The sequence below is a fragment of a genome, unplaced genomic scaffold, assembly GCF_019419815.1.
Source record: "Pyrus x bretschneideri cultivar Hongxiangsu unplaced genomic scaffold, Pyrus_bretschneideri_v1 Contig12, whole genome shotgun sequence".
NCBI lineage: Eukaryota > Viridiplantae > Streptophyta > Magnoliopsida > Rosales > Rosaceae > Pyrus > Pyrus x bretschneideri.
Window position 1 is genome coordinate 1 of NW_025999413.1, and position 124,440 is coordinate 124,440.

General features: G+C 37.4%; 10 protein-coding genes and 1 pseudogene across 31 annotated transcripts; 2 read left to right on the top strand and 9 right to left on the bottom strand.

Moving 5' to 3' along the window:
- LOC103936985 (chromosome transmission fidelity protein 18 homolog) lies at positions 1-16,432 on the bottom strand. Its single transcript, XM_009346877.3, is given in 25 exon segments — positions 1-222; positions 517-599; positions 1,184-1,286; positions 1,638-1,945; positions 3,058-3,117; positions 3,203-3,391; positions 4,502-4,655; positions 4,744-4,831; positions 4,916-4,994; positions 5,081-5,162; positions 5,247-5,347; positions 5,438-5,506; positions 6,117-6,184; positions 6,444-6,517; positions 7,444-7,488; positions 9,393-9,454; positions 9,540-9,650; positions 10,826-10,891; positions 10,965-11,090; positions 13,109-13,176; positions 13,179-13,194; positions 13,295-13,561; positions 13,699-13,833; positions 15,356-15,417; positions 15,648-16,432. Coding segments are annotated over 24 exon segments (2,907 nt in total). The 5' UTR covers positions 16,168-16,432; the 3' UTR covers positions 1-222; positions 517-545.
- A 1,849-nt stretch (positions 16,433-18,281) lies between these two features.
- LOC103936986 (transportin MOS14) lies at positions 18,282-33,122 on the bottom strand. 12 transcript variants are annotated; one of them, XM_048577682.1, is made up of 25 exons: positions 32,674-33,120; positions 31,939-32,037; positions 31,485-31,709; positions 31,245-31,364; positions 30,918-31,001; positions 30,770-30,829; positions 29,789-29,917; positions 29,559-29,620; positions 28,993-29,049; positions 28,398-28,521; positions 27,454-27,588; positions 27,020-27,100; positions 24,768-24,881; positions 24,567-24,646; positions 24,269-24,404; positions 23,804-23,953; positions 23,557-23,642; positions 22,110-22,297; positions 21,939-22,031; positions 21,101-21,288; positions 20,872-20,983; positions 20,040-20,067; positions 19,630-19,891; positions 19,296-19,412; positions 18,282-18,724 (listed from the first exon to the last, which is right to left on the bottom strand). In XM_048577682.1, the coding sequence occupies exons 1-25, from the start codon at positions 32,887-32,889 to the stop codon at positions 18,497-18,499; spliced, it is 3,174 nt and encodes a 1,057-aa protein (XP_048433639.1). In that variant the 5' UTR covers positions 32,890-33,120; the 3' UTR covers positions 18,282-18,496. The 12 variants fall into 12 exon arrangements, 5 of the variants coding, with proteins under 5 accessions (XP_048433639.1, XP_048433640.1, XP_018500452.2 ...); XM_048577683.1 differs by having other exon boundaries at positions 18,282-18,721; positions 32,674-33,118; XM_018644936.2 differs by lacking the exon at positions 20,040-20,067 and having other exon boundaries at positions 19,630-19,790; positions 32,674-33,115.
- Positions 33,123-34,162: 1,040 nt separating this feature from the next.
- LOC103936987 (acetyl-coenzyme A synthetase, chloroplastic/glyoxysomal) lies at positions 34,163-41,635 on the bottom strand. 3 transcript variants are annotated; one of them, XM_048577685.1, is made up of 19 exons: positions 40,694-41,632; positions 40,444-40,587; positions 40,208-40,363; positions 39,988-40,110; positions 39,737-39,905; positions 39,509-39,591; positions 39,209-39,310; positions 39,044-39,132; positions 38,838-38,928; positions 37,968-38,081; positions 37,410-37,486; positions 37,249-37,327; positions 36,971-37,039; positions 36,690-36,865; positions 36,455-36,511; positions 36,188-36,278; positions 34,849-34,947; positions 34,473-34,669; positions 34,163-34,261 (listed from the first exon to the last, which is right to left on the bottom strand). In XM_048577685.1, the coding sequence occupies exons 1-18, from the start codon at positions 41,282-41,284 to the stop codon at positions 34,484-34,486; spliced, it is 2,496 nt and encodes an 831-aa protein (XP_048433642.1). In that variant the 5' UTR covers positions 41,285-41,632; the 3' UTR covers positions 34,163-34,261; positions 34,473-34,483. The 3 variants fall into 3 exon arrangements, 2 of the variants coding, with proteins under 2 accessions (XP_048433642.1, XP_009345154.1); XR_007255834.1 differs by lacking the exon at positions 34,163-34,261 and adding an exon at positions 35,251-35,427 and having other exon boundaries at positions 34,621-34,669; positions 40,694-41,635; XM_009346879.3 differs by having other exon boundaries at positions 34,163-34,669; positions 40,694-41,631.
- Positions 41,636-47,387: 5,752 nt separating this feature from the next.
- Positions 47,388-49,083, top strand: LOC103936988 (WD repeat-containing protein LWD1). Its single transcript, XM_009346880.3, has 2 exons — positions 47,388-47,540; positions 47,641-49,083. Exon 2 carries the CDS (start codon positions 47,709-47,711, stop codon positions 48,771-48,773), a length of 1,065 nt encoding a protein of 354 aa, XP_009345155.1. The 5' UTR covers positions 47,388-47,540; positions 47,641-47,708; the 3' UTR covers positions 48,774-49,083.
- An 8,986-nt stretch (positions 49,084-58,069) lies between these two features.
- Positions 58,070-60,700, top strand: LOC103936989 (glyceraldehyde-3-phosphate dehydrogenase A, chloroplastic). The gene is given in 5 exon segments (NM_001302327.1): positions 58,070-58,124; positions 58,448-58,564; positions 59,361-59,665; positions 59,801-60,045; positions 60,198-60,700. Coding segments are annotated over 5 exon segments (1,212 nt in total). The 5' UTR covers positions 58,070-58,082.
- A 796-nt stretch (positions 60,701-61,496) lies between these two features.
- On the bottom strand, positions 61,497-65,551 carry LOC103936990 (OVARIAN TUMOR DOMAIN-containing deubiquitinating enzyme 12). The gene is made up of 10 exons (XM_009346882.3): positions 65,287-65,551; positions 64,377-64,568; positions 64,211-64,284; positions 63,554-63,608; positions 63,398-63,472; positions 62,910-62,983; positions 62,726-62,774; positions 62,184-62,268; positions 61,960-62,016; positions 61,497-61,828 (listed from the first exon to the last, which is right to left on the bottom strand). Exons 2-10 carry the CDS (start codon positions 64,539-64,541, stop codon positions 61,782-61,784), a joined length of 681 nt encoding a protein of 226 aa, XP_009345157.1. The 5' UTR covers positions 64,542-64,568; positions 65,287-65,551; the 3' UTR covers positions 61,497-61,781.
- A 489-nt stretch (positions 65,552-66,040) lies between these two features.
- LOC103936992 (probable magnesium transporter NIPA8) lies at positions 66,041-70,302 on the bottom strand. The gene is given in 15 exon segments (XM_009346884.2): positions 66,041-66,444; positions 66,528-66,624; positions 66,814-66,883; positions 66,951-67,041; positions 67,142-67,261; positions 67,380-67,479; positions 67,577-67,705; positions 67,786-67,888; positions 68,242-68,315; positions 68,431-68,516; positions 68,679-68,740; positions 68,852-68,914; positions 68,917-68,938; positions 69,458-69,626; positions 70,066-70,302. Coding segments are annotated over 14 exon segments (1,332 nt in total). The 5' UTR covers positions 69,551-69,626; positions 70,066-70,302; the 3' UTR covers positions 66,041-66,222.
- An 11,955-nt stretch (positions 70,303-82,257) lies between these two features.
- LOC108865426 (syntaxin-22) lies at positions 82,258-89,597 on the bottom strand. Of its 7 annotated transcripts, XM_018644938.2 has the most exons (8): positions 88,734-89,597; positions 88,543-88,636; positions 88,226-88,347; positions 87,977-88,075; positions 87,380-87,537; positions 87,196-87,296; positions 83,958-86,330; positions 83,071-83,546 (listed from the first exon to the last, which is right to left on the bottom strand). In XM_018644938.2, the coding sequence occupies exons 1-7, from the start codon at positions 88,907-88,909 to the stop codon at positions 86,220-86,222; spliced, it is 861 nt and encodes a 286-aa protein (XP_018500454.1). In that variant the 5' UTR covers positions 88,910-89,597; the 3' UTR covers positions 83,071-83,546; positions 83,958-86,219. The 7 variants fall into 7 exon arrangements, with proteins under 7 accessions (XP_048433644.1, XP_009345163.2, XP_048433643.1 ...); XM_018644939.2 differs by lacking the exons at positions 83,071-83,546; positions 83,958-86,330 and adding an exon at positions 86,367-86,708 and having other exon boundaries at positions 88,734-89,006; XM_048577687.1 differs by lacking the exons at positions 83,071-83,546; positions 87,196-87,296; positions 87,380-87,537; ... (2 more) ...; positions 88,543-88,636; positions 88,734-89,597 and adding an exon at positions 82,258-82,594 and having other exon boundaries at positions 83,958-85,413.
- Positions 89,598-89,770: 173 nt separating this feature from the next.
- LOC103937007 lies at positions 89,771-98,920 on the bottom strand (annotated as a pseudogene).
- Positions 98,921-99,971: 1,051 nt separating this feature from the next.
- LOC103936994 (potassium transporter 4) lies at positions 99,972-105,552 on the bottom strand. Its single transcript, XM_009346894.3, has 10 exons — positions 105,352-105,552; positions 104,998-105,196; positions 104,029-104,269; positions 103,681-103,926; positions 103,150-103,200; positions 102,743-103,003; positions 102,554-102,606; positions 101,620-101,734; positions 101,270-101,524; positions 99,972-101,183 (listed from the first exon to the last, which is right to left on the bottom strand). The coding sequence occupies exons 2-10, from the start codon at positions 105,055-105,057 to the stop codon at positions 100,105-100,107; spliced, it is 2,361 nt and encodes a 786-aa protein (XP_009345169.2). The 5' UTR covers positions 105,058-105,196; positions 105,352-105,552; the 3' UTR covers positions 99,972-100,104.
- A 5,196-nt stretch (positions 105,553-110,748) lies between these two features.
- LOC103936995 (nudix hydrolase 13, mitochondrial) lies at positions 110,749-113,956 on the bottom strand. Of its 3 annotated transcripts, none has more exons than XM_009346896.3 (6): positions 113,293-113,956; positions 112,946-113,065; positions 112,017-112,134; positions 111,810-111,893; positions 111,527-111,682; positions 110,749-111,416 (listed from the first exon to the last, which is right to left on the bottom strand). In XM_009346896.3, the coding sequence occupies exons 2-6, from the start codon at positions 113,020-113,022 to the stop codon at positions 111,027-111,029; spliced, it is 825 nt and encodes a 274-aa protein (XP_009345171.2). In that variant the 5' UTR covers positions 113,023-113,065; positions 113,293-113,956; the 3' UTR covers positions 110,749-111,026. The 3 variants fall into 3 exon arrangements, with proteins under 3 accessions (XP_009345171.2, XP_048433645.1, XP_009345170.2); XM_009346895.3 differs by having other exon boundaries at positions 110,752-111,416; positions 112,946-113,070; positions 113,293-113,955; XM_048577688.1 differs by lacking the exon at positions 113,293-113,956 and having other exon boundaries at positions 110,751-111,416; positions 112,017-112,217; positions 112,946-113,076.
- Between the last annotated feature and the right edge of the window lie 10,484 nt (positions 113,957-124,440).

Here is a 124,440-nt window from a genome sequence, read left to right on the forward strand (position 1 = left end):
CTCCATGACTGAGTAAACATCTACAAGCTTTCCAAGTTCCACATCATCAAGGGCCATCCTTAAGAGTGAATTACATTTGTAAAAGTTAGGACACGACCATCATTAAAATGGTAATATTCATTAGCGGGCACAATAGAATACAGTTAGTTGAGACGAGCCTCAATGTCTATGTAATGTAACTCTCAGAGAGACCTAAACGGCATGCAAGTCTTCCCTTCGAAACTGAAAATTAAAAAAGAACAATGAGAAAAAAGCAAAGTAATAGCACCTTCAGGAATCACCAATAGAATGACTCTTAAAACCATGTTGCATATAAAGGTATTTAGAAATTTATCATAGAATGACTCTCCTAAAACCATGTTGCATATAAAGGTCTTAAAACCATGTTGCATATAAAGGTATTTAGAAATTTATCATAGAATGACTCTCTTAAAACCATGTTGCATATAAAGGTATTTAGAAATTTATAAAGGATAAACTTTTACACATTAACAAGAAATTGCGGAAATATTGTACCAGCATATGGCATACAAAAGTCAAGATCATCACAGCAGCAATTCACGAATGCGAACTGGCCTTTTAACTGCGTTTGTAAAGCCCTGCATACAGGAAAGGAAAAATTGCATTGTCAATACGTTCTATATTTCTCACACAAATTTAAAGTCACTGGTAGAGTAAATGGGGTTTTGAATTCCCCCTGCGTATACATTTTCTACGCTGTGGCAAATAATATTCGACTACTTTAGCACCCAGCGAATTAAGGATGATACCGTCGTGTAGAAAAAATGGTAAACCAGTTATATATCTTTTATTAAATCTGGGAAATAAGACTGGAAGTACATTCAGACTTAGTTTAATGATTGATTAGGTGGGGTAGGACATGCATATATAACTGTGCCAATCCTGCTGGTAATAAGGGTATAAATGAAGGTATCAGCTAGATCAGTTGGTAAACTCCATTCATATCGTACAAAAGACTGGAGAAAGGAGGGATGACCATAACATACATGCGATTGCATGTGGTACCTACACCACCAGTTGGGATTTTCAGAGTCAGTTTGATGCATCACACATGTGAAAGACATCAACCACTCTATATGTAGATGTAAGAACTAAGAACTGAATAACATGTAATTTTTGCATCCAAAAAATGAAGAAAAAGAAACAATGGATGATTTCGCACCTCGTTATATTTAAAAACTAGTGGCCGTGAATCTCTCTCTGCCGTTGCTTCCTTCTGAACAGCATCATCAGTCTTCTGAGTACCTTTGTGCAGCTTTCTAAATCTGATTTTTAATTGTAAAAGAGAGATCAGAACAAAAAAGGGTCACTGACAGCATACATGACAACCATGCATTATAGCATTCTTAGAGACCATGATCCCTTTTCACCACTGAAGACCAAAATAAAATTTGTTCCATAAACAAGCCCTTGGTTCTGAATCTGTGTTGTGACATTTACCACGCAATTTATCACAACTGTGATAGGTAGTCGATTTGTGGAGAGCAGATTTGGGGACTCGATTTGGGGGCATAAAACCACCGTATCAATCAGATCTCACTCAATACCTAACTTTAGTGATTACTAAAGATAAGTGAGAGACAAAGTCAAGTACAAAATGAAAAAATAGTTATTACCTGTCAAAAAAACCAGAGGAACCATTAGAAGACCTCATACTTCCAGGAGAATTTAATTTTTCCCTGGCTGTGGTAATTTTAGAGCTCAAGTTCAATGAAACACTTGAAGTACAGGGATTTGGCTGCCTTCCATTTGATATGTTTTCTGAGTTTCCAGCATTTACAGCACATTCACCTTCACAATAAGCTCTAGCAAATTGTAATCTACTAGTTTCTGCAACGAAAAGACCATGGTTTTCCTTGTTGCATCCAACTGTTGAATGCACAGATCTTCCAGCGCTTGCTTGCAAGATCCTTTGCTTTTCAACCTGACACAAATTGATTATATGTTAAAAGAAGGGGTTGGCCCAGGGGGTTGATTGTCTGCAATGAGTGTAGTAACTTTCAAGAAAAAAAATTTGCACACAAAAGTACTTTTCTTTTAGACTTAACAATGCATTTTATGACGACAGATTCCCTTAAATTGTCTGCTTAGGTAATAGGAAAATATGAGATGCATAATCATAAACCTTAGAAGTGTTTAGATAGAGTACAAGAATCCTAATAACAAAAGGAAACTGATAAAACAAATAACTTAATATAGGAAACTAGATCACGCCCCTATAATACTTAAGACCAATATTCTAAATGTTCTAGAATCTCAATACCATACATTTTTGTCCTTCAACATATAAATACGAGTAGTTCGTGAAAAAAGGAAGTGCATATTTTCTTCAGTGGCTTACTGGTTTGGAATATAAAGATTCTAAACTACGTCATGCACTGAAGGCACACCTTTAGATGACACTCACTATACTTAGGCCTGGTTTGGTACTGAGGTGATTCTGAAAAAAGCTAGTATCAAAAAAAGCTGGGAGCTATTTTTGTGTTTGGTAAACATTCAGCTTCAGCTTTTTTTCACAGTTTTGGGTGAAAAAAAGCCAAAAACAAGAAGCTGCAAAACCCAGCTTTTTTTCACATCTGTTTTACATAAAAGTTTACCAAACACTATAATACTGCTTTTTTTTTTTCAAAAGCACTTTTACAAAAAAGTTTACCAAACACTCTGCTGAAATAAACAGCTACTTATTCTCACAGCACAGCAGAAACAACTTTTTTTCAAAGCACATCAATACCAAACTAGCCCTTACTTGCATCCTTAAAAGATGAATTCCATTTAGATTCAATAATCCATTAGCTCTAGTTGAACGGCATTTCTAAGAGAAGTCTGAGAAGAGAGAGAGAGAGAGAGAGAGAGAGAGAGTGAGGTTTTGGAAAAATATGCTAAGGTTTTATAGAACACCCCCTTCACCTAAACAATGAATTCACATGATAAGAGACACTAGCTGACTTAGTTTCACCCCTTTCTGGCGATTAAGGATTTATAGTTTTACATATAGTCTAATGAGCAGGAAAAACTAATACAAATTGCATCACTCACCTCGTGCGTCAACACCTGCTTCATGGTTGATGCAAGTAGATGATGACCAGATCTATAGCCCTGCTTGATCACAAGAAACAGAAATACAAGAAGAATCATAATATGAAGCAAACTGCATAAAACAACCAAAACCAACAACTCAAACCTTGAAGTTAATGAAGTCGTTAATGGGGGGATCGAAAGAGAGTGATGAGGCATCAGCTGCTTCATGTCTGGGATTGCTAGGCAGAAGATCGGCCTTCATGCTTCTATGTGCTATAGAATAGGAGACCATCGTGCTAACTAACTGAGCCAAATCATTCTTCTCCTTTTCTGATAGCAAGTGCAATGCCACCTGAGGAACATACCATACTATTTCATAAACAATCAAATGACTATAGCCACAGCTTGGTAAGCGCATGCAAAGAGAGAGCAAAAGATAGCAACAAATAGATCTATGACAAAAGAATAATGGGTAGCTTTCTCGTAAGAGATGTGTGTTGTTTCTCACAGCTGTGATTTTCGGGAACGAACAATTACACTTTAAGACAAAGACAACTAAATTAGCATTTCATAGAGAGAGAGAGAGAGAGAGATTAAAAAACGTAGTCTATGTGAGTTCACATAAATTTCCTTTCACAGTTCTTTTGCAGCGCAGATTAGCTTAACCCATAAAGGATGTATTCAATGTAGTCTATGTGAGTTCATATAAATTTCCTTTCACAGTTCTTTTGGAGCGCAGATTAATTTAACCCATAAAGGATGTAGACAGAATATCTGTCTGAAAGTAAGCAAAAATATACAAGAAACAAAACGAAATGGACCAAGTTGAGAAAATGTAAACAGCAGTGTTTTATCAGCTCCAGAAACAATCCCTTAAGAGCTAGAAAGGTTATCCAGAGGATTACACGTTATAGGCTAAAAATTCAGGAGAGAATATGACCAATAGATCAGGACAAAAACTGTGTAATTTTATAGTGCCAAGTTCACCAAACTAAGTAAAGCCTTTTTTTAGTCCGGTAAACTATTTTATTTAGGTTCAAAAATCAAACTATTACCTGTAGCTTTATTTTTCCATTACAAGGACTAAGAGTCTATGATATGTGATCGACATTTGCATTGAAATCTTGTAAAGACATGGTATTGGACCCATGCACATTAAATTCGATCGCATATCTTAATCATAAATTTAACATAAGAAAACAAATCAAAAACTTAAGTATATTCTATTGGAATAAAATGATATCACACATTCTTTTCTTATAAAATAAATGACGAACACAACCAAAATATCTCAAAAGCATTGGCTGTCTGATAATCACTTGAACTAGTAGCATATGTAACGTCTCTCACATATGAAACTGAAAATAAAGATCAACACACAAACATAACAAATGGAATATGGAACTGCCACCAAGAACCTCAAAGAAACAAGATAAGACGTGGCTAAGATGAACATTATTACCGGCCGTAGAGTTGGGGGTGACAGGATGTGTAACAGCAATGAAATTGAGTCTTCTACTAAGGACTTAATTGACAAATGTCTTGAAATAGATGGTGGAATTGTGTTGTACCAAGACCTCAAAGTTTCCACCTTTTCCATCAACACTGTGCGGTATCTGAATATGTATGGGATTCAAATCAGTAAAAAAAATTGAAAAATAACTTTCACGACTTACTTCAAGATCTAACAGGTTTGCAGGATACCTATGATATGATTTTGGCCACTCAATGTTTGGTCTCTGCACTTGGGCTACCAAACGATGTATAGTGATTGCAATAGCAGGCAGATAAACTCCATAATAGAAAAAAAAGGAAAGAGTCAAAGAAGAATGTAATTGAAACAAGTCGCAGCAAGTAGATATTCAAATATCCTTACCGTAAAGAGGCATGTGTTGTGTACGCATAATATATTTATGCATAAGGTCGGAGGCACCAAGACTGTTTAAGCATTTGACCTTCAGATAAGAGAAAATTGTACAACATCAACTGTCTTGTTTTAGCACATCACAGGTAATCAATATAGTCAAACCAGGCGGCTTACAGTCTTTTGTATCACTGGATCATGATAAGGGAGATGCAAAAAGTTTTCATGAAGACCATCCGCAATCAAATCATAGTCACCGCTGCAAATTTATTGAGTAGGTGAGGTAGACATTAGATATTTTAAACACTTGAACATATAATGTTTGCTGGAATTTACTACCTACCAGTTAGAAACGAGAGAATGCAAAAAGTCAAAATCATTTGACATAACTCCACAGCTACCATTGGTTGTTCTTTCCCTCTTCGTTCTTTTCTTTTGGAAGATCTAAAGAGAGTCGCATCTTCAAATATAAGGTTGTGAAAACTATGGATAAAGAATAAGACACACATCATCTAACTTACCGTTACACCTTACCTCTTTCCAGACATCAATCACACTTCTTGACATATCCTTTCGACCAACCACTTGAGAACCAATCTCCCACTGGAAAAGTATGAGTACAACGTAGTATTAACCACTCGCTTTTAAAGAAAATAATGTTCAGTTCTTCAAACAGAAACCAAACTGAGAACTCCACCATAAATAACTATCACCATTCACCAGGAACATAGGTAGTGGGAGGATGAGAAGAACCCCTAAAATATGGTGAGATGGTAGTTAGGGAAGCTCAAAGTAATCATAGGAGACATCCATGATTATTACAAACTTGTTTCATGAAGAGATCCATGTTTTTTACTCCATTTCTCCGAAAAGTTGTTAATGTGCTCAAACCTTAATAAATATTTTTAACTGGTCAATATCGGAAACTTCAAACGGAACTGTTTTACTTGTCTAAACAAAACCATCCCAGACAAAGCTAATCTGATGTTGTGAAGGCTTTCTTAATTAAGGAATAGTCTGCAAAAGAGAGATAATTAGCCTTGCAGATTTCAGAGGAGCCTCCTGGATGTTCGCATTCGATTATTATGATGACTGAATGGGTCACTCACGGCACTATCTGATTGTCGTGTATTTCCTCTGGGTTTTTGCTTCTTATATAACAAGAAAAAAAGGGGGAAAACTCTGCAAAAGAAGGATCATATCAAACTCTTACCGCATTGAGTGCTTCCTTCTTCTTGTTCAGAAACTGAAGAGTGTTCAAGCATGAACGTATATCACATTCTGTAACATAAAGGTTGAAGTGAATGGAAAAGATCAAAGATTGAATAAATGAAGGGAAGTTTGAAATTAGTACGAACTGGTATAAACCAAATTTCAGTCATAACATTAAGGAATGACAAAATTCCATTTTAAACTTAAAAACACAATCGAACTTGTACACAACACATCTAGACTTTCCGTTAAAGAATGGTTTGTACATTATGAATAACCAGATGAATTCAAATAAGGTAATTCTCAATAAAAGGGATGTATGACTCACCTGTGTGCTCTGCAAGTGCAGTAAGTGCAATGGAACTTGTTTTCATTCCCTCCTTATTACATATATATTTAAGCCTGTAATGCAACAACAAAATTTGAGGACCAATCTAACATAGGAAAGTAGCCACGTATAAAAGGCATTTCTTTTGAATGAGACAATGTACTGCAAGTAACAAATAATTTACCAATCCCAAATATGGGTATGAAGTATGAACATATGTGATGTGATATCTATGTATAGTATGTTAAATTGCTAATAAGTAATTTCTAATTTCTATTTAGGTTGTACAGTTCCAACAATTAGATCCCCTAGTTATTTCATTTAAAGAACTTAATTTTCCCTGAACAAATAAAGAATACCGAGAAGTGAGAACAAGATTCATTTCCACATAAAGTGATATGTCCCAAAGTAACAAAATATACCAGTATTGGAATTAACTCAAGCAGCACAAGTTACTCATTAATTGAGTGGGCTTATAAATCGCAATTTGCATGAAGTCGTTCACGCACCATGTTCACATTCTAACTTTTGATAGTTTACTATGCTGTCATTACATAAATGCATATGCTTCCCACATGATCCGTACATATAGATGTTTCAAAAAATGATTTATTCACATTCTTCGGATTTGAAGAACTTCCCTTTTCCAACAAATTTGATTGGCAGTTAAAATTTCGGTTGTTATAAATTTGGTACCCCGCTAAAGGATAAACTCTATCCTCAATATACACAACTTTGGTTGACTGGGGGATTCAAACAAACTTTGGCATTTGCGTGATATGGCAATAGTGGTTCTTCTCCCTGAACTATTATCGTAGAAGTTTCAACTATAAAAGAAATGATGTATAACCTTATGCAAAAAACATGAGCATATTCAGATTCCAAAACACATCAAATTATGTTAAACCTTATAGAACAATTGATCCAGCAAACAATCTTTCAACAACAATTGATCCAGCAAACAATCTTTAGACATCAATTTATATTTTTAAAACGTTACCTGCTCACCACTCGACTCACTGTTGGTTGTACAAAAACATGAACCCTGTAAAAGAATAAGTAGTGTTATCAAGCAAATAGTTCTCCAACAACTCCACATAAATGTTTTCTTTTTATAAAATGTTATGGTATGAACTAATGGGACATTATTTAAAACTCTATTTGTTACAATTATCAGTTTCTGATAAGCAACAAACTTTCATTGAAAAAAAGAAAAAGAAAATTTGTTCACATTATCATTGAAATGGATAGAAATAAAATGATATAAATTGATAAGAGACACGCTGCTTCATTTTGTGTACTAACCAATGCAAAACTAGGTTTAAAAGAATTCCCAAGATTACTACATTTGCAACTAGTAAAGACTTTGGAATGCATGTTTGTGGCACATTCTACTCCATAAACTTACATGAATCTATACTAAGATGTTGTTATTGTTTAGAGCTATCAGCTATGTACATTGCGCTCTTTAGGTCCAGTTAACTTTTTAAAAATTTATATATAGAACCTTTTTTAGGTCCTATTACTTGATTAGGACTATATATTCTTCCTTATTCTAGGTGTAATCCCTTGGGGAGAAAATATCTGATTTCCAGATCTGAGAGAATGATGGAAAATGATGCACCCGTCTAGCTTCCACCTTCAATTATTCGTTCTTGATTGAACCACGTGAGCCCTTCCAGTTTCTTGCAACCCAACTACCTCTACTATCTATATAACCTTGGAAAAGCATCTGCCAACTTCTCAAAGGATGTCACCCCACTCCCAACTACAAACTTCAAGCAGTTCTGAAAAGCTTCATATACTTGAGCCCTTCCAAGGGTTGACAGCTCCCCTTAGTAACTATATTAGCATCCCAACCGTTTTATGCTAGCCCATCGGCTCTTAGCAGTTGCCAGCAGAAGTTTGCATAAAGCAACATGCAGGATAGCTGACATGCACATGAACCTAAGCATGTCTTATGAAAGGAACCATATTTATGGTTAAGGTGTATATATGGTAGAGGTGGCTGGTTTGATAGTGAAGGTTTAGAGTTTAGGGTTTAGGGCCCTGTCATTTGCCAAAGCATGAAAGGAACCACATTTAGGGTTAAGGTGTATAGAAGCTAGAGGTGGCTGGTTTGATAGTGAAGGTTTAGAGTTTAGGGTTTAAGGCCACGTCATTTGCCAAAGCATGCATCACAGGCAAGCTTGAGAAACCTCCAGACATGCCATCTCAGGTAAAGTCCGCTTGGATTTTCTTAACACTAGAATGGCTCATCAAGCATAGGTGATATTTCCTCCATCGAAAGCCAAAAGACTCATAATGCTCACTAGGGAACCTATGGGCATATGGAACATTGAGTGAGTTTCATGTGGCTAACCTTGGAGCCTAGACGACGAGCATAGATTACAAGACGGTAGTCAAATGTCTCTACAAGACAACTCATGGACTAGCAGGCAAAATTAGTGTTGCACACTGTTAACTGAGGACATGTTTAACCGCTATGCAACGTTTGAATACTCAATATGAGGAACATACCTAGACCTCCATGGCTTTGTGACGCACGTAACACCAAAAAGTTCACAACACGAGCATTGGCTTGGTTTCGGCCATGACATAAGGGTGCCTAAACAAAAGGCATGCTTGCTTAAGCATAGAGGTGTACATATATTTTATCTCATCGAGGGCTCTGCACTCTACCCTATCATGTGTTCTGACTCGGTTGTCGAATGCATTTGATTCTTCCCATGATCTTAACATTTTATTTCAAGTCACAAGATAATTGATCTAAGTCACAAATAACAACAAAAATCAAATCTTAGAGGACTCAAATGACATCAGTATGCTCATAGATATTGTTAGCTTCATCAAAGTTGGAAGGAAAAGAATTATGCTTTAATTATAGATGTATAGACAAATGTTGAATTGGGTTTATATGATTTGTAACCAATACTAAGAAAGACTTACTTTGCAACTTGACGCAATGGTCTCAAGGCAGGTGCATATAGGTCATTACATATGCAAATAACCTACAGAAGAAGAATCAATTAATTATAATATCCACGAGGCAAAAAACCAAAAATTCTTAGTTCATTAAATATCAGTAAAACTCACAGGCCTCGACAACGATGCAGTTTTTCTCCCTCCTTTTGAAGAAACCCTTCCTGATTTTTGTTCATTGTTGATATTCTCCTTCTCCATATAAGATTTCCTATCAGCACATACCTGCATGAACATATAAAAAAAAAAAAATTTCAGCTATACAAAACAAACTAGTGAGCTGAAATTGGCTCTTTACATAACCGTTTTAGTTCAACTAGTTCTTTATTATTTGAACCCCTTATTTACTTAAGCTAACCACATAACTTTTTCTAGTTAAGAAAAATACGTTTTTATATAAAATATAAAACAAAACAGCCCTTATGGTTAAAAAATTTCAAATCCCTTAGAATGCCCTTAATTGATTGATTAACTTGGGGAACCCTATTCAACAACGTGCCCCCCTGAGGTTTGGTCTCACTACAAGACCTCACAAAAATCATTAGTTGACTGTTTATTGGCGAAATGTCAATTTACCCCCTCCTTTCCTTAAAAATGTTAGACCGTATATCGAAATAATATATTAAATCCTAAATTATGTTACAGTTAATAAGAAACACTAAAACTTTTTGTAGACAAACATTTGAAAATCAAAATTGATAAAAAAAAATGAGTAATAAAGAAAAGTGAAAATCAAAAACAAAATACAACCTAAAAATGGAAAACTCAAACCATCCCCTCCCTTAGCTGCCACAAACAACCACCGGACCAGCAACACAACTACTGCATCACCCCAAACGACAAAGTCTCCACCAACTGTTTAGTTCTCTCTCCCCTCCCTGACCCTAAACCCAACCCCATCTCCCCTTCAGCACCCACACCCAACTTCGTCCATCCCAAACCCAATCACACCCACCCACAAAGATGCTCAATTCCGATCCCATCCATCTCTAACCAATGTCGAACAACACCCACCATCGCCCCTTGGATCTCATCCCTCCCACCAACTTGACGATCTACTCTCACCACCCACTGACCCTAGCCACAACCAGCCCAACCAACCAACCCCATACAACACCTACCATCCCTAAGGCGGCAAATTCATAATGCATAAAACTAAAAGGATTTCACTTTTTTATTTTCAGATGTGAAGGTTTAATAACATGTTCTTTTCATGTTTTTATTTCGTAATGATCAATAAGTCATTGATATTTACTTCTTTAATTTCGCAGCTGTCAAGATGATAAAAATAGAAGCAGCATTCAATAAGGTGCCCATTAAGCCACCAAAACAGGTCAATGAAATCCACATGTATATCTCATATAACACAGAATTTAAAAATTCAAAACCTTATCATTTACCATTTTTAGAATAACTTCCACGACACCTTTCCCATCTCCAAGAGCCCCATCTATTTCGTCAATCACCTAGAGGAAATGCAGTTGGATTTTGTCATGAGCACACACAATAAAAAGATTAAGCTTGAAAATTAGAACCAACCAAACACTTTGGCGTCGAGTCCATTCTGAGGAACTTCTTCTCAATAACTTCGACGGACTCCGTCTGAACAACATCAAGAATTTTAGCTGCAACAGTTGACGATGATCGGTCATCACTAGCATTAACCTACAAAACATGTAATAAATCCACCATTCCATTATACACAAACCTAAAATTATTTTTCTTTCCAAACAAGTGACAGATGACAAATTAAACCGGGAAGAGCTCCCATAAAAAGTGAAAAGCAATGTTCCTTTATACATTTTTGGTGCTCAAATATAAAGCTCTAATATGCTTAGTGATGTAATATCCAAAATATAGATCAACTTATGAAATTTGTAAAATGCTAAACATGGTCCCTGAAATTCAACCCAAAATTAACTGTACTTTAATTGTTTCCCGTTTGTCATAATCAGGGCTGTCAGATAAGCTGCTAATTTGACAGTAATGTTATAAGTCACTAAACGTAATCTTGCATCCAAATTCCAAAGAATCCAATTAGGTTATTTAGCTTAGAGATGCAACTGATTTTGAAGGTCTATTATCTTAAGTTAGAATAAATTAACTGAACAAGTGTCAGTTAAATTAAATATACATGTAGACTGTAGGTAACACGAACGTCATACTACATCTGCTATGAAACCGATTTCAACATCCCTGTAAATAGAAAATAACAAATTGTAAAATCAACTTGTGATACCCAAAATTGTGAATATGGCAGATTGAAGTACTGCACTGGTCTTATTGAGAAAATAAAGGGACTTATTCGAACATTTGATATGGAAGCTAGGGTTCTCCTCATGCAAGTGATTCAAGTACATCAGATGATTGCTATTTCTAATCCATGATTGATTGATATTGGGGTATTAGAGGATCTACATAATGATAGAACGGCCTGTGAAAGATTGTTCCATAATGCTCAAACAACATTAGTGAGAAGGAAAAAGTGGGAGGTGCTCCTCTCTTGACATGTGGGACGATCAAGCAACCTCACTAATCAAGGCCTAAATCCTACGTATCTTCCACAGCCACCATTAGTTATAATTACTTTGCCATTGAGGACTGGTCAACTGCCTGACCACCTCCTTAACTCATCTCTTCCCCAAATCACATTGTGCAAGTTAATTTGGAAATTCCAATCCAAACTGAAATTTCTGATTCCGAAAATTTTTGACAGACTTGGATGGCAACTGGAATATATCTAAGGAAAACTAATGAAAAGGGCTTGAAAACTTTGAGTTTTAACGAAAAGGACAAAATAAAGGGTAAAGTGAATAGTGCCAGGATTGACTTTTTAGTGTAAAAATGTGGTTTTTCGTTAAAGTGAACAGTACCAGGAGCTTTTCGTTAAAGTTCCCATATATCTATCTGATCCGAAATTTCTCAAATTTAGTACTATGAAAAAAGGGTAGTGCTATCTATGAGAATGTGAAGGTAAAAGAGTCCCACATTGGTACTTCTCACACACCCTCTTACTTTTTGGTTGTTGGATCGAATGAATTGAAGAAGATCAATGGCCAAACAGTAATATGGGTGTGTGGGAAATAAAAATGAGTGTGTGAATAGCACTATCCTAAAAAAAACCATGCATATGCTTATTTTATCACGTTCATTGTTATATCTAAATATGCTTTATTTCATATTTGTATATTTAATCATACTATTATATATCAAAAATAAAGAGTATAATCATACTTACTATTTTATCTTGTCTAATATGATTTTATGTCATACATACCAAAACGGCTACAAATATCGCAAAATTTCACAATAAATATTGAATGGTGGATACACAAAAGTTTGAAAACTTTCATTTCACAGTCTTGCAAAATGTAGGAGATCCGAAATATGCTCCAAAAATTCCGAGATAAAACCAATTCTGAAAATTTCAATAATCCAAAATTCCAAAATTGGAGCTAATATTTGATTCCGAAACTTTTTTGGATTGGGAATGGAATTCTTCTTTCCGATCCAGCTGACCGAAAAATGGGGAAAACTTTAAGGACCAAAATGATATCCTGACAAGTAACTCCAGCTAACACAGCAAATGATACTGAATGATTCATGCAGAGACAAAATTTCTTAAGAGAATTCTTTTTGTTAATCACGATTATGTGTGCGCAGATATGAAGTGAACAACATACCTCCACCACTCGGTACCCACAATGCTTTGCAGCTATATGTGCAAGTGTAGTCTTCCCAAGCCCTGGAGGCCACAAAGTAAAAGGATCTGCAGTGACCATCAAATATGCAGGTCAGCCAATGCAAGGTAGTTCTATGTAAAAAACAGTAAGAATAAAAGCAAAATGCAGAAAGAGTTCATATTCTACCTTTTGTTCTGGGGGACTGGTAGACCTTGACTTATTCCACAACTCTGGAATGCTTTTTGAATTAGCACTTTCATCATTCATATCCTTAAAATGCATATTTTTTTCATTATTCCATCCTCTGTTATTTCTTGAAACCTTTGAATCAGAAAGTTTGTGGTGTTGAGTGATAGAAGAATGTCGTCTCAACGCAGACAAAACCTCATTGGATGTGCTCCTAATTTCAGATCCAAAAACACAAGGATCCCATTGTTTTAACCATAGGAGGACCTGCAATGCAAATAAAAAAAGAACAGACAGTTGACAGAAGACCTTCTAGGGAAGAAAAACTACAAAAACATGTGCACCTTTTGGAGCGTTAACTCCCCTAAAAAGTTATGAAAAAACATGAAAACAAACATAGTTACCTCACGATTTGTTTGTTCGTCACTCAGAAGCTCAATAAATGAATTTGGAGCATATTTATCCACCCAAAGTTGTTCATGCAGTAGTGGTGTTTCACTCTGAACTTCAAAGCGAGCTCGCAAGGTCTTCAAACAACTCTAATTATATTTAGCATATCAATACAGATTTCACTGATCAGGTAAACCATTTATGATTCGCCAAATATTTCAAGAGAGTATCTAGTGTCTCATTGTTAGGTTTTGGCTCATCAATTAGTGTTCTTTTCTGTTTAGGATTGTTTTAGGGAAAAAAAAAGGGTGCACCGATTCTTCTCCTAAAAGGGCTACGAAAGAATCTTAGTTTCCTTATTCAATTTAGATTAGAAATCCTAGAAGTCCATTTGGAATTGGAAAGGAAGTCTAATTTCCTATTCCACTTAGAATAGGAAGTATAATCTGTAAAGGACATGTAAACTGCACCCTATGCCTATAAATAGGGTGCGGCAAGGCTTAAATTCAAGTGAGAAAAACTGTGATAGCCAAGACAAGAGAGAAAGATTAGTTCTAGGGTTTGCAAAAGTTCTGTAATCTCTATTATTAATCAAAGGAGCGGTGATTTCTCTACCTAGAGAAATCACAACTGGACGTAGGCAAAAGTTCTGCCGAACCAGTATAATTCTTGTGTGTTTCTAAGTTTTTCTATATTTGCTAGTTTAGTCTATTGTCGTTGGTTACATTAAAGAACAAGGTCTAGTGGGCGTTTTTCAACACTCATGGCATAACACAGAAAAGTTAAAGAATCCTCACTTAGAAAGTTTTCAAACAATGACACAAATAAGTCCCTAAATTCATTAAAAATTGCTAATTTCATCCCTACTATTATATTCAAAGGTATTTTATCCAATTTTTTGTCAACTTAAGTCACTTGACACACTTTAGAGTGTAATACTGTTCTTTTCTCGCCTATAAGCCCTTAACATTTCATGTAGGTTGCGAATCTAACGACTAATTTTCCCCCCCTAAAGTTAACTCCATACACTATTTCTTTATGTAAAATTACCAATCTACCCTCCAATGTGTATCACATGCAAGTAACGTGACTTCAATTGACGGAAAATTGAATATTGTAGCTTCGAATATAATATTAAGGATGTAATTGGCAGATTTTTATAATTCAATGACGGATTTTTTTTGAAATAAAATAGTTTAGGGACCTAATACTCAGGTGATAATTCAAGGACTAAATTGGCAGTTCACCCTATATGATAATAAATGATAGGATTTATGTACTGTTTACGACATTGAAGCTAACTTAACATGGATTTCTTATAAAATGATGTGGATTAAAGTTGGATGACTCCAATGACTCTTATGGGCCCATTTGATAACCATTTTGTTAAAGATAATAGGGAACTGCATAGGAGAAATGAGAGATAGGGCGGAGGAAGGATATTGAGAAGAATGCAGAAGAAATGGGTATACGGAGTGATACACAAAATGAAAACTAAAAACCTAAACTGAAGACAATTATAAGTTGTTTGCACTTTTAAGTTTCCATTTCAGACGTTCTCCCTCCTCACCTCTATCTCTAGCACTAAAATTGAAAACTATAAAACAAAATGGTTATCAAACGGTCCTAAGTTCACAATGAACTAATTCATCTTCATAATGCATACCATACCTTCCTAAATGCCTCTTTCTCCACTCTTTGCAATAGATCATTAATAGGTTCTGATATAAGACCTGCAAAAATTATACTTCCCAGTCAAGCTAATGTGTATAGAAAGCAATGTATGTGAACTGCAACTTATATACACTATTAACTGCTATGCGACAGAATGATTCTCTACTTTTCCAAGGTTTTCTCAGAAACCAAACATGCAGCTAGAGAAAAAAGCATCCAAGTATTGAAGAAAATAATCATGTTTGGAGAAAAAAGCATCCAAGTATTCAAGAAAATAATTTGGTTCTACCTCCCGATGTTCCTTTTACATGCAATTTCTTGGGACGCTCCTTCTCCACCAAGCATATCTTCGCGTAAACTCTATCCCCGGCACTCGGCGCCGTCACCGGAATGAAACTACCATCTATCTCCGACGCATACCTTGACACAACTTTCTCCTCCACAACATCAGTAACTCGTTGATCGACCACCGGATCTATCTCGTGTGGCGGCGAGTAAAGCCAGTCCTCATCATTCTCGGACCGGTCCACATCATCGACCCTGCTCCGTTTCTCATCCGACAATCCGGAGTTTTCCGCAATCGACTCATCAGGACCGTCCGATGATCGCAAACGCTTATGGGCATTGTTTCGGACTTCGTATGATGGCGGGTGGTCTATGGAGGGCGGCGATTTAGAAGGGGTAGGTTGTTCTTTGCCGTATTCTTCTGGGTAAGGTTCCGCCGGTTCAAAGTCTAGGCAGTCATCGTGAAGGTGATAGTTAGCTTCAAGCAATTCAAGCTCTTCGGGAAACGGGATTTCCATGTCCATGCCCGATAACGACAGACGCTTGTGGCCGTTGATCTGCGTTCCGGAAGATAACGGGTGGTCTGCGGACGGTGGCGATCTAGAATGGATAGTCTGTTCTTTCTCGAATACTTCTGCTCATGGTTCTGGATCTTGGCAGTCTTCGGGGAAGCGACAGTTTGCTTCAAGCAATTCGAGACCCTGCGTATGGTTTCATGGCCATGGTTGGTCACCGCGCGTTTGGATGAGAAGTTTCACAAGTACATCCGTCCGGTATTGTTTTACAAACAAAAAATTTGAAGAAGAACTTCGCAAATGTGTAGTATCAATAGCTAAAAAAAGAAAAAATCAATAGCTAAAATGTCAAAAAATAATAATAAATTTGTGTGCGATAAGTAATATTTTTTGTAACATAATTATGATGGTGGTTGTAGTTGTAGTTGTAGAAATGGTAATTGCAACGGGAGTGGTGTTGTAGCAACGATAAATGGTGGTTGGGATGGGAACTAGGATTTTCACCTCTTCTCTTTTCATCTCCTTCCATTCCCTTCTCTCACAATTTCTATTTTGTGTTTCTTATTCTATAAAAAATTAATATAAGATGTTGACATGGCTTAACCGTGATCATTCAAATAGGAGGGGAAGGAAGGGGAGGAAAAAAAAAAGAGGAGAGAATCCTTCTCCTTGGGATGGTGGTATTAGACTAGTAGCGGTGTTAATAGTGGTGAAGTGACCTGATAGGACGTAGGTGGTAAAAATAGCTTTCTAGGGGGCAATGGTGATGGCATTGTAATGGTGGTGGTAGCAGTGACAACGATGATGGTGGCAAATTTTGGTTGTGTTTACAATGATTGTGAGGGATGGTTGAGAAGTGGCAAGAATGATGGTGATGGTGATGATGATGGTGATGGCAAATGTGGTGGTGGTAGTGATGGCGATGGAAAATGTGGTGTTGGTGGACGTGCTGGTGAGACAATGAGATAGTGGAGGTGGTGGCGCAACTGGTGCGGTGGCCTTGGTGGCAAGAGTGATAATGGGTGATAATGTTGTGCTAGTGGCGGACGTGCAAATGGTGGTGTTTTTGGTGAGGCAATGGCAACGACGGCAACAATGGTGTAGTGGTGACCAGGCTGATGGCGGTCGAGGATAGCATGGAGGCGGCAATGGTGGTGGGACGTGGTGGTTTCAATGATGGTGGTGACAATGGTGAGACGGTCGAGGTGGTAGCGGTCATATTAGCGTGGGTGATGACAGTGGAATGTTGAGGTGGCAAAAGTGGTGGCACACAAAATTTTATTTTTCTTAAAATTCTAGCTTTGATTTACAATATATATTTATTTTCTATTTTTTTTAAAACTATTTTTCAAAAACAAAAGAAACATAGATTTATAAGGAGTGTAAAAATATTTGTCGCTCCATAACAACCCTTAAATACATTTTTATTTATTTAAAATTAGTTAATGAATACTTCAACATTTTTAAGCTTAAAATAATTATTTAGAACAAAGATAGTTTAGTAATCACTTCAATTAATTTAGTTAAAAACTTGTATGATACAATCAATAGAATACATACTCTGATTCAAGAAAGTTTTAATAAACAACTTCAATAAAAATCCCCATTCCAGCTTATCAAGACTTCGTTTTTCTGATCAGTTCGATCATACAGTTTTGAGATAGAAAAAGTGAGGAGTAGAGAGGGCAGGCGAGTGCGATAATACATTTTGGGGGAAATGACAGTATAGATTGGTGCTCCAAGCCATGCAAGGCGAAGATCAGTTTTTCGATAATCAAACTGGATGAAACTAACTAATGCAAGCGAAGATCATTTTAGAGTGTACAGCTTACCCAAGCTGCTGTCGACCAGGAAAAAACAATTATACATACAGCTAACCCAATCTCTTAAATATCCAAGCCGCAACTTTAACCCAAAATCTGAAAAGAGATTCCTACATGTCACAATCATCAATCTGTGAGCCATACAACACGCTATGAGGCATTCGGCTTAACGCATGATCACCTTATTTTCTTACAAAGCTCGTACCCACGAGCTGCTCCTGAATCGAGTAACCTTCCCTGCAAAAAATTTGGCATACACATCCTGACTTGCATTCTTCCTGTCAAAATTGGGCAAGAGACTATACAGAAAATTAGATTGAAGAATATGTGTATTGGGAACATAGCTCAAATAACAGGCCCATATTTGGCAAGCCTGGACAAAAGCAAAAAAAAAAAAACAGCAATCGCTTTACAACTGCAAAATGCGGTACCAACTCCGATTCACAAGGCCCCAATAGCTCTTAAAGCCGCCAGCTAAATCAGATGCAAATGGCAAAAGTAAAATTCGGCAGTAATCAAGTCAAATTTGGAACATTGCGGTGGCTATCAGCAAACTCACGAACTAAACGCTTTAGAACCCTCCCCCCTTTTCCTTGCATGTGACCGTAACTATTGTGTCCTCCATCACAGCTCCTGCTCTCTATATAATCTGAAGCTGCACCAGCAAGGGCCTTAGACCAAACTGGCACTAAGGTTTCAACTTCCCCTTGCTTTAGGTATTCAGCAGGAAGAGCCTGCACCTGCTGTAACTGAAATATTTAAACAGCGGAATCTGAAGAAATATGCAAGCTCTAACATCTGGTGCCCTATGTTTCTCATTGGTAAAGATACATTCACAAGTTGATATAGAAAGATACAGAAACATTTGACAGACGCATAACATAATTTTGAGCGTATTCAACAGTGTAGAGCATAGTGTGATTTAGAGCTTAGATTTTAGGTTTTATTATGGGGTTGGTTAATCACTTAGATTTTAAAATCTAAGCTATCAAGGGAGATCCATATCCAAAATAATCAATTCTATAAAAAAATATTGGGATCCAAGATGAATAAAATTGAGCATGGTGTGATTTTCTCATGTGTCCGTCCTTTGAGAGAAATGACATCCTACAGAGACAATCTATGGTATGTACACACATATGGTCAGGTTTAAGGAACATTAGCCTTTAGAGTAGTTCTATACCGTTCATTTAGCTCTTGGATCTAGTTGCATCCAAACTAACATACACATACACACCTGTGTGTGTGTTTGAGAGAGAGAGAGAGAGAGCGAGAGAGAGAGAGAGAGAGAGAGAGAGAGATAGAGAGAGAGACCGCTGTGTGTAACCATCCACGTAAAGATTCCCAACAAAGAATAGCCTTCAAGGTTGATCTCTCGCTTAAACTGCATATTGCTGCCAACTGTTGCAAGATTGTTGCACATTTGTGAACCTGTGAGGAACCAGTAGCAAATAATTCCTTAGCTGCAAAGCTAATCAATATGTTTTAGCACAAAGTGCAGCTCATCCTAGGTGGTTTCTCAGTCAGTTTTACTGTTTGAACAGAGTAAAGATCATATAAATAATATATGCCTCCACTTTATTTTTATTTACATGTGTCTTTTACTTGCAAAGGAAAAAACTGAAATATGAGGATATTGTAAATTTACCCGTGACATTGCAGAAACACCAAGTAAAGCATAAATTAGGTTTGATACAAGTCCTTCGCCACTATGGGATATGACTTGAATGGCCATTGCACTGAATGATCCTTCAGAGATACAAGTCATAGAAGAATCTAACAAAGAGGCCAGGCCCACCTCCAAGAAACCTAGCAGGTCCATACAAGATAGATAATAAGCCTCAATCAGGTAGCACTTATACACAGGATAAATCCAGCTCAAGGAATAAAAGATCAAGCAACAGCACTTCCTGTGAAGGACCATAAAGAGAAACGACTTCAGTGAGAATACTGTCAGGTACCCACAACTATTGTTCTTGTTGTAGAGAGGAAGGCTCTTTTGGCTTTTAATACGTGGAAATGGAACTGACTTCAATGATATGAGAAATAAAAACTTACTTCAGATGCAACCAAAAACACGACGATGCTGGAGTAAAGTGACAAAAGAGTAAGCATTGGAAACATATAAAATTAAAAGAAAATTATATAAACATTTATTGAAAAATAAAAACAAAAAGAGCTTCGACGGTAAGCATGTAGAAGGCTAAGGTTTCCAATGCTAATAATGAAGTTGCCCTAGCAGTATGAATGTAGTAGAAAGACAAATGAAGCAACAACTCGTAAATTTTTCTTGTTGGCCTTGGCTCTGCTGTTAATGGAGTTAGAGTTGGTATGCGTCGTACTCATAGGTAGCATGAGACTCAACACCATATTAGGTAGAGGAGAAAAACTAAAAGAGGAAAAAACAACTGGTCGGAGTGTTGAAAGATGAAAAATGAAGAGACCACCTCTAGGGCCCTCAGAAACCCAATCCCCCAAATTGGAGAGGTTGGCAGATGGAATCTTATGTCATTCATTTAAGGGTATGGTAAGAACATGATTTATGCTCTCCTTCATCAAGAAATGAGAAATCTCTCCATCCCTGCCCTTATCCTCCCTACTTCTACAAGGCCTCTTCTACCTTCCTTGTTTCTTTCATAGTTCTTACCAAGCATAGTGATAAGAAAGACTGGGTTAGCTTAGTACAAAACCAAAAATGAGAAAAAGGTCATATATAACCAGTTTTTCACAAAATATGAACCTATTAGTGATTATTACTTGCAAATAAAACTTCTGTATCAACCTTAACCGCATATTGGTCCTAATAAAAAATCAATAGAAAAAACTACAGCAAAATCAAGAAATTATCTCTCTTTCTGGTAAGTAGAAAGAAAAGGCAATATCAGCTTACAAGATAAGTATGACATGGACGCAAGTGCTGCACCACGATGCATGGCTGTGCAGCATATAGCTGCCTTTTGAAAGGAAATTTCAAGAAGGGTACCAGATGCAGCCACTACTTCCTGAGATGTCACCAAACTAGAATCATCATTTAAGTTTATCAGATAATTAAGCCCTGATTTAATCATTTCAATTATAAAAACGGTGGAAGAAATTCTATAGTGATAAGTGTACAAAACCTTACGAGTTCCGCGCACATATGTGGATGCAAAATTTGTGTACGCCTCCACTAGATCAGGCTCTTGGTCACATATGTATGAAGAATTAAGAGCCATTACCGATGCCGCGTATGTAAATCTCTCCAAAGTGGTGACAAACAAGGGCCCATACTCCTCTTTATGGCCAAATTCTTCAATGACAACAGATGCTGAAATGGTATTGTTCCAATATGAAGAAAGAGGAAATAAGTAACTACAAGAAACCCAAAAGAACATACTGAAAAAGTTCAAATAAATCCTAAAAGTTGAACCTCCTGTTCCCACTAACTCCCAACCATAGATAACACAATAAAAATCCTAAAAGTTGGAACTATGTGGGCCTTTTACTGTCTTGATGAAACCAAATTAAGGCTAGGACAAACAAAATAATGTCTGAAAGGTAAAAGCCTTAACCAAAGTTTGTACCCCCTACGTTGTAAAATGGTTCCTTAAATAGTAATTATATTCACTTTCCTAGTGTTGTATAATGAAAATGTGATCCGCCACATGATGTTAACCTTTGGGAGTTAGCTGTAACATCTTAGAACTTTCAAGCAAGTAAATGGGACATTTAAGCCAGCATCATACATAAAAGTTTACAAAATAATTGCAGTAGATCGTCTCGCTATCATATTCTAGTAGAAAAATCATTTAATCATCCTGTCTCACTCCCTCCTCAATCACTATCTCAAAAATGTAAGCCACCTCACGTTAAATCGCCCTATGATCTGATTCTTGCAGAAAATGGTTCATCTAAAAACTAAGTAGGATAACAGTGAAACACAAGAAGTTTCCCACATAATGATATCAAGGATCCTACCAGTTCTTATGTAGCATTCATGACTTTGGAATGTGACATAATTTGTTGATAAGCAATCTAGTACTTTGGGCAGTAATCTTAAGAAATGTTGACCTGCGCAATAAAAAATTCAGTTATTGTGTCCACAAACAAATATATACACTTGCACAGATGTTCCAATGTGAGATATACCTGATGACTGAATTGCTTGTGTAAGAGCACGGCAAGCTGCTGCAGATAAATTACCATTCTCCATGTGCTCAGAGCTGAAAAGTTTTTCAAGAATAGGCCAAAAAACTTGCAACAGTGCCAGCATACAATCATCTGCAGAATGCCCACTCTGGACAGATGTTGCTAGATGACTGAATACAGTTCCCACCCTGAAATTAAAATTAGTTTCAAAAATTTATGTATAACAGCATAATACATAGTTCTGGGAAAATACAGATTCCTAGAGCACCATAAAATCCAAGAAGCAAAAAACCACCAGCTTTTGACATGAAACCTATAAAATCTATTCTTATTCCACAACTTTATGACTGTGGAAATGACTAATGAGCTCAAGCACACACCAATTAAATTCAATGACATTGACTAGGTACAGTTGCCAAACAGATATCACACAGAGCTAGAAGTGAAAATAATGTGTTACATAGATTTGGAAAAGATGTCCATGTAACCTCTAAAGAAAAATATATCAAGCAACCAGCATGAAAAAAAAATGACCAAGAGCATTTGGCCAATATTAGCACCAAAATTGAACAAAACATTCTCCAACCAAAGGGCATTTCGCAAATGGGCGTAGTCTAGGGGCTCAAATCAGCCCCCATAAGGGCTAAAAAGTGCCAGCCCGGGCACATAGGCATTTCTTTCTCAGGGAGCTCACCACTTGATGGCATGGTAAAGAGGTACTTGGGCATACTAAAAAGTAACCAAAATATAGAGGGTCTAATCTTTAGCCCCTCCTTGGTTGGAAATGGGAAAAATTAGCCCGCTACTATTCCTTGAAAAATTACATTTTTGAGGGCTAAAATTGTGCCTAGGGCTTTCATTACTCCTTCATGTTTGGAGATGGCTTTAGGTGATTTTCAAAATGGGTCATGAGGTTCTACTTTTCTCACATTCCACCATTAAGTTTTGAACTTGTATAAATTTACACCTTCTGTTTCTTTAAACATCTAATCCTCCATTAAATTGATGAGTTTTTTTTTTTTTTTTTGTCAATGTGGTTCAAACATTACTTACATGTATGTTAGCCCATACAAGGTCTCAAGCTCACCATGTCATCAATTTAATGGACCAAACAGTCGATCCGACCAAAGATATAAATTAATACAATTTATGGTGCCAAATGGGAAAATTGAAACTTCACGGCCCATTTTGAAAATCACCCCAAACATAAAGAGTGTGAGTAAGCCCCGCCAAAAAAAATAAATAAATAAAAAAGAATCAATCCCCAATACCTATCAAGCATATGCAAAACATTTTCCAAATTTCAAGTATCATGTGAATTCTACAATTCTACAAGCCCGTGACCCAAAATCTATTTAAATTTTTAATGACTACGAATAACCACAATATTCCCTTCATAACAGAAGCAACATTTCACAGGCTCTAAACAAGTAATCTTCGAGCAAACCTGTAAAGCCCTCTCGCACCAGAGTTCAAAATTTGTGTATACGTAGCAGGATTCAGTCTAAGACGGTGGCTATTATCTGCATCTACCTAAAAGAGCATTGAGACACTATTGCATGTCAGAATCCACAGATGTTTATTGATCAGTAGTAGTACCAAAAACATCCTGCAATGAACCATGGTACAAGGCCTCTGGCAACCATATGATTTCAATGTAACAAATTAACATAAGAAACAAAAGACAAACTTACAAGTTTCCCAATGGCTTCAAAGCTAGATGAAAGCAATCTAGCCAACAAGCTGCTCTTTAATTCTTTATTAGTAATAGAACCAAGGATCAGACTAACAGCACTGATAACTTCTTCCTCATCTTCCAAAGGTAAATATCTCTTCTCCAAACCCTTCAAAGACAAGAACACTATTTATAAGGCAAAGACTGTGAGAGAATGCATGTAAATAATAAAAACAACTATACATTAGTTAGCAAAATTTGCAAGAATAAGGGCTAAATTATTATTTTAAAAATAAGAAACAAGAAAGTCTCAGCGGTATCATTGGGTGAAAGAATCCTTCATTAGATATGCTCTCAATAGTAACAGAGATTGACATGCTAAAATGCATAAGCCACGAATTCACGTTAATCAAGAAGCAAGCACACAGATCAAATGTCAAGCACACATCCATGTTAGATGGATTATAGTCAGATAATACTTCACCTCTCCTATCCACATCAGAATCTCCAAATTCAAAGGTTCATACATCACTGCAGAAGCATCTTCACAAACTTTGCGCAAAGCAGAAGCACATGAACTCGAGGACAGGGGTTCTGATATTCCAGCTGCTAGGAATAATCTATAGTACCAATCAGCAGAGAAAAGAAAATTGTGAGTGCTAATATATTTTAACAAATTAGGCACATGTTATATTCTTTTACACAATGGTTTACCAAAAGACAGTAAAGAAGATGAAAAGCACTGACTGTAAGTGCATCCATTGGAAGAAGAAAGTGCTTACAGTAAGGGTCTAGCATTTGTTTGAAAAGCAGATATCCACTTGGAATAGGAACCAACAACATCTGCAAGAGATCTATACACCTAAATAAAGAAAAAATCCATCAGGTATACAAATCAATATACGCTAGCAATCTTCTGTGAACTAAACTGCTGAAACCAAATTTTCCCTGCAAATGAGGGGAAGGGGGAATCTTTGACATACAATGCACATGATGCCCTTCAGCTCATCTAAAGGCCTAGTGGCCAACACTGTGACCAACTGCATGATGACCGAAAAATCAAAGTTTTGGACCTCCTGTAGGACTACCTCGGCAACCTGGAATATGGAACCTTGATATTTAAAAATACATTTACAAAGCAGAATAACCTCAAATACAATAACTTTCTGAATGGCTGCTGAAAGTCCTAAGAGCAGTCGGAAAGAGCACAATCAGGAGAACCAATTATATACAAGCACACACAAGATCTTTCTTTTAAATATATGCCTGCAATTTTAACAACTTGTGGACTCCTTTCTTTCAGTTACAACAGAGTGAATCCTTAGCCCCATATCACACCAAAATAAATTCAAGTTAGACAAAAATGACAAAATCAACAAACAACAGCCAAGGATTAATGGGATTCAGCCTAAACTGGGTTAAATTCACGTGTGATGACAACAATCATCTGTCAAAAGAAGAAGAGAATTACAAAAGAGGAGCCTCTTGAAATTATTCTTTGTAGTCTCCCAGACTCTCAATCATATCGAAGGGTTCTCAATAGAGAATCCTCAATACATCCAAATCTCACAATCTCATTGGGCTTCCTCCAACCCGTAGCATCTTTTTTGCACATTAGTGTCAGATGTGTAAGTAATATTCTGAGCGCGTGGGTCACCAAAAATGTATATTGTCCATTAGCATTGACTCTGTGGTTAAGGTTACTTAGGGGAGGCTAAATTGAGCTGGGTGATTTTAGCTACATATGTATCACCAAAAATTTATATTGTCCATTAGCATTGACTCTGTAGTTAAGGTTACTTAGGGGAGGCTAATTTGAGCTGGGTGATTCTAGCTACATATGTAGCACTACTCTGCGCAAAGAAACTATTTTGGAGGAAGGAATAATAGACATGGCTACAATTAAGGTTGTTTGGATAGATAACAATAGACAGATATTGAGGAGTGATGAAGTGATGAAGTGAATTGTTTGTGGAAATGGATTCATTTTTCGGCATCAGTGTCTCCAGAATTTTGGAAGACCTCATTTTCTGTTTTCCTTCACATTGGAATGCTGTTGTTGCTTCATACCTATTTTCATTGTCTTGCATCTCGTTTTCTTTAAATAACTATTCAAAGTTCCTCTCAGTCAATCTAACAATTCAAAAACAAGCATCATCCTCTTTTGAGCAAAAATCATCTTCCTCAGCTACTGACTCCAAATACCCACAGCTTTCCACCTCTTTCCATGGAGCATCTCCACTCTATCCACCATCCTTGGGTGAACAAGAGTAACAGAATTGGGAAACAGAGCTTCAAATTCATTAACCTTCTCCTCAAATTGATCAGTCATCCAAAAGAGAGGAGCTCCAACAACCTGTTTGACATCTCATTCAAGAGAGAGTGAGTCATCCATCCAATTCCTATGGATTGGGATACAGGGCTTGACTTGAAAACAAACAACTGGTGCCGACCCATCAATTTCAGAGAGTGCTATCTCTTCTTCAATTTAGTCTCTCGGATTGGCTCAACTCCATTTTCTTTTTTGTCTGAGTTTAATTCTTCCTCTTCTACGTCAGTCACAACTCAAAACACCTCCCAGATCCAAATCTCAACAGAAGCTCTTGAAATCAGCTCCCCCATAATCCTTTTTGCTTTCTTGGACCATGTAAAGTGAATAGAAATCTTTCCAATCTTCGCTTAATGACACTCTCCCTCATATTGAACCATGCAAATTCTGCATTGTGGAGGTCCCGATAATGTATTTCCTCAATTTTCAACCTCTCCAACCACCAAACTCCCAGCACCAGCAGTTCATGTTCATCACTACTATTAACTCTGAAAGCTATCCTCCCCAATCCGCTCACTTACACGTGTCTCTTCACTCCTCTCATCCTCTTCAGCTAGCTACCTCTCCTGACTCATCGCTGCCTACTTTCCGACCTCCCCCCTGCAACTTCTGGTCTCAATCCTTAAAACTTGTAAGGGGGATATACAATTTGGGGTTCTTAAGTGTTTTTAGTATTTCCAATTCCCAATTCAACTAATCCAGTAGCTGGGAAAGGAGGTCCCAAAGTTCTAAAACTTGTGAGTTCTTGTTGAAGTGAAAGATTCTGCACGTGCAGACGCACATATATATACATAACAGAAGAAAATTAACATAGTCCTCCTCTTAGATATTCAAAAACATTAAGGACAACAACATAAGGTAATTAGATAACAAATAATTGAGTGTAGGAGCATATGTTGTACTTGCCACATTAAGAGCAAATAACTTGGTTTCCACCTCCTTCCAGGGTATTGGTGTATTTGCAGATGCCCAACCACCAAAGAAAAGCTACAATGGGAAAAATAAAATAAAAAATGAGAAATACTAACTCAACAGTAAAGAACTATCCAAATAAATGAAGAAAAAACATGCAAATATTTCTTATGAGATTGAACATGCTGGCAAGCTCTAGCAACATGTTGAACACGTACTCATACCGCAGACAATACCAACAATTAACTAGAATAAAGGTAGCATCTAACACCTATCAGAATAAACATTGACTGGTGAAACAGTGCTCTGAAATATTATTTTCAACCCAATGTGCAAGTTACTGAAGAACTATTAAATGCAATGATTTACGCAGCAACACAAGTCAAGTCCATAATAAAACAAGCTTATTCAAAATACAAATCAACCACCTTCTGAATAAATGTAGCAGATCTTAAAAGATGACATATATCCACTAAAAGCTCAACAAGGTTCATCCTAAAGTGGAGAAGACCATCAGGCAGCTCAGGTGTTCCTTGTTCATCATCAAACATAGAACCATCTACCTGTCAAGTCAACGACAAAGATTCACTTTTTATATATCTATCGTTATAAAAGTATTCTAATTACCAGAAACAATGAAAATGAAAGTATAGACCAGAGAGATCAAAATACAGAGTAGCCAACTCCTATTTCATCATGTCATCAATAACAGCATCTGCAGCATATAAATATATCATATGTACATATGTGTGAGCAATGAAGATCATTGTCTAGTTTGTATAATCTCTTTCTTCATGGTAACCTTACTAGCTCTGTTCCAACTAGGCTTTAACAGTTAAAACCTAAAAAGCATACACCTTCCCTCTAGGCTCTAACTAATACCTCACTAAAAATAAAATAACTAAATCTACCTTTAGGGGTTTAGACATGATAATAGCCAATGAGAAGTAGCAAGCCCATAGCAACCTATCCCCTACTTATTACGTCTGATAATGGTCATTCTAAAACTCTTAATCATCTTTAGGGACGACCAGTTAGTAACTGCAAGCACAGTATAGAAGATCAATAGCCTCCATCAGCTTGGAATGACCAATAAAACATAAGCGCCAAATGTTGGCATTGCCTATTCCCTCCTCTCGAACAAAACATGGACATGCTTGATGTGGATTTGAACAAAAGGCTTTAGCATCAGTAGTGCGTTCTTAAGTGCTTGAAGCTAGTACTGGATCAGACACAGAGGGTGGTAATATTGTGCAGTCTAAAAATTTAACCTTCACACAACATACTGATAAAAAGCAACATGATTTACTCAGCTTAGAAAGGCATCATGCCACAATCCGTATATAAAAAGGCAGACAAGCAAAATAGAGACCTGAGCACGCAACAACAGCGCATCAAGTAATGCTGAAAATACAGGGAAAAACATTTCTTCCACTTGCTTCCTCTGTTTTGCACCATCCTCATCAAGGCCAAGAATATAGCTTGCAAAACCAGACCTAAGAATATGAAAATGTCGCAATGATTATCATTGAAATTTAATAGAGAATGCCAAAAGCCTGAAAATCAGCAGATGCTAACATTTCTCACCATAACAGGAAGATCATAGCAAGTAAAATTTAGCAACTCATTTTCCACTGTCCGTGCATTATACCACCTAGTCTCGTCTCACAAGTTAAAAACGATCTATCTCTTATCTCTAATAAAAGATAAACATTAACGTTTTTTGTTGGTGGATACAATACTTACCTAGAACAGGTTGTGAATGGAGTCTAACCTAAATAAGGAGAAATTCATAGAATCACAAAGGACCAGTAAACATGGTCCTCCAGAATTCTTCAATCATCTTTAGGTTTTCTTTGATCCCAGAATTGGAAACAGATCGTTCATAATTGCAACCATTCCTTCAGACTAAGTTAAATACAGACAAACAACAATTCACCTTCAAATTGATAAATAAATTTAAGTACCAAAATTGCAAGGTTGAGTCTGCTATCTCCCAGTCTTCACTTGGAAACGTCACGCAGCTGCCAGCATTTTTAAAGGGTAAGATACAAAATTTGACACATGAAAAAGAATCAGACACCAGGCAATATCAAAGAAGACTTACGGGCAACCGAACTGTAATGAATTTTCTTTAGCATGCATGAGATAATTCCCCATATCTATGGTGATCATTTGAATCAAAAATAAGAATTTGGCCTTTCCTGGCCTGATCCTAACGCACTGCTATTCAGTGTTGACTCATTAACAAAAGATGGTATTCAATTTTAGTGCGGAAGGTGTCATGTTTGAACATTTAACCACTCTAAGTTTCTACTAACTTAGTTACTAACAACCAATAACACCCGGGCTCAATCACATTGTTGCAAGCACGTCTGGACCTTTTTATCATCCTTAGCGCTATAAAAGATGGGTGACCTTACAACAAGAAAGAAAATAGAACAAAAACAATATCTTTCAACTAATTCTTGTGTTTTACTGATATATTGCCTTGCCTAATGAAACATGAAAAAAAGTTAATTAAGTAAATAACCTCAAAAGTGCATCAGCCAGTGCAACTGCCTCAGCACTTGCTTCCACAATAAGAGATGGTGCCTGGAATACAAAACAAATTTAAAAGTTAATGAGAAAGATAACTTGGAGTATGATTTTCTTATTTTTGAAAAGAAACAATTTTATTGAGAACAGAACAGAGAGTGAACAGGATGTCCACCCACAGCAGTTACAGGAGGGAAATTAACAAAGAGCTATATCAATACTTACAGCCTGGCCAATCTCTGACAATAAGCAAGCAAGACCACCTACTACTTTCTCATCACCATTACTAAGAGCTGGTAGAAGTAATACTTCTTTAAGAAAATGCACCCTGCATAACAAAACATGGGGCAGCCCCTACAGAAGAAAGAATCTGTTAATAGGATTATTTATTCAACAGCTTGCAGTATAAATGCAGAGAGTGCAAATTGTTGGGTTTTGCGCTCAAAATTAGGATGATGCAGAAATTAGGTTTGTGTTACCTATTTTGTTTGGTGTCCTATTTGGGTTTGGATTTGACTTCTTGGTTGGATTCCTTGATTGGTGGAGAGATTTTGCTAATTACCTATTTGATTAGGATTTGTATTTGTATTTACTTCCAATTAGGATTAAGATTCTCATTGTAACCTAAGTCCTATGCACTATAAATAGGACCTTAGGGTTAGTTTATTTGTGTGCCTCACCATTAGAGTAGAGAGTTTTCTCTAATTGGGTTTTGGGTGGAGGTCACCGTTTGGAGACATGAGCGTGTGGCAAATTCATGAGTCATTCGTTTGGAAATTTGGTGAGAGTCAATTTGTGAGAGAACAATTTGGGAGGGACTACTCCGTTTGTTATGGGTTCTCCACTCGTCTGGTTTAGGGTTTGTTATTTGTGGGATCTAGGTTGTGAGAGTTTAAATACTCTTTTGTAATCTCTGTTTGTTTAGTGAAATCCATCACCATGCTTTGCAGTGGACGTAGGCTTTACGCTGAACCACGTTCAATCTCTTGTGTACTTATTTTGAGATTGTTTGCTTTTCGCTTTCACCTACGCCGTTGATATTTGGTACTTTATTAGAATTCGCTTCCGTTTGCGCATAAAAGTACAACACAGGGCATATGAACAGAAACACATGCAAATAGGATCAAACAATTGATGGCATCACATCGTCCAGATATTAAGCAAACATAATATTTGCAAGAATGATTAATTAAAGTAATAGCATACCTCATGTCGACTCACGAGCTCAACAAGAACTTCAATTGCCAAATCAAATGAAGATGACATCTATGCCAACAATGCAGAAAAAGATCAATTATGCAACTTAAACATATTTTAAATATTAAATTTGGGTAAATAGAGTTATACAAATTACCTGCAAAGAATTAAAAACAAAGTTGAGAAGCGGATGTGCTGGTAGTAACCCATGGGGAATCTCCGAAAAACATCCAGCTCGAACCTGAACATAATAACAATTCTACTGTAAAAAGAAAACCAGAAATACCTACCTTTTAATAAATAAAAGTGCAAACTTCTGCAAAGAAATTTACGTCACGGTATAAGGTGAGAGTACCACAACTGTATTCAGAGCTTGAACCAGAAACACAATTTGGACATCAACATTTGGTTATTTGATGGCAGCAAAACATGCATATACTTTTTTATTGCATTGGACATTAGAACAATTGAATGATTATCATACCCAACTTAATAAGCAACGCAAAATCTTTCTGTTCCGTTCATGTAGTTGTACACCACTATCAAACCCTTTCTCAGATTGCTGCAGTAGGAACTCAAGAACCATAGGTGTATGTGAAAGAAGCTGCATGGGAGAGAAGTGATACAACAGAAAGATAAATACGAAGAGAGCGAATAAAAGAGGAGAAGATGCGTGTGAATGGAGAAATATAGGAGCATTGAAATGGAAAGAAATTTCATAAACCTCTTGGCCATACTGGCTTCTGTCAGCTGAACTTATTTTAGAGTCAGCATTTTGGTTGTCTAAAACTTCCTCAGGTAAAACAGTAAGCATCTCCAGAACAGCAACATTTCCATCAACCTGAGTCTGTAGATTCTGAAGACTATAAAATAGTTGCTCAACAGGTTTTCCATGCTCAACAGCTCGCAGTATAAGTGCAGACAGTGCAAGGCAAATTTGTGTCAAAAGCTGATACAAACAAACAAGGACCTTCATTAAATGTAGTAATAAGATAAAGGGGCAATATAAGATAATATCTTTTGTTCCAGCCATGAAAAACATAGCCTGCCCAAGCAACAATTTAAGGTGATAAAGCAGTAAAAGACATAACTTTATCAAAATGGTCAAACGTTATAGCCTTCATATAGCAACCAACTAAAAATTCAGAAGGTTTTCTAGAGATGGGTAGTAAAAGAACCTGATGAGGGCCAGAACTAAATCTTTTAGCAGCAACAAGAAGGGCATTTAGCAAAGCATCTTTGGCTCTAGATTGCAGGTAACAGCCCTCGTTTTGGATCTGGAATGTAAAATGACAATAAGCAATATATTATATCTTTAGAAAACTAGGCATGCAAGAAACCAAACAAATATATGATTTACACACAAACATCTAGGTTTCACGCAGCTATCAAAAGCCCTGGTAAAGAAAGAGTGGCTTCAGCGGGTAGACAGAGCCTACACATACTGACATCTAACTAGCAAACAGTGTTCTTCTCATAGAAACTTCACTAGGAACACTTTGTATATCCATACAATACAACTGATATGCCAACGTTAGCAAGCAGTACAATGTTACATTCTAATTGATCATCATTGAAACGATTTTCCAAGTAAGGAGGCAGTCATCATTTTCCATTACAAGTTTCACACGTTGTGCCTCAGATCACATAACAATGTATTTCCATTAATTCCAGAAATATGCTATTTCCTGATTGCCTCTACAGAAAAATATACAAGATGAAAATAAACAAATTTAACGTTTAACAGTTGATTTGACCATGAACTAAACACACAAAAAGTTGATTAGTCGGTCCAGTATTTACAACAGCCCAATGCACCAATCACCAGTCAATCAGTAAGCAAATGAAATGATAAACTGTTGTCAAGCAAAACAAGTAAATAAGAATCATGATTGTATTTGTATGATAGCTACCTTCCGTTTGAGAATCTGGGCAGCGAAGAACTCGACCTCGTAATCGGAGACGACGGAGTGGTGAAAATCGGTGGTGAGGATTGAGGTGGCGACCTCCCAAGCGGCGTCGGTCTGCTGAAATTGAACCAGCCATTGATTTGCCGCCACGCGGTTGCACGACTCTGTATCGTGATTTAGTACGTGAACCGCCTGCGCCACCTTCATTTGCAATTCCATTTTCCCTCCTCTTTTAATCCTAACCTAATTACTCACTAATCCTCCAATAATAATAATAATAACAACTCTAAGATACGAACGTATGGCACTGAATCATCGAAATCGCATCACCAGCGAACGACGCCTGTAACTCATTCGGTCATTTACCCCGCTTCAGATTTCTTCCAACCATTCCGCTTCCATCTGACGGCTGCTAACAACCCATTTGCCCTCACTTTGCGCTGTGGCTTCTCTGCTTCCGTGACAGGCAACAGAATTGGGCCCCGGCCCCGGCCCATACACCAAATCCAAAATACCAAATCAGTTTTTTCTTTTCTTTTTTTCGGGGCAATAAATACCAAATCAGTGTACTCAACCCTCCACGAATGAGTATGATATGATATGATATATATATATATATATTATTCAAAATTTAGTAGAGTGATATAGAGTGAAAGGGGTGAGTTAAATTATAATAATATTATGAGTAATTCTTTACTTTGCTATCCACAAATATCGTGATTATCAAATTTTCATAAATCAATTTTTTTCCGTCTCAGTTTCATACATAAACTTCAATTTTTGTGACACTTTTATACTTTCATTAACATTTCCATCAAATACACTGTTGATTAATGACCTAGCATACTTTTGGCCCACTAAATTTGCCACATGATCGAATTGGGTTGAATTCTCCAATAACAAATCGACACGTGGTACTTAATAGAATTCTTTGTTGACTACGTATTTAACCGAAATAAAATGGATTAATGCCCCACTCCACCCCCCATCCCCCCCTTTTTGCGACAAACTCCACCCTCTCTTCTCCCCCTTTTCTCTTCCCTCGGGCCTTCTTCATCTCGACAAAAGCATCGTTCATGGAAAGTGACCCATTCGGGAATGAAATATAAGTTCTCACAGCAGTTTGACCTTTGGATGTTAGGAGTTTAAACAAATAGACCATTTAGGTAAAGCTAATGAAACAAACAATGTGAGGAGAGACTCTCTCATGCAATGGTGTCACCGTCAAATAAATTATTGCAACACATTTGAAAAGTGCAGTATGTATCTAACAGACGATTAAGATATAGTAAATTAGTGGTATGCGAAAATCTCTTATAAGGTGAGTAATGATTTTTCTTTGTTTTTGTCCACTTGGCCATTATTTAGAATTCACGCTAAAAATTATACTACACTTTACACACAATAGAATCCGAATTTGCTCACCACCTTAACTAGGTGGTGACTGTCGCCACCATCTTAGAAAATTGCCAAGCGTCACATGTGTAATCAATTATTCAAATAGTTCCTGTCAGTCATTGCCATTCAATATAACATTCTCCATCCAGCGGCACCTTTATCCCTCCTTTCCTCCATATACTGTCATATGTATCTGGGACAAAAGATGAAAGCTCAAAACCAAACCGAATAGGTTACAAAATAGATCCATAATGTGTTCAGTTGTGTAAGTAGTTGCGGTGAATCTGAATCATTTGGATAAAAAGGAAGCAAAATGACACATGCAACAAAAGTCTTGAAGTATTTTAAGGTTTAATCTTGTGCAATTGATAACTTTTGGGAAATGCAGCGGCCAATAATATAACCTCCGCACTTGCTAGACGTCTGCGAGAGCAATTAGTTGATCGACCACATTTGGTTCCGCAAGGGTGCTGGTGTCTCCAAGCTCATCTAACTGTCTCGAAGCAATCTTCCTCAGAATCCTCCTCATGATCTTCCCACTCCTTGTTTTTGGAAGGCCAGGGGCCCAGTGGATTTTGTCCGGTGCTGCAAATGGTCCTATCTGAAAAATGTTTACATTCCAAATTTAATAATTGTAACCGGAAACCATCAGATCTGAAATATGACTCCTGGATTGTGAACAGCACAGGACTAGAGTGCCGTTGCACTTGCACTGCAATTACAAGATGCAATAGAAAAACAAAGCATATATACCTGAACAGAACAGGACTAGATATATACCTGCTTTCTCACAGCCAGTATAAGGCTTTTCCGGAGTTCCTCACTGTAAGGTACACCTTCCACAAGAGTAACAAAGGCGTATATACCTTGTCCTTTAACCTATAGAAAGAAAGTAATTTTGTTCAGACATACTAGCCAGAAGCATCTGCCCCTCCCTCCCGCTCTCCCGCTCTCTCTTAAATATGTCATGCACAATTGATAAAACAATGCAAAGGTATATGGAGACAAATTATCAGATTTTCAATGCAGATTATAGAAAGACAGGAGTTTATTCTTCTCTAACGGGCTCAGTTTATTCTTCTCAAATGGGATATGATATTTTATTGGCTTATTTTTTGTTATACCCCATGGAACTCAAACTCAATCTCCCTTCCCCCATCAAAAAATATCTCCACTTGTCACCTTGAAACTCGACTTTTTTTTGCTCCACTTTAGCAGTATTCAGTCTATTCTGTCAAATAGGTGTTAACTTTGTTGATGTGGCATGGTGGGACCCAATAAATTGCTTATGTGGCAGCCACACCAAGGTGTAAAGTCCCGCCCTGCAACGCACTTGAGAAACCATAGCAGCGAAGGAATCTGTCATAGAGGAAGAGAAAATAAACGGAGGGGAGAGAGAAGAGGAGGAGGGAGGGCCATAGCAGCAAAGATACACGCTGATCTCCAAGCTCAGGGCAGCTGCAAATTACCCAAGCCTTTAACCATTCCAAATCCTCGTTTAATTTCTAATTATTTAATTAATTTCCTCATTTATCGTAGCTCAAATCCAAAGTAATCATGATAAATTCAATCAATTCAATTGTGCAGTTCAACTCCTAATTGATTGTGTTGTATTTGTATGGGATTGAAGCCCAACCCAATTTGAGTTCAATAACATAATGTTCTGGTTGTGCCGTTCTTCATCATACGTTGCTGCTCTCCTTCAGTCATGCTTTTATGGAAAATTTTCTTGCTAATCTTGTACAACCACTCTCCTACCCAACCTCCAGACAACCCAACCCAATTCCCAGCTGGAATTTCATCGCCAAACTATAAAACGGTGACTTAAAGTGAGAGAACCAGAAAGAGGGAAGGATCAGTCGAGGTGAGAGACGGTGGTGATAAGGACGTGGAAAATGAAACTACATGGTAACTTTTAATCAGCTGTTTTGACAGCTTTGTGGTCCAACAGTGCCAACTAGGACAAAATTACTGTATTGCCCTTACACGTCAGCAAACTTTAACACTTATTTGACAGAATAGATGGAATACCACCAAAGTAGAGCAAAAGTCGAGTTTCAGGGTGTAAAGTGGCAATACTAATCTATAAACTCAGTAAATGTGTGTCACATTCACATACCTCATGCTCAACGCCAACCACAGCAGCTTCAGCACACTGGGGATGTGAGACCAGAGCAGATTCCACTTCTGCTGTACCGATACGATGTCCACTGCACATATTATGATTTTATCATTGAACAAAGGGACTAAACAACAATCACAGAGTTGTCCACATTACATCCTAAGAAATCCACACGTTAATTATCCTATCACTACATTTAGCTTACTCATACAAAAATTAAGATTGAAAAATTATATGCACATAGTTTATGGAATCCCAAAATACCTAACGTTGATAACATCATCAACCCTTCCAGTAAGCCAGTGATATCCATCCTTGTCCCTGAGACATTGATGTGTAACGCTTAGTTTTATAATACATTAGAATAAGTGCTGATGAATAAATTATAAACTCTAAACTAAAAAAAGGAATCAAATCTTGTCCTGGAAGCAAAAACCTCCGTGCATAACACTTGTTAGCATTCACGCTGATGTAACTGCAATTTGATGTTATTATTTACCTGCTGCATCCATCACCACTAAAATAATACCCAGGGAAAGGTTTAAAGTAAGTGGTTTCGTATCTTTCATGATCACTGTACAGAGTTCGGAAGGCTCCAGGCCATGAGCTTTTTACACACAGATAACCACTGCATTCCCCTTCAATCTCAACACCCTTTTCATCAACTATGACAGCCTGCAGTTACAAGCAAAATAATTACCAAGATATAGATCTTACAGATTCAAAAGTACAAAAAGAGGACACTTAATGAGATCCATAAACTAGATTAGAATAAAATACCTGAACCCCAAAGAAAGGGAAAGTAGCAGAACCAGGCTTCTGTGGCCAGGCACCCGGTAATGGCGTTATCTGTCAGGTAAAGAAGGTCAAGCATTTCAAGTTAAAACATCTCACTGATGGAAAGGTGAATGCACATGCATATTGGCACATAAGTGTGGTGAGGGGAGTGTTTAACGAAAGTAAAATCTTGAGGAATTTTCCTGTGCCAATAACATTTCTGCTTAACACCAGTCAATGGCGCACGGGTTAAAAACTATATAAGAACAGTACTACAATACCATGAAGCCACCAGTTTCAGTTTGCCACCAAGTGTCAGAAATAGGACATTTTGAATCTCCAACCACATTGAAAAACCACCTGTACCAAACAGCATTGGGTTAATAACTCTTTTTGGGTGTGAAGTGAAGCTTTTGAATCAGACAACAAAAGAGATGACAACCTCCATGCACTTGGATTAATAGGCTCGCCTACACTTCCAAGGACCCGTAAGGATTTTCGCGAGTATCGTGTAACATACTGCATAATACATAAATAAATAAAATTCAATGAACACACACATCCATAAATATTTAAGGCATTATGTAAGGGGTACTTGAATCTTAGCCTCATCCAGACAACAATACCACCATGGATGCAGAAACAGAACACTATGTAGAATGGAAAGTCTTGCAATGCAGATAGTAAATGATGGAGATTATAAAGAGGACTGATTTCTTGATCAGTAACTTAATAAGATACATCAAAAGGCGGGACACCCATGAAAACCAGATATGTGTAACAGGAGCATCTTTGACAGAACAAAAGAACAAAATTTAAACAGGGACAAATGACAAGAGGATGAGGAAAAAAGAAAATAGAGAAATGAATTTTTTTGGACTACATACATAGCTGGGAACAGCCATCACCAACTTATAAAATCATAATCATCCGGATCAATAACAAATACATTAAAATAATCACATCCATATATGATGAACGAATGGCTAAAATATCTTACCTCATCACTATCACGCATGAGGGACCGCACCAATGTGGGGGCAGTATAAAATATGGTCACTTTGTATTTATCAACAACATCCCAACAGCGTCCAGGGTCAGGATAATTTGGAGCCTGCAACATATACATGGATTGTAACTGCTATATGAAATGTCAACATAGGACATCCAATTAGCAAAAATTAGAGCAAGCATATGCACCAAAAATTACACCATAATCAATCTAACTGCAGCGCTCTTTACACATGAGATCGTCTGGCATTATGCACATATTCAGATACAGCTAGTCATTGTCCTAAATGTAATTATGTATTTAGCACTAGAAGAGTTCGTTTCATTTATAGTATAATGTACAAAAAAATTAAAATTTTATATAGATCATAGACAGTGATACGAAATTCTTCTCACCAGAAGTAAACATGTACAAATTTTAATTAAATGTCATATTCATAACTAGTCAACTAATGTCAGTTATTTTGCTTTCTTGAGAAAATAAAGACACCTTTTATTAAGTTATTCTCAGTCCAATGGTTAGTCTACAGCCGAGGGCTTACCCTTGTTACCATAAGAACCTATCCACCCTTTAAACAATACCATATGTCCAACTAGAGTCCTTCCGCTTAAGGGGATAGTACTACACTGACAAAAAAAAAAAAAAAAGTTAAAAGAAAAAAATAATCTTTAGACTAGCGGTCCAGCTTCTTCTTGGTATACTCTTTTTCTTCTTTCCCAAAAACTTCCAAGTGCCAGAGTAGGGATGTCGGCTGATCCATACATACGCAGATGAATGTTTTTTTCTTTGGACATTCATACTAGGTTCCTCTCATACATGTAAACGATAATATGTATACATAATCTATCTATTAGTTACCCCTTCATATAAAACAGCAGTCGCTCCATTTAGCAGGGGTCCATAAGTGACATAGCTGTGCCCAGTGATCCAACCACAGTCAGCTGTACACCTAAATAAAGATACAGCCATGTTCAGTCACGAAAAAACATCAGAACAAAGCAAGCTTCTTTCACATAAAAAAATCAAAATAACATTAATGATAAGCTTAGGGTTTTGAAGGATACCAGTAGATGTCAGATGACTTGTAATCAAATGCATATTTAAAAGTTGTTGCAGTGTACACCATATATCCTCCAGTTGTGTGGAGAACTCCCTATAAGAGCTTATTATTAGAAGAATCCAACAGGAAAAGAAGAAAACAATTAATTGAAGCATGGAACATAAATTACCTTCGGTTTACCAGTGCTCCCACTGGTATAGAGCAGAAAAAGTGGATCTTCTGCATCAACCCACTCCACTGCACAAGTAGTTGGATATTTAGGTATGACATCCTGGAGAAATCATGAGTCATCAGTCACAACCGTCCATAAGACAAACATTCAGGCCAATTATAAGCATATGATGAAACAATAACATAGGAAGAGCATACTGCATGTTACAAATGAAAGAATCCTCTATACATGTTACAAATAAAAGAATCCTTTCTTTCATGGAAGTCTATATAAAGAGGTGCTAGTACAAGTGCTAACCTGCCAGCATACATCCCTTCCTTCCAGCCATTTAGTACTTTCCCTCTTCATAGCCGATTGATTTTCGTAAGTTAAGCATACATCTGGTCAAACAGGGCATCAGATGTCATGATACAAAGAACTTTTACATAAAAAGTGTGCATTGCCTCACCACGCCCACACGGACATATAGGTTACTAAAAAGAAGCAGTTTATATAAATCACATATCAATTTGCTAATTTCCATACCTACAGTAATCCCACTTTCGGATGATTTTATAAGGGCAGCATCAACTATATCTTTGAGGTGGATAACCTTAGAACCTCTTTTAACAGCATTGCAAGTGATTACGACTTTCGGTTTGCAATCTACAATCCTTTGAGCAAGAGATTCTGCAGAAAATCCGGCAAAGACAACCTGAAAGAGTGGAAAAGTCAATTAATTATGAAAAAAGAAAGCATTGGGATGCTGGAAAGCAAAGAGAAAGATGGTGCAACACCGAGTGAACGGCACCAATTCGAGCACAGGCAAGCATTGTGATTGGAAGTTCCATTAACATGGGCAGGTAAACCACAACAGCATCACCCTTTTTAACTCCAACATCTTTCAAATAGTTTGCAAGCTGCGAATGAATGGTACAGGTAAGAAAAGGTGAAATATTTATTGATTAGTTTTATGAAGCAACTCGGAGTCCCAGGCAGATTGATAGACGGACCGACCTGGCAAACGTTGTGGAGAAGCTGGGTGTAAGTTAAAGTGGCATCAACACCAAGATCATTGCCTTCCCAGTAGAAGGCAATTTTGTCGCCAAGTCCAGCTTCAACATTTGTGTCAAGGCAGTTGTAGCAGATGTTGGTGAGACCGCCCTTGAACCACTGCTCGGCCCAAATTAGAATTTTCTGAACTCAAAAAAATGCAAGGCAAGCAAATAAAATCAAAGAATCAAAAGAAAGACCTCAATTCGGATATCGCCTTTCCTGATATCGAGATTCTCCGAGTAGACTGGTTTGCCCCATTTCTGTTTCCAAAAGAAGGTGGAAGCGATGTCGGACCAAAATCCCGCGGGGTCCTCGATGGACCGTTTATACATCTCCAGATACTGAGGAGGAGGAGGAGGAGGGGGGTAACAAGAAATTAGAGTATGTTGTTGGAACATGGAAGCGGAAGTGCAAAGCGCAGAGAGCTGAGAGAAGAAACTACCGTACCTGTTGGGGAGAGGAGACGTGAGCCTGACAGGAGAAGTGGTCGCTGGGAAAGACGAGATCGTTCTCTTCAGAGGCGAGTGATTCTCCGAGAATGATAGCGTTCAGGTGGGAAATGTTTCCGGCGCCGGAAGGCATTGTGGCCATCGACTCCACATGGCGCAGGTGATCGCTTGTTGTAATCAAATTTGGATTATTACGAGGCTTCTTGTTGTTATTAGCAGCATGATCAGGCGATGATGATTCCATGTCCCAACCGCAGGATTTAAATTTGGGCGACGCCCACAAACAGCACCTCCTTGTTCTTCCTCCTGGTATAAGAAGGCGACACAACGAATTGGAATTGGAATCTGGAATTGACTTTCTTCTTTCGTGGAGAGCGGAAACGGAATGTTTGGCTAACGGAGGGGTGTGATGAAGAATCTGATGATATGCAGAACCCTGACCCGGAGAAAGGATAACACAATGAAGATTGCTATAACCCAATCCAAATCCTACCCCTCCTCTTCCTCCTCCCCAGCTACAGGTACTCACAGTGTTATTAATATTAATATTATTATTGTAATATAACTGATGATGCTGTAGGGGGACCATCCTGTCTTTCTACTAATAATCTAGCCTAGACCTAGTTTCCTTCCTCTCTTGGTATTGCCCCTGGATTCATTCGTTTACTAGGTATGAATCCATTGTATTCTGACTTTTCTCCCTTTATATAAATAATTAAAATAATATTAATTCATGGATCATAAACAAACGTGTCAAAGCTGGCAGGCATGGAATTGGTATTGGAATTACCAACTGCCAAATGGAATTGGAATTGGAATTGGAATTGGCATTGGAGTTGGAACTGGAACTGGAATTGGCATTGGGCGGCGGGCGCAGTGATGCAGAGAACAGAATACCCTTTTCTCTCTCCACTCTCCGCTTAATATTTTGTCAGGATTGTCTCCCCCCCTCCATACCCTTCCCATCCCTTCCCATCCCTTCTTATTTCTGTGGTTACGATTAAACTACGTTAATTTTTCATATTTTCATTGTTTTTATCTTATTATTTCTATAAAAAAATTAATATAAAATGTTAACGTGGCTTAACCTTGACCACAAAATATTAACCTTGACCACAAAATATAGGAGGAGATGGAAAAAGTATGGGATAGGAAGAGCAGACAATTCAGGTCCCTTTGCAAGAGCTTTTCCGTTCCATTGTCAATCACTACGTGCGCAAGTTTTCTAACACATGAGTTGTTTTAGTGGATTCTGACTCTATCTTGATTATCTATACTTAATTAGTACATTTGTTTTTAAAAAACGCTATACGTGTAACATCTAAGTAATATTTTGATATTAAATTATAATTATATTTTTGTATATTTAGCGAAGTTCTTCTTTTTACATATCAATGTACAAAGAGTTATGGGTTAGAGAATTTTAGGGCCTCACTTTGAAGGTTCATCTAGGGTCCTCAAATTCTCAAAGCCGGCCATATCGTCGAACATGTTTCATATAAGTTGTTCGCATCCTTACATCACCAACTCAGAAGAAGAATGAGATTTTCTTTAACAATTACAAGAGTCTGAACCGTTAAGAATGAATCTCATATTAGTGGAAAGGAAGACCTTGAATGGGCTTATAAGTACATTAGGCATTTTCCATATTGCCAATTGGTTTTACGGTAGAATTTCAACTTTCTTCATGCTATCATAGCAGGTTGTTTCACGTATTAGGTTTAAAAATTTCTTACACGTGAGGGGACGTGTTGAGAATGAATCTCATATTGATGGGAGGAGGGACATTACATTCATTTTTACTTCACACACTCTTGATTAATTTATGTAATTTGATCTTCTTTGATTCAGTTGATCTGAGGATACAAATTAAGAGGGTGTGCAGGAAGTAAAATTGGGTGTATAGATAACATGCCCCTATAAATACGTTGAGTTACTCTCCATATTACCAATTTAATTTTACGGTGGAGTCTCAATTTCTCACAAACCACCATAGAATTATTGTAAATGGACTGATGCTTTTTTTTTTTTTTTTTTCTGGCAATATGTTTGACATTTTCTATCATTATGATATTATCAATGCATTTATGATTCTTTAATAGTACTTAGCATTGAGTGAAACAAAACTTGAATAGTTGAGATTGAAAATAAAAAATTAATTGCAAAGATTATATATACGATTAAAACAACCATATAACACTGAGTGTCATATTGCATTGAAGCCACACCCCAATGTATTATTCAACACATAAAATAATAAACAAAAAATATCATACGCTAAACATTTTAGTAAGCTTTGGCTAGCTTAGACCAGAATAAAAGAAGAGAACTTTGGATCTGGTGCCTAGTTGACCAAAATCTTATATTAAAGCCTCATTAATTTGAATTTGATTGAAGGATAAAATGTTAAATTTCAGTATTAATTAATAAATTTTAACAACGAAAATTAATAATTTCTCCTTAAAAGTATGTAATGATTAATAGTAGATAGGATTTTTTTTTTCCTCAAATTTTTTTTTTTAGTACATCGATATTTTTACACTAAGAAAAATAGGAGTTCGGCTAAGCCACACAATGGGTAGCCTAATTTGGTATCAAATTCGCCATCCACAAGATTCGAACTTAAAATCTTTCACTTTCAAATGAAGAGGAATACCACCAGACTATAGTACAGAGTGGCTTTTTTTTTCTTTAAATTTGAATTGTAGGAAATATGATATGCAATTTTTATTTTTTCAAAATGTAATGTTTTTACAGTTAAATTGGATGGGCTGCCCAACGGGGTTGGTGAAGCCCAGCAACCGCCCCTCACTTTTTGGGCTGATGGCCGTTGGTTTTTAAGGTTTTGGGTAATTGTGCAACCCTTGTCCTGCCTTTCGCAAAACAGTGCAGTTCTCTAAAGGAAAAAAATTTCCAGTTAACTCTATTAATGCGGCGTTCTCCATTTACCCAATGTTCTAGAAGACGCTAAACGCTAGTCGGACGACGAGTTAGGGCCTAGCGACGAGCACCTAGGCAACTAGGCAGATTTGTATTTTTAAAGTAAATTTATTATATAATATATGAATAAGTACGTGTTTACAACCAAAAAAAAAAACATACTTGTATAGAAAATTTAAGAAAGATAAAATGAAAAATAAAAGAATACATAAATAAATATTTATGATAAAATATGTGTATTGTGTAAAATTTAAGAAATTTTCTAAGATCATAAGTTTTAAATTATTATTGGACCTCACAAGACTTTTAATAAAAGAAACCCTAACCACAAACCAATAGCCGTCATCCACCCACCTCATTTTTTCTCTCAAACGGCTAAATTTTCTAGATAATTGGGGCAAAGTAATTGTTAATTAATAAGTTTTTTTAATATTTTTGCTTTTATCTGGCATGGGAGATCGAGATTCACTCACATACTCCTTAATCCTTGTCTATCTAATAGCTTTAATATAATATATCCCCTCTATAGATCGCGAAGTTTCTCTCATCTTTCACTCTTTGCAATTTACTATCATCCTCATTCTCTCTCTTTCTGTCTCTGCATAACCCACATTCACTCCCATCCTCATCTTCTAGGGTCTTTGCAAAACCCACCTTTAGAACCACCTTTTGCATAACCCATCTTCACCTAGTAAAGCATGAAAGATAAGTTTGAGGCTGTCGAAAATTGCAGATGTGAGTTGCAAATGGTGAATCGGATGCAGATGTTGACGAGTCGAAAGTTGTAGAACCAGCCTAGACTACCGCCTAAGGCCGCACAGACTGCCTAAAGCAGTGAGTGCCTAGGCGGCCGCCTAATCTTCTCCCTTTTTTGTAAACATCCTGGCCAGAATCGCAGCGAGGCTCTGGCGCCGAGCGCCTAGGCAGCCGCCTAGGCCAATTTTTAGAACACTGATTTTACCATAGAAAAAGCAAAGGTGAATGATTTTTCTGATAAGTAATTGTCACGCCCTAACCTGTGAATATCAACTATTCATGAGTTAGGATGCGAGTCATATCTTAGCTATAGAAATAAATTCTAAAACCAAGATATGGTAGAAAATAAAATTAAATACCATACATCATATAGCACAATCTTATATAAAATTTATCGAAGACTCAGTGGAATAACAATAGTGCACAAATTAATTCATAACAAAAAATTACCAACTAAAATACTAGTTAGAATGTAACAATTCTTTCAATGCATAAAATATATACAAATGAGATGCATGAATGTACTCACTCCCTTCTAATCCCGCTAACACATGCCTAAGGCATCCAAGCCAGCACGTCTCATACTATGCTTATACCAATTGGCTTCAAATACCTTAGAATATGAGTTAATTCTCGTTCATCCCTTAACCCCAATTTTCATAATTAAATTCTCAATTTCCACTTTATTTATATAAGCACTTTCCCCCCGACACCTAATTGTAGATTCAAGCTTTTCCCCAGACGTCTGACATATACAAGATTTTATTATTATATATTCAAAGCATTCTCCAGCCCTTAAATATCTTCATAGGTCAAACATTTAACACAAGTGAGCACTATCCATGTTCTGTCGAAAGTATGGATTAACATGTTGGACATCATGAAGTAAACGCTTGAAGACATGACGCCTCATCTGGAAGCGATGTTTGAAATCCTCTTATGTGTACTCAGAGTTGGAGTTAGTTGTTCATCAGAGTCTCATATGCTATCTCTCTATTTCGTGGTTTGTAAAAGCGACCAGCAACAGAGCCACCCCATTGAGGTTGTTCTTTAGTTTCTTTACACGTCATAACCCCAATCATTTCTGCCATATATGTTGTGTTGCGCCATGCTTCATCTTCTTCATCGAACTCTTCATCTTCTTGTCTCATCTGCATTTATCTTCCAATTCGGAATTGGATGATGACCCCTAGTTGAAATGCGAAGATGATCCAAAGTTGGATTTCATTGCAAACTTGAATTGAAAGAGATATTGCAGAGGGAAAAGATGAAGGTGTGTGAATTCTACCATAATATCCAATTATTGATTAACATTGAAAGCTGAAGATAAGAAGCACCATTGTCGATAAGAATCCTATCTAAAATTTGCACAACGAATTACATCTCGACATGTGGCACTCGAAATCCTATTCGAAAAATTATTAAGATTACATAAAGATAAGAAATATGGAGAGCTACTCATTTAGCGACACTTGTCACTCGAAATTCTATCCGAAAAATTATTGAGATTACATAAAGATGAGAAATCTAAATAGTTACTCACGTTAGTGACACGTGTCACTCGAAATCGTATACGAAAAATTATTGAGATTACATCTCGACAAAAAATCTAGAAAGTTACTCATGTTAGTGACACGTGTCACTCGAAATCGTATACGAAAAATTATTGAGATTACATCTCGACAAAAAATCTGAAGAGTTACTCACGTTAGCGACACATGTTACTTAAAATCCTATAAAAAAATGATTGAGATTATATAAAGATAAAAAATCTGGAGGCTTATTCATTTGGCGACAAATGACACTCAAAATATATCCAAAAACTTTTATTTTAATATAGTAGTTTAATTTAAGTAACCGTATTAATTCAATTAAAATAATAAATTATGTTTGGCCTATAATCCTTTGGCCCTCTCGGTTGGAGATGTTTTTTTGTCAAAGGGCTATGTTTGGCATATGACCATTTGACCCCCTCGGTTGGAGATAGTATAAAACATGGTATGGCACTATTCATTAACATATTAATTTCTTGCAGGGCTATAAGGCTAAAGAGGGCCCTTTGGCCCTCCTTCGGTTGGAGATGGCCTAAGTGGACTCTCCCATAACACAATGACTTAGAAGAGCTGGAGGAGATATTGGTGTGGAGAGAGTATTTAATCCACTGTCCTCAGGAGATCATGCTGGAAGTGCTCAAATGAAAGGTACAAAATATGGTTAGGCCTGACAATTTCTCGTATGACGCATTAACGCAACACAAAACAACATAAAATTAACAAATTTCATGTTATTCTGTTAATGAGTTGCGTCGTTACTGGTCACCTGTTAAGAACTAGTTAATGAGTTATGCCGTTATCAAGTCACCCGTTAAAATAAACAAGTTTGATACGAAAACAACCCAGTTGTTAGGTCTAAACGTTAGACATGACAATTTTTGCATGACCTGTTAACCTGACATGAAACGACAAAAAAAAAAATATTCCAGGTAAACCCGTTAACAAGTTGGGTCGTTATCATGTCACCTGTTAAATTCAAATAATAAATTTGACGTGACACGATTTGTTAGAATAGTGGATATGACACGAAAAAACGACACAAGAAGGCAAATTTAATTAGACTTTTTAGCCAAAATGGTCTCTGAGATTGGCATAACTTTTCACTTTGGTCTCTGAGATTTGAAATCGATAGAAGTTATCTCTGAATTTGTCTGTCATCAATTATTTTGGTATTTATGTGAAAAAATCTTTATAAATAAGAATAAAATGACAAAAATACCTTCAATTCTAGTTAAATTGTTTTAGTTCATTATTTATTAAATTGAAGATATTTTTGTCACGTTATTCCTTATTTAATAGAATTACAAAATAACCAAAATGATTGATGTTAAATAAAATTAGAACCACTATTATTAATTTTAAATATCAAGACCAAATGAAAAGTTAAAAATCTCATGAGCATTGTGGCTAAAGAAGCCTAATGACTACTGGGGGATGAGAAGAAAGAGCAGGACTGCAGGAGCCGGGCCTAAATTCGCGATGCCTCTCAGAGCACAATCAGACGAGTTCACCCACAAATGAAACTTTGGTTCTCTCTGAATCTGGGAAGCTTAAGGTTAAGATGCAACTTGCAACCTGCAGGAGGTGTTCAGTTCGGTTAGCGTTCCTTCTGTTCACTTACTTATTTGTAGTTGCTTCATTTCATTGGATTGGATTGAATTGGGTTGCATAATTTAATTTTGGTGTTTGGAGGCAGTGGGGGCGGCAGATTGGTAATCGTAGTAAGTTGGAAAATAGTGTTATTAGGGGGAGAGAGAAAGAAGGATGGGAGCGAGTAGAAATAGCGACCCGAATCAGGACGGGTCAGATGAGCAGCAGAAACGATCGGAGATCTACACCTACGATGCGCCGTGGGACATCTACGCCATGAACTGGAGCGTCCGTCGGGACAAGAAGTACCGGCTAGCCATCGCCAGCCACCTCGAGCAGTACCCAAACCGAGTGGAGATCGTGCAGCTGGACGACTCAAACGGGGAGATCCGGTCGGACCCCAACCTGTCCTTCGAGCACCCGTACACGCCAACCAAGACCATCTTCATCCCGGACAAGGAGTGCCAGAAGCCAGACCTGCTGGCCACCTCCAGCGATTTCCTCCGCGTGTGGCGCATCTCGGGGGATGAGGACGACTCGGACTCCTCGTCGTCTGTGGAGCTCAAGTCCCTCCTCAACGGCAACAAGAACTCCGAGTACTGCGGGCCCATCACCTCCTTCGACTGGAACGAGGCGGAACCCAAGCGCATCGGCACCTCCTCCATCGACACCACGTGCACCATCTGGGACATCGAGCGCGAGGCCGTGGACACCCAGCTCATCGCCCACGACAAGGAGGTGTACGACATCGCTTGGGGCGGCGTCGGTGTATTCGCCTCCGTCTCGGCCGACGGCTCCGTGAGAGTGTTTGACCTGCGCGACAAGGAGCACTCCACCATCATTTACGAGAGCTCGGAGCCGGACACCCCCTTGGTCCGCCTGGGATGGAACAAGCAGGACCCCAGGTACATGGCAACCATCATCATGGACAGCGCCAAGGTGGTCGTCCTCGACATCCGCTTCCCGACCCTCCCCGTGGTCGAGTTGCAGAGGCACCAGTCCAGCGTCAACGCCATTGCCTGGGCCCCACACAGCTCTTGCCACATCTGCACCGCCGGTGATGACTCCCAGGCCCTCATCTGGGACCTCTCCTCCATGGGCCAGCCAGTGGAGGGCGGCCTTGATCCCATTCTGGCCTACACGGCTGGGGCTGAAATCGAGCAGCTGCAGTGGTCCTCTTCCCAGCCTGATTGGGTTGCAATTGCCTTCTCTACCAAGCTTCAGATACTCAGGGTATGAATAAGTATGGCCACTGACCAGGCATTTCACGAACTCCTCCAGACTCCAGTTTGTGGCCAAATGCCATCGCTCAGCTGCTCTTTAGTCAGTCCTCCTTCCTAGTTCGCAGTTTCTAGTCGTAATTAAGATAATACTACCTCACTCTGTTACTTTATTGACAATTGATGTCAACATTAGCTGAAGCCATATATGATTTGGTTATCAAGTATTGCATTTCATGCTCCTTGCCTTTTATATTTCTTACGAAAATGCATCTTTGTCGATGATAGTCCTAGATTTCTGCTAATGAAGTTAAGATAATTAAATTGTATCTGATTTCTTTCCGTTTATTAGCTAGACTGAATCTTTATTAACTATACTATCATTTGATTTGCCCATGTTGATATTGCTATTCGTATTGTTTCTGTTTCTCCTTGCGATTTTCATACGAGAGGAGATTGTCACCTACCTGACCATCCCAGTCTGCTCCTTAGCTTAAAATTCTGTCGCATGTACCTCTGCCGCAACTTATTTAAGCTTTAGCTGCTTTGACCAAACAGTATGATTTAGTGAGTTATGCAAGCATGACATGACACTTTGTTAGTGAGTTTGTTTCCTCTTTACTAGTGGGTCTCATGTGTGGAAGGAATGCCTCAATTTTTTCACATTGTAGTATAGAATTGCATTCCTACCTTCCTTTATAGCGAACACTGAGTAGTTGATAAAAGGAATACGACTCTGTAGAAGATCTAGCATTGAAATTTTTCAATAGAATATGTTGAGAATCTACAAAGTTTAGACTAACATTGCCTGTGGTCAAGGATTCACGATTTCTGAGAGTTGGATTAGTCTTAGGCTTAAGCTTAGTTGAATTAAATAATTTGCATCAAGGATTCACAATTCTTCGAAGGTTTTTCTGAGTCAATTGCACTTATATCCTAGACCTACCTTCCATCTAATTGTGGTTAAAAAGGGTTTTCAAGAAAGAAAAAAAAAAAAAATATATATATATATATATATATGTATATTGTTGGTTAATTTGTTAGCATCTGCCCTGGATCATTCTAAATACCTTTGAGTCTGAGTACTCTGCTTCTTTGCATCGAGAACTTGCAGGCTTGTTAATGTTTTACTATCTAGTCAAGCTAACAAACATTAGATTGGCATTGCCATCAAGGTATTTGAGTCTCATCTTGTATTTGCTAATGTACACGCATTTTATGCTAGAAAGCTGGAAAAGCTCCAACAGTAACAGTTTGTGATTGCTGATGCATTCTCAGACTACTTGTTTCATTGATACACGAAACAATTACGAGTTTCCTTCAATTATACACTATACAGTATATTGTGAAGAAAAATAAATAAATTTGAACTCTATCTGAGAAGGAATCTAGTGAAAAATGTATTTAGGGATGAAGCTAGGTAGCTTATTGCTGCCTTCCCACTTTTAAAGCGTTTGCGGTTCTATTAGAGGAGGTCTTGGCGAGTTGTGTATTTTTAGGAATTACAAGGGCAGTGATTTCAACACTCTTTTTTACTTTCTGCACACCCTTGTTAATCCTGACTGTTGATTTTACTGTAATTGTTTATCTAATGGCTACAAAATAAAGAGAAGACAATAGCAACAAAGGCAATGGATCGAAATAGAGAGGATCTGGCGTGAGTTGAGAGAGAAGAGATCAGGAGAAGGAAATCTGCCAAACAATTTGTGAGGCAACTTTAAGCCACCACCAGATCGCGAGTCATGACAATAGCAGCAAAGGCAAGAGTTGAACAGACCTTGCGGTGAAATTGAACGGATTTACATCGGAATCGAACGAAGATTGCAACGGAGACCGTGTTCTATTTTCGGGTTTCTCAAATTTGTTTGGGTTTATAAAAGAGAGGAAGTGAGAGGATTGAAGGAGAGAGAGACAGAGAAAAGAGAGAGAAATAGAGTGATGACAAAAGGATAAATTTTTTATTGTGACAGGAATACAGGGGTACACCATATGTTTTTATACAAGTGTTGAAATTTTTTATTTTTTTAGTTATTAACTTTTTAACACATATATCTCATCAATTGTACAGTGACAAGTGGTGAACCATCCCGTGTATTAGTCATATTGAAAAATCTCTACGGAAATAAGAAATGAGAAAGAAAGATGGAGGACAGGAGAAATTATTAGATGGTATAGTACCACCATGTGTATTGATAGCTGGTAGTACCCACTAATAAATAAATGACATGTGACATAATAATTATTAAATGAAAAACAATAGCTAGATTTTCATCTTTTGCTACCCCTCGTATTACACCTCATTTTCCGCCTCCCTTTTCGCTTGAATCAAATCCACAAATTGCAATCTTTCTTTTCCACCAAAACATAAAATTCCCTCTGCCTCCCTTTTTGTTTGAATCTCATGTTTTTTTTGCTTGAATTTTGCTTGAAATCAAATCCATAAACTACAAAAATTAGAAATCTCAGCCTACAAGTACTATAATTTTTTGCTTGAATTTTGTTATCCTATTTGGATTCTAGCTTGCGTGAATTTTGGGGTCTGATTTAAGCAAGCTTGAATCTGACTACAATTTCTTGCTTTAATTTTGTTTTACCCTTTTGGATTCTAGCTTATGTAAATTCTAGGGTTATGGGTCATCTTAGATTATTTTTTTTCTTATTTGGAGCATTTTCTTTTTACAATTGCTACATGTCGGGTCATTGCTTTGTTTATTCAATTAATTGGGGCACAAACTACGTCTCTGTTCTTGTTTTCTTCTTAAACCTGAAATTTGTGTATTATAAATGTTAGGGCAATACCAATTTTCTATTTAACAAAGAGAGCTAGAGAGAAAGTAAAAGGTAGAGGTACTTGAAAGAATTACAAACGCTACACGAAAGACTTGAATGCTTTGTTTTATGGTTTGTGTCCTTTCTATTTTTTATCGATTCGTAAGACTTTGGCAATTTATGAGTTTAGTTAAATAAATTGGATCTTAGAGTGTCTTTGTTTTTACTAATTCATTGTATTTGATTAAATGGGATTTTGGTATGTATTAGGAGCTAAAAGAATGTCTATCAAGGTCTGATGAAACTCTAAGAAGTGCCCTATGTCCTTTGGGTATAATGTCCATGGATTGAAAGAGAACTTCTATGAGATTTTTTTTTCATTTGATTAAGCTTTTCTCTCTAATGTTTTTTAGGGGGTGTCAGATTGCAAGAATGAAAGACAACTTGAATTGGATTTTGGGTTTGCTTCATATTACTACTTTTAGCTATAGCTATCGTTCATTTTAGGTTAGATGTATAGAATTGGATTTGTTGTATCAAATGCTGCAATTTTGTACTGACATATAGTGTTAATAGCCTTTTGCTATTGTAAGTACAAGTGAGCATGTGGTTGTAAATTGTAATGAGACAAAATGGTACCTTATACAACTCATCGTATGGCTAACATGATTTCTAATGCCTTGGCCCTTTGCTCCTTATATGCTTTATTCACTATGATATATAGCATGACAGTGCATTACTCAAATGACAAGCGCACTCAATCTTTAAACGAGAAAGATATGGAAGAATAATTAAGAGCAAAGTTATTGTTTCCAGTGATTGTAATCTCAATGATTCATACTCTCCAAAATAACAAAGTTGTCATTCAAATATTCACCAGAGTGTAAATCCGGTTCAAAATCAAAATAAGTAAAGGCTTCTAATAAATAAAAAAAATATTTAAAGGTTTCCAACCCAAAACATATCATCTTCCACTTGCACCCAAAAATTATAAATCAAGTTCAGTAGTGAGAAACAAGAAAAATCTTAGGGTAACTTAAAAAGCATTTAAAAGTGATGTACTCTTATTATATTGTAGAAAGTACTCCTTTGGATTATGTTGTCGCCCATAAACATATGAATGTGAATCCTACATTACATATAGCTTCACATTAACTAAATGCTAAAAAAAACAAATATGCCTTGTGTGATAAACAAATCAAACATGGCTAAGTTGAGGATTTAGTCCAAAGGGTTCGTGTGCGATAAAATTTGAGGATGAATTTTGTCACATGTATATAACAAATGTATAAAACAAATAAGAATTATCACGTGTATTCATAAATTCCTCCTTCTCAAAGTAAATCGAGCAATACCTGACTCGCCATAAATTGACTATCTTGTATCATACTTGTAAATGAAAAACTAGGCTGGATTACTTGGTTATATGGAGGCAATGCATGATTGTTTGTTGTTAACAAGCTCACAATTGGGAAGACCTGCGTAAGATTTATAAGATGTATGCAATTAGTCGAATTTAGAAAAGATAAGAGCATTCAAGGTCTTAAATCATACATCACTGTAAACTAACAAATTAAATTACTTGGTTTGATGGAGGCAATGCATGACTATTTTTTGTTAACAAGCTCATAGCTGGGTAAACCCGCGTAACATTTGTACTAGTGGGTACACTGAGTTGTTGAAGAAAATTTGAATCATATGGTGCTTAACTATGTGAAGGGCCTATATAGCTTGACTTCTTGGTTTTCCCTACAAAACAAATTTAAATTTTTTAAGTAAAAAAAATATATATTTGAATTACATCTAATAGTTAATAAAAATATAAAATTTCACTTACCAGATGAGACAGCATCTTTTGATGCCTTCTTTTTTCGTTTCTCCATAGCATTTTTTAATCTGGCATTACTTACTCCTTTCAACCTTGCCGACAGAGGATTCAATATTGGTGCTTCATCAACAAAGCAACCATTTGCGTTACAATCATCATCATTGTTATCATTCAAAAGTATGTCATTGCTCTCTTTATTAACTTCACCCTTTGACTTGATCGTATCCTTTTCAATCACTTCCTTCATCTCTCCCAATTTTTCATGGCAACTCTAGTAGCACTTTCTGACTTTGCTCCCTTACTCAATATATTATAAGTCATTCGCATCAAAGTATTTCGACGCAATGTAACAAATGGTTTACCTTTTACCTATAATAATTGACTTGCTCATTTGCATCCAATCCTTTCTTTGCATCTTTTGTCCGGCGCTTCAATATATGTTGTGAAGGTATTTCAGTCCAAGATTTGTCGTTTAGTACCCTTAGAGCATGACGACACAACAAACCCATGGACTCGAACATTTTGTAGCTACAAGAAACCGTGCCATTTGACTCGTTAAGTTAGACAATTTAAACTCTTATGTGACCCTCCTCATTAAGTTCAAAAGAGTAAACTGTAACAACTCTCATGTTCATGCATTGTCACTGCTAAGCTATTTAAAAACTCTATTTTCAAATATTTTAAACATTTTCCTAGTGTAGACAGTAGCAGCATGCTTCAAAATTCCACTAATTTGGGCAAATCTAGAAGGGAGACCTTGATTGCAACGATAAGACTCTTCTGATTCACTTATACATATTTTTGCTGCTTGTTTATCATAATGATGCGCAAATTCAATAAGTCTCATTGTCTTGGTAGAAATTTCGTGGAAAACGTTAGTCGTGCTCTCACTTCTTTGTGAATATTGTATTTGACATGTGAAAGTATCATGGCTAAATGCCGGACACCGTTTGGCACGAAGCGTATACAACATATTCATCCATGAGCACCCTGTAAGGTTGACTTTTGCAACTAGCTCATCCCAAGTTGACTGGAATTCCAATTATGTCTCATAATATTTAAGACATTTATTAAACAAATGTCTAAAATCAGGGTTTGCAAGAGACTTGACATATTTTTTGCACAATTCTGAGATATGTGCCACGAGCATAAACGATGACATACCCCAGAAAAAACTTTTTCAATGCCATTTTCCATAGCTTGACACTAATCAGTAAAAATTGTCTTTAACTTTTGACCTCCCATTGATTCTAAAAAAGTATCAAATAACCAAGTAGTTTATGTTTTCTTATCCAGTAAAAATGCACAACTGAACAATACGTTTTTCCAATGGTGATTAACGCTGACAAAAGAAGCACAAATCATGTTATACCTATTGGTACGATCTGTAGTATCAAATGCTACAACATCCCCAAAACACTCATAGTCAAGTTGCGACCTTCCATCTCTCCAAAAAAAGTTTGTCTTCGATTTTCTTGATTTACTTGCACAATGTAAAAGAACATGGGATCCTTTGCTTGCTTGTGCTTGAAAAGGTTGATCAAACTTTGAGCATCCCCTACTTTAAACATGACCATTTTTTCCTTATTCACAATTTGTAGCAATCTCTTTGTGTAAAACCTACATTTTGAGACCCACTAGCTTCTTTTGCTAAATAAGAATATGTATTTGTAGTCCTTATTCCTGCAGCTGCCATGGTTTTAATCACACCCAAATGAGCTTCAGAAACTTTTCTATTTGATCTAAAAAACTGCCTCTCTTCTGGTTTAGCAAGTTTGTGACTGTGTTGAGAAAAAAATTGAGCAACTTTTAACGTACCATCCGTTTGTACTGCAAATCAAATTCCATCTTTGCAACCTGTTCTTTTCTCTAGTTTATAAGAATTGCTTGCTTCTGATGGGTCACCATCTACCTTAAAACCTTCTTTTGAACAAAGATAACAAACTTCTCTTAGTTGATTCTTTCTATTATATATCTTTTGTCCCTTACGAACACTAAATCCAATTGTCGTAGCATAGTTGTTATAGAGATCATAAGCTTCCCTTTCATTTAGTACAACTTTTCCCAAGAAAACATCATGGGAATTCTTTGTTATTCACAATGACTAGATCTTCTTCTCTATTATTTTCTTCATCACTTTCTATATCAATGACTGGATCTTCTTCTTGATTATTTTCTTCATCACTATCGGTATCTATGAATACTGTACAAGAAAAATTTGTACATAAACGAAAAATCTGTACGTAATTGAAAATAGCAGACATATGACAGGAGCCAAATAACAAGTTAGAAATGAAAAGAGAAAATGCAAAAAAGACAAACCAAATAGGCTGATAGGTTAAATATTTTACCAGTATCCATATTCTTCCACTTGGTGAAGCTTTGCTTTTTTGAGAATGCTGCAAAGCCTACTTTTAGGGTTTCAACTAAAAAATAATATGAGTTAGTTCATGAAAACCAAATCCCAAGAACTTACGCAAGCTGGAAACCAAAAGATGAAACAAAACTCAAGAAAAATAATTGCAGTCAAATTCAAACAAAATTTTTTAGTACTTGTAGCCTGAGATTTCTGGGTTTTGTAGTTTGTGAATTTTAATTGTAGGGGATGTGATTCAAGCGAAAAGGAAGGCGATTCAAGTGAAAAAGAAGCAGCAAATTTTTTTGCTTTTGGCGGAAAAAAAGAGGGTGGAATACAAGGGGCGGCAATTATTGGTTTTGGCGGCGTTAGGGAAGATGAAAATCCAACAAATGTTTTTCATTTAATAATTATTATGCCACGTGTCATTTATTTATTGGTGGGTACTACCAGCTGTCAATGCCACGTGGTGATATGATACCATCTAATAATTTCTCGGATGACAGATGGAAGATGCGAGCAAGAAAGCAAAAGAGCCAGTTCTCCTAAATCCAAAAATTATAAATTTTCACATTTTTGTTTTTTGAAAGTAGGCTATGATTTTGAGTTGTGTTCTTGAGAATGAATCAACCAAACAAGTAGTATTAGCCTGACACTCAAAAGTGTTTATGAGTTTAAAGATCTGGATTTGAGTTGAATACCAAACGGAAACTTGGTTTCCCCCCGTGTTTCATAGTCCTTGTATTGCGCTCCATGTAATTCCTACATATACTTCCTCTAAGATGAGAATGATGCATAACAAAATTTCCGAATTATTAAGGTTCTATTTCTCTTGTTGTATGGGCTTTGTTATTTTTATTTTATTGCCCTTGCAATTATTGAAGGAAGAAGGAAACTCTCAAATTTAAAATATAAAAAATTGAAAATACTTGTTTCTTTTGGCATGAAATCAATAATTTAGGCCATTATAAATCTCAGTATCAAGAACTGCATTGTCACGATATCAATTGTGAATAATAAATGGATGGAACTTTTAGTTTTATAATCTGAAGTCTCAACCCTTATCTGCATTAAAGTATCAAATAAAGTAGGTCATGCCTTTTATAATACAACACTGCCTCAATATGTTTATATTATTAGAAAGGGGCGTTTACAAGTTTGGTATCAAACTCAGTACAAATAAATAGTGAGTTCCTCATTCATGTGTATACTAAATTATAATAATGACTAACTGTAATAAAGTCAAGTCAACGCATCACACGTGCGTACTAAAAATCGGATTGGTGAATGGCAGAAGCTCTAAAACCTCGCTTGGAATTTCATATCGATAGATGAAAGTTAACCCACTAAGGCTATCTCCAACCAAAGCCTGGCCAGAGGGTTGTTTTAGCCTTTGGCCCTCCATTAAATTAATATTTTAATGAACAGTGCCGGACCATATTCCTTACCATTTTCAACTAAGGGCCAAAGGGCCATAGGGCTCGTTTTAGCCCTGTCACAAAAAATCATCTCTAACAAAGGGCCAAAGGGTTATAGTATGGAATGTGAAGAATTGAAATAAAATGAGGTAATATAGTATGGAACGGTGAAAAATATGTGAGAAATGGTGTAAAAAAAATTAGAAATTAAAAAAAAAATGTTCCAAAAAAAAAAGGGCCGGGCTAATGGAAAAGAACAAAAAACAAAAAAATGAAATTGGGCTAGCCAATAGGCTGGCTAGCTGGCTGAAAATGGCCAGCCGGTTGGCCATTTTTTTGTCCAGTAGGGCCCACGAGCCCTTTGGTGTAACCTTCGGTTGGAGATGATTTTCGAGTTATTTTCGATCATCTGGACTCTTCGGTTAGAGATGGCCTAAGAGAATGAGGCTCAGGCCCAAAGGGGACCCAAAACACAAAGCTTTGAACGGGCAGGGGGAGATGTGAATGTGATGATGGTAGGAGAATTGGTATATGTATTTTTTTTTGGTCGAAAAGAGAATTGTTATGTGTATAGATTGAGGAAATGCAGGATTAGGAACAGGAGTGGAGGAGGAGGAGAGAGAGAGAGAGAGAGAGTAGAGAGAGGGGGACGCAAAACACAGCTTTAAACGAGAGCCATTCGTTGAATGATAGGCTCTATCCATAACCTCATCCTCTCCTCTTCTCTAGTCCTCTTGGATTTATTTCAGTCACTCCCTTCCAACGACACACTACACTAGTACCTCATCTCATCAACTTGGTTTTATCTCAATCATTCATAATGAATATATAACGACCTTGTGATTTTTGTGACTGTCTTCCTTCCTTCCCTCCTTACCACTGCTTAGCTATATCCTCCCTCCCACCCACCCTGCCCTGAGCTAGTTAGTGCCTAGCTAGCTCCACTCCGCTCCGAGAATGGCTTCGGCTATTCTTTCCGTGGCCAAACCATCTCTTCAGGTTCATATATGCAGCTACCTTCTCGTTTTCTTGCTTCAATTACTTTATGCTTCTTACTTTGATCGCTCAGACCTATATGGATATTGTGTTGCATGCTAGATATACACTTCTAATATATATACATATGCATACAACTGAATACAAGCACACATACAGGAGTACTAGGCTTGCTCATTAGTCAAACTAGTTAAGCGCGCATGCAGAGTACCGTACGTTAATTAGTTAAACTGATCACTAAAAATTATAGCTGGCTAGTGTTTGTTTAACTTGCGTTATCTATACATACACACGATGCTCAAAATAATTAAAATTATAATTTGCAGGCCAATGGAAAGGGATTTGCAGAATTCTCAGGTCTCCGTACCTCATCAGCTTGCCTTCCTTTCGGAAGGAAGACCTCAGACGATTTATTCTCAGTCATTGCCTTCCAGACCTCTGCTGTGAGTACCACTACTACTACTACTACTACTTTGATTTCTTTGCCTTTAATTTCCTACTGTCCGTGTCTTTTCCTACATACATACGTAATCATATCAGTAAATAACGTTTCCTTGATCATCGATCGATCGTAACAATTAAGGAAATACCAGTTGTGGTTATCAAATCTCATAACTAAACAACCAGGGAGTAGCCACTTCTTACTGGCTAGGTATTTCTCTTCACTTGTAAATGAAAGGTCTTAGGTTCAATTCTCGTGAAAGATGAGTTTGAACCACATTACTGCTAGCCTATTGTGAGGTTCAAAAACATTTTCATCATAAATGCTTCGTTAAATGCTTCGTTCGATTCTCGTGCTTATGCTTCTTGCATGAAGCATTTAAGTTTTCCAGGATTCACTTGTATTTTTATTAAGAATTGGTTCCAAAAACATTTTCACCATAAATGCTTTTGGCCATTTTAAAAGCACTTCCAAATGAGCCCTTAGCAACTAGCTCTCCAAAATCCAAACGCAACTTGCAAATCTGAGTTTGTGGTTTTTTTTTCCTTCTATTTATCTATTGTGTGTATATGTTGTCTCGTATTACTTTAATTTCTTTTAATTCTTAATTTTATATATAAAAAAAAATTATTTTATAACTTATACAATTAGACTACTTTACTCTTTTGACATGAACTGATTTCATTTCACGTGAGGGCATAATTGCTCACTTTGAAAAATGTATGTTGTCTCGTATTTAAATGCATTATTGTAAATGTAACGGTGTAATGTGGATTTGTAAATTTCTAATTGGGAAGGTGGGAAGCAACGGAGGATACAAAAAAGGAGTAACGGAGGCGAAGCTAAAGGTGGCTATAAATGGATTTGGAAGAATTGGAAGGAACTTCTTGAGGTGCTGGCATGGACGCAAGGACTCCCCTCTTGATGTCATTGCCATCAACGACACTGGAGGCGTCAAGCAGGCATCCCATCTCCTCAAGTACGACTCTACCCTCGGTATCTTTGATGCTGATGTCAAGCCCGTTGGCGATAATGGCCTCTCCGTTGATGGCAAGATCATCAAGGTCGTGTCTAGCCGCAACCCCATAGACCTGCCCTGGAAGTAAGCTGGCTTAATGCGTTATAGCTTTATTAATACACACACACACACACACACACACACCCCTACATCTACATGTACATGCATATACATATGATCGATTGATTATGTTTTAATTTGTCAATGGCTGCATGGCAGGGATTTGGAGATCGATCTGGTGATTGAAGGGACTGGTGTGTTTGTCGATAGGGAGGGCGCAGGCAAGCACCTCCTGGCAGGGGCCAAGAAGGTGCTTATCACTGCCCCTGGAAAGGGTGACATCCCCACCTATGTGGTCGGAGTCAATGCTGATGCCTACAGCCCCGATGAAACCATCATTAGCAATGCTTCTTGTACCACCAACTGCCTTGCCCCCTTCGTCAAGGTCCTTGACCAGAAGTTTGGTAATTACATTTTTCTCATCTTTTACTTGTATATTTTCTTTCTTTCACCAGATTCCTTCATTACCAAATTTGTTCAAGTGTTGTGTGTACCTAGTACGTAGTTCGTACGCATACATGTCAGTTTCTTACAAGGATGTTATTTTATACTGCAGGCATCATCAAGGGCACCATGACTACCACGCATTCCTACACTGGTGACCAGAGGCTACTTGATGCCAGCCACCGCGACCTAAGGCGAGCACGGGCTGCTGCTCTCAACATCGTTCCCACCTCCACTGGTGCAGCAAAGGCCGTGGCCCTAGTCCTTCCAAGTCTGAAGGGCAAGTTAAATGGTATTGCCCTGCGTGTGCCCACCCCAAACGTGTCGGTGGTGGACCTTGTTGTCCAAGTAACTAAGAAGACCTTTGCAGAAGAGGTGAACGCTGCTTTCAGAGACAGCGCCGAGAAGGAGCTCGCAGGTATCCTTTCTGTTTGTGACGAGCCCCTTGTCTCGGTCGACTTTAGGTGCACAGATGTCTCCTCCACAGTCGACTCTTCATTGACAATGGTAATGGGCGATGACATGGTCAAGGTCATTGCTTGGTACGACAACGAGTGGGGTTACTCCCAAAGGGTTGTTGATTTGGCTGACATTGTCGCCAACAACTGGAGGTGATCATCCTTTCAAAATTCAAATTAGCTCCTCCTCCTCCTCCTCCTCCTACTTGTCATTCCAGGCGGCCGGATCCATGTTTTTTGGTTTTCTTTTACCGTTCTGCGTTTATAATTTCTACTTTTCTTTCTTTTTCTTTTATTCTTCTTTTCTGATTAATAATGAGAATCTTGTTGAAACCATTTTCATCTTCTTTTCATTTTGCAAGATGAGTCTTGATGTATGTAGATCAAGGTGAACAAGTCATTTAAACTTGAAAGCATGTGTTGTCGATCTCTTGATTATTATTTTTTGGTTATATACATAACATTACACATATGTATATCTGTTGCGATGAGGACTACACATATAACAATTGCTATAGCATAACTCGCACTAATATTTGAAACTAAATGATCAACCTTGTACTTTTACCAACTCCTTTTCAGTGTTCATACTTCATACCTAACGTGGTCTCATATGGTTTGCGTGATGAATTGCTTGGAAATGAGAATTAGGATATTTATGAGCCTGTTTACTTACAAGTAAGGAATGACTAATATTCTCATTCATGTCATATCATGCGTTAACAACCAATAAACGAAAAAACCCATGTCATGTCATATCATGTGCTAACAACCGATAAACAAAAAAAACCAGGTTTAAGAATAAGTTAGCTAGGAAATTATTCATCTCATATCCATTCCTTCACGTACCAGTTTCTTGTTTCGTTTATGCAAAAGTGTGATGTTATCCACACCCCTCTTTTTACGTCCATACACCCCTTGTTAATATCTACACAGCTTATCCAACAAAACAATTGGCGACAAAATATATAATAAATTCATCTTAGTAATTTCACATCGATAATCCATAAATACGAATGTGAGCAATTCAAATAATAAAATCTTGAAACACTACAAGTACAAACCATCAGACAGCACAGCAGTAATCGTCAAAACTCTGGTGTTGTATATATAATAATATATAAGCATGTAACTGCGCAACTGAATTAAATTGTAAAATCGAAAAACAATGAAAAAGGCAACATCTAGAGAACATATGCACAGTACTAAAATCTTTGAACATCCCGTGCGCTAGAAGCCTAGAACAACCAGTGTTTCCTCCTTGGCTTCTGTTGAATTGGCATGTCTGCAAACAAGACACGCAACTAAGATATTAACCAAAATCTCTCCTTGTACTGCATTTGACACCTATAAAATAATTCTCTTTCTGATTTTTAAATCAAACAAAAACACAAAAAATAAACAAAAGAAAAACACCTCGGACTTCATATAATGAATTGTAATGAACCTCCGACCAAAAACTCAGCCACAACTCTGCATTATTTAGAAGGAAAAATAAGAATGTTAAAATCTGAAATTGTCCTATAGCATTTTGCAAGACAATTTTTCATCTAAACCTACGACTACGAGACTAGAGAATCTCTTCAGAAATTTTTTTTTTCATTTGGAGAGCATAAAAGGGCAAAGATAGTTCCATCTACCACGTTTTGGTGGCTGGTACTGGGGCATAATTTCAATAAAGCAAGTATCTCTGAATGATGTCAAAAGGCAAATCTTTGCTGCAAACTGCATTCAAACAAGATTATAAAACATCATAAACTACAAGAGAAGAATTGCACACAACACTATGCCAACAAGACACTTTCCAAGCTGTGAGCACTGGTCTATATTTATTTATTTCTACAAAAAAAATTATCTACTAACATTTGTACTATTGCATTATTTTTCAATAATTTTTTTTATTTGCCACTAAATATTCAATATCAAGTTCCATTTCAAGCTCATGGAGAAATATTTCCAGTTAAAGTGAAAAAGTCTTGATGCCATCATCAATAAATATATTAAATAAAGCTAAGATAAATCACCAATATTATATTATTTTGGTAAGATATGATACACACACACACACACACACACACACATATACATATATATATATATTATATTATATCCCATTAACCTAGAACAAGTATCTATAATCTACAGAAAGAAATTCAGATCCATTGGGACAAATGTAAAAGACCTTGTCAGCTGCTGCTTGTAAAGTAACATGATCTCCCCATTCACCGGATCTGCATCATGTGGAAAACTAAAAGTGAATACAAACCTGCTGTACCAAAAAATAGATGAAACTAGGCCAGAATACATATAAACAGAAGCTTGTTGATCAAATAACCGAACTAATGATCCTAAACAATTTGACATACTTTGCCATTTTCTTGTGATAGCGCTTGTACTTCATAGGGACATAGCCTTCATACAATGAACGATAGTCTTTGAGCTGGAAAGAGGTAAAGTAGTGCACGATAAGCATACTCAAAAAAGGCATTCACTTTCTTGTTCCCCATTAAAAAAAATGTTGAAAATGAGACAATGTGGCACTGAAAGGTCACTATAGATTCTGGTCATGATAATTAAGCTTTGTAGAGAGCACAGGAAGCAGTAGTGCTGAGAGCAAAGACAAGTAGCTATTGGCATTATACCATCCAATGGTTACATGAGTGGTAAGTGTAGTGACTGCGGTGGTAGCAAATGGTGGATGGAGGTTTACTTTAATCAAAATATAGCAGTGGTAATAGTTTTCATTATCTCCTTAATTGATCCTTCATTCCATATCAAATGATCTCCAGTCCTATTTCTAGCCATCTAAATTTTGTTCCTCCTATAGCAAATGGTTACTTCGTGTACACTCTACCTGCTTCACAATCTCTTTCCGAACATGTTTGTGATACTCTGGAGACTTGTACATCTGTTCTGAAAGTGCACGAAACTGCAAAACAATGAGAAAAGCAATCAATATAAATCAAAAGATGGCATACCTAGGACTTTGGATTCTCAGAATTGCAGATACCTGACAATTCCCATCACCAGAAACCTTTACTTCGTATAAACCATAGACATGTAACCTGCAAGGAAGTAAAATGGAAATTCACTAAATTATCACCCAAGAAGAAGTTAAACAGAAGTATGAGAATACAAAACCGATATCTACTTATAGTCCATCAAGATGCTAAGTACATAGCTGCATCACACTCAATGCCTAAATGAGAGTAGAAATAAATTCATCCACATGCTAAACATGTTATAGTTCTGAGTATTGTCATACAAGCGTAATTTGTGTACAACCATCAACCCACACCCAAGGAAAACTACCTCTCCTCGTATAATACCAACAGGTCCAACACCCCAACAAACATGGTAATAAAATATTAGCCTCAATACATCATATGTGCTACTATCATTTTCAGGATTCATGTGGTTTTCCATGCGTTGCAAAGCATGCATATCCAGAGTGAGGTTTGCCAATACCTCCAGCCATTTCCAAGTGTGTGCTTGCATTTTTTTTGTTCCCTTTGAAATATGCATTTTGTTTTACCTGTATTATTCCCATCATCAACCAAAAAGAAGGGGGGCAAATGATAAAAAGGGCTACCTTAATACCTTTTAGGAAAGTTGTCAACCACAAAATAACCAATGCATATTTTTTTATTCCAAAGCATAAACATACCTCTGGAGAAGGCGTTGGTGATCCAAACCAGCATCACTTATGTTGGGGATGTAGGAATTTATCCGTGGAACATGCTGGAATTTTGAAAAGATAGTAATACTATCAGATATAAAGCTATGAACGAAAAGAGTGAACTGAGGGGGGGAGAAAAGGAAATTTCCATTACAGGAACAGATGCCAGGTTGGAAAGGCGTCTAGCAACTGCACCATCTAACTTAGCATACTCTTCTGATAGTACAACAGCAATCATGCGGTCATCCTCAACATCCTGTTGGCTGCTCAAGGAAGTTGAGCTAGAACATTCGCCCACACTGTGAGTCCCGTTCATCATAAACTAGTCTATTTCAAATTCGTCACACTGAAAACAAGTACCAGAATGAGCTTATAAGCTGAGTAGCCTAGTTTGAAATGCTAACAAGAATTTACAACCCTTCAACAAAAGTGAATTCACAACCAATAATCAAAGATATGGCATATTTCTTAATTGCGGGTAAGAAGATTGGTCTTAAACAATTGCAATATATAAATGTAAAGCTATGCTATTGCTAGGCTTGCCGGAATGTGCGCTGTCAATTACAGTCGGGGTAAGATTGTTCTTAGAACTTTGTTGGAGTGATGGTAATTAAGAGTAGTAAGACATGGCTGAATGTGGGTCTTTTCTTTTGGATTCGGATTAATACTTATCCACATAATAATGTCCAAATGCAATAAAAGAAGGAAATGAAAAAAGAAGGAACTGAATAAATTATACGATACAAACTCAAACATGGCAGATTCAGATTGGATCAAAACTCAAAATCAATCAATCGGACAAACAAACAAACACGATAGATAATTGGAAACTGATTACGAACATGGTATTGGAATTGGAATTGGAAGGCGAATAGCGAAAAAACGAGTTTTTTAGTGCTCAATCGAAATATCAAATCAACTGGGGTAATAAATTCAAAGGCAATCAGAAAGAAAGTCAAACAAGTTTGAATCTTGAATGATTCGTCCATCTTGAAATTCCGCGTACAGAATTTGTATGGCGTGCGTAAGCATAAAGTGATGAGCTACAGCTCTTAGGCCTTTACCTGATGATGTTCTTCGTTTCGTTTGATAATTAAGAGGGATGATATCCTTGTCGCCGCCGTGGTCGTCCTCCTTGGCTCGGTTGTTGGATCGGGTATTTGGGTGCCCAGTGCCCTGCCTGCTGCTGTATTTTCTTCTTTTTATTTAATTAATAAAAAAAAATTATATCATACGCGCGGGTAGTGGTAAGTTCGTTAGTTAGATTTTCAAGCACCGGGTACCCGGTACGGGGTATCCCCCGATTCGCGATATTTTATATTTTCCACTTGGTCCCTTAGAATTTCAAGCCGTTCCATTTTCGGTTGCTTATTTCTGCATGTATTCATTCACAGCCAATTTGCCAAATCCACCTATAACCGTCTAGTAGCGAGAGTTTGACCCAGTCTCCAGTTAGGTAGTGTTGTTTGATGTTAAGGATTGAATTGGCATTCTAATTTCTCAAAGAAAAAAATTGAATGTCAACCAACAGATTTTGAAGTTCTATCTATTTCAATCCAATCTTAGACACCAAACAAAAGCCTTCAATCGAGCTTGAACAAGATCATATTTAATTTGTTTTAGTTTCATTTGAAGGCATGAGATGACAATAGTTGGTTGAATAAAATAACGAACGAGCAAAGGAAGAAAGAGTTGTTGTAAACAGCCTATCCACAAACTCCTACGAATCACACCCAAATAGAGTTGTTGTAAACAGCCTATCCACAAACTCTTACGAATCACACCCAAATTTCACACGCGCACAAACACACATCTCGATCGGTTAAGCTTTCTTTCAAACATAATAGCAAACAATATACAATAACGTGACGAATTACACCTTGTTAAGAGAACATCAATGCACAATACAATGAGTCCTAAACATTTGTATTTCTACAAAAGACAATTAAATGAATATAATTCCGTCCTACGAAGCAATTTAATGCAATTTACTACTCCTATCACGGGCTCTCGGGGAGCACCGGGCTTGTCTCCAGCATTTTTGTAGCATCTTCATCCATAGAGATCTTAGTCCAACCAGAATTTCTCATGGAGAAAATCTTGGCACGGTCAAACCCATTTCCTCTAAAGCCCGTTATCTTTGATGACACCATAGGCATCACGAGGACCGCAGATGCATTAATTGAATCCTCTCCAAATCCCAGTGCCAATGCACAAGCAGTCTGCAAAAGGATCCAAGTACAGAGAATTAAAAGTCAATACCAGGATTCTATCTCAGTAAGTTCAACAAGCCAGTTTAGATCACCTTTGCCTTCACTATCGCATCTGAAATCTTCACCAGGATTCCTTGCACAAATGATTTTGCATCTCTAGTTTGTACATCTTCAGATGAAATAGCTAACCTGGAGCACTTACACAGGTGTCAAACAGTGGTGAAATCGACAAACAAACAGAATACTCATCCAGCTCAAATGTGAAAGCATATGCTACAACATTTTTCTTAATTAAAACAACGTCATTTCCACTCCAGCATTGCTATCAATATGCTACAACATTGAAATCATAAAGTTGCATAAAAGAATGTATTGTACCTGCCCACGTCTTTTGAAATGCTTGAAGACACCACAGAAACTAATGATGGATTATCTTTGACTTCAGCACCTGAAATTTAAAAAGTTCACGTCTTGATATTCTGCCTACTTAAAATTTTAAAATATCAATCAAATACCTTTGGAATCATCAGGTGCCAGCAAAGTAATGCCGACGAACACGGACATCATTCCCAGTATGAACATTGTTGTCCTTAGTGCATCCAATACCTGTTTTGAGCACAACAAATAAGCTTTCCACATGACCTCAGATATTTTTTTTTTTTTTTTTTTGGGGGGGGGGGGGGGGGTTGGTGGGGAGAGAGAGAACCTGGTATTCTTGAAAATATACAAATCCTGTACAAATGGAAAAGAATGTCCAAGCAATTTGAAACATAGGAACAATAAGAATTGCATCGAAAAAGGATAATCCTTCATTCAACCGAGCCATCTGCACAAGTAGAATCAGAAAGGTATTCATATATAAAAGCTAAATAAAGCACCATAGCATGCCATTGCAGAAATTTGTAAACCAAGTAATCTAAATTTAATTCTGCAATAACTGATACCCAAAATCCAGCTGTACTTAGAAATAAAAGGAGCATGGAGTATGTGAACCAGCTATGTATCTGATAACTACTAGACAAGGCCAAACGCAGCAGGTTAGATCTGCCAAGAAAAAACAGAGGAATTAGAAACAGAAGGGAATTACAAGATTGCACCACTTGCGTTACACAAAGAAAACTCTCTTGGAAAGGTAACTTACAGAGATTTTGCAAACAGCACTGAGAATGATCCAACAGCACCTGAAACTATAGCATAGGAAAAAGGAAGCAGCATATGCCAGTAGGGTCTCAGATCCTGGCCAGAAACAGCATGCAAAAGTTCTCCTCTCCTGTATATCCAGAAATTGATGTAAAAGAAATTGGTTGGAGCCAACCAATAAGATGGAAGAATTCATCATTTAATTCTCACCTGTAAATGGAGTGATGCAAGGCAACAACTAAAACCAAAATCATACAGTACAAAAGGAATGCAATATTGCTGTATTTCTCGGCCAGCTGCTGAGGTGTGTATACTGTAAGAAAAACAATTAAACCATAAATGAAGTCGATTACTTTTTCTTTTGTGGAGAAGGTCTTTTGCGCAACCGTTGTATACTATGGCCCTCTCACAATAACCAGTCGTGTGACCAGCACACATGGGGTTCGATGTGATAAGGCTGTTGTATACAATGTTTGCAGGGAAGAGTGTTGAACTTGTGTATGTGTGTTTTTAGGGGGTGGGGGGAAGAGATGCGTTTGGGATGGTTACTTCTTGCCACACGTAGGAGTAATACAAGAGAACAATTGATCAGCTATTCAGGGATTGGCACAAAACAAACACTAAATGAAACTGTAAGACATAATGACTTGAAAATGAATCATGTACCAGGTGACTGGTGGTTGCCAAAAGCAACGAGAAAAATATTCCCAAGAACGATAAAGGCTGTGGCAACCATTACCCTGCAAAAGACAGCAGTTTTAATACATAGAGATGTACTTAGAAATATGTGTAAAATGGATGTCCAGACAGCATTACAGTTATGAAAATTTATTCTCACTTCAGATTATAACGTACTTAACAGTCACCATTTTGTTTAACACAAAGTAAGCAAAGGCAATGTTGGATACAAACTGAACAGAACCCAGTGCCGCAAGAAGTGACTGCACAGAAGGATACAAGAAAACAAAACTAATTAGAAATAACAGACTCATACAGATATGTGTTGAAGCATGTTGCAGATGTTGAAATTTCAGTATTTATCAGTACTAATCCTACTTTGTGGATTCAAATAACAAGGCTAACAAAATATAGTTTATACTGACCTGAGCAGCATATCCGAAGGATACGAAATTTAGGCAATTACCAAGAGCGAAAAATAAAAAGCCTGTATATGAAGAAAGCTATATTATTTTAAGTCCTGTGTCGTAATCCACTGTACAAACTAGAATGTCCAAAACCGTTAGAACAGATGAAGCACTGAGAGAGAGAACTGTACCAATTCTCCATGTCTGATATTGTATAATAGGCTTCAAAGGAAGCTTTCCATTTCCTCCATCACTTCTAGTATTGAATGTCTCTCTCTCTGCCAAAACAGAAATAAACATTCTGACACTTGCATCATGGTATAAATACATTTACCAGCATTAAATTGCTGCAAAAGGAACACAGGTGGCTGAAACTTGCTTTTTCAGACTAGACAGCATACGAGAATTGGAAACGCATGAAATGTAGAAGTTTTCGCATAGATCAAATAAAACTTTGAAAAGTAAAGATCTAACTAATCAGGATTTAGCGGGAAAGGTGTGGTTTGTATTGTTGCTTTGCAAGCCGCATGTTGATTGTTCAAGCAACGATGTGCAGTAACAATTAGAGTAGAAGTGCTAAAAAGAGGAGAAAGCATACACACCCAACTAAATGTACAAAAACTAGTGGAACAGATAGAAAACTAGCGGGAAAGTCATCACAATAACAAGTGGAAGGTTATAAATTTGCCTAAAGATTGTTATACACAATCACAATTCATAATGGTTCGACAAGAAGAAGTGAATGAGCAAATACACACAAGATAGCCACCCAAAGTAATAGAGTACGGAGAATAAACCTCGTTATGCCCCAATTTGAGAAGGTTAGTTCCAAAGTTGATGGCAATGCTGCCAAAAAGGTTAATGAAAGCTCCAACGACCCACTCCCCCATGGATTAGAAAGAGATGTGAAGCCGTGGCTGCATGCAGTTGAGATGTCAAGTTGCGAACCAATATTACTTACTGAACCTGGCACAAGTAGAATACAATCACATATAGAGCGCGATTAGCAAGAGAAACGCTTGAGGAATTCCCAATGTCTCGCAGCTGAGTGTTTGAAATATGAATACAATCAATCAATCAATCGTATTGCACAATTACAGACAATCTGACAGATGTAATTCTATATGATATGATACAAAAGTGAAAAAAATGACAAGTATGTATCATGTAAGGAGGTAGGGAGCCGTGGCTGCATGTTGATTACAACGTCAAAGAAAGCACAATCACATCTCATCAATAATCAATCAATCCCGGTTTGGCGGTTTCTGGTTTCGGATGAAATAATTAATAATGATTATCATTTCGATTCGATTAGATCAGGAATCACAATATGAAATCATAAATACATTTAACAAACAAATAAATAAACAAACAAATAAGAAGAAAGTTATAGAAAGAAACTAACATTTGGAGCTACGGAGCTTAATTTACCTCTCTCTCTCGGACAAGTTGGAATTTCGATCGAGGCGGATCCAAATTGTGAAGGTAAGGTTTTTCTTTTCTACCTAGTGTCTGTTTAATCTGAGTGTTGTTCCCGTTCGGGTGGGTGGGGAATAATTCCGATTCCCGAAGAGAGAAGGAGAAAATAACTGTAATCCAGAATAGAATCCCAGATGCGATGCGATGCGAGATCAATCGATCGATGTAAGAAATTTGAGAATGAGGAGGAAGGATTAGGGAAGAATGAATGCCAGAAACAAGAAAAAAGAAAGAAGAGTTGGGGCAAAGGCAAAGAAGAGTTTTCCTCGTCTCTTTTTCTTCTAATAAAAGAAAGAAAAGGACTTATTTCCTGCGTTTATTTATGTTTATGTAAATGTAAATGTTAATATGTTATGTAAGCAAGACGAGGGAGAAGAAGACAGAAAAGAAAGAGTTGTCCGGTCAATAGCCAAAGGCGTGATGCTTCAACGCACGCAATGGCGGCCGTACTCTTCAACTGTAGGCAAACAGTCGCCTACGCTAACCCGCATGACAAAACAACTATAACTGCTATCATCTGACCGTCCATCTCTGTTTTACTTGTTTTATTTTAATTTTTGCTTGGGAAGGAGTGGGCTCCACTAAACTGTCATTGAAGTGGTTAATCTTGGGCTCTAAACTGCCAGCAACTTTTTAAACAAACAGGGGGATTGGAGTTTGTTTGTTTGATATCATTTGTTTGGACTTTTCAACTACATCTTAGGCTATTACTACTACTTGCGCTAAATTTAAACCCAGAAAAAGAAGTATTTAAATTAATTCAACTAAATTTCAACTAAATGGTATCATCCAGCCCTCATCACAGTTTCTATAATTAGAACCTGTAATCCGACAAAAATCTTTATTAATAAATAAAATACTCATTATCAACTAAAATCCTATAAAATTACCAGTTTAACCCTCTAATTAAAACAAAACATGAATAAGAAATATGAGGTAGAAATATAACTTCACATAACCAAATTTTGCTGTTTTTTTTTCAAAACATCACTTACATGTAATCCTAACATATCTCTAATTATAAAACATAAAAAAATAAAATAAAAACTTCCCACTCTGAGATTCTCTATCACTCTCTTCCTCTCTCCTTCTATTTCAAAAAAAAAAAAAAAAAAAAAAGAAAAAAGAAAATTCTCACACACTTTGTGTGTGCCAATATGCTAGTAATTATAATTACAACATTGCAAATATGTCACACAAATCACTTATAAAAGTAAATTACATTTTGCTTCTCAGGTTTAAAGACAATTGCAACTTCTTACCCCATATTTAAAACATTTCAGTTATATACATTATCTTATTATTTCATTTCATTTTTGTACAATTGTTACTCAATTTGTTAAATTAACAGTTAAGTAATGATGTGACAAACGTGAATTCCACATGCCACGTGGTTAATTTATTTAAAAATAAAAATAAAAATAAAAAAAACCCAAACAATTAAGGGAAAAAAATGAAAAAAATAAAGGGAATTGTTATTAACACTCCAAAAATCTCATTCTACATTCCAAATTTCTATATTAAGAAAGAAAAATACACTTGTGAGAAGTGTAGAATGAGATTTTTGGACTACCAATAACACTTCCCAAAATAAAAACGAAAAAAGAAGAACAAAATCTGAGCAGAGGGGGACTGGGGATCGGGGTGTTTGGCCAGCTCTCCCTCGACGACCCGACTCCGCCTTCTCTTCCTTGAATTGCGCCGATTCCACCCCTGCAATTGGCTTGGGTCACATGCGACAACACATCCTCCTCCCTGGTCGTCCGCTCCCTAGACTTCCCCAACGCCAACCTCACACCAACCCTTTCCCAATCGGCGTGAGAGTTTGAGAGGGAGGTGAGGATTCTTGTTGGAGCTCTACCATGGCCAGGCAAGTTGAAAGGGAAGAAAGGGAGTACTTCGAGAAGGAGGTGATGACTCTCTGCAAAAACAAAACCCTACGTAAGCCCGGCCGAATTTCCCCTTTCGAGGCGTTTTTAATTTCGATAATTGGGTGGCAAGCGTTGGTCCTAGCCCAGCAGCATCCCTTTTCTCATCCTCTTTGGGACCATTCTGCAATGCCTGAGAAGGTCGAGAAACTCTAATTGCGAAGTTCGTTCTTGATTAGTCATGTGCGGAGGGAGAGAACAGTGTAGTTGCCCCAGACTAAGTCTCATCTTCTATCTAGGAGTGGTATTGGTACGATTATCATACCAAAATTCATGTACCAATTATCATACCAAATTCATGACAAAATCTATTACCATTACCATGCCAAATTTTTGGTATACCGAATTTCGGCATGTCAAATAGTTCGGTTAGCATAGTAGGGTAATGGTAATTACCACTTTGTTTTGGGCCAAAATTTGTTTTTTTTTCCCAACCTAATTCAAGGCCTAAATGTGTTTTGGCCACTCCCTTTGGGTTTCTAAATTTTTTTATTATTTAATTATGAGAATTTTATAGAGATTCATTTAAGAAACAAGAAGTGAATAGATGGAAGAATTGCTGAAAGCACCTAATATCCCTAAAAAAAATAGTACAAAAATTCATAAATTCCATCTCTACATTTTTAAAAATTGTACAAAAATTAACTTGAGAGACGAAGATAGGGAGAAAGGCATCCCAATTTGATGAAGGAGATGATGAGATGGACTCCAAAGAGAAAGAGTCACCAGAACTAGACTAGCAGAGATGAAGTCGGTGGCTAGATGGGTGCAAAGATGAAGAGTCGCAGCGCAAGAAAGCTTATGTTTTTTTATTAGGGAAGTAGAGGTTAGAGGGTGAGATGATTAGATAAATGACTAGAAGAAAAAAAAAAATATAAAGTGCATATATAATGATAATAATACCTAATTATATATAAATGAATAAATAAATAATATAATATTAATAGTAGTGGTATGGTACGGTATACCATTGGTAATAGTTTTGAGTACCATTACCGTACCAAAAATGTATGGTACGGTACAAATAACGTACCATTACCAACGGTACAAATTTTTTAGCACAACTTTGGTATGATATGGTATGGTTGGTAATTCGGTTGGTATGTTAATTTAGCAAAAAATTACACCCCTACTCCTATCCCAAGGGGCTTCACACTCTGGAAGTTCCTTCTACTTAACCAGCTTATTCTTATTTGATAGATGAGCTGCAGCCTTACTTCTTAGTCAGATTTTGATAAAATTTGAGAGTCTACGTGCATTTAATACCCTTTTTGAATTTTCTTATCTTATATAGTTCATAGATTTCATGTGTAGAACATCATATGGCATTAATGGAACCGACAATATGCAAATTTGAAGTGATGTACCTCTGCAATCAAAATGCATCCAAGACATATATACCAATGTGGAGGTCAACCTAATTCAATGATGCAAGTGAACAAAAAGTTTGTAAAAAGAAATTAACCTACTCCCTGAGCAGAGATGTACGCTTTATACAGGTAGTGGGGTCATGTATACTCATGGGATGGCTTTTTTTGGAGTAATGAAAAAATTCCATTGCATCCAAATCAATCAAGATCTAAGTAGTTGTTCAGTAAACTATTATGCTTCTCGCATGCAGTATCCGAGTCTTGCCTATTTAAGGAATATGGAGGAGGTATGTGTCCTCTCGGTCGCCTTGACCAATCACAGATCCGCTCGAAAGCACCCCCTTTTATTATGATGATAGGGGCGGATGGTAGGGCTAGAACAGGCATAATCGCTGGAACGTCTAGAAGTGGGCCGACTATCTTCCATAAAATATATATATTCGTCATTTAATGAGATAGTAAAGTTCTAGACTCAAGCTAGCAAAAAACAAGACTGAGGTCAAGCATTATAGGTAATAAAATAAATAAATAACACACTTCAGAGCCGGGAAAGGATTTCGCCCTCCAATTTTTGGGGTACTACATTAAGTTTGTGAGGAACTTTGGAATTATTGCTAAGCGAAATATGTCTCCCTTTTCTCTTGATTTGCTTGCTCGAGGAAATGTATTCTGATTCCCCTTTCTTTTTATTAGTTTTAGGGTTGGGTCTGGCAGAGAGGAAGTACAATCAGCTACACCCGCCCTTGTGCCTCGTCAACTGGTTATCTTTTTTCCATTCACTTAGCCAGTGCTTCAGGTGGAACTGCTCATGTTGGGCATCCAATTAGCGCAGCATTGGGTATTGGTTCATTAGCTACATCTACATATAGACCGAAAAAATGCAATCACTTTATATTAGATATTAGGAAGGGAGATTTCTATTCAAATAGAAAAATAAAAAAAATTGAAATAGCGTATGAAATACGCCCAAAGACTCCCATGCCTTTCTGGACCAACCAGATTTCCGACAAGTCTTTCTGTTATAGCAAGAAGCGGAACTACAAGTGAATTTTAATCATTATGGATAACCAATTTTTTTTCAAATATAGTTGGGAGACTTTACCCAAGAAATGGGTAAAAAAAATGGAAAGATCAAAACATGGGAATAAGTCTGATACCAATACGGATATCCTTTGATGGTCATCTTAGTGTGACTTAATTTACTGGTAGGGATTTCTAGGTGAGCTAGAGCACGAAGAGGCCTTCTATTTATGGCACCCCGGGTCTATCTGCACTCATGGTTACTTGATCTCCCCGTTGTAGTCTACTCATTTTCTCTAAGTGTATCCCTTGGCCACCAATCTAGTTTTGAATCTTTCCACATTTCCTTGTGAGTCATTTGGTTTTAAAAACCCACTTGCAACTTATAGACATTTTCAACCAAGGTCCAAACATTGTTTCTCGACATGGATACTAACTCATCTTTCATTACAGCCTCCCACATACCAGATTTAGAGTTTTCTATGGCCTCTTTGTAGCTTGTTAGGTCATCCTCATCACCAATATCATACTTCATTTCTTGCAAATAAACCATATAATCATCTGGTATGGCTGATTTTCTAGTTCTAGTGGACTTTCTCATAACCGCTGTGAAGGTTGATCCGAGCCTAATTGTGGCTGGACAACTATTGGCACTTAAGAAGTCAATGCAACATTTGGAAGCACAATTAATGGAGGCTAAGTGTTTGTTGGAGTCTCTTGTAAAGTGCTACAGGATGCCACATTACCACTATCAAGTGGTGCAATGGTATTGTTGCTTGGAAATGAAGTTGCAGTGGTTCCTGTAGCTGCCAATGGTAACACCATGGAGTGATTTATCACAGAACTATTGTTTAGTTCTTCAATTTCTTCATATCTATCTTAAAAAATGCTGGAGTGATCACTTGGAATACAGGTTTCACCAACACTTTCAATGAACTTAGCATTATGACTTTATGCAATTCTAGTGTATGAATAAGGACAGTAAAATTTGGAACCTTTTGACTTCTCTGCATAACCAATAAAATAACAACCGGTTGTCTTCCAATCCAATTTCTTCTCATTTGGATTGTATAATCTACCTCACTTTGACACTTCTGTGTGAAATGGGACAGGCTTGGCTTTCTCCATGTCCAAGCTTTAAATGGAGTAATCTCAATAGCTTTTGTAGGCACTCTATTGAGTATGTAATTGGCAGTTTTGATTGCTTCTCCCCACAAGAAATCCGGCAAATGTGACAAAGAAAACATACTTCTCACCATATCTTTGAGAGTCATATTTCTTCTTTCTGCAACACCATTATGAGATGGTGTTCCTGGGGTAGTGTACTATGCTACAATACCATTTTGTTGCAAATACAAGGCAAAATGACCCATGTGTTGTCCACTTTCAGTGTACTTACCATAAAACTCTCCTCCACGATCGGATCTCACAACCTTAATATGTTTTCCCAATTGTCTTTCCATTTCAATTTTGAAAACTTTAAAACAATTTAAAACTTGAGATTTTTCTGATATCAAATACAAATAAGTGTATCTTGAGAAATCATCAATAAAGAGAACAAAATATGAATTTTCACAAATTGTTTTTGTTGGGAAGGGACCACACACATCTGTATGAATGATCTCCAAGAGATCATTGCTTCTTGTGGCTTTCTTTTTGTTACCTGTATTGGTAGTTTTGTCCTTATATCAGTCTATGCATTCCTTAAAGTCATCAATATGCCATTCTTAATTAGTCTCAACATTCTCTCTTTTGATATATGCCCTAGCCTTCTATGCTACATCATTGAAGATTTCTCATTAACAAGCATACGTTTCGAGATTGAATGTTCAAGATTGAGACATTCTTCATAATATGTGCATTGAATTTGCCAAAGATCTCCATTTGGAAATGCATAACCAATTGGATTGTCATACTGGTTTTGAATAAAAAAAAAAAATTGAATTTGATTAACATCACCAACATATGAAAAACCATCCTTGACAAATTGAGTAACTGAAAAAAAAATTCCTTCTTATTGAATGAACATAAGTACATTGTTCAAAATTAAAATAAAACCAGATGACGGTCTTAACATAATTCTGCCAATAGCGTTAACTACCACTTTATTCCCATTTCCAACAAACACATTGTAAACCTCCTTACTTGTCCCCTTCTAGTTTTGAAATCCCTGCAATGAATTAGTTATATTGATTGAACAACCAGTGTCAAACCACCATGAATTTTGAGGAATGAAAACCATGTTAGACTCTACTGTGACAAAAACATTAATTTCAGCTTTACCTTTCTTAACCAACCAGATTGAATGCAGGATAGTTTTTCCTTAAATGCTCAGTGGATTGACAATGGAAACACTTTTTAAGATGAGCTTTATTAACTCGCAAACCTATGGAGGAAGAGACACGATCATTTTTGGCAGCAATTAAAGTGTTTTTGAAGAATTTCTTGGCACCAAAGTATGCACCAGCTTGGTGTTTAAATCCTAACTGTTTTTTGCCTTTGTAATTCTCATTCTTGAATGCAGTAACCCCCATCTTTCCTTTTCCTTTCCCAGAATTGACAAGATTTGCCAACTCCATCTTTTCAGCCTTGGACCTTTTCATTCTTTCCTCTTATTGACAGCAAATGGAAATGAGTTCATTGATTGTCCAAGTCTCATTCTAAGTATTGTAGTTCACCTTAATCTAATCATAATCACCATATAAGGAGTATAAGGCCATGTGCACCAGAAACTACTATGTTATCCCAATGTCCAATGCATTCAGTTTGTTAAAGATGTTCACCAATTTCAACAGATGTTCACGAACACTACTCACTCCATCATGTTTGGTGTTAATCGATGCAGCGAGATATACACATATCTCAGCTTTATCAGACATCTTAAATTTCTCTTCAATCCTAGCCATGTAATCCTTGGCTAAGTCACAGCTAGGTATACCACCACGAATGTGCTCTTCCCTAGCATTTTGCATAATGAGGAGAGACATTTGATTAGTTTTCTCCCATCTTGCAAAATTCTCCCTATCTTGTGCAATGCTTGAAACAGTTAGTGCATTAGGTTCAGGAGTCTTGAAAGCCACAATGAACTTTAACATTCCCAGGTTCATCTCTATTTGATGCTTCTATGTGTTGAAGTTGTTACCATTCAACTTCTCAATATTCACCAAATTCAACATGTTAAAACATGCATACAACATGATTCTTTCATTTATGAGTTCATAATTATCTGTGATCAAGAACTCAACTTGATATTTTTGTCACACTTCATTACAGAATAAATGTCACCTTTAGGCAAGACATTATCCATGTACATAACATGAACTCCAAGAAATTTTGCATAGCCAAGGATAAAAACGCATGAATATATGTAAAGTAACACCTTTAGGCAAGTTAACTTTACACAATTAACATGAGCATCATCACTCGCTATACGACAGTATATGAGCAATCCTAGCAATCAATTTCTTTGGAAACATTCTTACTCATTAACCTTATAAACTGGTTTATTAAGTGTTCATTTCGATGTTTAATTGATAGGATTAAAAGCACACCACAAAATAGCACACAAATGTTCTATTGATTTTCCTTATTAACACTAAGATTTGTCAATTGTAGCATATGAAAATAAGGGTCTTTCCCGCAGAAGATTGTTTTATCTAACTACTTAAAATGTCACAAAAACTGGGTTGTTGTCCCTACTGATCAGCCACCGAAAAATAATTATAGACCGACTTACACTTATCTAAAGTCTACGAAATTTTATATGCAGATACTAGACACACAGAGCTACACTCAAAATTTTGGGATTTTTGGAGTTGATTTGTTATTTAAATTAAATCAAACAAAAACATGACAAAATCAGATTTTAAGTAATTTGCAAATTAAGAAAAACGAGTTAGGGGAATTGCTATCCACCACCAAATAATCATGCAAAAATGTTATGTTTCATTCAAATTCCTTTCATTTTCAGATGAAGATGTTCAAGTTGGCTCAATGTTAGAACTCAACCTATTACTCTTTCTAATGTAGTATGTTAAGAGAATGGCGTTTCCAACTTAACTTAGTCCCTAACATGCAATCTAGAATGGTGTGTTCATAGATTTAACAAGTAGAAATCATTAAGAACGAAAAGAGTTTGAGTCATCACAAGGCATCGTAAGTACTAGTGTTGTCTTACTTATCCTAGAAATTGATTCACATGTTAATCGCAATTAACAAGTACTACTCTAGAACATATGTAGGTCCTCATTCGACAAGGGCAGGCACACACATATTCATAGCATTAGAATCCTAGATATGCTTACTAAGTATGGATCCGTAGAAAACACATAAAGAATTCATCAATGAGACAAGTAGTGAACCAATTTTCATCCATTAATAAAAGTAATTCAAACGAAATGTCATAACAAACTTGCAATCATATTCGAGGCTTCAAAACAGCCCCTAACTACTAAAAATTAGTTACACATAATTCTCAAATTAAACAAAAAGAAAGACATGAGTTTGAGAAGATAAAACCGAAAGAAGAGAATGCCAAGATTTCCTCCTTCCTTTCCTTCCTTCCCCAACGCAACAGCCTTACCTTTTTTCCTTGCTTTCCTTCCTTTTTTTCTATCTTTTTTTTTCCACATTTTTTCCCCTCTTTGCCGCTGCAACCTGCAGCCCTTTTCTTCTTTTCTGCTGCCACAGTTTTTTCTCCATAACTCACCCCACTAACAGCCATTTAGTGATGACAATAAGTGAGAGGAAATGATAAAACAATTGTAACTCTTTGGGCAGCCTTTATGCCCATTACTCCCACTTAATTTTCCATTTCCTCTGATATTTGAATAGGTGTCAGCTGGCTTGTTCTTGGCCGCATCAGTTTTGGCTGCTAGTTTGATTGGATTTATTGCTTTCAATGCTTTCTTGTTAGTTACAAACTGCTCAGCCTCTTGGAAACCTTTTAGTGTTAAAACGATCATAACTTCTTCTAAAAAAATGATATTAACAATCCGCGAAATGCTCCAGAAAATGGACATATGTAGCTTTCCAAGCATATAAGGCTCATTCTCTAATTCATTCTGAGCTGTCCGCAACTTTCTTCCAAAGTCAGCTGACCTGCACAAGCAGTTTTGATGAATTTGTTACTTAAAATTTCACTTATGCTATTTTTCTTTTCTTTACTTGACAAATCCTACAAAACACAAAAGAATCAGATATAGCAGTTATAACTTGGTATTCTGTATGTTATAAAACCGATTATTGCGGAATTTTAAAACAACATATAGATTGAGTTCCCAAATTTCTCCATAATCATGAGTTTAGAACTTGAATTGACCGACTCTAATACTGCATGTAATCTTTATTCAAAAAGGATCCAATCAATCAAATTGCTAAACTACATGAACTTCAGATTTATAATGAATGCATGCTCCCTGATGAGTTGGTGCATTAAACGCAGTAATCTGCATAAACCCTAATAACAATTTGATGTATGTACTGACCAGAATTCGTAACCATACTTCTTGTTATGGTGGTGTCTTCCCTTCTCTTGTACTCAGTGCTATAATGTTCAAGATTCACAATAGGGCTTATCCTTCTAAATGAACACAAAGATTATATACAGAGAAGAGGAACCAATCCACACCATTGAATTTGGTAACTGCCTCATCCATGCTCGAACAATACTGATTATTTTAGTCGGATAGAATAATTTGTCATCGAATAGTGCTGACTAAATTAGTCGGACGTTTGGTGCAATATCGGACTAATATCGTAATGCTTATACTGTGATTGGTATTGTATTGAATACGAGAACTTCGAAATATTATTACTTTTTAAAAAAAAAAAATGACGGTTAATGGAAGAGAAAATGGGGGGAAAACAAATTTTTGACCGGTAATTTCAACAACAAAGCCAGAACCAAACAGGCTTACAAGCACACAAAATAAGAATAACCCATGTCAAATTCTACCATTTTACAAACAACTCGTATCAGAACCTACCGTTTTACAAACAACCCATATCACCAAAAGGATTAAAATTCCCAGATTGAACTTCGAAACATGCTGAGGACGATGAAAAATGAAAGTAATTGTAAAACTAAACAAAAAGTAGGTAAATAAGAACAGGGGACGAAGAAGAAGGAGACTCTAAAATTCTCAGATCGAACTTCGAAACATGCTGAGGACGATGAAAAATGAAAAAAAACTGTAAAACTAAAATAAAAAATAAAAAAAAACAGGTAAATAAGAATAGGGGTCGATGAAGGAGGAGACTCTATCTGCCTGCAAGAGGTCGGGGGTCCTTGTCGAGATCTTTGAGCTCATTCAAGATCTATTTGGAAGCCATGGGTCAACCTCGCAGATCGTAACGGATATAAGGATGGATGGAAGGGGCGTTGCTTTGATAGGGAGGAGAAGAGAAGGAAAAAGGTAGGAACTTGACGAAGCGGTCAGATTAATAATACACTCTTTTTGGGGAGGATAATTAGCCGGGTGTGAGGAGTACTAAAGTGTTGGGGTCGGATTAAGTCTGGATACTATTCAGTACGTTAGAGCACCAAATATCTGACTCTGTATTAGTAGTCATATCTGGTGATATATACCGCGTAACAAACAAGACTTTATAAGTTCACGTGCGTTATAGGTTATTTCTAAGTTATCTTGTTGTCCAAATTTTGATGAACTCACTGGAATTCAAATGTGATGAAATCACATGAATTCCAACACCAATCATTCTTCTGGGTTTTTGATTTTGATTCCTTTGCCCTCTGATTTTTTTGGAATGGATTTTCTGGAATTGAAAGCGAGAGAGAGAAGAGAAGAGACGATGTGGAGTAGCTCAAATGGGTTTTTTAATGTTTCTGTGTTGGGCTATATTTGCAGGCAAAGAAAACAAACATGAGTCGCGCCGATTGATGTGTGGGGGCTGGGTTATTGCGAAGAAGATGAAGATCTAGCTTAAGGTTTTCTTTATTATTTGGTTTTTTTTCTCCCTTTTTTAGTTTTTTTAATAAAATAATTAAATGAATTAACACATGGCACAAATTTAAGTTCCAAATCTGAAAAATAAGGGCTCCGCCCGTGACACAATCATCGTCAATTTAACAAATTAACTAACGATGGTATGAAATTGAATAAAATAATAAGTAAATGTATGAAATTGAAATATTTTAAACTAATTATATGAGATTGCAATTGCATCCAAATCTAAAATGATAAAATGTAATTTAAGAAATAAGTTCCTGTCTTCCATCAGTTACAAATGTATTTACCCTCTCGTACATAAATTAATCTCTCTTGGAAAAGTAAGTAGAGAAATCAGTTCAAGTGGCTAGCTAACTACTTAAATTCTCTCAACTTTCTTCTTGCGTTCAGGAGGTTTCAAGAATATCGGAATATAACGCGGAGTCCCGTTCGTTTGGTGTGACCAAAAAATCATTTCTGAAAAATACGCGTATGTTCTTACCGTGTTGTATCCTGTGATAACATCTTTGTATATTCTTCTGGTGGTCTTCTGGTGGATAATTGATACATAATCAAGGACTTTGCTTAAGCCTGCTTGCTAAGAGAATTAATCATGGCTTATGGTTGTTTGAATTCAATGCCCTAGCCAGCCAACAGCTGTAATGTTGTTCTTGTCCTCGTTGCATCGTCCGGCACAAAAACTTGAGCTAACAATCACGATTTTAATCGGTTTTTGAGCAAAACAATCGTAAAATCTATTTTTGACATTGTCGTCGTCTTGCAAGCTTCTCAAAATTCATGCTAGACATTCGCAATATTTTGCACAGCAGGAAAATGACTTCCGGGCACCACTAGTAACTTTTATCGCGTTTTCTATTTTCCAGCTTCAAATCCATAAAATAAAATAAACACTTATGAGACTCAATAAATATAGTATATATGCATCGATCACCTAGAAACCGATTCAATAAGGACCCATTGTTGATCAAATCACCTATATTCCACAAAACCCCTTCTTACCAACCCGGTTTTTGGTCGTGACAGACCCCAACACCTGGCACGTAACATAACATCTCATATGCAAAGCAGCTCCGGAGGTTCCTTTGTCATGTCGACCGAACATGTGACTTTGAGAACGGAAATGGCTACCTGCAGTTTCCTATCAGTAGGGAAGCCCTCAGTGCGGACTGCGGACACATTCCTTGTCGATTAACTCTGATCAAATGCCATTTTTGCCCTCCCAGTAAGGGAAGGCTATCGTAAATACAACGCTTACACAAACACAAAAATGAATCAAAGTTGTGGTTCTACATGTTAGTAATACTACAACTTTCTCGTACTATTCAATTATAATTGTTCTATCCAGACTATCCAATTTCAGCCTTCCACTTCATCAACTTCATACCTTCACATAACAAATTTTCTACATATGAACAGTAATCTAATCCAACCCCACCCTCTTTATACAAACAAATATAACTACATAGTGTGAGTTGGTATCAAACATACTGTTTCATAATCATCTTTTCATATATGCTATAGAATGACAATGATGGTAATGCTTTAGTTTTATTTACGCAACACCAAGGACAACAAAGTCATTCAGTGTCGTCGATTAAAATCCTGAGATAGCACTTCCCCTGCTTAAATTAACACATGAGCAGACACACAAAGCACTGCCAAAATAAATATAGAAAGATGTACAAAAACATGAAACCAAATGGAACAACCACTTGAATCTATTTCCAAGGTGAAGAGTATCTAAAGTTCCAAACGCGTGTTGAAACTCCTCACTTACAAGGCACCTGAAGATTATACCATATGACAAAGAACTAAACAGTTTCCAATTCAAAATATCTACCAACAAGAGATTGCTTTGCAGTGAAATGCACATATTTGGGTACCTTCACTAACCGCAAAATCTACCCCGCATATGGTAACAGATCTTACATGTCAGTTACATCAGTTAAGAAGTAAACTAATAAACCCATTGCATACCAGTTTTCTGTCTTTCATGAAGATGTTAGTGAAGAGCTTTCGAATCTTGCATGGCCACATTGCCACCCCCACCCACACTCTGAGTCTGTTTTCATAAGCTCGGACTTAGGCACTTTGTCTCTAAAGTCTAAACATGCAACCCTGAGAAGAAGTTGAAGAAGTCTCAAACGAATGGTTAACCCCACATTGCAACCTAAATGGTTTTTGCATTTTACAAGTTCATTAGAACTTGGTAGGTAGTGAAGGCCCTTAAAGCCAGTACGCCAACAAAACAAGTAATCTATTCCAATTGACGAGAACAAAGAAGAAAGGACACAACAAACAGGCAGGAGATACAAAGGGAGCCGTATTCATTAACGTAACAATGGAGGAGTAAGAGAGAGGGCAACATAGGGCAGAAGTAGTAAACAAATACCGGAGCCAAAAGAAAGAGCAGAGCAGTTTGCAGTTTGTAATTGTGATGGTAACATAATGCAACTAAAGATAATGGTATACATAGTACTACAGTGATTTAAAGAACAATAAAAATCTAATAAAAGGAAAGAAAAGTACCGGTGATTCTCCTGGACGACAATGAGGTGTGGGTGTGGATGCTAACTAAGCCTGAGTGCCGCTCAAGGCTTTCATCTGAATGTGGTTGTTGTGGTCGGAGGAGGGAGCGGCGTTGGGCAATACCTCATATGAACCTAATCTTCGGATTCCAACAAACTTGGCAACGACGGCGTAGGTGACCATGACAATGAGCAGGACGAACATGACGTGCACCAAGAACACCAGATCCAGAATGGCCACCGCCCTGTACCGGGACTCGTCCAGGTCGCACTTGGTGGAACCCTCCACCCCGATCACCACGTCCAGGAGCTTGTGGCACCCCTCCGGGATGAACGCCTCCACGTACAGCGACAGCCCCGTCTGCAATACCCACAGCCCCTGCAGGCACATGACCGCCCCTAACCCCACATCCGCTACGAACACCCTCGGCTGGCACGCCAGAACCACGCACAGCCCCGACGCCACCGCCGTGATCCGACCGGAAACCGAGTCGCACTTAGCCTGCAGATCCGACATCTGCACCGACGCCGCACCCCACGACATCAGCGACTGCAGGTAGAAGAGGGCCGCGGCCAGCCCGAACACCAGATCCGAGGGCAGCGGAAGAACCGATGGGGCCCACTCGGAAAGCAGGAGAGCCAGCGTGAGCAGCAGAAAGAGGAAGAGAGAGGCCGCGGACTGCAGGGACGTGAATCGGTGTACGGGTGTTCGGCCCTTGAGGAGTGGGTCGGCGTCGAAGGAGGTGAGGGTCTGGTGGACGACGGCGACCAATAGGCAGGCGATGATGGCATAGAGCTGGAGATACCTGAGACGATGATGAGGAGCATTAAGGTTGGAAGAGGAAGAGGAGAGGGGGAAGGGGTGGTAGGGCTTGGCGGCGTAGGACTGTGGAGATTTGAGGTGGTTGCGGGTGGTGGCCACCATGTGGTAGAGTCCCAGTGATACCAGGGCGGAGGAAGACAATATCTGGTACACTAGGGCTGCCATTTCTCTGTCTCTCTCTCTCGTTCCTCTGATGCTGCTTCAATCTCTCTCTCTCTCTCTCTGAGTTTTGAGTTTCGGAATTTTGAGTCCCGAATCGATTACTTGTTTTCGAATAAATAAAAAAACACTCGCAATGAAATTAATAAATAAAAAACGAGGTGGAGGCAGACCAAAGGCTAAACACAAGGGGTCATCGTTCGACCTCCGCTCCGATCCCAATCAGATCGTAATCAGATGATCCTCCTAATTACTCAGATCCTCGGAAGACTATGGAAATAGAAGCCGGTGACCGCTGAAGATGATTCACATAACCTCTGCAAACTCTCCTGCCCAATTCACACTACCATCTCAATTCTCAAGACAGTTGCGCTTGAAATTGTTTTGTGTTTGGGGGCCGGGCCACTTTACTTTTACATGGGCATTGCCATTTACTTATTTTGTGTTTGCTCAGTCAAGAATTGCTTCAACCCCCTTGGGCCGGTCTGATTTCTTATTATCTATATTTCTTCTAATGGCCGCCCGAGCCTGGCATCCATACGACAAAGTCAATAATCTTTAGGAAACGGCATCGTATAAGTGTTGCGGACGCACGCTAGTTGTTGGGCCCACCAAACGATCACTAGAAATAGAAAAGAATTACTCCACGCCTGATCCGTCCGCCTGTTTGACAGGCAAAGTGAGAGAAAGCAGCCACCCAAGGTGCGGCGATGTGTTCGAATCCTCTCCCGGCCTAAACTACTTCGGATGGAGTTAAATTTGCCGCTATTCAACATACAAGCTAAAATATGGCTGAAAAAACATATCCAAGCTATAAAAATTCATTTGTGAAAGTGACGAATTTTTCATTGTGTGAATTCAGAGAGATTTTGAGTCATTTTAATTCTCTAAGTCAGTCTCAACGCCTCTTGATGGCATCTCTACAGAACCACAAAGGCGAAGGCCTCTCGACGCTCTCTTGACGACGGTATCTCAACGTCATATCAACACTCTCTTAGTGGCATCTCGCAAAATCTCAACAGCATCTCAATGACATTAGTATCTCATTGGCATATCGATGTCTCTAAAATCAATCATGTAAATTCTGGGAAGGGAAATGGGGCATATAACATAACCCTTCAAAATCGTTTTTTTTTTTTTTTTTCCAACCAAAAACTCATTGCTGGAAAAGCTTTGTCACCTGGATCTAAGAGCACAGATAGATCATCATAATCCTTCCTAATCTTGGTCAGTGTCATCGTTGGTTTCCAATATTTACATTTCAGAAAATAGACATCGATATTATAAGAGCACAGAATCGTAATCTTCACCAACAGAATCGTAATCTTCACCATACTCACCTTTTCCTTCTTTCCCATTCGTATTCTCATCGTCTCCTTTCCTGGAAGGGAGCTGGAAAGGACATGCATCTTTTAATATACAAGAACAGGACAGCAAAAACTATTAATCCACTATTAAAAACAAAAAATTACAAAAAGTGAAACCCAGGAACCACAGTACACGGAGGATAAACCATTGCTAACAAAAACAATCAAAACCGCCGCAAGATAAAAGGAAAGTGAAAAAAGAGACGTTCCAGTTTCCACTCTAATACATGTAAATCTCAACCAAAAGCTGGAGGACATCAATAAACAAAGAAATGATCGCACAAACAACATTGTCATACATAGGCACAACATGACTATGTATGTATGTACTTGCACATTATATGATAAGGATGATCACGACGATCACAACCACCACTACCAAAACTGCGAGCACCCACCAACACTGCAACAGACAATAGACCGACATTGAAGATAAGATATACGAAATGACAAATTGGAGATAATCAGAATCCAATTCTAAGATAACCTAAAATTGTTGTGTGATAGGGCGATCTTGTTTGCAAACTACCCTAACATGTCCTATACGAAATCTCTGCTACACCAGACCAGACAGTCTTCTTGCTAGTTTTCACTAAACAAAACAAATGAAAGTTTGTGTTTGCATGTAAATTCCATTTCTCATTGCAACCTAATGTCTTCTTTTCTGTCCATTATGTGTCACAGTCTAGATGCCATGATGTGGGGATGCTAATTTCCTTTTGTGATAAATGAATTCTTTCACTTCTTTTGTTAACGCTCACAATTCCAAAACACATCCTTTTGCCCTAACAGATCAACCATAAAGTGCTAAACACCCTGTACTAGTGGTAGGTGAGGTAGATAAGAGATGAAAGTTAACTAGTTTGTTTAATTTATTGTTTACTCCTTACCCATGAGCATCTGAATTTAACTCCTTTGGAAGCCTTAGCTAGCTGAACTCTAGCTTGGGTTGTTGCAGAGGAAGAGTTGTCAATGTTTGATTGAATGTCATCTGCAATGATAGAACAATATGCCCGATAAATACAATAAGAGGAAAAAGCTCCATGAATGCAAAGTGAAAGAGAGCTGTATTACCAATGACCACACCCTGCTCATGAACGAGAACAGCAAGGTCCTTGAAAATTTCACTAGCTTCCCCGATTTGTGCTTCTATGTCTCGAATACCCTGTTCCCTCTCCTCAATGATGGCCTCATTGAAAGCAACCTCATTATCAAGCAAAAGTAATTCCTGCCTGTAGGTGAGATGTTGTTTCAAAATAGAATCCTTGTAAACCGTGCATCAAACCAACCCATGTGTAATGGTGTATGCATGCGAAGATGCTCAAACTATTAACTATACATGGTCAGTTTTCGGCCAAAGTTAAGACTCCCTCCCAATGTACAAGGTTCATAGAAGCAACTTGAGACTTTGAGCCACTGAAAATACAATAGAAACCGATGGCCATGGCCATGGGCCCATGGGATGGAATGGGGGCTCCAAGGTTTTTAATAATACAAGAGTTAAAGTCCAACCGAAGATGAAAAGACAAAGGTGGAAGGTGAAGTGAAGGATGATGTGAAATTGGTAATAAGCCAATGAGAGAGGAAATAATAAAATGAAAAGAAAAAGGACTGGAATGTTAGGCAGAGGAAATGATGTGAATGTAGAAGGAGAGCATGGAAATGGATTACCTCTTTTGGTCCTGAAGGAAAGGTTGGCGGTGCTGATCCCTGGTGCTGCTACTGCTAGGCTCCAGATATTCCCCGGAGGCAGAAGCGGAAGCCGCAGAACTGTAGTCAAAGCAAGTACCGAATAAAACAAGAACAAGGTGCGGAGGTAAGCCAAAAAGTCATACATACAAACACAAAAACACACAAACACAAGTATAAATTTAAATTAGAAAGGTGAAAAGAGGAGAAATGTAGTAGGGTAGGGGGTACGTTGGCAAGGAAGGCATGTAAGTAGACTCGCGCTCAGAGGCGAGCTGTTGAACTTTCTGAAATTCTTGCAATGTGGTCTGGAAATCTCTTGCAAGCTTAGCATCTTCGATCTGCTTACTCGGCTGAAAAATCAAGACAATATCCATTTTGTTTTGACTAGTTTTGAAATTTGAACTAGAAATTAGAAAGTAGAAAGAAATGTGTGAAATTGTTGGAATGTGATATAGTTTAGCAGATGAAATTCAAAAAGCGGAGGCACTCATGATGAGTGATGAGAGTGAGTTGAGTGAGTGAGTGAGGTAAAGAAAGAAACGCACATTGACATTGGATTGGCGATCAGATTGGGTGAGGGATTTGAGCTTGGCAGACGTTTCTTTTACCAGCTCAAGTATGCGTTGCCTCGTGTTGTGCCTGCACTTTGCATTTCCACTCGTTACATTACATAATAATGATTCATGAATGAATTTGTATTTGTATTTGCATAACAAAGAGAGAAAGAGAGACGCACAGCTTCTGGCGGTGATCGGAAGTGTCCTTGGCAGTCCCGATGGCATCGACCATTCTACGGAAAGTGCCAACGGCAGTGTTGATCTGGAATATGCCCGCAGCCACCGCTTGAGGCGGAGACGCCGATGCCTTCCTTCCCCTTCCTCCTCCGCCACTCTGCACATCTTGAAAGCTCATTTCTTCCTTTCTTTCTTGTTAATTTCTAATAAGATCAGTTGGGAGGAGAGGGCGCATCACAGATTCACTAGCTGCTTATCAGAGATTGACTGAATACCTTAAACGAAAAATTAATATAAGCCCTCGCAAAATTTTTTTTTTATTCAAAAATTCTTAGACATATTTTTTTTATTATTAGGGACACTTTTTTAATAGTAAACATACATTTTTATTCAAAATTCTAATGAACTGTCTACTTTTTTTTTTTTTTTTGTTCTTATAATATATAAACATTTTTAATAGTAAAAAAGAATTATTTAAATATTTTTCAATAAATTGCGCACTTTTTACTATTTCTTTCTAAATTAAATTAAAACAAATGGAGTTAAACTTAGCCCGCCGTGCTTAAAAAATAAAGAGTAAACAACACTAGAAAGCTATGGATATTTTTGTTTTGCTGATACTAGCAAAACGTTGGTAGTTTCCGATTTTTTTTTTCCAATTTAGTGATGATGCTCTGATCTATCTCTTAAGGTCGGAGGAGTTTCGATTTCATCCCTAATTAGCCATTTAACCTTTTTCAATACTAATATATTTATTTCATTGCGTAACTTATATATTTACTTTTAAAATTTAAATTGAATAAAAGTAAATAAAAATTAAACAAGGGCATGATTTTATTTATGTATAAATAAAATCATATTTAAATGATAGAAGTGGGATCAGAAAAGAAAAAACACATTTCCCGTAAAACAATAGAAAAGCGACAAAATAAATTTGTGACTTAGTGGAAGACCTCATTCTGTAATTTAAATGCATACCCAGTTTCGACTGTGGATTTCATACCCGCCGGTCAACGGCGCACCCCAACTACCAACCAAATACCAAGGGTCTTATTATTATGTAGGGTATATTTACCAAATTACCAATCTACCAATACCAAGGAAAAGAAACAGGAGTAAGTAGAGAGCACCTCTTCTATTTGAAATGATATGATTACAGACATATACACTACACAGAATTTCAGATGAGCGTTCAAATTAGTATCTATGTATATACCCTACCAACGGAACGGAATGAATGAATGAATGATCCTTCCTTCCTTCCGTACATAAATACAAATAGGATTATCGTCGTCCTATGCATATGTACATGCATATGCATATGCGAATGTGAATACGAATGCATGACATCAAAAGAATGTGTATTTCGTGCGCCACGCACACCTGTTTGTTTGTATGCATGATGTATCTCCCTCCACTTGTCTTACTTACCTAATTCACAAGTAACCTGCAATGCTGCAAAGGACTGATATATATTAGACCCATTTGAATAAACCATCAGTTTAAATTTGTGATGACTTACCAATTGAATCATGCCATCACGCACATCTTCGGCTCTAATTTTATGGCCCAATCAATATGATATTGTCCCTCAAGACATCCGAGTACGGCAACACACGAGACACAACCAACATGATGATATCCCGTGTCAAAATCAACAGAGTTTTCTTTTCCGATACTCAGCTCACTTGTCAAAACGTAAAGAAAATTTGTTCATATTTCATGATATGAGATTACCTTGATCTGGTCACCCTCAAAAACCAAAGAGTTTCGGTAAACATCAGAGGCCATTGATTCTGCAATCAGCTTGAAGACCTTTTTATTCATACAGGTTTTCATAAAAAAACATCTTTCCTGAAGCATAAATCTTCCTAATTCCCAGATCTGCTGCCATCCTCCTCACATAAAGCTTCTTTAAAAGAAGCTCCACGGAGTGTGGCTCCTTTCCATAATGCCGGCACAAATTCTCAGCATAATGCATCAAACTCCAGATATCGTTCTCAGCAGCTTTCTCAGCTGCATGAATTATCTCCATGGGATTCTCCAGATAATTTATGTATTCAGAGGGGAGATGAGGATTTATATTTAAATCAATCTGAAATGTACATAAAACACACCCATCAAATACCAATATGCATGCATGTTCGCATCCCAATCTCTCCTAGGAATTAAAATAGGATGTGTCGAAATTAATCAGCTTCTATCTTTGTTCAAGTATTTATTTTAAGATGCTGAAAGTGATGGTAAAAACACCTCAACGGACACATAAGGAACTAAAACTACACGGTGTTCATCAACCTGGCATCAAACAAGCAAAACAGCAAGTTAACACTTCAAAATTTCAAACTCTAGACATTGAGTGGGCCTAACGAATTAAACAGTTACTACATGTGTGTGTTGTCAGAGAGAGAGAGAGAGGGAGAGGATACCATTTTAGACATTAAAACCATTTTGAAACACTGTCATCTCATACATTAATATGTTATGCAGTTAGAGTAGTAATAGTAGTAATAATAATTATTATTATAATAGTAATAATTATAATAGCCAAAATTGCACGTAAAATGGAAGCAAGAAGTAAAAGATTAAAAATTGGATCATGAACAAGAGTCAAGCTTGGATAGGCTCTCAAAGAGCATTTCAAAGAAGAGATCAATGCCAACATCCCCTGTTTGTTGCTCACCAAATATGGTACCAAAGCCTCTGATTCCCATTTCCTTCTCTGCAAGTTGGAAACCTTGCCCAAGTTCACAGCATTCCTCCAGAGCTGCAAGTCGGTCCTAGAGCATGACCACAATGTTGCTACTTTAACACTCCAAAGTAATCACAGGCAAGTATACCTAGAGCAAAGTAGCTAATGGATTTTAAACTGTATCTAAAATCACATGCAATTGTGAAAACAAGTGCTAAATATCATGAAGGGTAACACAAGTAGTTACAAAAACTGTATACAGCATATTCTATAGGGACAAGAAGTACCAGTGCTTGATCAGTTAGTAGTGACTTCTCCGGATAGAACAAGTATGCATGAGCTTCCTTATCTGCCCGGCCTACCCTTCCCCGCAACTATTACCATTTATTCATTTAACGAAAGAAAAAGAACAAAAAATAACACAGTAATTAAAATGGATAAGGAGTTGGAAAAGCTCAGGTACCATTACGTTCTCCTGTTTAATAAATGAAAAGCACTTAAAATAACCAAAATAACAATTTCAAATGTTAGTCTTCCGTATATGTTGGACCATTTGAGACGTACATATAAAGAAAGAAGAAAGAATAAGACCTGATACAACTGCGCTAAGCCAAATTGTTGAACATCCTGAATTATGATGGTGTTTGCATTCTGAATGTCAAGCCCACTTTCTACTATATTAGTGCATATAAGAATCTTGATTTCACCTTGTGCAAAATTCTCCATGGTTTCCTCCAGCTGCTTTGAATATTGCTGAAAAAATATGCAGATATAATTACTCACATGCAGAGAAAGAAACCCAAATTAGCAAATCCAATTATAAGCTGTAACAAATGACGCATATGAAGAAGTTTCTTATTCAAATCCTGATGCATCCTCAATTTTCCTAATTCTTAAATTTCATCACATAGTGGTTCCCTTTGGAGATGCCAAATGATAAGGCAAGAAAGAAAATACCTTCCCGTGTGCAATAGCTATTTCAACATTAGGAAATGACTGTTCAAGAAATTTCATCACTTCTTCAAGTCCTGCAGCACAAGAACAGAAGTGAAATATGTATCAGCCATTAAGAGAACCAAAAGTTTATGTGGGAAATCATTCTTGAAATTCCTCTAATTAGCTGTTAGTCGGAAATGGAATTTCTCGTGTTCTTTAGACATGTAAGACAAATGAATCTAGAATCACGAACAAGGCAATCCTCATTTACTCTACAAGTCTAAAGACTTACAAATAGTGACATGTGCATTTAGTCATTGATAAAACTGAAAGAAGCAATCCAGACACTACAGCAAGCAACAGCATGACAAAGAAACTTTGTGTTTAGCTTTTGTAAGAGTATTAAAAACAAAACCATCATGCAATAAGGTTACCTTTAATGCGAGGCAATACGTAAAACACTTGGCCTCCTCTGTCCAGCTCATGCTTAATTGCTGATAAAACCTTTTCTTTACTGTATGCAGAAGGATGGGATTTGATAGGGACCCTTTCTGGTGGTGGAGTTGAAATCAAACTGAAAAATGGAAGAATGCATAATTACAACAGCACCAAATTAAGGACTGGCAAGCTATGTCTTAACTAGCCATCATAAAAAGTAAGCTTAAATTCACAACATTACGCAACAACTATCGCAAAGACAAGTCATTACCTAGCATCACAAAACAAATTGAAATGGGCATCTAGATCTAGAGATGTATATAAAACTATAAATCCAAAGACAAGTCATTACCTAGCATCACGGAACCCAGTCAAGGCTAAATACAGGGTTCGTGGTATAGGCGTTGCAGAAAGAGTAAGAACATCAACCGATGTTTTGAACGAAGCAATCTTCTCCTTTTGTTTGACGCCAAACCTCTATAGAGCAGAAGAAAGTGCATGCTTTAAAACATAAAAAGAAGATTATGTAGGTCAACTAGGAGAGAATCTAATTTGTTGCATATAGCAGAAAATAGATTCAATGACAAACCTGTTCTTCATCAACAACTAGCAAACCCAGATTACTTTACACAACACGACTTCCAAGAAGCGAGTGAGCCCCAACAATTATGTCCAATTGCCCCTTTTTAATCATGTCCAAATGCCCATCCTTTTCTGCTTTGGTCTACATGCCATAACAGTTGTGATCAGTTTAAGACTAAAAGGAGCAGCTTGAAAATTCCAGAATGCATAAGATGTGATACCCAATATGTCACGCCCCAATTCCGACATACGTCAAGAATTGACACGTGACGTCATCAAAAATCCGTATCTATCATACCCCACCTCCGGGATATGGGCAAGCACAACTCAATAATCGAATCGCATAGTTATTTTTCGTACACATTATGGCTGCATCTAACCTCCCTGTTAGACTGCCTACGTACCCTAGACAAGGATCAAGCCATTCGTAATTCGTCATGCACAATAATTGACATACAACACAGTCCGATTAAGTCGAAAGGCATAACATTTCTTAATCAATCAATAGAACTTGACAAGCATGAAATTACTCGACTCAGGGTTGCATAACAAACCCACCTGAAAATCATGATTTCCCCTCTATCTATATATAAATCATTATGCCGCAACATGATACCGCAATTCACAACATATATCATTTCAAAGAACCAACGAAGCACAATACCATTCTCTAGCCACATTTATCAACAAGTCTAATCATAACAATAACCATGATATCCAACATAACAATCTCACATGACGATTAACAATTCCACTTCATCCATTACATAATTCATCACGTTTCCCACATAAAATCGCATTTCATAGTGTGTAACATAGTTAAGAATTAACAAAGTACACATTATTCTCTAGAAATATTAATCAACTAAAATACTCATGATAACCACACTCATATCCAATGTCATTCCATAATCACATCAATCAATAATGTCAACCATCACATCATCAATAACACATACAACATGTCGAAACGCAAGGCTAGAGCAACACAATTCGGTTGAAGACTACATCTTTGAAAAAGGGGATTTTGGATCACCCAACGGACCAAGGCAGCAAGGGGGATTCCGGACCATCACTCAAAGGAATCCAAGCAGAACGCAATTTCAAACCACCCAACCGAATTGAACGGAAGTCCAAGAAGTATAACAACGGCTCGAAGGAACAAGATATGATTCAAGTTACCCAATTCACGAAAACTCAACGAAACGAAGCAATATCGAACACAAATACACATCACAATAGCTTATCGGTCAATTACTAGACCTCACATCTCCCAAGCAATTCAATATGCATTTCAATCACATGTCACAACCATTTCCAACACACAGGTCAAATCACATTTCACTTCATCATACCAATCACTATGCTTCCAACATTATATCTCAATACATAGCTTGTAACATATCAAGGAATCACGAAGCACAATATTAATATTTAATTACGTTAATCAATCAGTGAGATAACATATCATTTCACGAATTTAATTAAAGAACTCTACATAATTCCCAACTTGGGTTATGACTAATAACATGGTAATTCTAATTTATTTTCACAATATCTATTGTGGGTAATTCCCCTCTACTCGAATTTAGGATTCTAAGATTGCCTTACAGAATGAACAAGAGCAAGGATTCCGGACCACTCAACGGAATCCAACAACATTGGGTTCCGGACCACTCAACGGAACCAAAATATCAAGCGGTTTCTCATAATCTACCCAGACCTTTCATATGTAAAGTCAATGCCAATATTATGGAATTGGTGCACTAGCAAATCAGGCACTCAGATAAGCTGAGAGGCTCGGGTGAGGGACAATAAATTAAGCATGTGATACAATAATAAAACCAGCCATCAATCACAATTTATAAACCTTGAATATAAATCTTTCATAAGAAATCAATACCAAACTTTTGAAAACTCCAAGAGAGTCACCCAGGCATCCAAAAGTTCATTTTAAACAACCATAACATCTCACACCCATATTCACATACACCCCATGAAAGTAGAATTAGGGCGACACAGTTCATCCAAAGCCTACACCTTTGCAACCATCTCAAACTAAACTCAATGAACTAAGGTGGATACAATCCCGGACCATCACTCAAAGGGATCGCGGAGTAAGAGGGATTCCGGACCATCACTCAACGGAACCCAAACCAAGATACGATTCCTGACCATCACTCAATAGAATCGCGGAGTGGAGTAGGAAGGATTCCGGACCATCACTCAACGGAATCCAAACCAGGATACGATTCCGGACCATCACTCAACGGAATCGCGGAGTACATTGCATAACCACCAATCAATGAAACAACACATGAATCAAGTTACTCAAGTTATGAAGGCTCAACGAAACAAGAAATGAAATAATGAAACGAGCATTGACACATGTTTCAAAGCAACAAACCCCATGACAATGGGTTAACGGTCCACCACTAGCCCTCACCTTCATCAAATCAAGTCAATCACACAAAACAAACTATATTTCCAATATGCACGTCAAATCCCACTTCATATAACTATATCATTGGCTAAATATGAAAATTAACAATTTATAGGAAAAATGATTATAAAACCATTTCATATTCACATATATTAAGTCACTCACATTTCGTCATATCATACCATCTATGTAAATCAATCACCTTTCGAATATGCACGTCAAATCACATATCACGATCATCTTCAGTACACAAGCCAAATCATGTTTAATAAACATAGGTCTATGGCTAAATATATATATATATATATATATATATATATATATAATCACATTATAAGACCAAGTCAATTTCACAGATGATACCAATATAAGAAATCAAGGTAATAAACATATCACATGTGTTCAAGTCACTCACTAACCAATGTAGGCCCACTAGACTTCACTTAAGTCTCCCATAGTACTAATTTTATTATTTAGAACGTTCCGAGACGTGTTGACCATAATTCAACTCTCGTTCAACGATGGGGTCCACAACGATCCGCAAATCAGATTTATGATCCATAACTTCCTAAAGTCCACATTATGCTTCGAGAATAACATACTAAAGTTTCATTATGATCCAATTGTCGGATTGTCGTCAATCACACAAACAAGTGGCGGTCCAAATTGATCACCACACCAAACAATTGAATCTTTGGAAACCGAGCTAGACATAGGTTCACATGGTTACTAGAATGTATTTGAAACCTAGACAACACTTGTGAACGATCCCACGCACCGCCACACGCGGTGGAAGTCAAGATGGAGGGTTTAGAAACCCCAAATTTTCAACATTAACTAGACGAGCTCAAATTTACGTGGTAACTAGAGCTCAACAAGGGAAACACTTTTCACAACTAGGCCAACGATAAATTCTAACCGGAAATCGTCCAATTTCACCGGAGAAAACCGGATTTCTAGGGTTCTAAACACCCAACTCTAAAATGAATACGAAAGCACAAACTAAGCATACCCACTTGAAGATTATGAAGAGTAGATGAAGTTTCATATCTCACCCGAAGGAAATCGTTGTCGGAATCGCCGGAAAAATGATAAAACCGCTGGAAAAGTCGTGAGTTTTGTGACCTCGTACTGCAAAGATAGAAAAGAAATGGAGAAATCTAATATCACAGAGATGTAGGGCTCGTCAAGAGCTTTCCATAGACACCAAGATCACCCAAAACGGAGCTCGGATGAAGAAGATACAAGCGGGTCAAGTTTGGTGGGTTTATGGGTCCAATTCTCACTAAAACGGGTTAGTGCAGCTCCCCCTCCCATTTTCTGAAACCTCCCCCCCCTTTCTAGAGGTTTCACTCCAATTATAGCATTTTGGTAAAATTACCAAAATGCCACCAAATGTAAACGACTCAAACTTATTTGTTCGGACTCGGAAATAAGATATGTTTACGCCTATGCACTCATGGAATCAAACTCTACCTAACCAATTCAAGAGTTGACCGAAAAGGTCGAGAAAATTGAAAATAACTAAAGTACCCCTCACTTCGTTTTTTTTAAATTTGGAGAAATAAAGAACTAGTTCAATCAAATCTTTGAATTACATCAAAAATAAAGTAAAATAATAATTTTAGGGATGGAATATCACACAATAAGTGTGTCATATGTAAGAAGAAACTTGGGTTACCTGAAACCTGCTGAAAAGTCCAACCTTGATGTCGGGGTAGATAGAAAACCGGTCTGAAATAACATAAAAATGTTGCTTGGCCAAAACAATAGTGGGTGCGAGAACCATGGCTTGATTCCCTGCAGAAACTACACAGAAGATGGCACGCAGGGCAACTTCGGTTTTGCCAAAGCCAACATCTCCGCAAATTAAGTGGTCCATTGGAGTTTCTCTGGCGGTTAGACCTTTGTGAACATCAATGAAAGCCTGCTGTTGATCAGGGGTGGGTTGATAAGGAAACTGAGAAACAAAGTGAGGCATGGCTGGAGTGAGAGGGTAGGGTGGGCGTCTTTGTTTGAGTCTGTGAAGATACAACTCCATCAAATCAACAACCATTTTCTGAATGGCAATCTTTCCCTTGGTCTTTCTTTTCTCCAGACACTGGGGTCGCTCAATTTGCTCAATGTGCGAGGCCTTTCGTTTAGTTCGGGCTGAAACAACAAAACAGACAGATTAATTATAAGTTAACGTAACTTTTTTTTTTTTTGGTTGTTTTGTTTGTTTAGTTGAACGAATTCATGAAAATGATGAGATTGAAAAGGAAGAATGACAGAAGGGAAGGAAAACATACAGATTATAACGATAGAGCAAGCGAGAGGCCTGCTTGACAGGAAGCTTAGCCATGCCATCGGCATACTCGATGAAGACGTATTCAATGGAGTCGGTCTTAGAAGTGGAATTGGAAATGGAATTGGGACTAGTAGTGTCCAATTTAATCCCAACGAACCGACCAATGCCAACCTTCTTATGGATGACGTAGTCGCCAGAACGAAGAGTGTAGGGATCCACCTTGTAACCAACGTCGCCTCGGAGCTTCTCGAGGCCCCTCTGCTGCTGCTGCTTCACCATCTCTACGTATTTGTACGCCGCCTCCGCCTCCATCACCGTTCTCGTTGCGGAGCCCTCTCTCTTGCTCTGCTCCCGCCAAATCCTTTCATTGAGAATGGATATGGCGACGCCCTCCGCCGAATCCTCTATCTTCCCCGATGTCGGTTTCCAATGCTGTTCCGTGCTTTGGGTGTGGGCGGTGTAGACAGCATTGGGCACACAGCAATGCAGTCGTCTTCTTCCGAGTCGCCAACAAAGGCTGGCCTCGGGACATGAGCTGAGCCTCAATCCTTGAATTGCCGAGCTAGAGCTAGAGTTGAGGGCAGGGATTGGGAGAAGCAGCGGCATTTTCTGGTGCCTGCAGAGTGACTCCCCAGTCCAGTGGATAATTAAACAATGAAAAAGTTGAGAGGCTTTAGAGGGGTTTTAGAAGTATTACTTTCACCATTTTTTTTTTTATTCACTTTTGCTGCTGCTTTTGCAATTGCATCGCAATTTGCGAACGAATGAGAATTCAATTCAATGGTAGGCATTTGATATGTGGAAGATATGTACCCAGTACCCACGCCACGCACTCCCACACACCGACTGACGACCTCCACACCAGATATTTCTATTTTTGGGCCTTCGCCTTTGTTGTTGCTGCTATTGGACCTTGGCGGGCTTACAGCTTTCCCACCAAACACCAGCATTCTCTTTCATTCTTTTTTTATAAGAGCATCTCCACTTCACTAACTGATTTAATGACAATAATAACTGATTTGGTGCATTTCCACCTTTATACTCATGCTGTTGGTATTAAAATATTATTATTTTTATAATAATAAAAAAATATTTTATGTTTAATTTCGGATAAAATTTTTAACTATCCCATCACGTCATGTGTCATTAAAATATTTTTTTCTATAAAATAATAAAAGATAAAAATATGTTTAATCTCGGACGAAAATTTTGGTCAATCTCATATGTTCTTAGTTTATATAATGACTTTCTTAATTTTGATAACATACCAAATTGAATAAATACGAAATTACAACCCAAAGCCGCATCTCTAACCTTGACAACCTTTATTTCAGCCAAGTCTCGCTCCAAATTCAATTCACTTTGTCGACCTTTATTCCAGCCATGTCTCACTCCAAACTCAATTCACCTTGGTGAGTAAATTCTTCCATATATTTTGTATAGCCTTATTACTTGTCCACTTGATTTCCATAGCTTTGCTATTATTGCCTTCGACTTTAAGATTTGACCTTATTTGCACATGTTACTTTAATTAGAATTCTCATCTTTAACTAAGAGTTATATTTAATAATAAATTATTCACATTAGTTTTTGTAGAGATCAACCTCGCTCGAGCTGTTTATACTCTAATTATCTTGTTCTCTTACAAGTATTCTTCGTGATTTAACCGCTAATTTCGCCGATGGTAAAATTCCTTATTTATGTTCACTCATTGCGGCACCGCCGGCCTTACCATTGGGATTGGCTGCTTCATCAAACCTACATCCCTGATCGTTCATTCCTTTAATTTATGATTAATTACTATAAAAATTGCTACCAAATCACTATGAGTATTGGCAAAAGTAAGAAGACGCATCAAGTACTGTTGAAATTGCCAAGTGGTGTTGCTTACCAAATAAAAACGACGATAGATATCCCAATGTTATTCATCTATAGTATACACGACGTTATTCCAGTTTTATTCCTTCCAATTTGAAACGATCCATCCATCCATCAGACATAGTATATCATCCCAACTTCGATAAGACTGATGTGAGGAATGTTAAGCGCCACAGCAGGGCCCCTGCAGTTCTTCCTAAGAAAAGAATACCCCATATCAATCACAAGCTTCTTCAGAAATGACGACGACCTCCTCGCCTTCACATACGAGTGCCCCATTATATACGCAACCCCTGCTTCCTTGGCCTGGATCAAATCCATCAGCTCTTCCCTTACTGCAGGATCCATATCTACGTTTGATGGTACCTGAAACCTTACTTGGCGCCTCCTCATTTGTGGGTTCTCCTCATCATACACTGATCCCATACTCTGCAGGGTCAGAGATTTGCTACTCTGGATGGAATCCCCCACGTCAAAACCCTCTTGTTCACTGCTTATCAAGCTCGAACTTGTCCTAGTGCTTATAACCGCCATCCTTCCATCAAATGATGATATCTCTGGGCTTGAGAATTGTGGTTCCACTGCTTCCATCTGGATGAACTCTGCTATGCTCTGTATGAGCAGGTCCTCAAAGTCCCCATCATCCCGTTGAATGTCCTTGTACCCATACCTGACAATGCACCTATACATACGATACGGTCTTGGACATATCCGGCCAATCAAAAATCGTTCTTCAGGTGAAACACAAGGCACCTGAACTGATTTTACACAAACAAAAACCAACACCTTGTGAAATGCAGGAAGATTTGTTACAAAGTGAGAGAATATTGCAGGAACTCCTGTTGCCAACTCCGAGTATATGAGACCTATTCCAGGCACCCGGACTATACCAAGGCTTGGGCCAAGACCAAGTAGCCATTTTAACGAGACTTTGTTGTGCAGATCATAGTTATACTTCTTCCGCATACCATAATGCCAGACGTACATAACAATCATAAAGATGAATGAGAGAACAAAAGGGACCCATCCTCCCTGAGGTACTTTAATGAGTGCTGCTGATAAGTACATTCCCTCAATGAACCAGAAAAAGATAAGAAAAATCGCAGCCAGAACCACACTTTTCTGCCAAACAAAGATTATTACCAGTGCCATAAGGAATGTCGTGATAAACATAACCATCATGCAAGCAAGTCCTGAGAACCAAAAGTGAACATTGTATCATCCTCAGTTAATTGTTTAAGGGGAAGAGAGGGAGGGGGGGTTCAAAGAAATAACGTACCGTAAGCATTTCCAATTAAAGTAGTGTCTTGAAATCCAATAGTTATGGCAAGAGTAAGGATCATAAGTATCCAATTAATTTCTGGAATGTAGATCTGCCCATATATATGCTTTGAGGTGTGGACAACTTTTACTCGGGGGAAACAACCAAGGGCATGACATTGCTTGATGATTGAGAAAGTAGCAGTTATAACAGCCTGGCTTCCAACAATTGATGCGAGGGTGGCAACAACAAAGACAGGCCAAAATACAGGAGCTTCCGGGATAAGGGAGGACAGAAAGCAAAGTTACCAACTCTGATTTAGAATATTATTATGGAAGCAATATTGATAAATGTCAGAATGAACTAACCAGGTATTGAGTCATAGAAACTGTAAAGATTGTGGTCAGGATTTTTTGACAGGAAAGCAGCCTGACCCATGTATTGTACTACCAAACAAGGATATATAGCGAATGCAAACGCAAGCTGCACAAGCAAGAAAAAATAAAAACTCGTAATCTCACTTTTGAAATTCCACAACCTATACATCATAATGAAGACGGCTTTACAAAGTTAGAGTGGTTAGAATAAACAAACTTCAGAATCAGAAATCAAGTAGACATATTTTCTAAATTCTAACCATCCAACAAGAGCATTTTCCATATGGCTTTACAACTCATTTTGTTGTCTATCACATACCATTATGAAGCGACAACACACTTTAGCCTCTCTTTTTCTAATTTTTTCAATTCCTGGAAAGTCTTATAACTTGAAAGATAGATATACGTGAAAGGCTGAAGTCTCTACTTAGAAAATCATATTTCTGAACATACATAATACATCTTCCAATATTATTTAAAAGAAGAAAATGAAAAGAAAATAACAGAAAGGAAAGAGTATGTGGGAAAGTCCAGTTTTGTATCATATAGTTATATCCCCAATAAAAATAAAAATTCTTTAATTTAAAAAATAATGAATCAAATTAAATCAGCATCAGAAGCACTCGAACTAATTTATCCAAATGTTTTTAAACATTGTGACACCTACCTGGCTCGGCTATTCTGAAATTTTTAACATGCTTATAGAAAATACTTATATATCTCTTGATTTTATACACTTATTCTAACATGTCCAACATTCAATCATATCAAACATCTCCAGTATATGCATATAGAATATGTTTTTAACCTTCCTCTCGGTTCAACAGCTTAACCTTTATATTTGTTTATATTAGACCGCAAGTAAGGAAGTTAAAGGTCATATTGAAAAGAAAAATAGTTCTTGCAGGATAAATAATAAACTTACTCTTATCGATAAGGCAGTGAAATGACCAAGATCTGCAAACATAGCTTCAGTACCTGATAAAACATGGATAACTTCTCGTCACTGAAGAGCTAAAATAAAACTCCCACAAAAGAGGTTTCATATAGATAGTTCCACCAGTACAACAACCAGTGAATATATTCATATGGAAAAAATTTCCTTCAAATTTACCAGTTATCGAGAGAAGAACCCCACCAAGAGAAATCCAACCATCTTTACCAGTCTCACGGAAAAACTTTATAATATAATGGGGTGATAATGCACGAACAACAGCCGGGTTCCAATGTATTGCATTGTACAGCCCAACGGAAAATATTGATATCAACCAGATTATTACAATAGGTGCAAACAAAAATGCTACCCTGTGGGTGCCACAATGCTGCAGAGCAAACAGGCCAACCAATATGACACAGGCAAGCAAGAGGAGTTCACCTAGAGATAATAAATAACATATTAAAAGCAAAGCCAATTATATGATACGCAGAAAAATATAGAATAGGCATCACGAATTTTGAACATTTTATTTTATTTTATAAAAAAGGAAAAAAGAAAACAGGTAATGAAAAGAAATTAATTACCATCAGTTAACTTCTCCTCTGTAACTTGTAACCCTGATACTGATGATAAAACTGCGAGTGGAAAAGAAATGCTCAAAGATTTAACTCCTTAATCAAGGCAAGTGTAAAAACATTATTATAGAAACAGATAATAAAAATCAACAATCTGGGTTTGTCTAGACAAAATGTTTTTATTAGATAGAGCTTGCTGAAAACTTAGCAGCATTTGAGCAAGTAAAACAGTCACCACATCAACAAACAACAGAAACAATGACAGATATTGTATTGTAAAATGGCTCTACCAAATGTATAGTTGGAATATATTCTGCAGCAAATTGTATATGTAAACATCTTCCTTATGTTTAGAGGAATCTGACTTATAGTGCCCCAATTTTATTGGATGTTCCCCAAGGGGCAAGAAAACTTAGTATATGTTGCCATAACTTTTGAGTTCTTTTTTCTCATCTGTCTGAAATAGGTAATTAACATTAGATGAAAATAGACTGTATTCAATTTCAACACCAACAATTATTCGACAACTTAGTACCATACCTGAAATTGCTGGAGTGAGTACACCATCTCCTATGACCATGCAAGCGCCTAACAATACCACCACCAGTAGGGCCGTCCGTAACCTTTTATGCTTCTCCAAAAACATCTTTAAACAGGACGAGCTTACAACCTGTGATGAAGGACCGTATTTGTAAGCTGAGAGCTCCTCATCAGCTGCTTGCTGGTTGGGAAGTAAACTAAACTTTGCATGGCGGCAAAGAAGCGAGTAAAGCGCAAAAGTCCCACCTGACACCAATTAGAATAAGTATGACCCCATGGAGACCCAATAAGAAGTAAAGTATGACATGTCACACAGAGGATGTACTCAAACTCCAAGTGTCACCACACCTTCACCATTATCGTCGGCACTCAATAGGATAAAGACGTACTTGAGCAAGGGTACCATTGTAATGGTCCAGAAGATTAAGGAAAATGCACCAAATATCACTTCCTCGGAGTTATGGTTGTGCAGCTTCCCTGTGAATATGCTACTATAAACATAGAGAGGAGAAGTACTGAGGTCCCCATAAACCACACCAAGGCTTTGATATGCAAGTATGAGATTTCTGGAGAGATTCACCCATGAAAGCTGCAAAGCAACAAGAGGTAAATTGGTTACACTAGCTGGTAAGTAACAGATGAATCACATTCAGGCCGGGGCATAGGAGAAAGAATCCATAACTAAAATGATTATAAGCCTAAATCCTTAACTAGAGGACACACACTGTAGTTGATATGGAAGTGATTGAATGAGGCATTCCATTACTTGTCGTCGTGGTCAAACTCAATTAGTTATACGCTTGGGCCTAGCCTAGGTATCCACTGATATGAACAAGGCTTACGTTAACACAACAGAGCCTGTATGCTATACACGTATTGTTTAAGATAAGCCTAGAAGGAAACACCAGTCCATGTCAAGAATTTAAGCCTAGAAAAGAAAAAAAATATTAATTGATGAACTGGAAAAGAGGCCGGAAAACGCACAACAAGTTGAGAGCAACCAAGCAGAACAAGAGTGAAGAATAGGAATTTGAAATTGAAGCAAATCCTATTCTCATGCAAAGGAGGGGAGGGGAGGGGAACAGTGAGAATTTACAATTTGTATTTAACATGTCTAAATTTTACAACTAGACCAGACCAGTGCCCAAATGAGATTTTTTTTTTTTTTTTTTTTTTTTAGCATCAAATAAAATAGACTCGTAGATAGAAACCAAACAGCATTCAGCAGCAGATAATCAACGAATGAATGAATGCAACAGTAATGAGAAAGAATGAATAAATGATTTGAGCAAGGAAAGCAGCAGCAGCAGCAAGTACCTGACGAGGAGGACGAATGGGATACCGGGAAGGCGTCGAAATTGCAGAGTCCGGCTCCATCGTCGCCTAATCTGAATTCTGAGGAGGCTAGGCTAGGCTGGGCTTCTTGTTCTACAAAACGACTGCCTATCTATCTCAATCTCATTCGAGGCTCTCAAGACCTTATCACCTCTACTCTGCGTTGTCTGTCTGTCCGTGTCTGTAACGAAACGCTTAAAACTTAGCACCTTTATATCATATTTAGAAGAAGAAAGAAAGCATTTGATTTTTGTAGATTTCAGATTTTGGATTAAGGTACAAGAAGAAGAAGAAAGAGTTTGATTGAGTTGGTGCGATGGAATCGAATCGACTCACTCTAATCCATCTCTCGTATGATTCAGATTGTAAAATCTAGTTCTAAATCCCTAATTCCTCATATACGAGGAGCGGAGGGAGGGACTGTTCTCTCGTTTCATCTCATTATTTCATTTCCCTTCTTCTTCTCATCCCTCATGAATCCCCCACTCTCCCTCTGCGCCACCTGCCTCTCATTGTGAATCTCTCCTCTATATGCACGCGCCTCTATTTCTTTCTCTTTTAGTGAAATTTTTTATTGCGATCGGAAGTGGAATTCATGTGATTTTATAAAAGTTGTGAGAAATTTTATTTTTAAATTATTAACTTTTTAACACACATATCTCATAATTTATATAATAATAAATAATATACTGTCATGTGTACCGATCACACTGAAAAATCTTCATTCTCTTTATCAACTTGCTTTGTGTATTGTATTCCATTGGTTTCGTTGATGGTTTCACTCAGTTCAATGTCATCCCATATTCATCCCTTCTTACCATATTATTTGAATTTCATTAATAAATTATAATATTAATAAGGTTGACAATTTTTACACACGTCATTCTATCTCTTACATACCCTTCTTTTTATTCTTGTGGTATTTGTTTGCCCTTCCATCTCTTTAGTACAAAATATTTTTGAAATGTCTTATAAATTTATACATATTTTTTAATTTATCATGTGAACTAAAATTTTAAGGGATTTGTCATAATAATTTTTCAAAATTATTAATTTGTCATCTTACCATAACCCCGTTAAGTTTTCTATTCAAAATAAGTTATGTGACTTATGCTCAAGGTTATTTCGAGCATTTCAACATCTCACCCCCTTCTAATAAGTTATATTCGAATAAAAAAAATTATAGGGTTTCTCAAAATATACGAAAGGGTTTGATATGGTATACAAGGATTTGAGGATTTGCCATTCGAAAAAAGGAACCTCCAACCTATGGTAAAGTTGAATGATATTATTTATAATGTCCGAAACAACTATGAACATTCATGTATAAAGCACATGGTTTATTTTAGATAGAAAACTTAACGGAGTTACAATGAGATGACAAATTAATGATTTTAAAAAATTGGTATGACAAATAGCTTAAATTTTTAATTTACATGACAATTCGATTGAAGTGTATAAGTTCACATAACATTTTAATGTCCACATCCTGTCTTAACTGGGCAACCAAATGGGCCCTTATGAACTTCATTGCAGAGGAAAGTGGAAACCCTAATTTCTTCTTGCAATTATCTCCGTTTCCATTATTAAAGCAAAGCAATACATTTCAGATGAGACTGTCGCCAATCGAGAGGGAACAGGATCCTCTCTTGAGTTTAGGATGGGGATCCTCCTAAGCAGTTTATCTGGACTGTTGAATTTTGATCTAACAGTTCCAAACATAAAGCCTTCTAAAAATTACAATAATTATAACTGTTAGATCAAATTTGACGGTCCGAATAAATTGCTCATGAGAATTCCCATCCACAGCTCAGGAGGATCCAGTTCCAATCGAGAGGCGAAACGATTTGTCGGAGATGACATTAAGTGGGTCCACGCCCGCACCACCAGCAGCAGGGATGAGAGGCCCTGTGCTGTGTTATGTATATATTTTCCCTCTTGTACCTTGTATGTACTTATACGATGATGCCCATTGCCCACCGCAGTAAATAAAACCAAACAATGTCATTTAGTTGTCACCCATTGCAGCACAGATGAGAGGCCTGTGCTATGCTATGTATATATTATATGTTACTTTGTTTGTATATATTTGCAAGGGTTCGTGAGGGGGATTTGGCTCTAATGTCTACTTTCTTGGTTCAAAATTTGGCTTACTTCAAGGATGTGACGGCGGCAGCAATGTGATATTTGATGCTAGAGATTAGGATTTTTTATTGTCTATTTTCTGCTACCTTCAGGTCTAAGCTTGTGTAGGCATCCCGTTATATCTTGGATTGCTGTTCTCATTTTGCTTGGGCATTTTACTTTTCATGTCGTTGTTTTCCCGATCCTTCTTAGTCGATGTACTAGTTTTTATTGTAATGAAAATTATCTTCGTATTCATTAAAAAAACAAAGCCAGTAGTAGATTAGATGTATGAGATGGTGACGTTATTTAATATCGACTAGCATTCATTTAATTTTTTTGGGTAAAGTACAAAAAATTACCTTAACTATTGGTGTCACGACACTTTCATACCTCATTTTTGATAATGTCATACCTCATCTTACGAATTTATGTCAATGTTATACCTTCCGTTAGCTTGGCCGTTTATTTCTCAGTTAAATGCTGATATGACTTGATCTGGGACCCATTTTTTATTAAAAAATTATTAAAAACTAAAAAAAATCATTTCATATTTTAAATATTAAAATAATAAAAAAAAGTTATTTAAAATTTTTTAAAAAAAAAAAAAAACCAACATCAATTCGTCCCCCTTCCCCCCTTCTCTCTCTTCTCCCCATCTTCATCTTCTTCCCCCCTTTCTGCAACTGCAACTCAGAAAAAAAGAAGAGAAAAAAAAATACACCAATTTGTTTTCCCCGCTCCCCACCCCCTCTTCTCCCCGCACCCACTCTCCACACCCAAGCTCCCCACCTTCGCACCCACCCTCTGCACCCAACCTCGCACCCATTACCTGCAACCCAAAAAAAAAAAAAAAACCCAGATCTCGTTGAGGTGGAATCGGGAAACCTTCGCCAAGGCGATTCCGAAGGTTGAGAACTTGGGCGCGGAGAAAATGGGGGGGGGAATGGGTGTGGAGGGAAGAAGATGGGTGCGGGGGGGGGGACGGACGAACTGGGTTTTTTTTTTTTTTTTTTTTTTTTTCTCTTTCCTTCTCTCTTCTTCTTCTTTTGCATGTTGGGTTTGTGGGGGGGGGGGGGGAGGGAGGAGGAATTGGGTTTCCCAATTTTTTTTTTTTCCATCTTTTTCTTCTTCCTCTTCTTCTTTCTTCTTCTTCTTCTTCTTCTTCTTCTTCTTCTTCCTCCTTCGGGTTGGGTTGGGGTTTTTTTTTTTTTTTTTTCTTCTTCTTCCTCCTCCTTCTTTCTGGGTTGCAGGGGGTTGGGTTTGTGGTGGGGGGAGGGGGGACGAACTGGGTTTGATTTGGGGGTTTTTGTTTTTTTCTCTTTTTCTTCTTTCTGGGTTGCAGGAAGATGGGGAAGAGAGAGAGGAGGGAGGGACGAAAGGAGAGGTTTATTTATTATTTTTTTAATTACTTTTTTTTATTATTTTAATATTTAAATAATATTAAATGATTTTTTTTGTTTTTAATAATATTTTATTAATTTTTTAATAAAATATGGTCCCGGATCAAGCCACGTCAGCATTTAACTGAGAAATAAACGGCCAAACTAACGGAAGGTATATCATTGACACAAATTCTAAAGATGAGGTTAATATTGTCAATTTTAAAAGATAAGGTATGAAAATGTCGTGACACCAATAGTTGAAGTAGTTTTTTGTACTTTACCTAATTTTTTTATATAATCAATGGGATTATGGCTCCTGGATACCTACTACATTATGTAAGCAACCTAGATACCTATACATTACGTAAGCAACCAAGAGGCGGGAGACTAAAGCCGTAATTAGAAGGGCGGGGAATTCTTTACCCTCATAATCTCTTTATCCTTCCATCCTTTTATATTTAAACGGTCACTGTTAAATCACGTCAACATCTTATATTGATTTTTTTTAAAAAGATAATAAGGGCATTGTGCACTTCTGGGACTCGACTCGAGGGGGCAGACAAATTTGCAAAAGGTTGTGTATACTTGACATTGTGCACTTCTGTTCCTACCTTCAGGATTTGGATTTGGATTGAAGTACCCTCTGTTTAATTAAATTCTAATTAACAAAAAATCGCACTAAATAGGGACAGAGCCCAGCCCAGCCCAGCCTGTGAGGAAGAGGACCAAATGGAAATGGGGGGAATGCAACTGATAGCTTACTGCTTGTTCGCTCTCGGGACTGTTGAGCTGATGATGGATTGACCCAATTGAATTTACACAAAAGTATATCTCATCCGGTCCACCTCCTCATTTGCCTCATTCGCCTCCTTGGCTCCGGTGACTGGTCTACGTACTGGTCACACCAAACACTGTCCACGTCCACCTCATCCTCAACAGCTAGATCAGCCTCATGAAAAGAATGATTTATATGCAATGAGTCTACCATTATCATCAAGTAGTGTCTTATTTTAATAAAGGGGAAACTTAATATAGGTTCAATTTTTTGAGCCGAATAGTTCAATTTATTAAAATAAGTCCAATTCCTTAAATCTTATTATTTTACTATCAATAATTATCTCTTAAATGATAAGATTTATTATAAAAATCAAATTTCTTCCTAATTATCTCTTTGATTTTTTTTTTTTTTGTTCTTGCTTGTTCTTTATCCCGTTTTAAACCCCATTTATAGATTTTATTTTTTATTTTTATAATCAACCTATATCACAGGTTAATTATATTTATCTACCTATATGATAGATTTTTTTTTATAATCAAGTAAGATTCATATGTCTTGCTTGTAGATATATTATGTTTTTTTCTACCTTTTAGTTAAGTTTCATATCTTACTTATAGGTATGATATACATTCATTTATTTGTTAGGGTAGAATGATTTGCAGATAGATTTATGTTAATATATATATTTTTTTGTTATAAGATATTAATTATATTTTTTGGGGTTGAAAATTCATAATATTAGAAGATTTTAATTGATTTTTAATATTTTTAGAAAATATAAAATGAGCATTAAAAAATAAATACATACAATTAGGTAATTGGACTCATTCCTTAAAACCATCTATGTTTTTGGACCTGGATCTAAAAGCCCCGCATGTTATGTATGAGTTTTTCTCTTCATGCCAATACATTATTGAATCATGATGCCATAATAAAAATAAACCCACTCTAAGTTTAATTAGGGATATAGATGCTATAATATGTGGCATACATTTTGGAATTTGGAGGAGGAGGAGATAAACGTTGAAACTTTCTACTGATCATCAGATATCAATGAACATCATAAATCAAGTTGAACTTAGTTTTGCATATGCATGTCTATTAATTTATTTATAATTAACGAAGAAGCGTTTAAAAGTTATATCAAGTTGAAACATTTCTGCTTCTGATTGGAGTCACTACTAGGCAGAGAAATTGAACATCATATATGTCAATTGGCATAAGTGATTGCCAGCAATGCGGGAAGATTGCATTTCAAAAGGACAATTTTGAAATCAACTTGGCTGGGAAAAATTAAGGGAATTTTAACGAAAAGTCCGTGGTACTGTTCACTTTAATGAAAAACTACATTTTGACACTAAAAAGTCAAACTTGGTATTGTTCACTTTACCCTTTATTTTGTCCTTATAGTTAAAACTCAAAGTTTTCAAGCCATTTTCATTAGTTTTCCTAAAAATTAATTCTAGCAAGGGATATCATTTACATAGTGGGAATCCTACAAGCCAAACTCAGAAAGACCCTTAAATTTGACGAAAAAGAAAACAAATTTGACAGAAGAACTACTAGTGCAATGCATGGTTAAGTTGGAGAGCGGAAAAAACTAATATGAGAATCTAGAGACAAAAGCTAAAAAATAGGGTAAAGTTGAGGGCCACCATGCACCCTCTATATACATATATATATATATATATATATATATATATCATGCTTCTTATATCATATAGTCATATGTCATCAATGGCAACCCCTTGGCCTTGAGAGCCAAGTGCCATGACAATGGACATGACCATTTGAGTAGCACTTGAAGAAGCAGGCTTTATGTAGCAGTTTGACGACACTATTTTACATTCGGCCACCACATGCTCCACATCTGATGAAGAGGCCGCCTGCGGCAGTGGGTGCAGGGTAGAATCCGTAGATGGCAGCTCCTCTCCTTTCATCTGATCTTCTGATCCCGTCATCATCTCCACAACTTTCACTTGTACACCTTCATCAATATCATCATCATCATCATCATCATAGATTGAAACTTCTGCCATAACTCTTAGAAACTGCTCCAGCGCTTTGCGCATCCATTCGTACCGGCAGACTCTAAAAGCCTCCTTTATGCTTAGCTATATCCGTACATATTAATTCCACATAGAATTTAAATAATTAAAAATCAAATATCTACTTTAGATGATTAATATGTTATAGAAATATGTACGTAGTACTAATTACGTACCCATTTTCTGTCACGGTTTTGCTGCTCTGGCCAGGTATCGAGCTCTTGAGTGACCTCTAACGCAAACATGTATCCTCTGCATCCTCCTTCCAGGCTGAGGCTGCACATTTCCTCTCTACTTTTGCTTCTGAACTCCCATACTCCCAGCGGAGTTTCCTGATCGAGAGAAAAAATATACAGACAAACCAGTTATATATAACGTTAAGGTTCTTATGCTTCATCATTAATTTCCTAACAATCATCAAACCAAATACAAATAAAATTAAGCACAATTAGTACGTACTCTTAGGGTTCCTTTGACCCCTGCTTCCTCAAAGGCTTCACGACAAGCAGCTTCTAAAACAGTCTCATCATCCTCCCATCCACCCTGACAGTACAGACACACACGCGCACATTTGAAGCTAATTAATTAAACCATACCGCAGATGGTGATGAATTAGAATCAGTTGATCTGGAAATAATGAAGTAATTAATTAAGATGTATGCATACTTTTGGGAAGACTCTGTCATGACGGTCTGGTGAAGAAACCATAAGAACTTGTATCCTGTTCTCAATATCACCAAATTGGTCGTCTCCATCGTCTTCTGCTATCCGGTAAGGAATGCATCTGTTGCAACACGTGCAAGTACGACCTAGCTCTATGAGTACGTAGTATTCCAGAGTGAATTCCTTCCATAATGTATTTTAAACCTAAGGGTAATGGTAGAGTAACCATTGTTTTAAATCTTATTTGTAAATTTTACGATGTGACAATCAAATAAGATTCTAGGACTTACATAATTTAAAAATGTAGATCAAACGTCACCAACCACGTCATGTGATTTACATAATATAATTTAAAAAGATGGTTTCTATTATCATAATAATTTTGTGATTAAGAATACTGTGAATGAGACAAAAAAGATCGTGCAAAATATAAAAACATAAAGAAAGTTAAGTCATCCCTTATTGTAAGTTGTAATTGATATGACCTATGAGATGAAGACAATTTGCATGCATCCATCAAACAGCAAAGTCAAGTATATATAGCTAACCATGTATATTGCTACTGTATTACCAGTGGTTATTAGTTAATTGGGGCTTGGTACCTTTTGTTTTTATTCTCTTTTGGTGATCCCTACTATATATTATATTTATTATCAGTAATTTGATTATTTTTTACTTTCATCGAATTCTAAAGTATTACAATTTGAACGCACTCGATCGAGAGGAAAGACAAATGAATGGAAACTTGACTAATAACGCTGCAGCAGCTGATTAACACAAGGGACGAAAAATCACGCGCCAACAGTAAAAATATATACATATATGTAAGTGAAATGAAACTCAGAGAAACCCCCAATTAAATGAAACTCAGACGAAAGTATTTGATGAAGCAATGAATGGAAAAGAAGGGCACACTATTGCTACATACGTACCCAGAAACGAGTCGGAAATTGTTGTCATAGCGTTGCCGATGTCGCCCAGTTCGCGCTAGTAGCACAGAAGATGACATGATGATGTGTGTATATAAATATTCTTCTATATATCTACGGAAACTATCCTTCAAACCCAAAGCCAAGAAAATTAATTAATTAATTAATAAAAATGAATGAGGTAATTTCCATCTGATTCTAAAGTAGATCGGTTTAAAAAAAAAAACAAAAACCACAATAATTAGAAGCATTAAGAGAGAGAGAGAGAGAGAGATACAAGTAAAGCTAGAACAAGAGGAATTAATCAAAACAGATACTTGTAATATTGATTTGGAAGGTAGGTTACGTACCTGGTAATTAGTTTTGTACGAACTTTGAGGAAAAAGAACCAGCTGTACTACCTAGCTAGCTAGCTTTCATAACATAACACAACAAATTACTTAAACTCTCGTCTCTTTCTCTCTCGATCGATCAACAAAAATTTCTTATTAAATGATCGGCTAGCTCTCATATATCTCGTCAACAAATAAACTCGACCGATTATAAAGGCAGGTCAAGGCCAGCTGCTCCTAGCTAGCTTTGAACAATGCAGCACAACATTTACGTCCAAGGATCGACCCAAATAACTCTTAGCTTCTCCCAAGAGGCGGCCGGACAAGCTGCCAACTGACTTGTATATATAGATATCTTTGTGTCAGACACAAGAGAAGAATCTACGTCATACTGCAGCTTTTCCTGCAGATGAGTAAAATTAGAAAGGGAATAATACAGAACAAGAAATATCGATGGAATAATGATAATGTCGAGGGAATTTCAAAGAAAGAACTAACAGAGAGAGAGAGAGAGAGAGAGAGAGAGAGAGAGAGAGAGAGAGAGAACGAGGTGAGGGTGAGGGCCAGAGATTTCCGCGGGACCAGAGCAACGGCATCCATTTATAAGAAAACCGTGCCAAGTTCATTTCCATAACGTCCCCAACTCCATTAAGTTATTTTTATTATTTTATCGTTATACAATTTAATTAAGTTCTGGCCATTCTCATATGGCAACTGGCACCCCCTTATAAGTTATAACTGATGACGATTGAATTAACTTTCAATTAAAATTCAGTTTTTTGGTAAATATATCCATCCAACCAACTTAATTGGCAACTCGAGCATAGAGAATTGTGATTATAAGCTGCCAAACATTGATTAATATGCATGAATAATCTCTACTAATTAATAAAACACTCATTGTCAACTAAAATCCTATGAATTATCAGTTTAACTCTCTAATTAAAACAGAACATGAATAAGAAATATGGGGCGTAAATGTAATTTTACACAACCAAGTTTTTTTCAAAACCTTACCTATATGTAATCCTAACATATCTCTAATTAAAAAAAAAATAAAAAATCTCACTCCCACATTCTTTATCACTCTCTTCCTCTCTCCTTCTATTTCAAAAACAAAAATGCCCATATGCTAGTTATGTATTAACGCACCTTAATTGATCTTCCACTTTATACATTGGTTGCTACAAAAAGCTGCGATGGAAGTAGAAGTGGTGATCATTTCATTATTTTTAATTTTCCTTGGCGAGTCGGCGACTGTGACTTTGGTAAAGCCATACTTTTAAGCGAGGGATTTTTATTTTTATTTTTTAAAATAGGAACACTCTTTGGATCATTAGATTTTACTTTAATGAAATTTTGTGGTTAAGATTAAATCACAGGCCACAGAATCTCAACCATATAATTTTATTAAAGACAAATATAACGGTCATGAGAGTGTCCTTATTTTTTTTGAAAAATGGGGATCCTTCCCCTTAAAGGCTTCATTGGTAAAACATGCATGCATTTTTATAAAGAAAAACTAATGAAAATGACTTGAAAACTTTGAGTTTTAACTATAAAGACAAAATAAAGAATAAAGTAAATGGTACCAGGATTAACTTTTTAGTGTAAAATTTTAATTTTTCATTAAAATAAAGATTATCAGAATCTTTCTGTTAAAGTTCCATTTTTATAATTTGTTTGTTTTGCTTTTGATGTGGAAGATTTGTAAAAAGAGACGAGCCAAAAGTAACCCGAAACACGCAAGCTAGTATGGCCGTCGATCATGTGAGAAGACGATAGCCACGGGCCCACGTTGTTAAGTAATATACACTAGCTAATAAATACAGTAATCAAGTGGTGGGAAAATGCTCGATCATACAAAAAGAGCTACATTTTATTAATTGAAGATGACATGAGAAAACGATAAACGAAGCTTCTCCATGCATAATAGTGATTGAGAAGGCAAAAGTGTATCTTTTTTTTTTCCACATATAGCTTTTTAACAACTTTAATTTTAATATAATATTATAATTGTTGATCAAAATCCTCTTAGAGCATTATCAGTGAGAGGTTCTATATAGGGTTGGAAAAATGGTGGATATAGCCAATTTTAGAACCCCGATGAATCTTTGAGGCTTTATAAAAGAAATTCTCCCAATGAGGGGCTATATATTTCGGGTTCTATATGGGACTATAAATATTTATTTATGTAGTAATTTAATTAAGTGATTGATTTTTTTTTTTTTTTTTTTTTGTGTTAGCTTTTCTTAAGTTGATTTTTGAACATGCTATCTTAATTTTTTTTTTAATGGACCTTTCAACCTAAAAAGTTCAAAATGTGACAAAGTTAAATTTAATCATTTATAAATTGTTCATTGGATTAGATTCTCTCAATGTCACATCCCGGCCCGGGGGGGACCACTTCCCGGGCCCGCTCCACCACCGTAGCACGATATTGTCCGCTTTGGGCCCCAACCACGCCCTCACGGTTTTGTTTTTGGGAACTCACACAAGAACTTCCCAATGGGTCACCCATCCTGGGAATGCTCTCGCGCGCTACTCGCTTAACTTCGGAGTTCCCATGGAACCCAAAGCCAGTGAGCTCCCAAAAGGCCTCGTGCTAGGTAAGGATGAGAATATACATTTAAGGATCACTCCCCTGGGCAATGTGGGATGTCACAATTGTCACATCCTGGCCCGGGAGGAATCGGCTTCTACTTTTTTTTGTTTTATAGCTGCTTTGTTCTTTAGCTTCTACCTATTTAACCAGAAAGAAATCAGTATTTCTAATTGTGATGAGCTTAAACATTTACAAAACGACCATGCTTACTGCAAAAAATAAATAAAAAAATACATGTTATAGTCTGGTGGAATGCAATTCATCCTTGAAATTTGACGATAGGGAGTGGTGAGTAGAAAAGATTGATTTGTATCTGTCTGTATGATTTAGGGTTTGCTGCGCATGCATGCGTCTGCACATTTATCAAAACTACATGGCTATCTTATATAACATCTGGCATGCGTATAGAGAATAAAAAACGTATAAACCGGTCAAAGCAGTATATATAGTGGTCAGTAGTCAGTAATCGGCTACGTTTTAGGACGTGTAAGAAAACAAAGAGCGAGGCGATGGAGAAAAAAGTGTAGAGCCTAGAGAATTCCACATTTTTAGAAAACTAGGTCAAGAGTGTATAAAGATTAGCAACATCCTTCAAACCCCTTCTCTTCCATGTCCGACCGTTACTAAAGTTGTTACAAGCCTTTCAACCTAAAAAGTTCAAAATGTGACAAAGTTAAATTTAATCATTTATCAATTGTTCATTGGATTAGATTCTCTCAATGTCACATCCCGGCCCGGGGGGGACCACTTCCCGAGCCCACTCCACCACCGTAGCACGATATTGTCCGCTTTGGGCCCCAACCACGCCCTCACGGTTTTGTTTTTGGGAACTCACACAAGAACTTCCCAATGGGTCACCCATCCTGGGAATGCTCTCGCGCGCTACTCGCTTAACTTCGGAGTTCCCATGGAACCCGAAGCCAGTGAGCTCCCAAAAGGCCTCGTGCTAGGTAAGGATGAGAATATACATTTAAGGATCACTCCCCTGGGCGATGTGGGATGTCACAATTGTCACATCCCGGCCCGGGAGGAATCACCTCCCGGGCTCGCTCCACCACCGTAGCACGATATTGTCCGCTTTGGGCTTACCATTCCCTCACGGTTTTGTTTTTGGGAACTCACGAGCAACTTCCCAGTGGGTCACCCATCATGGGATTGCTCTAGCCCCCTTCTCGCTTAACTTCGGAGTTCCTACGGAACCCGAAGCCAGTGAGCTCCCAAAAGGCCTCGTGCTAAGTAGGGATGGGATATACATATAAGGATCACTCCCCTGGGTGATGTGGGATGTCACAATCCACCCCCCTTAAGGGCCCGACGTCCTCGTCGGCACACACGTGGCCAGGGTTAGGCTCTGATACCAATTGTCACATCCTGGCCCGGGAGGAATCACCTCTCGGGCTCGCTCCACCACCGTAGCACGATATTGTCCGCTTTGGGCTTACCATTCCCTCACGGTTTTGTTTTTGGGAACTCACGAGCAACTTCCCAGTGGGTCACCCATCATGGGATTGCTTTAGCCCCCTTCTCGCTTAACTTCGGAGTTCCTATGGAACCCAAAGCCAGTGAGCTCCCAAAAGGCCTCGTGCTAAGTAGGGATGGGATATACATATAAGGATCACTCCCCTGGGCGATGTGGGATGTCACACTCAATCTCATCCGTTGACAAAGTTAAATTTCACCTATAACACAACAATTTACCTAGCACCAATTGGTAAATTAGTATCATACAATTTTGAAAAAATTTATTTGAAAATTTCATCCACAATTTCATGCACCAATGCCCATGAACGTTAAATCAATTTGAAATTTTAATTCTTATGAAATTTAAAACAATCATTAATTAGCCAAATTGCAAGAAAATAAGTAAGAAAAAAGAATAATAAAAGGTGAGTATAAGTGTATTCGCAAGTGGAGAGAAAGTGATAAAATTTTGCTCATATGGGTTGCTACTTTTTTGTAGGATCCATTGTTTTTTTGGGCTAGATGTAGCCTGATTTTATGCTACCTAAGAAAGGAAATTGCTAGCCCCAGTGGTGGATCTAACCCCATTTTTCGGCTAATTAGGGATGAAATTTTTCGTTAAGACTTGAAATGTAGTAACTTCATCGAGGATATAGCACCCCATTGGGGATGCTCTTAGTCTCCGGTTTCAGTTTTTCCTTGCAGTTGCTGATCTATTAACTAATAAGCAAGGGAGGGAATTGCAACACCAGCACCGCCTTTTTATTGTTCGTAAATATCCTCTATCTCCGCATTTTATTTTATATTCGTACTACATTTTAATGCAGCACTCTTTGTCAATAAAAAATCAATAAAAGGTAGTATACCTCATGCAAAGTGTATATGTATCGTCATACATAATTGCATTGGAATGTTCAGTGACGTTCCTGGAAAAACTGCACTAGCTAATGCTGCAGAATAGTTAACCAATCAAATTAATCAAAGGCATGCGCATTGATTCTTTTGGGCGAGTGCGCAATGCATATATGCAGTTTGCTTTAGCATCGATAAAAGCTATGGGTTACCATCCACGACTCTCGGCAACTCTGACTGACTGTGAGGCACCTAATTCTGTGGTGTATACATATTGATCACATTGAGTGTATATATATTGATCTCATTTCAATGTAAATTTATAATATAGGCATCGACCCTATTATCGTGGCACGAGACAGATGCCTTGACTTTATACACACACACAATTATATATACATACATACATATATGTTGGAAAAATTAGGATCTACTTGCTATATTAAATCACATATAAAATCAAGAAATAATTCATACAATTATATATCATAATAATGTATACACATGAGTAACTAATGTTAAATGAACATTGCATAATGGATTAGAAAAACCTATAAAATACGGTTGAGGCAAGTGTTGGACACTTTGTCCTTAAGACAAGTTTACGTCCCACTATGGTGCTCATGGTTGATCGACGCATGTCTCCCAAGATACAACAATCACATCCTTGTAATAGTAGCACTCCAAATCATATGGCTCCATGAACCACAATTGTGTTGAAAACTCTCTCATATGGACTCAATGTGACTCTCTAATATTTTGTGCATTCTATGTATGATTATGTAAACGAATGAAAAGTCTTCTTAGTGATTATAGGGGCTTCCCTATTTACAGAATGTGAGATATCTCTTTGGAAAGTATGTGACTATTCATGAAGAGTCAAAAGTTGCAACACTTCATTTAAGTAGACATATCTTTCTACCAAAAAGCTCCACTTCTAATTTCCATTCAATTAATAAATTTAATATAATAATATTTTATTAAATTTTCCAACAATATATTGATAGTACTTTCTTTCTTTCATGAATAAGAACATACATACATACATATATAATTAAAATCATGTATATTTATAGATTATAATATATATATATATATATATTATATAAAGAGAACACCATAAAATGGTGAAACATTCAAAATACCATATATTATCCTTCAAGAATTTCGAAAAATACAATTGAACCAAAAGGAATTAAAGTAATTCACAATATTTTAATTTTGGATGAATTTTAAATTTTAGAAAAAATTAAAACAAAAACCTTCCACGTTAGTAATTCACTGTATATTTTTAGATTATATAGTATTATGGCGCATATATAGCATCGTTACACGTAAAAATATGCATGTATGAGAACTAAGAACATGTTTACTATGAGAAAGGTAGATATATAAAAGTTTATATATGAGAGAAACAACCCCTCCTTAGAAAGGATGAGGATACTCTCTGGATCCTCTTTGTGGGGATCTGATGATCAATTAATCGTGTCTGTTTATCGTATATTGTACGGTCAGTTTTTGTTAAATATTATTTATATTTAATTTTAAGTTCAAAATTCAAAATGATTTATAACCGCACAATGTACAATGAACAGACTCGATTGATCCTCCGGATCCCCACAAAGAGAATCCGGAGAAGATCTTATTCCCCTTGGAAATCCTATATTTTGATTTTTTTTTTAAGCATGAAAATCAATTTCAATACTTAATTGCTAGTAAACACATAAATAAGAATCATATTCATCCTTTCAAAATTTTGGTTTGTTTTGAACCACATTATTACTAATTCATTGTGAGGTTACCCAACCCTCCATCCCCCTTAGTGTAAATAATATGGTTTGTTAAAAAAAAAAAAAAATTGGTTTGTTAATAAACATAAAAATAAGAATATTACTATTTCTTACAAATTTATTATTTTTCGAAAAGAAATTTATTATGGCGTCCACGTGGCTGTTTTCTACCTAATAAATTTTTTCCCCTTCAAAATTTCATTATATCTTTTAGGGTAAATTACACAGAACTACCTCAACTATTAGGTCATTAACAGTTTCATACCTCGTCTTTAAAAAGTTTCAATGTCATACCATATCTACGAATTTGTTACAATGTTATACCTTCCGTCAGTTTGTTTGTTAATTCTCTGTTAAGTGCTGACATGTCTTGAAGCGGAACCCACTCTTTATTAAAAAATTAATTAATTAATTAATTTTTTTAATTCTCAATAATTTTTTTTTAAATAGGGGACCCACTTGTTGTCACATCCCGGCCCAGGGCGGATCACTTCCCCGGCCCGCCCCACTATCGTAGCACGATATTGTCTGCTTTGGGCCCGACTACGCCCTCACGGTTTTGTTTCTGGGAACTCACACAAGAACTCCCAGGATGGGTGACCCATTGGGAAGTTCTTGTGTGAGTTCCCAGAAACAAAACCGTGAGGGCGTAGTCGGGCCCAAAGCGGACAATATCGTGCTACGATAGTGGGGCGGGCCCGAGAAGTGATCCACCCCGGCCCGGGATGTGACAGTTTGGTATCAGAGCCTAGGTTTGGCAGTCCTGTACTTTTGTGAGTATTCTAATAGTTTTGGTGTCTTCTGTCAGAACTATGCCGCCTCGTCGGGAACCACGTCGCTCTGCTGAGCCTAATTTCCCCGATATTGCTCAGCTGGGGGAAGCTATTGCTACAGCTATTCAGTCGGTGATCCGCCTCGGGCTGGGATGTGACACTTGTCCACCTGTGTCCCCCCTTCTTCTTCTTCTGTTCTTCCCCATCCACCCGTGCCCCCCCCCCCAAACAACCTTCCTTCACCACCCCACCGCTACCCTCTCTTCCCCATATCCACGCCGACGAGGAACACCACATCAACAATCCACCCAAACAGTCCCTTAAACCCCACCATTGCCTCCCCCAACTTGCAGCTCACCTTCACCAGCACATCCGAGTCCTGAGAATGTGTCACCGCCTGCACAATCGCCCTCGCCCGCTTTGCCGCTCTTGAACACACCCGACCCAACAAACACCCCGTTTGGGTTCAGGTCGACCTCGCCATTTCGCGCGTCCAGGTGCAGATTGACGGAGGGAAGGGGGATCCATGGGTGAGATGGAGGGAGGTGGTCATGGAGGAAGAGAGGGTGACGGTGGGGTGGTGAAGGAAGGTTGGGGGTGGGGGGGGACACAGGTGGATGGGGAAGAATAGAAGAAGAAGAAGAATAAGAAGTGAATGAGGTGGTGGGTTTGGGGGGGTGGAGATGTTGGCATGGGTGGGGAAGGGGTCGGGGGTTGCAGGGAAGGGATCTAGGTTTTGGGTGGGATAAGGGGGGCGGGGGAAGAAAGGGTGAGGGAAGGGGTGGGTCCCCATGTAAAAAAAAAAAAAGATTTTATTTTTTTTAAATTTTTAATATTTAATTAATTAAATTTTTAATAGAAAATGGGTTTTGTCACTTGCCACGTCAGCATTTTAATAGAGGATTTGACAGACAATTGACGGAAGGTATGAAATTGTAACAAATTCGTAGATGAGGTATGATATTGAAACTTTTTAAAGACGAGGTATGAAACTATTAATAATCAATAGTTGAGGTAATTCTGTGTAATTTACCTTATCTTTTATGTATAAAGGGTGAAGCAATCATAATGCTAAATTGTCCTTCTATTAAAGATTTTTTAAAAAAACATATAAGGTGGTTAATAAGTTCATTATTTTTCAAAATATATTTAAGAAAAAACAATATCTCAAATAAATAAAATTAAAACAATTAAAAAAATTCAATTGTTAGACGTCTACAGATGTGGCAAGAGACTGTCTAATAGAACAAGAAAGACTTGAGTTAGCGGTATTTGGACGCACTTGACGAAGTCATGGTCTCATGGCAAAGGACATTTGTCTTAATGAATATATAAATTGTATGCATACAAAAGGAGAAAAGGAAAAGGAAAAATTCTCATTAGCACTTGAAAAAGTCGTGATGCCCTTCTTTTTCTTTTATTTTTCACTTTGAGACTGCGGGTCATTAGCTCTAGAAAAAGAGCGTGTATTATGCATTTTGGGAATTGTATTGGTAGGTCTTATTTGTAATGTATTAGCAAAATCTATTAAATTGCAGTCTTCCTATTATTATTCCTCAACGAAATGCCCTAAATTCGACGTTGGTCAATGGGGGTATATCCGTATATGGCATAAAATGGTGGTAGCCTTTCACATTCCAAACGGGAACCTCCTTTGTTGCCTGGTAAAATGGGCTAGCTAGGAATTCATTTAGAGTGCTCAATAGAGATACTTTTTAGGGAGTTTTAACAAAACAAACAATATTGTTCAATTTAAACGAAAAATACATTTTTACTCTAAAAAGTCACTTCTGTTACTATTCACTTACAACACTTTTTTGTCTTTTTGATTAAAACTCAAAGTTTTCAAGTCATTTTCATTAGTTTGCCTTACTTTTTAAAAACACAATATATACATGAGTGTTTAGTAATCAAAAGTTTGGAGGACAGGATAAGTTTATAGATCTATAGTACGTTGAACAAAATAAACGAAGGAAAACTTTTTGGTTTTGTTTAAGCTGAGGGTAAATTAATGACACACCCCAACCGAGATCAGGGCATGCTGGCCGTCACGTGGAGATGACGTAGCCATGTGCACAGTGCGGAAGCTAAAGGAAATAATATAAAAGTACGAATAATTTAAAACTAGCATATGTAATGTGATAAAATAAGTGCTAGCGAAAGTGAGATGCTGAATTTAGAGCCTAAAGACTACAGCAGTCCAAAGAAAAGATACAACAATAGTGCACCCGAAGGTGACCCTACACTGGTGAGTGTCTGTCAGAAATGCCGAGACGCCCTCTGGGAAAACCACCAAACCCGCTAAGCTACTAGAACCTGGAGGGGCGCAAAACAAAAGCGTGAGTGGGCAAAAACAATTTCTTTGAAAACCATTTCATAAAATACATTCTAACCCCTCGCCGTAAAACCTGTATACTTCCCAGAAAATAAACATATATACGTAGGTATAAATATGCCAAATATGCTCAAGGGTATGCCATCATGCTCAAAGGTATGCCGTCATGCTCAAAGCCTCATAATAATATGCAAGTGCTCAGGTATAAACCGTGTCAATAACTTATCACTGGCAGCCGGAGTCACCTAAAGTGACCTGTACGGCTGAATCTAGAGCTCAAATCTCAATCTCAACAACTAAACCTGCCCACGAGTCGGAACCACCTATAGTGGTCTGTACGACAAGCCTGGGTGTAATACATATAAACGCTCTAGTGTTACGATCACGTGAAGGCTGTGCGAATAATCGCGGGTCACCTACGAGTCGGAACCACCTATAGTGGTCTGTACGACAAGACTGTGCACCTAACTTGGATCCAAGCTGAGCGTGTGGTGCGGGAGGTGAACAACACGTGAAGGACTGTGCCCTACTCTGGGCGGAAGCACTAACACCGGGGGTGCAGGTTATGAGCTCTCTAAGCTTCTCTAATCACTATTGAATGCATATATGAAATAACGCTTACCTGGCACTTACCTGTGCCTCCACAGCACCATTATATATATATACATACACGTAATTGAATTTATAAATAAACGTAGATGCAACTAATCATGCATAACCACCAATTATATAAAAGAAACGGCATAACGAATAAGCATTTATACTAATTTCTGGGAATTATATGTATATAGGTATATACGGAAAACCAAAAGCCCACTCACTGGTATGTGGAAGGGTCGTAGCCCCCCTGCCTCGAGTGTGCACGCTCGTCCTCGGGATAGGAATCACCTATATGCGAATTAACTATAAAAACGTTAACTTTAAAGCACATAACCTTCCGTTCAAAATAACTTCTCATACATTGCTCAAAATGGACAAATGAATATACCAACGTGCTCTACACAACCTCAGGATCACAACCATATTTTTAAAATAATTTTTGGACCTCTCACGCGCCCCCACGCGCCAAAATAGGCACGGACCTACGCGCCCCCACGCGCGGCCACGTGCCGTGCACACTGACGGTGTCAATTGACGCCGTCAGGAATATTCCGTTATACTTAACCAGATACCGTTACTGCCGTTAGGAATATTCCGTTAAAAATTAACGGAATATTCCTGTTTCTTCTCCGGCCTACCCTCGCCAGACTCCGGTCACCGGAAAACTAGGAAAACTTTAAACTCACTATTCTCCTTCGTTTTTCAACCAATTTTCATGATTCTTGAACCAAAATGAAGCTTAAACCTAGG

Bases quoted from the DNA above. Each gene is read 5' to 3' on its own strand.
- LOC103936995 (XM_009346896.3), bottom strand. From the start codon at position 113,022: ATGTCATCTTCTGTGCTACTAGCGCGAACTGGGCGACATCGGCAACGC. The intron at 112,135-112,945 runs GTACGTATGTAG...GTGTTGCAACAG, and splicing joins AATTTCCGACTCGTTTCTGG to ATGCATTCCTTACCGGATAG. The intron at 111,417-111,526 runs GTACGTAATTAG...GTACGGATATAG, and splicing joins AAAACCGTGACAGAAAATGG to CTAAGCATAAAGGAGGCTTT.
- LOC108865426 (XM_048577687.1), bottom strand. From the start codon at position 84,944: ATGGCAGCCCTAGTGTACCAGATATTGTCTTCCTCCGCCCTGGTATCA.
- LOC103936994 (XM_009346894.3), bottom strand. From the start codon at position 105,057: ATGGAGCCGGACTCTGCAATTTCGACGCCTTCCCGGTATCCCATTCGT. The intron at 103,927-104,028 runs GTGTGGTGACAC...AATTGGTGTCAG, and splicing joins TGCCGACGATAATGGTGAAG to GTGGGACTTTTGCGCTTTAC. The intron at 103,201-103,680 runs GTATGGTACTAA...TTCCACTCGCAG, and splicing joins ACTCACTCCAGCAATTTCAG to TTTTATCATCAGTATCAGGG.
- LOC103936988 (XM_009346880.3), top strand. From the start codon at position 47,709: ATGGGAGCGAGTAGAAATAGCGACCCGAATCAGGACGGGTCAGATGAG.
- LOC103936986 (XM_048577682.1), bottom strand. From the start codon at position 32,889: ATGGAATTGCAAATGAAGGTGGCGCAGGCGGTTCACGTACTAAATCAC. The intron at 22,298-23,556 runs GTTTGCTCGAAG...TTTTAATTTCAG, and splicing joins GGTGCGAGAGGGCTTTACAG to GGTGGGAACTGTATTCAGTC. The intron at 19,413-19,629 runs GTAAATTTACAA...GGTTCCTCACAG, and splicing joins GTGTTTCTGCAATGTCACGG to GTTCACAAATGTGCAACAAT.
- LOC103936987 (XM_048577685.1), bottom strand. From the start codon at position 41,284: ATGGTCCCCCTACAGCATCATCAGTTATATTACAATAATAATATTAAT. The intron at 39,133-39,208 runs GTAATTTATGTT...AAGCTCTTATAG, and splicing joins GGAGCACTGGTAAACCGAAG to GGAGTTCTCCACACAACTGG. The intron at 38,929-39,043 runs GTATCCTTCAAA...ATCTTTATTTAG, and splicing joins AAGTCATCTGACATCTACTG to GTGTACAGCTGACTGTGGTT.
- LOC103936990 (XM_009346882.3), bottom strand. From the start codon at position 64,541: ATGATGAACGGGACTCACAGTGTGGGCGAATGTTCTAGCTCAACTTCC. The intron at 62,269-62,725 runs GTCTTTTACATT...GTTTGAATGCAG, and splicing joins TACAAGCAGCAGCTGACAAG to TTTGCAGCAAAGATTTGCCT. The intron at 62,017-62,183 runs GTAGATGGAACT...TAAATAATGCAG, and splicing joins GTACCAGCCACCAAAACGTG to AGTTGTGGCTGAGTTTTTGG.